We start from the raw sequence: 129615 nt of genomic DNA on the forward strand, positions 1-129615 counted from the left end.
CAATGGAGGTGCAAATGGCAGTGGGGCCCACTGAACTTGTAGTAAGTCGGAAAAAAAAAACTCGGTAGATAATAATAATATGATCGATTTGTTATTGTGAATTATTTCAATTTGTTATGAATAACTAAATTAAAACATTATATTTATAGGAAGATATTACATGTATCGATTACATAAACAAAATATAACGGCAAAAACCTCTAAAACAAATTTAACAAAATATGTTGTTTCAAGTATGTATCAAAATTTTAAATTAATAAACAAATATATTTATATTGATGTTGTTATTTCGAATCACAGATTTACAAACACCGAAATTAAATGTATAAAAAAATCATTATTGGCCAGATAGAAGTGATTACAAAGAAATATTGAACAATCATATATATTAATGTGAATTGGTCTTAATATAATATTCTTTGTAATTTTGTATTCGAACAGTAGCTAGTAGTGCTAAATAAATAAGAAAAAAAAAAACTTCACACCAACAAAAATAATATATACTTAACTAGTTCACATAATATTAATTATTAATCAATAACATATTATTTTTAAACATTTTTTTGTTTTTTGTGTTTTGTAGATGTATTATTAAGGTATGTTTTAATTTTGTATAAAGGATTGATAATTTTATGGATTGATTTGATTGTTTTTGGTTTATAAATTTGTTTTTCATGCTACTGTCTTTATTAGTTTTTGAAGATAAGTTCACACCAATTGATGGTTTAGAAGTAAGAATAATCAATTTATTTGATTTACTCTGACATCTGACATTTTTATGTTTAAATTTTTTTGAAAGAAATAATTTTTTTTAAATAAATAATAAATTTGGTTATCAGGTCTACTCTTTATTTCTCATGATAATCAAACTCAATTGTATGATAGATAAGCTTATAAAATAATTTAGAATTACCTAGTTTCAAAAGAATAACGAATGCCTGAATGCCTCATGGAAAATGTACTTTTGTTCACACCAATTGTATTCTAAGTAAATTTAATTTGACGGAAAAATATCGATATGTATCATAAAATCTTAAATTCAAGTATATTATAATTCGAAGCCCAACCCAGAATTCAAGTGTTATATTTCTGAGTACATTATTCGGAGCCCAACCCAGAATTCAAGTGTTATATTTGTGTCTTTAATTTACATTTTTATTTCAAAAATTGCCTCTTTTTAGTGGCAACACCCAGCAACGGGTACTTCACTACTTATTGATGGAGACTATTTTGATGGTACACATCAACTGCTAGCCTTTGGATTAAATGTTTTCTTTAAAAATTGTGCATTAAAAAGATGAAAGGAATTGCACACCTCATAATTTATTTATTGCAAGTAATTAAATGGAATAATAAAAACGGTGAAAATGTAACAATGGAAGGTGGAAATGACACTGGGCCCCACTGAACTTGTAGTAAGTCCGAAAAAACAACTCGGTATAATCGATTTGTTATTCTGAATTATTTCAAATTTGTTATGCATAACTAAATAAAACAATATATTTATAAAAAGATATTACATGTATCGATTACATAATCAAATCAATAAGGACAATTTTATTAGAACAGTTAAAACCTTTAAAATAAATTTAACAAATTATGCAAAAAAACAAGTTAATGCTAACTAGTACTAAGCTACTAATACTAATTATAAGGGTAAGTCTACTAAAGGTGCAAAAAGAGTCTGATTGTTTCATCTTCCACCTAAGACAGTTGTAATTCTACTGCATCTGTCTCTGGTGGTTGGTACACCACTAGAGGGAGAGGCATGAATTGGTTGAGGGGGATGACATTCTCAACGACAAGGAGCCAGGTGCCAACTGCATCCTTAATCCTCTTCTTCAGGTTACCTGTCCAATAAAAAACTAAAGACTTAATCATAAGAATTAATGTTCTAGCAGTTTTGATTTGACTATGATTGAAGCAGAAATCATTTCTATGTTTCCGTAGAGTCGAACTCACAACACTAAGTACAATTAGAAAGCCTATACGAAATAAACAAATATATTTGTATTGATGTTTTAGTCTGTATCACAGATTAAAAAAAATACTAAAAATATAAAAAAATTATTATTGGCCATATAGAAATGATGATAGAGAAATATTGAGCAATCATATATTAATATGAATTGATTTTAATATAATATCCTTTGTAATTTTGTTATTTGAAAAACAGTAGCTAGTAGTTGCCGAACAAATAAGAAAAAAAATACCAACAAACATACTATATACTTAACTAGTTCACATAATATTAATTATTAATTAGTAATATATTATTCTTAAACATATTTTTAATTTTTTGCATCGCGTTTGTTGTGGGTGTATTTACTATGATACTTTTCATTTTTGTTAGGAGGGTTGATTCTTTTATGAATGGATTTGATTGTTTTTGGTTTATCAATTTTCTTTTTCTTGCAACTATATTTATCATTGTTTTATCTCTTTTGAGATAAGTTCACACCAATTAATGATTTAGAAGTAAGAATTACCAATTTATTTGATTTACTCTGACATCTGACATCGTTATATTTAAGAAAAAATTATAAGAATATTTTTGGAAATAAATAATAAATTTGGCTATCATTATTTAGTGTTTATTTCTCATCAAACTCAATTGTATGATAAATAAGCTTATAAATAGTCCATAAGTACTAGGTTCAAAAGAATAACGAATGCCTGAATGCCTCATGGAAAATGTATTTTTGTTCACACCAATTGTATTCTGAGTACACACAATGTGATGAAAAGATATAAATATGTATCATAAAATATATAATTTTTTAATGATGTCTTTATATTTCAAGTATTATAATTCGAAACCCAACCCAAAATTCAAGCGTTATATTTCTGAATACATTATTCGACCTTAATGATGTCTTTATGAGCTCCAAACCCTAGCTAGTAAGACAATAAAAACATGTTGGCTCGATCAGCGTGTTTTTATATATTTGATGACATCTGAATTCTCTCACTATCTTATATATTTATTATTTTGAGTTATGATGCTAATTAGGCATATCATAATTTTTATTTTTATTGATAAAATAACAGACTCATATGTTTATGAACAATGGAAAAATATAGTTGTTCCTAAATTCTATTTACGGAGCCTTAGGTGCAACGAATTCGTCTCCTAAGAAATCTCTTTCGGCCCAGGAACAGCCCAGTCACTAGAAGGTAATCCAAGAAATGCAACAAACATATAAAGGCGCGACCGGTTTGTTTTACAATTGGACGAAGCGCACCTTTAGTCCCACATTGCAAGTCCTATCTTCTCAAGTCTATAGAGCTGCTATAAAACCTAAGACACAGCTTTGTTGAAACTCATACCTTTCTCGGCCTTTTGGCTAAGATCAAGTGTAGTATCTGTTCTTATCAGTTTAATATCTGATATGTGAGCCATGTGCTCACAACGATATTAAATTTATTTTTTGTGGGGAAGAGCTCACCCCGGTAGCTTGCTATCGGAGCTCTTATGTGTCGCCTTTGCGTTGCACTATTGCATTGGCCCGGCGTGCCCCACCAAGTTTAAATAAAATGTTTTTTTAGTTATCCGATAAAATTTGAAAATTGTTTTGTTATCTCCAAAATTGAAGACAAAAATGATCAATATTAGAAAGATCTTAAAAAAAAATTGTATTACAAAAATTTTATATGACAATTAATATGAATCAATATTGTCCCAAATTTTTTTGTCTTACAAATATCACCATCTCTAAACCCGAACTCGACCTCGACCCAGAAATCATGACCCCCGACCCATTTGAGTTGGCACCTAAATAAATACCAATCTCGCATATTCTATAAAAAAATATGATCCGTTATCGTATAATATGCATTATTATTATGGCCCAGCCCGTTTAATATGCATTATTATTTTATTTAGGAATTAAATATTGGGCCAGCTCTTGCGGATCCTTATTGCCACAATGATCTCACTGTTCAAATATTCTGGTTGGTCCATTATTATCTCTGGAATATTTCTCTCAATATTCCGGATTTTAGGAAGAAAAAAAAAATTCAGATTTCAAAATCTAATAAAATTATGTCTATTTTCTGAATATTTTTTTATGTAATTTTACTATCGGAAGTTTGTCTAACAACTTGATCTGAAATTCTGAATACATGCATGAGGCTAAAAAAGGAATAAGTTGAAATGTGCTCGTGGTGGGTTCTCCAGAAAAGCGAGAAAACAGCTGTCAACTCATCTCGCCAGAGAAAATTACCAATTTACCATTCTTCATTCTCTTTTTCACCGGCAAAAGGTACACGTGGAGGACCCCACACCATACAACATGATTAATAAATGCTGGAGCATGCACTGCCCCCATCTATTTGTTCCCTTTCCACTCTTCCTTTCCTTCTCTATCAAATATAAATCAACGCGCTACCATTTAATACGAATTCACATCCTCTCAGGTAACCGGACTGAGTACAATTAAATTGGACGGCCCAATATTATTCTTTTTTAACTTGGCACGAATCTCAAAGAAAAAATAATACTGCCCTCCGCCATCCCGTGAAAGAACCGGCTTAGAGTAAATCTGAGCCGTCCGTTTTAATTGTGTTGAATCAGGTACCTGGATGATAAGGATCCATTTAATACCGGATGACATGGTTCTCGGTTTCTCGCATGATTGTATTAAAAATTCCATGTCAACAAATTGGTCAAACATAACAGGAATGTAAATTTATGAATGGTAACGTAACATGCAAATGTTTTTACTGGTTTTCAGATAGAGATGGGTCAGATGAGAGCATTTATTTACTACCAAGGGCAGCATGTGCGGGGATTGGTTCCTTTCCAGTTGTGCGGAGAACTGGAGGATCCCTGCACCTTAAAAAAGTTCAACGTGGAGAAGGGAGCACTGTCGACCATGGTCAAGGGCAGTTGGGAGTTTGTTAGAGATTACTTTGACCACGGTCAATGCAGTTACATAATTTGTTAGCATTTGGCTATATGAAGCCAATATTATGTAATTATGTATGAGAATGAAACAAAAATAAATTCATTCAATTCATCTCTTTATACAAGCAGGGGCGGAACCAAGGGGGTGAGAGGGGGGGGCCAGGCACCCCCCATAAAATCAGGATTTTGCTTATATATATAATCTAAGTGCATATTTTTATATGGTTTTTTACAGATGCATACCGATTGGCACTCTCCAAATTCAAATCCTAGGTTGTTCTTTCGTCTTTCGGCGGCTCGACCCCCCCAAATTCAAATCCTGGTTCCGCCCCTGTATACAAGTATACAACTATCACCATCAATGCAAAACTGTTTCTTTGTAAAATATATAATAATACAATATGTTATGTTAAACTGTAAATGTTATGTTCTGCAGTAGTTATATTATCTCAGAGGAAGCAATATTGCATTAAAGTCTAAATTAATATTTAGATGAGCATGAGGGCATGTCTCTATCTTTCATAAATTAACAATTCTTTGACTGTGCCTCTTGCACCGGTTGTGATGCCGAGAAAAGCCTCGAAGCCGGCTCTATCTTTTATAACAAATAGCTGTTCCTTGACAGGAGGATTAAAATCTACGCTAGCTGAATCTACAAGTAAAGATTAAGTGACTTTGTAAGAAGATGATTTTAATTTCCGAAATATTTATATTTATAATTAAAAAAAAATAAGATAAACCAATAAACCACAATTTCATAGAAATTCTAATTTTATCATGGACGCAGTGACAAATTGCGGTCACCTTTTTGCAGCCACCAAAAAGGTGGCCACAACGACAAGTTGCGTTCATGATAAAAATATGGAATTATCATGAAATTGTAGTTTATTAGTTTATTTTTTTTCTTTTTTAAAATGGGAAATATAAAATTTCATCCTTAAACTCTAAATCCTCGCTAAAAGAATAATGTTCGGACAAATTAAGTGACTAAAAAAATTAAAAAAGACTTAAGGAAACTAAAGAAATTGTTGTCTAACATAATTTAGAAAATGGGGAATCCAAATCCTTAACTCAAATTTCATGATCAATTCAAGGGGAAATGCACCGAATTTCTTTGATATTCGTGCCAAAACAAATCTGATGGTCCGGATATAAACTCAAATTTTGAGTAATTTGAGTTAATTTAGGTGATATGAATTGGGGATCCGGACTCCTATCTTTTGCCAGAGTTTTTGCGTACCGTGAGATGAGGTACTTGCCACGTTTCACAATATATAGAATAAAAGGCGCAGGGAGTCTAAGACTAAGAGGGTATGTTTTTGATGTGTCAATAATACCACTTAAATAATATTTTTGCTATTTAATAGTTAGAATAGTTGTTATTTTGTATTCTTTTTAAATGTTGAAATAACTACTCTTTAGAAGTGTGAAAAGAAAAAGTAAAATACTTATTTTTCGGATTTCCGTTAATACAGTTACGAAATAACAAAATTGACATTATTTTTGTTATCTCCACGTTGTGATAATTCGTCTAAAATTTTATTTATTTATCTTTTCTCTTAATTAGCATCATTTTAAAACTATTTTTTATCAGTTACAGCTATTCATTAGTCCAAATATGCAATCTAAATAATATTTTTACTAATCCAAATAATACTAATTTCACACTAATTTAAAAATCATTTTTTTTCTCTATTTTCATTTACTATTTTTAAATTTTACTATTCTAACCTATTTTAAATTGCATCCAAAATAGAATAAAACTTGAACAGGAAGACTGACAGAGAGAGCGCGCTACAATGAAGAAGTCAAGAGAAAGGAAGGAAGAGCGGATGAAAAAGAAACTGTGCGTTCTTTTTTCTGGAAGACACTAGAAAAGCAAGAGGAGGAGAGATTTGAGAAGAAAAATCTGGAAAGGACAATAAAATATTCTGTTTTGTGGAACCCACATGTCATTCTTGCCGTAGAATATAATGTAGCAAGAGATAATAGATTCGCCGGATCCGCATGGGATCCTGCTGGCACATCAGTCTCCCAGTACCACTCTTCATAATAAATTCTATAATGGTCCCTGAAACATTTAATATGCAAATCTCATCTACAAAATTTCTTTCCTGGTTCAGAGCACTACAGAATTTATGTATACAACTAAGAAGCATAGATTCTCAACCTCCATCAAGATGCCACTACTAATTTAGCAAAAAAAAAAAAAAAATTAAAGGAACTACAGTAAAATGCCAGAGAAAAAAAAAATATTATTCTGACATATAAGTTCACTACTCAAATCTACGGACATATATCAATACAAATCATACAGATCTAGTACGAAATTCACAAATAATTAATCACAAACACTACATAGTAGAAAAATGAATTCAACATACACTTAGATAAACCCAAACCACAAAAAGAAGATGGGTAAAAATTAATTCAAATGTACCAAGAATTGAAACTAAGAGAACTCATATGGACAGGAGGTAGATCTTCTAGCCTGTTTAAAATTCTAAATAAATAACACAACAAATCATCAAATCAGATAATATCAGAATGAATGCTACACAATTAAATTATGAGAAATTGGTGATGTAGACCAGCAGAAGCATTAACAGCACCAACGGGCCGCAAACTTGCATGGTTATAGACGATGATGCCGTCTTGTGGTGAGGAGTTTGCAAACTGAGAAAAAAAAAACGGATAAAAAATTATCATACTGCTGCCAAGTTGTTTCATTAGCTTATTTGTTCAGATGCTAATTAGTTTATAATTAAAAAAAAAATGAAAAAATGATGGATAGCTAGGTAGAGAGGGAAGAGAGCATACTTCTGAAACTTTTCAAGTTGGCCACACTTGAGGGCATTATCGGGAATCGGCAATTCGGTTTTGTTAGTGCTCTCCGGATTAACAACCCGCACATACACCTCTTGTCCCAAGTACCAAGCATCTAAATTTTCGGCACGCACATTCCATATGCCGACATTGTCTAGTGACACTAAAACTGCTGACCATGCATTTGGATATACCTGACAAGTTTGCAAAGAAAGTAAAACAGTTAGCATTAAGTTTGATTTACAAATATGATATAGGCCAAAATTTTAATACAACATCTTTTATATACTAATGAAATACCATGAGTGAGACTATAGTACTATGCGTAGCATGCATTGGTCCGTACTTTCAATCAATATCTCCGTTTACAAAGTCAAAATAGTCGATTTGAATTGTTCAACATGGTTATCATATGAAAATGTACTTGTACACCAAATTTTACATTTTTTAGAATTGTTTTGCTATTTTTTAACATCGGTAGAAAATCACTAAATAGAAAAAAAATGTAAAATTAAGTCTCCAATTACATTTTCATATGATAATCATGTTGCATGGTTCATATCGAGTTATCGACTATTTGAACTTATAAAACAAAAATATTGATCCGTAGTACGGACAAATCCACGCTGTGCATAGTACGCTAGCCTCATTCCTAATGAAATACCATTCATAGTTTAGCACAATAGATACCTGAACAGTGCTACGTGCCACACCGTCACCTTTGTTGTAAGTGCCTCTGCTGTTCTCTGTCCATTCCCCATAATCCATCCTGATTATACAAACAAATAATTAAGTTCATATTTTGTACAATATATAATCACATATTACAATTTCAGAAATTCTATCAAGTTCATACCCAACAACAAAGAACGCATATCCATCCATATGGTAGCTCTGCATTTTGGTATCGTTATTCTGAAATATTAATTCCATGAAGCCTCTGTACGTGCCGTTGATTATTGACCTCCCGAGCTTAGGCGCACCCTTGAGGGGTCTTTCCGGAAAATCAAGCGTGTAAACTCCCTTTAGATTGTACTGATCGGCGAGGCGCAGAGGAGTCTCTGGAGGCACATATGAGATGCCGTTCAGCGCCGCTCTGCGCTTGCCATTTATGACAACTGGAGGTTCATTTCTTAGTAAAAATGCTTGAGTAACGTTTATTGATGCGTATCTGAAAGATCCTTGTGGGTTTGGTCGGGCCGCACCTGCACTCAGGTTCCACCTGAAATATACAAAGAGGATTATTTTCTTATTTCTTAATTATTTTTTCTTAATATTGTCAGTTACCAATACTATACTTTACCAGTGGCACTGCGTGCAGTGCTTAGGACCTGTACCTGGATCTCTATGATAAATTAAAAAAAAAAAAAGGAAAAGAAAAAATGACAGAGATATATAGAAAACTCTGACAAGCATGACACATGTAAGAAAAGTCCAAGTCAGATGCCAATTTTTCTCTTTTAGCAAAAGTAAGGTACCAATTTATAAAAAAAGTAGATCCATATCACCATGCATTCACCAACTGACCTGACAGATCGGGCCTGATTCATGGAAAAAGTCTTATCATAGAAATCCTGAGGCGGGTCAGGTAGAGGCCCCGACGCCTTCCCCTTTGAATTTGAATAGTGCAAGATAGCGACTCCAGTGACCCGCCTCCAAATAGTCTCATTTACAAATCTCGCACTTGCAACGATATAATAGTCACTACTTGCATTCTGGTCCATAGTGACCAAAAAAGAGTACGACTGGCCCACGTGGATGTCTAAATTGGTGTAATTTTGTTGCACTGTGTATGAACCCTCCGTCTCGACCAATTTCATGTTGTGATTTTGAATCCTAAAATTCAAACTTGTGGATATGCCTACATTGTGTATCCTGAATCGGTATGTCTTGCCTGTTCAAAGAGAAAAAATTGTTCCACGTGTGTTAAATTAGATTCAATTTACGTATTACAATTTCAGAAATTTATAAGTATTTGAAGAAGAAGAACACCTGGTTGTACATTTATAGTCTCGTATTCTATACCCGCAGGTACGAGAGAGTTGTTGTACCGATACGGGCCTTTACCATTTATTAAGACCCCATCTGGCATTCCTAGATCCTTCCCGTTATCAAGCGTCTTTCTCAAATCCTACACAATGACACAAACATCACAACTCCAAAATAAAATTTTGATACTCACTCCACGTGTGCCCCACCATAGCCAGTAAATGCACTTACCGTGTGGTTCTTGATGTACCAGTCACCGATGAACAGCGTAATGTCGCCGTCAGGCCTGTCGAAAGGGACAGCAATGACATCCCTGTTGTTTACAATGATACCACCAAATCCTCCCGCTGCCCTCTGGAAGCCGGTCGACGGGAAGTAAAAGAAACTGCCAATCTGGTCTTTGACTTGGAATTGGTACGTCCAGTTCCAGCCTGACGGGATGGGGCATGTTGTACCTAACACCCCATCCTGCCAGCAATTCTTCCTGTGCTGGATCCCATTCCTTCCAAACAAAAAAAGAAGAAGATATTACTATGGCCCGTCCTTCACATTTTCTGTTTATATTATTATATGCCAAAATTACCGGGTGAAGATTTTGACAGAGCGGTTTTTAATTCATGCAGCACACAGACAGTAAAGTCAAAACAGCACTACATATGACTCGTGTGCTGCATGAATCAAAAACTGCTCTTTCAAAGTGTTTACCAAACCACCCCCCTTTCCTCTTAATTCTTCTAGATGTTAATGAAGGAAAAGGGAGGGGTGGTTTTGATAATATAAATTTCCAGCATGTATTTCTCCTGCTTAATAGGTTTTCATGATCAGTTAGAGGTTTTGTATGGACTTTGTGTCCTTGTGTTTCTCTGCAAGGATTTTATTTTAAGATTTTTGTTCCTAAACAGGGCAAAAATAAAAATTTCTGAGATTTATACAAAAAAAATTATAGACGAAACCCAACACTAATTTGATGTACATTTTACAAGAAAGAGAATTTTCAAATTGAAAGGAGAGGTTTTAATTTTGCAAGAAAAGACTATAAAATTACTTAATTACTTTAACTTTTAGTAAAAGTTTGAGAGAAAATAAAAAAGAATGAAAAGTACCAGGTGATGAGAAGAGGCTCGTCGAGATCGTTGAGCACATTGACAACTAGATTCCAATTTGTTGACACATTCACAATTGGAGCGGGAAACTCTCCGTTTATCGCTATCACCTTTTTATATTTTTTCAAAAAGAGACAAAGAAACAAAAAGGTTTGAACTTTGAAACAAAAAAAAGGTTGGTAGAAAAGAAAACAAAACAAAACAGCAGATTTGAACCACCTGTTGCTTGACACCGAGAGGAGAGACGGTCTTGTAAGCCACATCCCAGTCATAGAAGGCAAATGGGTCACCAGCCGACCCGGAATGTAATAGAAGTAAGAATGTAGCTAGAAAAAATGCTAACAAAGGAGACATCTTTTTGCCCGATTTGGATAAGTGAAGAACAAAAGAGAGGGTTGTTGATTAGTGGATTTAAGAGAAGGGGAGGAGAGGAGAGAAGAGAAGACAGTGAGTGAGAATGCTGCTAGTAGTGGGAGTAGAGATGATACACAGATACAGCTTGGCGCCGTGGAATTTCTCTGAAATTTTGTTTGGTGAAATTATTATGCAATAATCAGAGAGGCATATTGCTACAAATCAAATCCGGAATTTTTGTTATCTATAGAATTATTTAAAAATTATATAGGGAGTTAAATGAAACGATAGAGCCGGCTCTGTCACGAAAAACACGATTACAATATAGAACAGCACGGCACATGTATCGGTTACGTGCTGTGATGCGGATGTCTGTGTCATGATTATTCGCATGTCATGATCATCTTTTTTGAAAATTTGGCATAACACGTTACGCAAAAGATCTGACCACGACACAACACTGAACGTAATCACACGAGTCATGTGTAATTATGACCGTTAGATTTTGATCAAATAGTGAGTCTTGAATAAACTAACAAAAATTATGAAAAAAGAAGAAGTTAAATGTGACTACCGTATCCAGCCATGTCTAGACACAGCACGGCATGACTCATGCATTTGCGTGCCGTGACTACCTCACGATATTTAAATTATGGCACACCAAGGAACCAAAGTTACGATAACACACCATGTTTTTTACACACTGTTATGAAATTAAGTGGCGTGATGTAGCAATTAAAGAAATCGAATTATTGACCAGTTTCTTTAAAATTGTCTAAATAAATCAAATTATTAATTCAGTTTCTTCTATGAAATCAATTTATCTATTTCACTATATTATTTTAAATACTTTTTATAAATGAAAAAAATCGGAAATGTGATTGATAAGTAAAGCAGTGGTGATTTAAACATCTTAACATGTTTTAATGTATCAAATATATACGCTTTTAAATGTATTAAGGTAAAGTAAAGTTAGTGAGCACCGTGATATTATACAAATTCATCATCGTACTTAAATTATTCTTACTCTTTTATATGTACCATGTCAAAAGAGAAAATATTTCATACAATTAATAACATTTCTATATTTTTGTACAATCATCTTTTTTTTTTCGAATTAATAGTATAAAATTGCACTTGACTTGTATTAATATTAAAATACAGCACACACCGCAACATATAAACAATTTTACATTTAATTATGTGTAATAACTAACCAGGATAATGGATGAAATTTCACATTCTAGATAACTCAAATTCTACCTATACAGAATGGAACACAGCAGCAAGACAGGGTTGGAGTTTGCTGTTTGCTGGATGGCTTAAGTGGTCCCCACGGTTCCATTTCCGTGTTTATTTATTTGTATTCAGATGGCGCGTCTTTGAGACCCAAAAAAAAAAAAAAAAGGGAACTGAAAAGAGTTTAAGGTAATGAAAATGATATATTCATTCACCAGTGACCAGTTAATGCTAATCTCCCTTTAATTGTTTGTAAGCTAATGATGAGAGGAAGTGTTAAAGGTTGGTCTTCAGGTTTAGTGAGGGCAGCCATGAATAATTAATTTTTGTTTTAGGTCGGTCAGATTCGTCAACAAGGTGGGGGCAATTTGTTAATTGAATCTCTATCTGATTTGGTGAATAAACTGGATTTGTCCTTTCTAATTAATGAAGAAAGGTTGCTAATTAGGTCATTCGGTGCTCATCTGCCCTCTTGTAATGGTATCCGGATCCCCTAAAGTAACTTGAAATTTGAGTTCGGATTCTGACCATCCGATCATAATCCGTACTTATTCTGATGAGATAGTTATTGTAAAATAAATATTTAAGTACATATTTTTTTATTTCACAGCTGTCGATGTTCATCTTCAATTTTTAAATTCATTATCAAATTTCTAAAATACACACTCATTACATAAAAAGTGAAAAATGTTTATCGATCTACCTGTATTATGAGATTCAAACAAATTTTGTGCGTCTGCCTGCCTTAGAGATTCTCTTATATTATAAAATTATATTCCAAGATATTTAATTTCAATTTAAGTTTTTTCCTTTAAATAAAAAAAGGCCGATAATTCCGTCGCACGCAGGAATCAGGATCCGATGATTTCGAATCCGATAATTCCGTTACTGTACATTCTACGGTGTTGCGAATCCAAGACCATGAATTGGAAGAGAGTTTTATTTCTCATTTAAACTTGTAAAGCCCATTGACAGTGACTCGTTACACAATTTCACATTGTGGTCTACGAAACAGAAATTCCAGGAAAGGCGGCAGTCCCTCTGTCAAAAATTGCGCTTTTGCCTGCCCATAGGCCCCATACCGACAGTGAATTTTCAATCGAGTACTGTTTTTTTCTTTTTATTTGTCAATCGAGTACTGTCAAAAGAAAACGAATCACCAGGCGAGGACCGTTATTTACCCAGTCCCAGTAAAATCCACTGCGCTGTTTGTCTATCGAAATATTAAAGTATAAGAAATAGAAACAAAAAAAAAGTACCTATGAATTTTCATGAGTAGAACGATCAAGAGGAACTTTACCGATTTAAAAGTTAAAAAAAATCTGAATTGGTAAAATTCTTACTGATCTAAATCAGATTTTTTTTATTTTGTTTAATTTAAATTCTTTACTAAAATATGATTTTTTTTTCTTAAAAAACTAGATAAAGTATCTTCGAATTTAAATATATTAGAAAGACTCAATCTATTTTTCTAATTTTTTTTATATTTTAAAAGAGAAAACATAAAAATAAAAACTTGTTTGGATCGGTAGGAATTCTAGCGATCCAAACTAATTTAAACTTTGAATCGGTAGAATTCATCTTTCTATTCATAAAAAATTGCATGTACTTTTTTTGTTTCTCTTTCATCTTTTCAAATATTTTCTACACGCAAAAAATTCTGAATCAAGTAGTCATAAACTAATATTATTACAAACATAGCATTTTTTGCATTAAAAACTGATATCAAATAAAAGGATAGCATTTTTTTGCAAAAAATTGCAAACATAACAAAATTCTAATGAAGCGTAGGGACTTTCCAGCTGAGACCAAATTAACATACTGTTTAGTTCCGACTGCGATAAAATGTTTCGTTCATATCTGGAATATAAAAAGGCACCACAATTCAGTTATTTTGTATGTATAATAAGTGATAAGTGTGCATCTACATGTCATAAAAGAAAATTTATATACTTCAATCTATGAAGAAGTAAAATTCCAATGCACCATTAACCTCAAGAGAGAGAAAAAAAAATGAGTGTAAAACTAAGGGTAAGAAAATTTTAATATTAGTAAGTCCCAGAAGATTATTTTGTCAAAGAATTTGAAAAGAAGGTATTTTGACAAATTTTTTAAAAAATAGATTATTTTGTAAATTTTTCCGTCTTGGACGGTTACCTCGACAGCCTCTGTCGAGCTGAGCAATTAAAAGAAAAGAAAAGAATGGTCTTGGATGGTTACTTGCAATCGCGTTTTGTGTGCGTATAAGAATTCGCAATATATGTGACGGGTCATTGGATAACGATAAAATTTCATAATGACAAATGAATTATTCGAATTCAGTCTAGCGGGATCAAAAATTCATAATTCAAGAATGATTAGGATATAATTTGAGAATGATTCAGTCTCAACTAACCAAAAATAAAAATAAAAAATTAACGTTTTTTTCGCGTTTTATTTGCGAATAATTCAGAAAATTCGTGAATTATTCGCTAATAATTTGAAATTTTTCGATCAACCGAATAAAACGCAAATATTGTATAATGTGTGAAATAAGATTGCAACTCGCTACATAGGAAGCCGATTTGAGAGCGTCTCATGGGATTTGAAACAGCCCTCCCATATCATATCCAGCTTAAGAAAATGGTCCCTTGCTCTCTCAGGCTGCATTTATGAAAATTTACATCACATTATAAATTTAATTTCATGTAATTGTTTGTTACACAGTCGACAATAGCGAAACTTACTGGCTTACTGCATAAAAAAAAACAGTGCTGCGTGATAAAAGGCATCAAAATTATAATTACTCTTTACTCGAAATAATAATCAATTAATTAATTAAAGATGAACGCAAAGAAAAAAATAATGATTAATTATCATCACACTTTACTCGAAATAATGATTAATTATCACGCGAAATTATAATCTGCGTGGCAAACTTAAAGAAATAAGAATAGACGTAAAGGTGCATTGATTTATCATAGGCCTCATGATTGAACACGGAATGATTTAAATTTACACAGGTGCATATAATTAGCGGCTCATGTTAGTATAATAATTTACCCGAAAAATGCGGGTACTACACATTTATTTGCACCGTCCTTGCATTATACGAAGCATTAAATTATCCAAAAGCATATATCATTGAGGTGAAATATTTATTTGGTCAGGGGATAAAATATGCTCAAAGGGAAATTTGAATTGTTCGGTGTAAATATTATTCGGGAGAGTAGAATTATTATTATTTTTTTTTAAAGTAAAACTTGGAAGTCAAGTCATCCAACTATTTAATATTTACAAATGATTGCTTCTTTTGAGTTTTGAACATGTGATATATTACACGGATAGCAATGCTTTATTACTAAACTAAAAGTTGATTCTTGATAGTAGAATTATGGTGTTTAAAAATTTATTAAGTTTTTTTTTTTTCTATAGGCTTAATTTCAAACTCTGCATAATTAAATTTAAATAACAAATAGAAATTATTAAAACGATCCATTCCATTTCGTGAGTAATGCATTTAAATATTAAATTTATAAAGTTTAAATTAATTTAGTATAAAATTAAGTAAAAAAAATAATGTTTATATAAGTTAATTTAATGTGTTAATTTTTCGTAGTTTTTTACCGCTTGACTTTATTTTAAATTAGCTAAATTTTTTATAAATTATGCAGGTAAATTAATTACTTTATGAAGTAAATCGATTTCAATGATCTGAATGAAAGGAACAATTTGAATCTGACACCCATCCAATTCAAATAGGAGTCTGATGGGTTCCAAATCTGTCTGATCCGTGCACACTAAATCTGCACAAAAGAAGACGTACACGAATATTAAAGCATTGTGCACGGATCTTAAAGCGGATCAGACAAACTAAGAACCCATCCATTGTTTACCTGATAAGAACACACATTTTAATTTCAAAGAAAACAAATTTTAGCCCAAAATAGCCCATCTAATATCTAGACCCAGTGACAGTTACAACTTACAAGGGTGTGGCGCTGTGCCGAGTCAGACAACTAACTTGGAATTCGAATTCCCTAAAGAAACTCAAATTTTGAGTTTGTATCCAGACTGTTAAATCTGATGTGGCACGAATATTAAAGGACCCATGCATTCCACCTCGGACAGAATTGGCACGAATTCTGATCTGACGGTCAAGATCTAAACTCACAATTTGTGTTACTTTAGGGAAACCGGAGCTACTAACTTGTGAATTAAGCCACGCTAAACCCCTGCGGCGCTTCCTTCCTCGGCTACTCCGGCCGAGTATTCTCACTCGAGCGACACTCTCGTTCAGACTGAGTGCGAAAGAATCGAATTGAGTAATTGACCGATGGCGACGCCGGAGGCGGAGCCGACGAAGGATTTGTACGCGCTGCTCCATCTCTCTCCCGACGCCTCCGACGAAGACATTCGCAAGGCCTATCGCCAATGGGCCCAAATCTACCATCCCGACAAGTACCTTGAACAGCATGTAATTCAATGAACTTCTGGTTTACATTATTTTTCAAGAATTTTCAATTTTCAGTTCTTGATTACAATGCATGAATCTGTTCGAGCATTACTTCCAGTGATTAGAATCATATTGGAACTGAGATTGGAATCAAAGCTGCGATTAGAATTAATCATCGTTTTGTTAAATTTCTTTATCAGATACTGAAGTCAGTATTAAATTAACTTTTATCTGTACTGTTTAAATCTGGTTGACTAATAGATTTTGATTAACATAAAGTTTTTTATGACAGTTGTGATATGAATTTAAGTTGTAGAAGTTTCAACACAACATCATTAGAATGCAATGCATAAAACTGTTCGAGCATTGCTTCCAGTGATTAGAATCATATTGGATGTGAGATTGGAATCAAAGCTGTGATTAGATACTATACCATGGTCCTTCTTGATCTTTTGATCATTCTTGAATTGGAATAAGAACTGAAGTCAGTATTAAATTAATTTTCATTTGTACTGTTTAAATCTGGTCGACCTTATAGATTTTGATTAACACATCATTATAGGTATATTTTGTAATCATGCATTCCGAAAATACTGAAAATCTTGTTTCTTTTTACCAGATGAAAGATATTGCAACTGAAAACTTCCAACGAATCAGAGATGCATATGAAATCCTATCTGATGAGCAGAAACGACAGATATATGACATATATGGCATGGAGGGACTTACATCTGGGCTGGAGCTTGGCCCAAAACTGAGCAAACCAGAAGAGATTAAGGAGGAATTGGAGAGGTTGAGGCGCCGAAAGGAAGAGGAAAAGTTCTTCTCGCATTCTAGACCAGCCGGCTCAGTTTTTGCCAATTTGTCAGTGCCTCAGTTTTTGGATGGTGATGGCATCATGCGTGGGTAGATTTTCCTTTATATTTAATTTTATTTTTGACAGAAGCAAGTTTTTTTTTTCAAGTTATTCTATTGGTACAGTGATTGACCTATACAAACTGTCAATTGGTAATACCTAAATGGATTCAGGCCTGAGAACTGTCAATTGCATAAACTGGCAGAGTTCTCCTTTGTTTTTATTGGTCCAAACTTTTGTGGAACTAGGCTGGAGTGCATTGCATTTCTGGCCTGACATCATTGGTTAAATAATTGATATTGTAAGGCACCAGAGTTGGGTAGGTGTTGAGATTTTTTGGTCATTTCGTCTGATGGTTATGCCTCAACCGAGCTCTCAACAGCTTCACCATGCAAATAAGTAGCTGAAAGCAAAAGATGTAATAACAATAAAATGTCATTAGAAAAAGAGGCTCATTGTAACCTTATGATAAATAATGGAAAAAAAATCTCAAATAAAAATAGGCATACAAATATTTTAGGATTGATCAGAGGCCCGTCCAAAATGGTTATGAAATCTGAGGTGGACATGGTTTAGAACCTTAATAAAGACCATTGCATTTACAAACCCAAAGGAACACAAAACACACCAAAAGGATTAAGTTTTTAAGTGTTGTTATATGATAAAATAGTCAATTTTCCTTGGGGATTACAGAATGGCTATGTCTAGTGAAGTACAGATGCAACTATCCAAACGCAACCTGGCTTCTATAGGTGGCAACTTAGCAGTTACGGGTAAATCTGGAAGTGGTGCAGCTACAGCTGTGCTACGTCACCAAGCGTCCTCAGTTGCTTCAATTGAATGCATGGCAACAGTTGGGCTTCGATCCATTATAGGTGTACAGGCAACTCGGTACGTGCTTAATAATTTATGCCATTTGGTTATTGTTGGCATAGAATGCATTATAGGCACAAATTATATTTGAATAATGTAAACTAAAGAGGTTTGTTCGTGACAGCGAAAATAAATATTCTAAAGGATATATAATTGTCCCACAAGAAAGGTATAAAATCCAAAGGATCTATCATCAGATAAAATGGTTCTACAACTAGTGAACATGCTACAGTAGGTAAAATAGATATGTTAGACCCAGTTGTTACATTAGATAAGATTAATACATGAAATTAGAAACAAGGTTAGGTATTTACAAGTTTGAGGAAGCTTTGACTTTGCTTGATTTGTCAGAAAAATCACTTCCCTAATATAAAACAATGAACAGTAATGTGTTGCTGTTGTTGTAAGAGCCTCTATGGTCAGTTTTCTCAATATTTTTCTTTTGTTTCAGTCATATCTCACACCACTCGACAGCAACCTCTGGGTTATCTATATCTTTGAGAGATGGGTCGATCAACTTGTCAAATGCATGGACTCGGCAATTATCAGAACATGCTGTAGGAAATGTATGATATCTATATCTTATCATCCCTTTTGCTGATTATTTCTAGCATGAGAAGGAAAATCTATCAAGGGGTTGGCTGTTGGATATGCTATCTTTAAATATATATTTTATTCCAAATTTGGAAAGTAGCCCACAAAGTACAACAAGTGCACCTAGAATAGTTTATGAGGAATCTACTTGTATAGTTTTCGTTTCTTGACAAATTTAGCAATTTAAGTGGAGTGAAGATTTGGTATTTTGCAGAGCACGCATTGATCCGTACTTTGGATCCGTACCTTTGTTTTGAAAGTCCAAACAGTCAATCCGCATTGTTCAACATGATATTCATATGAAAATGTACTTGGAGATCAAATTTTATATTTTCTACAAATTTTTTACAATTTTTTAAAAATAAATAGAAAATCACCTAATTTAAAAATTCTGGACCATCCAAAAATAGTGATCTTCAACCTATCTAAAAAAAGAGTAAAAAAATTCTAAAAAAAGTGATATCCGGTCTCCAACTACATTTTTATTTTTTTATATAGATATCATGTTGAGCAGTGCATATTGACTGTTTGAACTTCAAAAATATAGGTATGAATCCATATTACGGGCCGATCCACGCTTTGCAAAGTACCATAGCCTCACTAATTTAAGTTTTTATCTGTGAATGACTATCATGATTATTGATTTATGTTTTTCTTCTAAACAATGATTTTTCAGTAACAAAACTCTTCTGGTTTCTTTGTATTTGTAAGATCCAACTTGTTCTAGGAGGAGAATCAGCCATTTCAGTAGGATGGCAACGGAAAGATGAAAAGAACTCTGCTACAGGAGAAATTAAGGTATCTCTATCTTTTTTATTTTTAAGGAAATCTGACAGTGGCAAGGTATCTTTATCATTAGTCATATTTATCACATGACTAGCAATTGAAGAATTGTGGGACCAGATTTTCTTATTTTCTTATTTTCACAAATTGAACATTTTTTTGTTTTTCGCCCGGACTTTGTTATGTGTTACCAAAACAATTTAAAGAAACCTTAAACTGCAATGCTTGCAATTTGTTCACTGACAACTGCTCTCTGTCTCTCTCCCCGCTCGTTTTTTCCAGTTTGGAACAAACTTTTTCGGTGCATCAGCTCACTACATACGACATTTCTCTTCAAAGTCTCATGGTCGCATAGCTGGTAAAGTTGGAAGGTATGTGCGTTTGTAATCTCATTTTTATTAACAAAATAATCCAAATATGCTAAATTTTCTTGTTGTGTGATGTATATTGAAAAAAGAGAGTTGCCCCTTAAGTACATTTGCTAATTGATCTTGTAACAGTACTGCTCTAGAATTTGAAGTTGGTGGTGGAAGGAGAATATCCAAATTTAGCAATGTTAGAATGCTCTACAATATTGGAATTCAGGTTATATATTTTATTTGAAATTAATTAGCTTTTACTTGTATATTTGACAAAGTACCTGAATTCATTCTAAGAACTATGAGGCTTATTTAACAAATTTTTTTATAGGGTATCTCTTGGAGATTTGAGTTGCACCGTGCTGGTCAGAAGTTGATTATTCCTGTGAGTATTACATTTTCAAATTATTTTTGGTAGCTTTATATCTCACCTTTCTAACAACCGGGTGGGACCTTTCGCTGCACATTTATCTAGCAGCATAAATTTTATCTCACTAGATACTAAAAGCAGGTGTTGCTTTCTGCTGATCTGGATGCATGGTTTGCGGCAAGTGCACTGCTGATTCCTTCCTCTCTCTATTTTCTATTTAAGGTAATTTTTTTGTCCTTTTTCTCTACCACTTGTAATAAAATATAGTATGACTACTACTAACATAACTGATTTCTCATGTTTTGACAGTCTTATGTTGTAAAGCCATATTATAAAAGAAGAGAGAAGCGCAAGTCTCTAGAGAAGGTTGAGAGCCAATCAGCACAGGTACATTTGCAATTTGCTCTGTGCAATTTTCATGTTTTGTAGGATGAGAGCCAATTAGGGGTGTCAGTAGTACCATTTTATCCATTTTCTTTTCGTAAGCTTGTCGGGTACGAGTAAGGGTAAATATTTTTTCATGAACATAACAGATAAGAACATGGATAAAGACTATTTTGTACCCTTTTCCCTATACGACAATTATTAAAAATAAAATTATATATATAGATATATTTATATGGGGATGATGCATGATATGATATAGTTTTATTCATGGCCCATATATATCTATTTAATGGCATCCTTTTATCCATTTACCCGACCTATACCGTATTCGATAAGACGGGTATGGGTAAGGTTTTTCTTTCATTAGCTTATTAGGTACGGGTAAGGGTAAAAAATTCGCTAACAGGTAAGGGTATGAAAATGTTGTCACCCGACCCGTTTCGCACCAATGCACCCATTGACACTCCTAGAGCCAATCAGTTTTTGGTTTTTTATATAATTCATTTGGGTTTCTATCTAGGTGAAGGAAGCAAGAGAGGCAGCCAAAAGAGCACAAAAGCTTCTAGAAATTGTCTCAAACAGGAAGAGGCAAAAGCAACTGGATAGAGATGGCTTGGTTATAATGAAAGCTCTGTATGGACACAAAAATGTGATTAGAGAAAGTGATCAAATGAGCGAGGTAAATGATGACGTAGCGTCACAAATTTTAGATGTGACCGTGCCGCTCAATTTTCTCATCACTGATTCTGGCCAGCTTAAGGTACGTATCCATTTTGTCTCTATTTGATTGTCTAGGGAAGTGTAAAATGAGTTTAATAGTGAGAATATTGTGTTTAGTTGAGTTCAAAAGTTAATCCAGTTAATTATCTAATAGTTCTAATTTATTATATATTTATATCTGTTACTAATTTTCTAATGTTTAAGCTCAATATGTATTGTTATGCAGCTCCATCAGGGAATAAAAAAATCGGGAATAATGGGATTTTGTGACCCTTGTCCTGGCGAGCCAAAGCAGTTGCTTGTTGAGTATACTTTTAATGGCCAAAATTACAAGGTAAAGATATATATTTGTCTTTTTTTTTTGTTTTTTTGCACTTGCTATCCTTGCTGCCTTGAGAACTCAAAATATGCTTATTTCCTGGAGATATTTGCCACATCTTTGCAAGTGCAGATGGGATATTTTTAGGCTCAGAAAGTGTTCAAGAAAATTTTGTTCTTTACACATGTCAAAAACACATTTGTTATGTAAATATATTTTGTTTATGGGTACTTATAATCTGATATTGCTACTTTGTTTTCTGGCAATAGGTCTTGGTTGATGACTATGAAGAGTTAGTAATTCCCCACTATGCCCATCATATTTGATTGTTTTTTTTTGTAATGATTCAGGTGATATAGTTTTTTCCATAGATTTTTTGCTTTAATCATACTCTGCTTATATCCTGTGTTTGAATAATGAGTAATGATGCTTTTCAGCCTATTAACCTTTGTAACTCTTTTCTCTTGTAATAATCTTGTAATGATATGAAATTTTGATTCAATCCGAAGTAGGTGTCTGCTATTAAACTTTTAAAAGTACAGGAAAATCTGATGATTCCATTTTTTTTTTTTAAACTAATTTAACCACACAAAAATTGGAGTTGGTTTATTTGCATGTGATCTAACATGTTGCAAACAGAGCTGTGTATAGTAGACAAACAGGCAGAAGCTGTTGACCAACAACCAACACTAGTACGACTCAATTGACATCAATTAATGGTTTAGTTGAAGTTCTGTCACTGGCAATGTGGAGGTAACAGAGATGCCTTTGATTATTTTTGAACCGGATATCTAATTCTAAGAAAATGCCATAGTAAGTAAAGTTTCCAAACATTGTACCAGTAAACAAAAATTTCAATATGGGGGGAATTTCATGTATACCCCTCAAAATCTTCAAAATTAACATTCATAGCATCACACTTATCCTTCTAAATTTTAAACAAATTTACCTACTTATTGATTTTCTTATTAAAACTCATTTTAAATTTATAATAAATAAAGTACCCATTTTATCCTTTTTTTAGAAAATATTTTTATAAAAAATATGCACTGTTTATTTATGAACTGGATATCCAATCCTAAGAAAACACAATAGCAAGTGAAATTTCCAAAAGTTGTACTAGTGAACAAAATTTAGAGTACGAGTAGGGACTGACTGCAGTTGTGAATTTAGAGAATGTTTAGCGAGATTATCTGAATAATAGTCCATGGAGAAAAAAATAGAGAAGAAGAAGATGACAAATACAACTAATTATTAAATAAATTAGAATGTTAATTGTGAAAGAAATTAAATATTGATGGCCAAACATGTAATATCTATTAATCTATCACTAAATTAAAGATTTAAGAACGAATAAAATTTAGAATAATAATTTCGCTTGCCCGAAAAAATTGTTCCAATTTCATCGTATAGATGGTTCATTTGTTATTGTTCGAAAAATAACAATTTTTATATATTTGAAGGGCAAATTTTGTACAAATTTCGTATTGAAAAAAGAGGGAAATTAATGAATTATGCACTAGATCAGAGATAGGTTTAGCACCCTTTACACCCTGTTTGGATGGAGAGTAGAGGAAGGGGAGATGAAGAATAGAAGGAAATGGAATAAAATAGAAAATAAGATTAACATATTTAATCTATTCGTGTTTGGATGATTAATGAGAGAATAAATTTAATTTTCCTTTCCGTCTTATTTCATGTTTAGTCGATTAAAATTTAAAATGTTAATGAGAAATTTAGTGGCGGTTGTAGGTTTGTGATAAAAAACTTGTATAAGAATTATATTGGTAAGATATAGAGTTAGACATTTATGTTATTTTTTCTAAAAATATTTGTAACAAAATTTGTTTCCATTCATTACACCTCAAATTAGAAAAGAAATCGATTCTATATTAATTACAATGATATAAGGTTAAATCTTTCACCTCCTCTAGCCTTCACTTCCAAAATAATTTTGTCATCAACAGAAAATTTTCTTTTCTTTCCATTCCTTACCTTCCTCTACTCTCCATCCAAACAAGATGTTAACATTTAATATATTTATTTTCAGAGAAAGCAAAAAATGAACCTTATATTTTTCCTTTAAGCATTTTCAAACTTCTTCTTCGTTCTAATAAATAACAAATAATCCCTTAATTACATTTCCGCAAATCAAATGTTTGAAATATCTCCACTTTAAATATAACAAAATCCTGAGAATCAACATTAGGTCTATTGATAAAAATAATACTCTCTGTATATGAATTGCACGTTCAAAACTCAAATAAAATATATGTATATATTAAAAATAATTGAGTAACTTGATCTCCTAACTTCACCCAAGAAAAAAAAAAGTGGACTAAAAGTGTCGTATTACAGCATCCTTTTATTATGTAGATTGAACATTGTTGCAAATCCGGGTATCTTGTTACATTTTTCATAAAGACAAATTATTAAATTCAAGTTTCAATTCAATTTGACTTCTAATATTGTTACAATGAATAATATATTGCTACTAAACTCAGTGACTATATTTATTTATATATTTAAAAAAAATTATATTTCATATAACGCGTCTAGGACTGTTTCTTTGAAGCCCGTTAGGATTAATTAATGGAGAACTTAAAAGCAGTGGGACAAAAAAAGCCAGCAGATCTGCAACCTACGGTTTCTTTGAGCTACCACACTTCACGCACTTGGACTTGTTTGAAAAAAGTGTCAAAGCTCCAGCTGCATCTTATTATTCCTCTTTCCTCTCTGTTACTATTGAATAGACGCGTCTCATAACTTACACCCAGTGTATAGATAGAGCCGGTCTTGAAGATTTCGGAGGCAGAGCGAGAGAAAATTTTGAGGCGTTAATACAAATAATATTTTTATTAATATGTCAATAAATCATAAAAAATAAAACAAAGTAATATAAGGATAAAACCTAGGTAATGAGGCAGAGGCATTCCAATCCAGATGTTGCGGTCCGCCGCCTTGCCTCGCCCAGTTTAGTCGCTGCCGTGTCGTGCCGTGCCGCTGTCGTTGTCGTGTCGCGCTTTGTCGCTACCGCTGCCGTGCCACGCCCCGTTGCTACTCGTGAGAAGAGAAATATTTTTTTATTAATATGTTAATAGATCATAAAAAATAAATCAAAGTAATAGAATAATAAAACCTAGGTAATGAGGCAAAGGCAGTCCAATCCAGAGGCCACGGTCCGCCGCCTAGCCTCATTCAGTTCAGTCGCTATCGCGCCGCGCTGTGCTGTGCCGTTGCTTGTGAGAAGAGCAAGATTTCTTCATTTCTTTTTTCCCTCGTTTATTGATTTACAAAGAAGAAACGACGGAACTAGATTTTTAATTTTCTAGGTTTTTAATTTTTTGAGTCAGCTGTCACTGTTGAAGAATTGATAGGTTTTCAAAATGAAGAAATTTCTTAACAAATGGTAAAATGAAAAAACGGAAAAAAAGAATGATTGACAATCTTTCCTTTGAGTGAAGAAACCAAATAATTAGAAATATTTTTTGGATCTGTTGTCCGTAAATGGAAGTTTAACATTTCTATTTTTTCGATTTTAACACATAAATTTTTATTTTTTGGGGGGTCCTTTTGGAATTTGGGGCCCAGGATCAGAGCCGGCACTGTATAAGTGTGGATAGATTTTTAGGAATTCATATTATATTACTACAATATTAATCGCAACAACAGATTATGTAATATATCAAAATGAGTGAGGTAATTCTATATTAATTTAAATGAGTGAGGATATGGTATTTTACGAGGCACATATAGATTTGTACCATGGACTTTTATTTTTTATTTTAAATTAAGTTTAAACAATTGATTCGAATCGTTCAACATGATCGTGATATGAAAGTGTACATGGAGACCAAATTAACGTTTTTTAGATTTTTATTTTATTATATTTAGACACGGAGATACTCGTCTGATTTAAAGATTTTGGACCATCCAAAAACTAATAATATTTTACCTATCTAAAAAAAGTAAAAATAATTACAAAAATATAAAGTTTGGCATGCAAATTAAATTTCATATGTAAAATCATATTAAACATTTTAAATTAAATATTTAAACTTTAAAAATTAAAATATACATTTATAGTACATACCGATTTACCATAGTCCCACTCTATCAAAATACCAGCATGTATAAATGCAATTCTAATTTAAAGGAATTCCTTTGCCAAAAAAAATACGCATGATGTGGTAGAACAGGTCCAGGGACAACATCCATCTCCTCAGACATCCCACTGCTCTAGAACAGCATACTACCGCCCCAGGGCCATTCTTCCCTTGCTAGAACCTCTTTTGGCATTTATAAATATAGAATGGGAATAAATTATAGCGTTTGCAACTAAACTCCAAGGCAAACCCAATAAAGGGTTCCAACCGATATGACAGCTAAGCATCTGACCTTGGTCCCCTAGCTACGTGCCTTTCTACTATTTAATTGAACCTCCACTCGTTTGATAATATTTTTGTTTTTACAAATTAGAAAATTAATTTGTTAGAAACAAGAGGAATTGTTTTTCATTTTAGATAAATAGATGAAATCAAACTAATAGTTCATTCCATAGTAATATGATTCGCTGAAAATTCAAATTTCAGTATCTAACGAATCAATCAGAGAATAAAACGGTAATTCGTGAATAATTTGTGAATTTGATGAATCTTATGTATTAAACGAGTTTTGTTCGATGAATTATCTTCTGTCAAAAACCAATTTAGCATTTAATTTTCTAAAAAGGCAAGCCATATAAGCTACTTGATTTCTCATCTTTTGAAGAAAAAGTTATATAAGCAAAAAGGCAATGCTGCACCACGTTTTAGTACTTTTAAGTACTTTTAAAAAAAAAAAACTAAGATATATTTTGAATCAGCTGATTGGGTAGTCAAAGACAAAAGTTAACAATCAAATTTGCATGAGTATCCTATCTTTTTAAAATTTTGCACACAAATTATTTTTTGTATTATTTGATTTTTTTCAAACAGATGATTTAAAAAACTATTAAAAAAATTCTAAATTATACCAGAATCACAAACTCTTGACCATGCCGAACTGAACCCGAATAATTCATTTGTCACTATGGTTCGATCTCACTAATTTTCACAATGCATCACACCAACAGCCACACAATGTGAAAAATCAATATGTGAAAAAGAGAAAATGTAGGAGAGGAGATGGTCCGCATATTTTACAATGCCTACTAAGACCAAAGTAGTAATTCAGTTCCAATAATTTTTGAAACTTTTGTGACGAGAGTATGTTACAACTTAATGAAAACTGATATAACTAAACCATTAATTTGATCCTAAAAAATACCCGATGGAACCAAATTATTGGTTCGGCCCATCTATGAGATTGAAAAAAAAAGTTATTGAAATTTTCTGGCTAAAATTAATGAGTTAATAGATTGTTGGAATTAAAATTAATTCCTTTAACTAACAATACAATTTCAAAGGAAAGTTAAAATTTGCATACGTAGAACAGTGAGTCTATCTATAAAATCGTAAAATAAAACATCCATCTTATTTTTTATAATTAAAATTTTTTAATTTCTAAAAATAAAAAAAATGCTCATTGACCAGAAGACAACCACACTAGAATCTCCAATATTTTAGGCCTTTATATCCTCCTATATAAAGCACAGAACCACCTCTTCTCCTCACAATTAAGTCACAACTCACAACCACTAGCTACATACATTCTTTCTATATACACATGGCATCAAGAGTTCTTCTACTAGTACTAGTTTTGGTTTGTGCTTCTGCCAGAATGATAACGGCTAGACCGATCGGCATTGCCGATCCACCCTCAGTATATGCTGGTACCGGGTTAGCCATAGCCAGCCAACCTAGTGTGCAACCTGAAGCGGCGAAACACCGACCGGATAGATCGATTGCTGGGGCAGATATTATACTCGGTGGATTCGCAACTGCTATTCTGGCAGCGATCTTTTGCTACATTCGGGTAACAAGGAGGAATCAAGACGAAAAAGTTTAGATGAAATCAATAATTTTTATTACTAGGCTCCAGTTTTCGGTTTAGAATAGTTAGGCACATATGTATAAATGAGTTATATGAGTACAATTATTATGGCTAGCACCAGCTTTAATTTGGTTTTTTATACATATCATTCTTTGTGTTCCATCAAAAAAAAAGAAAAAAAGAAGAAGAAGAAGAAGAGAGCTTTATTTTATATTGAATATATTTTGTCATTTTGGATCAGTTGGTTTCTGGCTTATCTTCTAATTAGTGAGCAAATCCATTTGTAAGCAAATTCCATGCACAATTAAAAGAATTTTCTTTCATTTGTAAGCAAATAATTAATTACGTTCAGAAAAAAGAAATCAGGTGCTAAGCAAATCGGCTTCCTAACGAACAAATTCAGTTGGAGACTGTCAGCAAATGGGGTCTCTATAATAGAAAAGTTTGGTTACTGCCTTACTGCTAAACAAAATGCTTTCATCTGACCAAAGAATCTTTTAGGTTTTGAAAGAAAGACAACGATTGCAGTATCCGTTACAACGGACCAAAACCAAAACATAACAGCAAGACCTGGTACCAACCCAAGCCAACCTTCCTCTTGTACCAACGCCTACCCACTTGTACCAATTATGTGTTTCATCTAAATTTGTGGCACCTATAATGATACAACTGTTCAAAGAATTGCTACAGATGATACTGGAGCAATTTTATGGATATAAAACTAACAAACAATTAAGAGTTTCAAAATATGTTGCAGACTATTCTAGCACTATTTGATGTTTCAAAACCCATAGGAAGTGATTTATTCGATTTTTGTTTTTTCTGACTTTTGAGTTTTAACACAACTTAATTATATTTTTTTTGGATTTTCTAATTCTTACATGCTATACATATACAAAATTTCTGACAGAACTTGTGTTGAAAAGCAAAAGAAAAAATAATATTTTCTTTTGATAAATACAGTTAGTAGTCATGGGCTCTTAATTGAAGGGGTATAGAATTTTAGGCTTCAGAATTAAAAAAAATTCAGTAGCAGCATAATAACAGTACCAAAAAAACCATACCAGATTCCTTTCTGAGCAATCAGGTACCAGATCAGTACCAATAGTATCCCAATTATTTAAATGTCTTTAGTATTTTAATTGTATTAAGCTTTTCTTGATTTATTACCAGTATGTAGACCAGAGCCAATTTCTTCCTCACTGGTAATGTGATAAACCTGTGCACATTTTAACAGAAATAAGATGTGACTTAAAATTGACAGTTGGTGGTGAATTTGAAGATCAAGGTTTAGAACTCATAGGATGCATGTTTAAATCTGGCCAGCAAATTACTTATGAATTTTTAAAGTTGAGAGATTTGACTCTTTATCTTAATCTAAAAAAATATATCATGAGCAAGTAATTTGTTATATAAGAAATGTGACAGTGCATTGATCTCTTTTTCTCCTTCCAATTGTTTCTTAGTTCTCAATTATTCTTTTCAAAACAAACTACATTTCTTAAATAATCCTAATCAACCAATTTATGGTGTGCAAAATTGCTTTACACTGGTTGCAATTGTAGCCTGTGAAATTCATCTGCAAATATTTGCTGCAATTCATCAGTCATCACTTGTCAGAGATAAATTTCAAGCAATGCAGTTTAGTCCCCATTGTCTTTGAAATCGTAAAAATTTCCAATTTCCCCAGTTTCAACTGCAGACCATAAAGAGTTTGACCCTTTTAAAGGTCTATGTTAAAATTTGAGAGAAAAGAGAATTATTTGATTGAATTATAATAATAATAATTATTATTATAATAAGCCTCAATATAGTGCTTAATTCGTCGGTTATAAGGCCTAAAGAGCCATTGAAGTTATTCTTAATATTACCTTTCTAGGCATTTATTTAATACCTAATTCAACTTATTATAATATCTGTTAATAGTTAATACATCAAATAAAATATCCCAATGAACGAAGATAGAATTGATACATTTCATATTTTCTAGCTGTCTTCTGATTCTTTATATATTATGAAGCGTTTTGAGATAGTCAAACAATCATGGGTTCTGATGAGAACCTATCAAGTAGATTACGCACAAACCCCTTGCCAGCACCTTTCAAATTCAATTCAATTCAATATTGTCCTTCGAAGCTCGAAAGCTGCAGATTTTTACACAGGTTCCAAAAGTTTCAGAAAAATTATTAAATTTTGAAACACTGTTCAAGAAGGTTTTGAAATTTGAAATCTGTGCTCCAATGCTGCAAGGAAGGCTAGTCTGATGTTATTTTAGGCACTTATTTTGCTTTTTATTTGGGCATTTTTACTAATTGCTAATTTATCCTGAGTATAATTTTACCAGTACAACTGGGCCAGTGCCAGAAGACGATCATTACAATTGTAATGTACACACCAGCAACATTGAATTCCAAATATCAATTTTATTTGTGACAAGTAACAATTGTCAAACAGAAAGAAGAAAATAGAAAATGATTAAATACTATCTGCAATCAACAGCTAAACAAACAAATGAGAAATCAAATACCTGGAGTGGTGACAGTAATAAAATACTAAAATGAAGAAATATGCAAATTATGATAAACAGCAATATAATTTCCAGTAATAAAACAAAATGGGCCTGGAGTTCACCATATGATCCAACAAACACAAAATGAAAGCAAAATTTCACGTCTCATTCCATCTCATTTCTTCGCTACATAATCTGAAAAGCATTACTACTAAACTCTCAAAACAACAAAACATGTCTAAGCTTCGGTCTTTTGTGGCGGTTCCTCTGTGGGAGGAAGGAGGGCCTTGGTGGTGGGTTTAGAGAGCAGATCAGTGTACTGCTGGAACGGTGAGCTAGAGAATCTCGTCTCAGTCCAGAAATCAGGCGTCAGGAAACCATAAGTCTTCATCAAACAGTCAAATGTTGCCTACACAACAACAAAAGAATAACACAAATGTTTTATATACAAGTGTATGAATAACAAACTTATAATGCCTAAGTTCTTGTAACAATTACAAAGCTTCATCAGGGAACAGGATCAATATTTTATATACAAGTGTACGAATAAAAAATTTATCATGCCCAAGTTCTTGTAACAATTGCAAAGCTTCATCAAAGAAGTCTTCACACAATTTTTTTATGACTATTTGTTATAGAACAAAAAAAATACAAGTCAATGTCAGCTTGAAGTACTTGGATATATGAACTCATTCAAAATACCCATTCTCATCTAATTCAAAGAAACAATTAACAAATTCAGAGAAAATTATGTAAAGTAGTTATACCAATTCGCTCCACAAAATTAGCCTACTTTATTTATGCAAGTCAGATTACCAATTTCTTTACAAAGTTAGATAATAATATAGAGATGTTAATAAAAAATAAAAAAACACATTAAAGAGTTTGTTTGTACCTTGACGAAGTTTCCAAGGGTCTTGGTAGAGCCACGGGAGGCGGTAAACACATCCTCAATACCGGCAAACTGGAGCACCTTCTTAGGCACACGTGCAGCCACAATTCCAGACCCACGTGGGGCCGGCACCATACGCACAGTAACGGACCCGCACTTGCCGGTGACCTTGCAAGGGACAGTGTGGGGCTGGCCAATCTTGTTACCCCAGTAACCCCTCCTGACGGGTACAACTGTCAATTTCGCCAAAATAATTGCACCGCGGATTGCAGTGGCAACTTCTTTCGCGCACTTAACACCGAGACCGACGTGGCCATCACCGTCACCAACCACAACAAAGGCCTTGAACCGGGTCCTCTGACCAGCACGGGTCTGCTTCTGCACTGGTGTAATCTTCATTACCTGTTGTAACAGCAAAACAACATGTCAGAAATCTTTGCCTCCAAATCAAGCAATTAGAAGTCACAAGGCACATAAATTGACCTGAAACATTCTCTTAATCAAGGAATTATCATTAAAAAACCCGACAGTGTTCGGCAACCATATGAAGCTTAAATTTCAAGCTGCACTAAGGAGCACCCGTTTGGCAATAAAGTTAAAAAGTAACTTTCTTAAGAAAACTTTAAGCTTGGCAAAATGCTTAAGCCAAGTGAAACCATGGCTTAAAAACTTGGGCAAGCTTAAGAAAGGTGGGCAAAAGGAGAACTAAGGAGGTGGCTTTAAGCTTGATAAAGGAGCATCCGTTCGGTGAGCATAGGACTCCTTAGAGCACTAAGGAGCTCTAAGCCATGGTTGCCGAACACTACCGATAATTCTTTATTATTCCTATCTCTGGTAACTGAAAGATGATAATTCTGGTAAAATATCAGAGGTGGAGCAATAGTTTAGCTAGATTTACTCATACGCACAACATACACAGAGATACAGAGTACAACATATAAATTTTATGCATTGCAAAAGAAACTATTTTTGATTGAGATAACAACAAACCTTGGATCTTCTATAAATTATACAAATAGTACTAAAATTATTACTAGATCCTTTATTGTACCTCATCTTTCAAACCTTTCAAAAGGGTTTCCACGATTTGATGCTCCTTGACGGGAAGAGAATGGAGATAGATCTGCTCCATGGAGGAGATGTGACCAGCTTTCACCAGGCGACCGAGCTTGGTAACTGGGACCCACTTCTCCTCCTCTGTCCTGTTGCCACGTCGACCACCACGTCTGTCGCCACGTCCTCCACGGCCACCACGACCGCGCTCGCCGCCACCACGGCCTCCAAATCCGCGCTCGAATCCGCCTCTCTCCGCCATATCTCTTTCTTCTTCTAGGTCAGGGTTTTAGGCTTTCAACTCAGCACAAAACTTTAGCCGCCGCGGGAGAGAGGGGAAATATGGGGTTCGCGATCATTTATATAGCTAGGGTTACAAAGAAGCGGATTTTCGCTTTTACCCTCTTAAAATCGTAAATTTAGATAAGACCCTCAAAATTTACTAAAATTATACATATATCATATTTTGCGTGACTTTTTGGAAAATCTCAACCGTTCAGATACGCTCTGTACGGATCTCAAAGCTCAAACAATACTGGCCTTGCGCTATCACCAAATAGGCATCGAACACATCGGACATCGGTCATGCAAAATATACAATGAAGTTCAAAAATTCAATCTGAACATTTAATGTGATTCTCAAATAAATATTTACTCGAGAAGTAAATTTTTATATAAAAATTACATTAGAAGGTTTAAATCAACTACTTGAACTCTAAAAATAAAAATATAAATCCATATATATCAGTGTGTGATATGAAAATGTTACCATCTCACTCATCTACCTTATAAAAACTTCCATATTTTACCTTTTAAAACCTTAAAATTATATATTTCTCCTTTAATACATAAAATCTTTTGTATATTATTCCTCTCCCTCACTCTTTCTCTCTCTCATCTAGTAGTAATAAATGCGGTTATGTAAAAATAGATGAGTATTGTAACTGACATCCGTTAAATTGTAAATACTGACTTCTATCATGTAGCTTCTTTTATCCTTCCATCTATATTGTTTTCGAAAACCAATATTTATTATTTAGAAAGGGAATACAAAATTTCGTAATTTCTATGTTTATAAATATGACATTTGCAATTTTGATGAGAGAAGTATGTGATTTTGAAAATTTTGAAGGTAAAGTTAAAAGGCTTTATGATTTAGAACAATAAATATGATATTTGCAATTTTGAAGGAAGACATAGGTTTATTTAGTTTTAAAAAGACAAATCTAAGATTTTTTTCTGTTTTCGAAATATAAATATAATTTGCAATTTTGAAGGTAATATTTTTTATATTATAGAGGGTATACATAAAATTCTACCTCAATACAAATGAGAGTAGGGTTAAAATGCATTATTGGTTTTGCCTCAACAATACCTCAGATCTCTATTTTCATTTTCAAAGTTTAAAAAGTTGATTCGAACTGCTTAATATGATATCTATATTAAAATGTGTTTAGAGACCAAATTTTATATTTTTTTTTAGAACTTTTTTAGTATTCTATTAGAAATATACAAAGTCATTGTTTTTGGATGGTCCAGGAATAGTGATTTTGTACCTATCTAAAACAGATAGTAAAAAAAATTAAAAAATATATAAAATTTGGTCTCTAAGCACATTTTAGTATGGAGATCATATTGAGCAGTTTAGATCGACTGTTTGAACTTTGAAAACAAAAACAAAAAAAATACAAAGAAGCAGTTTAGATCATATAATTTGCCTTTTGGGACACAGCCAATGATATATTTCAACTCTAGTCATAAAAATGATCACTATATACAAGGGTATGATAGTCCATAATTGAACATTTGAGAAATTGATCTAACATTGAATACAAAAAGTACCACAAAAATCCTGCAATTATGTTAACCTCACTTAACTAAAACTCTTGTTGAAATTTATCATTTTTTATACGCCACAACCTTTTAAAAATTTAATGATAAAAATTCTACGACTCAAACAGTTAAATAATTTTGTGATCTACATTAGTTTTGATGAGAATCCAAACTCTAAATAATCATCATAAAAAGTTTGCCGATGTCATTCCGATCCCAATTATTCAAAGCTTTTCGTGTGCGAATCTCAATGAAGATTTTTTTTGCTGTCCGAATCTTAATAAAAATTAACGGTTGAAATCGGAATAACAGTTCCTGCAGCAGATTTATTGCCCTTTTTGTAAGGTAAAGGCCCATTTCACCCAACCTGGATATCAAGAGGCCCATATAATCTGGGCCTCTGGCCCACAGTTTAGCAGACGAATTAGTGGTCTGTTGATTTTTTTTCGGTTTTGGTCTCATCATTATGTACTTTGTAAATATAACAGAACTATTTTGGCTCTATGCAGCGCATGAACCATATACAGTGCTGTGTTGATTATATAGTCTGTGCCCTGCATGAAGCCAAAACTACTCTGTTAAAATATTCATCCTTTTGTACCCGTAGAGGCATTGGCAAAATGCCAACGAGTTCGGCTCTCCTAAACTAATCTAATTTTTTTAGTTTAGATATGAACCGTCAGATTAAAGGGGCCCTTGCGTATCACTCGGCCGGATTGGCTCTGATTTGAATCGGACGGTCGGTATCTAAATTTAAAAATTGTGTTACTTTAGGGGATCCGGTAGCCAACTCCTCTTTCTTCTTCCCCGTTTCTATTTGAAGAATATTAAGCGACTAAATCCCTGCTGAGATAAACAGTTCGCAAAATCAAAGAGAGAGATAAACAGTTCCTTCTGCTTTCTTTTTCTAGTTCTCCCCTCTCTCTCTCGTTTTTGAACTCCACAAACTTATAGTAAACTAATCTATTATGTATTCTCTTCTCTATGCCTCCACCAATTCGACACTGCTGAGATTCTATCAGACCCTTGAATGATGAGTCCTCGCACGCTTTTGGATTCTCTTCGCCATGCGACCTGTTCTTAGGCTGCATTTGCGAGCAATTTGTTTCTTTGCCAATAACCAATATCCCGTTTGGCTGTCTCCCCTGCGTAGCTTCTATTCTGGTGGCCAAGGAAACGATGAAGAAAATTCTACCAAAAATTCAGAAAGTTCGAAGCTTTTTCCTCGAAATGAAGCGACCAATCGTGATATAGATGAAGATGTCGATGACAATGACGAAAAATTGGATTCTGAGCAAATTCCAGTTGAAACCCTCCTTGGGTTTCATCCCGAAGAGGAAAAAGGTGATGATTTTGAAGAAACCAGATCCAGATATAGCATTCGTGATGAAATAAGATCAGAGGCACAGAAAATTTTTGAGATTCTTCAACAAGATGGGCCTGGTTATAATGCCCGGAAGGTGCTTGATGAAATGCAAATACAGGTTTCCAATGCTCTTGTGAGGGAAGTCCTTTTCCGTATCTTAATTTCCATCAATTACTCGAATAAGCCAAGATGTGCTAAAATGGCATACAAATTCTTTGCTTGGTCAGATGATCAGAGCAACTACTCTCACAATACTACTATTTACAACCTTACCATGAAAATATTTGCTCAATCAGAAGAGTTGAAGGCCATGTGGCGATTGCTTGAAGAAATGCTTAAGAAAGGTTTACCAGTAACAGCCCGCACGTTTAACATTCTCATATCCACATGCCTCGAGTCGGGCATGGCTCGAACATTAATTGTTAGATTTATCATGGCTAAAACCTTCAATTATCGTCCTTTCAGAAATTCCTTCAATGCAATCTTGCACTCTCTCCTCAGTTTGAAGCAGTACCGTCTGATTGAATGGGTGTACCAAAATTTGATTGTAGAAGGTCATTCACCCGATGTGTTAACATATAATATAATCTTGCGTGCCAAATACATGCTTGGAAAACTCGACCAGTTCCATAGGTTATTAGATGAGATGGGGCGAAATGGGCTTGCACCAGATTTGCATACTTATAACTTATTATTACATGTTTTGGGTAAAGGGGATAAGCCACTGGCTGCTCTGAACTTGTTGAATTACATGAGAGATGTCGGGTATGAACCGAGTGTGCTTCATTTTACAAATTTGATTGATGGTTTGAGCCGTGCGGGGAATGTTGAAGCCTGCAAGTATTTCTATGATGAAATGGTGAAGATGGGATGTGAGCCTGATGTGGTTTGCTACACAGTTTTGATAACCAGCTATGTTTTGGCCGGGCAGTTTGAGGATGCACGTGAGGTGTTTGATCAAATGCTTTCTAAAGGTCACTTGCCAAATGTGTACACTTACAATAGTATTATAAAAGGGCTTTGTGGCATGGGCCGATTTCAAGAGGCATGTGATATGTTAAAGGAGATGGATTCAAGGGGATGTTTACCCAATTTCTCAGTGTACTGCAATTTGGTACGGCGATTGAGACATGCTGGTAAGGTGGCCGAGGCAACTGATGTTGTTGATTTTATGGTGGAAAAAGGACAGTACCTTCATCTGGTGTCAAGATTCAAGTTTTATAACAGATAAAATTGGGTTTAGAAATAGAAAGGTGTTATTACCTGTAACTTTTTTTTTGTCTTTTCTTTTTCCATATTTTATTGATTTAAAATTGGATCTTCTTTTAATTTCATAAAGAGGGTGACATGATTCCCTTTTTTCTTCAGATTAATTTTGTTAGAAAATACCAAATAAGTTCATCCGGAGTTGAATATAATTGAACATGTCTTATTGCACCTTGTTTCAATTGGCATGGACCGGGAATTGGTAAACCGGCAGTTCTGGTCAGTTTCGGTTCAACGAGAGCTGTTAGGTCACCAGGGCAGGATATTTTGGGTTCAGTCACTCTCTTTTGTTCAGTTCCGGATCCCCTAAAGCAATCCGGACCGTCCGATCAGAATCACGGGCCAATCCGGTCCGAGTTATAATTCATGGAGCCTTGTAACAGTAGGTTGTTTAGAAAAAATGGAATAGATTTGTTAAGCAAAATACAACATTCTCAAAATCAGAGACATGTAATTTTGGTTTTTTTTTCTTTTTTTGTGTGTGTTTATGTGGTGGAGGCTCAATGGTTAAAACTATGTAAAGTATGATATGGTGTCAATTGCTATGATTATATCTACATATATTAAATTTTTAAACCCATCATCTATGTATGTGATCTTTTTCAAAAAAGGTCAGTCAGTGCAGCAATACCCATTGGCAGTGCTTGTTGGGAAAGCACTATTTAATAACTTAACCATGAAGCATTATTCTTATAGTGGTAAGGGGTGACCCAACCCTAAATTTTTTATAAGTCTAATTGGCATTCTCTAACATTGCTTGTACCCCTTGACCTATGGTCTAAATCAAGGGTTAGCTTGCAAACAATGCCCATATTTGTACAAAATATAGTACGGAAAAATTAGATTTGTGGGGTTTAGGGTTTACCTATTGACATATTTGTACATAATATTTGTACCCCTTTGACCTATGGCATTCTATAACGGGCTAGGAAAAACTTTCAAACAATGTCTTTATTTTGTACATGCCCTGAATCTGATTGGTATATTATGATAAGCTGCACAGTGCACTGGTACCTGCCAGGTTAGCTTCTATGCTATTAATGCTCAAGTTGACTTGTTATTTATATAGAACTTGTTATAAAGTTAGACTCAGTCTACGGTGGCGGAGTCAATTGCCCAAATGTAATGAATGTGGGTCAAATTGACCCATTCATTTTTAAAATTTCATGATTTTGCTATGTATTTTAGAAAAAAATATAGAAAAATGCTATGAATACTCTAAATTAACCTATGGATTTTTTGTGAAAATCAGTGTCGTAAAAAACGTCCGTTTAGTCGATTAATCAGCTGATTAGTTGTTGGCGGTAATCAAATTGTTATGGATTTCTCTGATTATTTCCGATTATGGCCAATTATTTCTGATTATTTCTGATTAATCGCTTGGCGATACTCTGCCCGTCCAATAACTACATACAGTTATTTACAACACTGATAAAAATAATCTCTGGATTCCCTAACTCGAAAGTTTGTCTCTGTTTCTTTGTTGGGCTAGTTGGTTAATTTTTAAAGATAAATTTTATGTTAGGTCTGGTTTTTAAGTTGAAGTTGGAGATAAAATAAGTTCTGGTTTAATATAATTAAGTTGTTTTGTTAGGCTAGACTAAATAACACCACAATATAAAGGTACGGTACCTGAAATTTGCTGACAAGCAATGTACAAGCATGAAAAGATATTGGTACCAAAGTACTTCAAACCGGCCGAATTGGTTGATAGGAATGTAAATTTGTGCTGTGCCATAACTAAATTCGGAGGGACGATCACAACACGGTACATCACGTTAGTCACACCGTGACTACATATGTTGTGTCTAAATATGACCAGTTACTTTTGTCACGTGTAGTCACATTTAACTATCTTTTCCAAAATCTAAGTTAGTTTATTTAAAATTCACCATTCGATCAAGATCTAACTGTCTTGATTACGCGTAATTTGCGTAATCACGTGCCATGTCTTGACCAAACTAGTTCGCATATTATGCTATGTTAATTCTTCCAAAGATGATCACATCACGTGAATAGTCACAACACGGGACATGCGGACCACGGTATGTACCCGCCTGACCGATACATGTGCCGTGCCGTGATGTATCGGGTCATGGCATGATTTTTCCATTGCTGATATACATCGTTTAGTATAAAAAATTGCAACATCAACAGAGCACAATCCTGCTTTACGAATCAGATAATGTGTGCGCCAAATCTTGATTAGTTTGTAGGAGATATGTACAGAACTAAAGAAAATCCTTCAAATAATATATGAGAAAACCAATAATTTTATTTATTATCATTTCTTCTCCTCTTTCTTATCTTCTTTCTTATCCTCTTTCTTTTCTTCTTTTGCGGGACCCACCGATACAATATCAACCTTTCCAATCTTCTTCAATTTCTTTGCAATTTTCACTGTATCCATTTCACCAATAATTGTCAACTTTTGCTCTTTCAAATCAGCAGCTATTGAATCAACACCTGAACATTTTGCACTTCATCAATATTTTTTTTTGCTCATTTAAGTACCTGACTATTTATAATTAGAGAAGAATTCTGTCAAACCAATTCAAAATCCATGTGCCCCTTGATATTCTTAAGAAACTATCAAAGGAACTTAAAAAAAAATGAATATTATTTTAGGTAGATAGTACTATTTTTGTATATTATCTCCATTCATAAGCTATGCCTATGAATATGCATCCAATTAGAGAATAAGGGCTAATAAAAAGAATAGGAAAAAAGGAAAAGAAAGCAACATCTAACATAAATAGAAAATTCAATTGATCTTCATCTTGAGTCTATTAAGTTTGCTTGTGAAAAATAAAGGTTTAAAAAGTAAGTAATAGTTACCATAAATATCAGCAACAGCTTCCATGGCTTTCTGCTTTGTTTTCTCATCAATCATGGAAAGAAGTTTCAGGACCACCTTTTGCTAAAATTATACCATGATGGGTATCAATTAGTGATATGATTTGAGATATAAATGTTGATCATGAATCATGATAGGTTACTTTTGAACTTACCGGAGCCATATATCTCTCAAGAAAAATAAAACAAGGACAGCAAGGTTTTGGGGATAAAGAAATTGAACTTGGTTCCACTTATATAGAGAAATCTCATGTGAACATAGATAGATTTTCAGGGGCATTGAACAAATAAAACTTTTCACAAAGGCTGGATTTATTAATTTATTTTTAGGTTCTATGTATGTAGATCGATGTAGGGTCACAGCTTATTTTCAAAGATATGGAATCATTTGTCAATTTTGTCCATAAAATTTCAAAGTATATGTTAATACTTAATACAGTCAAAACACAGTAATCTAAGTTAATTTGAGGAATTTTCAAAACCCACTAGCACCAGATATTCCATACCAGAAAAAAAAATATATGGTAAACTTTTGAAAATTCTAGAAAAAGGCCTTTTTGATTCTTTCGCAAGTTTACAAATTTTGTCAAAAATAGTGTCGTCCTTTAGTCAAATTTGATTTACCAACCCAAGTCATTGGATAATTAGTCAAGTCATAAAATTTAAATGCTTAAAAGGTGTCCATTAATTTTAATTTACTGAAATGCAATGGCAATAATGTAACTTATAGTACATTAAAAAATATATATATATATTTTCTCTTAGTGATGACATTCATAGATTGCAGTTGGCATTGACTATGTTCCTTTTTCTTTCATCACTCTTTGGACAGTGGGCCTTTGTTTGGGAAGAAAAAAGAAAAGAAAAGCAAAAAAAAAAACAGAAGCTTGTTGTTGCCTGAATCAATCTCCTATTAAAATATGAGAAAAGGTTTTTGTCCACTGAGTTTTGTCCACCATCTGTCCACTACACTATCCATTTCTGATTTAACTGTCTTCTGTCTCCGCTATCCACTTTATAACAACCTATTTATACACCGACGGACGACGAAACCTTCCTTTTTTTGAATTTCATTTCCGATATTTCCAAATCCGATCTGATTTTCTCCGCATTTGGTTATTGCCTTCCTCTTTCGCGCGACGCCAGATTCATTTCATTCTCCATTCGCGATTGACTTCCAGATCTCTTCGACAGCCATCGTTTTGTTAAAGAGAGAAGAGATTTTCGAATAAAGGCATCGTCTTCGATAAAAAGCCATCGTTAACTAACAAATTTTGTCTGGGAAGAGAAATGAATCTCATAAAAAGGTTCATTCGTTGAGAAATGAATCTCCGACAGCCATTGTCTCTTTTTCATTTACGAAATCAAATTTTTTTTGATATGATTTGTGACTCTGATTAATTTTTCAAATCTCCTTTCTCAAAGCCACAGCTTCTATAAAACCTAATAAGTTTCATTAAAAATTTCTCTCCTCTCAAAAGCAGCACGAAATCGTAATTGTTATTTTTTTGTATTTACCTTCTCTGATTCATTTTTCCTTTACAATATCGATTTTAATTGAGATTACTGACTCGATCTCGTTTTTTATACATGATTGCAATGGAACCTTCAATCGTGGAGCGCGATCGAATAGAAGTTGTTTTTCTTGAAGAGCACGGCAAAATTCAAATCTAGTAAGTTATTTCTGTTGAATTTATTGTTTTCGTTGTATGCAGTAACAGATCTAGCATTTCAAATGAAATCTGGAGGAAAGAGATGATAGAGAGGCGATATGGAGTATTGATCTATTAATTTTACTGTATTGCCCCGTTAATTTTACAGTATTCATCTTGTTATTTTACAGTATTCATCTTGTGGAAATCTTGAGGAAATAGATGATAGAGAGGCGATATGGAGTATTGATTTGTTAATTTTACAGTATTGCTCCGTTAATTTTACAGTATTCATCTTGTCATTTTTACAGTTTTTCTATTGAATTTGTTTTTTTCATTGTATGCAGTAACAGATTTATCATTTTGACTGAATTTTTATTTGAATATTAGTCGTATGTTGTAATTTCGTATGGTTTTGTATTCTCTGTCTTTTACAGTACATATATATATGAATTACAATATATATGTCTCATTTTACAGGATATCGAACTGTTATGAAAGTTTCTGGATGTTTGAAAATGTGAAGTACGTTTTTTGTAGGATTTGTTATTTATGTTACAGCATTGAATGATGAATTTTACAGTATTGGTGCATATTGAAATGTTTCATATTACAGGCACTCCTATGAACATATGTTGTTTTGTGGTAAACGGATTTTTTGTGTGATAATGGATGTATGTATAGATTTAGCAATTTTAGAGTATACATGGTATTATTTTATTGTTTATATTTTGCAATTTTACAGTATACATGATTCTTTGTAGGTTGTAGTTTAAACTGAAATGTAGCATTTGTTACATTTTATCTTACAGTATAGATGGTATTATTTTATGGTTTAGTTTTAGAAATTTTACAGTATACAAGATTCAATTGAAAATTCTACTGTATACAAGATTCAATTTTACAGTTCTGCTAATTTAATTTTACAGTATACAAGATTCAATTTTACAGTATACAAGATTCAATTGAAAATTTTACTGTATACAAGATTTAATTTTACAGTATACAATATTCAATTTTACAGTATACAAGATTTAATTTTACAGTATACAAGATTCAACCCAGTGCGGACGCTAATAATTAACTCTAACTGCCAATAACCGCTAATAACTGCTAATAACTAACTCTAACTGCCAATAACTTCCTATAACTGTAATTTCCGAAAGTACAGTTTGAAAGTACATTTATTTTGTCATGTTGTGCAAGTTGCAATCTTTTTCTAACTATCACGGGACCACTTCAAATAGTTGCTGGATGTTTTGTGATTAACTGATATATTTTATGTGATATATTGTATAATTATACAACATGTAGAAGTAATTTTACAGTATTCGCGCAAGTCAAAGCTGTGGACAAATGGTGGACAAAAGGCTGTGGACAATTAGACGCTTCCATACCGTATGATAAGATAGATACTTATAAGATTTTATTTCACAAGTTTTTGGATACAGATAAAATAATTTTTTTTTATTTAAACGGATAAGGATACAGAAAAAATCTATTCCGTGATCTTTATCTGATCAGATAATTATATAAATAAAATTATATATGTTATATATATTAATAGAGCAATGGATATCATTCGCCAACTAATTTTAGTAGTTGTGTTATACTTAATTAATTATTAAATTACGTAAATAAATTACAACAAATTCCAATAAAGTTCAAATCTTTGAAACATACACACATATAAAAAATATATGTGAAATGATTATGTTTTAATATTTTATTTACAACTAATAAAAATAATTATTATATCAACATTACCTGTTATTTATCCATTACTATTTCATTATCCGACAACTATAACGGACAAAAATAAAGTAAGGATAAAATAATTCGTAGCAGATCAAGATATAGTATAAATAATAATAATTTATAACGAGTACGGATAAAAAATGCTTTCATCCGATCCTTATCGTACATTTGTACCATTGACACCCTTTGGCACCCCTAGGTTTGGTCATAATAGCGACAACATAAGTAAAGTTAGTTAGTGAAAGAATGATATATTTTAAGTTAGTAACGAAATGGATGATGACTATATATGTTATTAAATCATGCACATACGACATCCAACGTTCGGTGCTGAAATTAGTTGATAATATTATTTTTTAACAAGAAATTAGATACTTTTATCTCCAAAGCGAGGTCTGAAAAATATATAGAGAATTCGGAATGAATGAATGAGTTTGAAATAACTTCATTTGTAAATTAATGCATTATAAAGATAAGGATAACATTATAAAAAAAATTCAAAATAAAAATTTAAAAGTCAGGATATATAAACAAAAAACATAGCTAATTCCTAACAATTATATAGATGAGGAGGATTAATATGCCTCTATTTTTTTTGCTGCTATAATGCCTTCATTTTTTTAAATTTTAGTAATTCAAAATTTAAAACTTAAAAGTTAAAATAAAACCGTTAGATATGATCTACATCATTTTATATATGCATGTGTAAAAAAATATGATATTTCAACTTTATTGTGTTTGTAATCAAGAGTTTGTAAAAACATACTGATCTGGATCTACAAGTTTATTACCGAAATTTTTATTTATACCATAATAAAAAAATATAAACCAAAACACTCCTGTTTGATCAGAATTCTAAATATATCGAGGCTGCTAATTGGCCCCTGTCTAGAGACCTCCAAATGGTTTGGCGGCCCCAACTTTTTTTTTAATAGAAAAATTATTAACTAAAAAACAAAAAAGTTGATTTCTGTGCCAGTGAGGAATTGATAAACTTCATTTGACAGCAAAACCATTTTATATGATGCGTTTGGATGAATCAAGGAATAGCTCGGAATAGCAGCTATTCCTGGGTTCGGAATAGCTGCTAACCCAACATTTCATAGAATAGTGGAATAACAGCTAACCCGAGCTATTCCTTTGTTGAGAATAGCATTTTTTTTCATTCAAACGTGCTGTGTTGAGAATAGCTTACCAGAAATAGCAGCTATTCTTGAGTTAGCGCTATTCCTGTGTCATCCAAATGTACCATAAATTGAAATTCGTGGCACAAATATCAAGATTTGTTGTTCATGCTTATTAAAAAAACAAAAACAAAAGGGGCCACATAATCATTTGAGGTCTCTAATCTAGGGCCGCAGGGCCAATTGGCGGCCCCCAGTCTTTGATGCTGCAGTAGCATTGTGCGGCCTGGGTAAATGTCAAATTTCTCCAAAACTAAGGTGTTTTGTTGTATTTTTTTTTATTATACTAGAAATAAAAATTTCAGCGTTTATTATCAACTCATTGTTTCACATAAAAACAAAATTAAAATGTGATAATTTTTTATGAGAATGTAGTGAAAATTACATAGATCACATCTAATAGTTTTATTTTGACATTTATATTTTAAATTTTGAATTATTAACATTTAAACCCTCCTCGTTACATATACATACATAACAAAACAACACAAGTAAAAGAGATTCTTAATTTCGTCTACCTCCGTCTAAGTTTTAACTGATTTGGACCAGTGGACTGGAAAATTCTGCGTTTCATTTTTCTTATATGAGGCGTAATTAATCGGAATTTTGATTTTGACCATAACGAACAAAGTTGACAAACCGGCACTAGATCCTCTGCAGGCCGTATCTTGTATTTATATAATTATATCAATTCAAACACAATAATACAGGTATAAAACCCACAAAAGTTATGAATTAAGAAAATCGCTTTATATTTGAGAGGCAGATATGTTGACATGAAGTATATAATAGTTGATTTAATGAGCTCAGATATATCGATTTAATAGTGCCAATTCTCAGTTTGTCTTGCCTCAATAATTCCAACTAAACAAACTCATTATGTCTTAATAGTGCTTATATAAATTCTTAATAGTGGGTTTTCCCAAGTCTTATAAAAAAACCTATTAAATTTACAGCTTAAGGCTCTGTTCGGCAGTAATCCCGAAAGTACTGTTCACATGGGGAAAAAAAAATTCACTCAGACTGAATTTTTTTTCCCCACGTGAACAGTAAAATCCAGTTCAAAATTTTCAATTTCTATACTCATTCCTATTCCCTACTGGGTTGCCGAACATGCCCTAAGGCTCTGTTCGGCAGATTACTGTTCACCGTGGGAAAAAAAATTCACTCATAGCTAAGTTATTTTTCCCACGATGAACACTAAAAATTAGTTCAAAATTTTTGATTCTCATTTCCATTCCTATTCCTAACATGTTACCGAACAGGGCCTAATAGTGCATTTCAGAAGTCTTAATAGTTCTTTTTCACAAGTGTTAATTGTTAATATAGATGGCTGTTTTAATCGTTATTACTTAGAAGTAGCATTATTAAGACTTGATAAGTGAGGTATAAATAATCAACTGTGGACATCAACTGTAAATTTAGTTGTTTATTTTACTGAATGTCAGTTAAAGCTTTTCACGACCAAATTATTTTGAAGTATACGTATTCTATTTTGCTGCATGTATCCTCCGATAATAGGACTAATTTTTTCTATTGGTGCCTAATTTTGATAGGAATATTTTTTTTGAGATAATTAAGAGAATTAAGATCTAAATAAAGTTAGTTTAGTTTATTTGCTATAATGTATTTTTGCATTACAGATAGTTTAGTTTTTCGAGGAGAAGAGAATTTTGTGAATCACAATTTTCGAAAAGTAAAAAAGTTTCTTTAATACCAAAAGGGCACTGACACTTTTGGAAAAAAAATATTACGCGATCCTTGAAAAATACAAAAAATTATGATTCTAGTAAACAAAATCTGTCAGGTCTTTCAAGTAAAAAAAATGTGATTCCAGTAAACAAATCTCTTTTATGTATGTTCTTTGCCTTTAGCTGTCATGCAAAACATTTCAGAAAGAGACATTACAATGGAATCTTGAACTTGAATCAGTATATGGGAAAACTACATAATTTTTTTTCGGTATAAATTAATAAGAAAGAAGAGAGAGAAACAGAAAGAGTATAGGAGATTTTTCATTAGTAGAAAGATTGGTACGAATTGTACTGATTTTAAATGTCTTAAAGTTTTGATCGGTAAGATTCACTGATCTAACTTTTTTTTTTTTTCTATTTTTCTGCGGTAATGGCGGAATTTGAAATGCAACTTGTTTTTTTACTAACTTTACTTAGTTGCATATTATGATCCGATTAATATAATCTAGACTTTTATTCAATACACCTGACAACTTTTGTGAACTTATTAAAAAAACTTGAAATGATGATAGAGGTGGTCAGTTGGACTGTGTTACTGATCCACACGTGTCTTAAATGCAAGAGGCAAGATGATAAATAAAAATAAATTACAAATTTGAGTTAAGATCAGTGTTAATCTTACCAATCAAAACTCTGAGACATTTAAAATCAGTACAATTCGTACTGATCTTTCTGCCAATTAAAAATCTCCTGTACTCTTTTTGTTTCTCTCTTTTTTTTTCTTATTAATTTCTACCGTATTTTTTTCTTCCAAAAATACAAACATCCTTTTTCATATTTTAATCACAACTTCAAATACCCCTTTGCATTTCTACACTTTAAAAAAGAGTTGCAAATATCTCATTTACTCTATTTTTATGTCACGTTGAATGAAATATTGCAAAATTACTCTAATTAAATGTTATATCGATCGATCACAGAAAAAATATTTACTGGTTGGTACGTAATGGCATCTTGTACCAAGCAGCTAATTCTTTGGGCTTTTATGTTCGAAGTAGTTCTAACATTAATTAGCCACCACTTTTATATTTTCTTCTAGATAAGAATTGTGTAAAGCATGACGAATTGACTATACATAATTCGATTCATGATCGCTTTGAGATTCGTGCAACTCAAATCTTAAAAGCTTTCTTAAACATCCATTCATCCATCCATCTATACGTTGTGCATCGCACAGATAGAGCAGCAGAGGATCCACACATTTCGAAAACACCTTTTTTTGGGTCAATATGCCGTTTGTTGTTGTTGTTATTGTACCTACTTGTCAAATAAAAAGACACTTTCTTATCATTTGTCACCAGACCTCAAAAATTAGATAAATTACACTTAAATTTAATGTAAATGTTTTGTTTTTTTTTCTTATTACAGAGGTTATAGTACTCTTCACTTAGTTTTTGAGTCTTGATCATATTGAGGTTGGTAATTAATTATCAAGTACAATTTAATTTTGAATTCAGAGTAGGTTCAATGTCCATCGGATCTACTTTGGTTCAATGGACTCAATCACCTTCCGATTTGTATTAAGATGCAGGTACTCTGCTTTAAATCCGTGCAAATTTGCTTAAATTTCCGCACACATATTTTAATACGGATCAGACGGTATTGGAACTTATTGGACTCAAAAGTAGGTCAGAGACCCATTGGACCTACCATGTTCTGAGTAATTTTACATTCCTAAATGTAAAATAATTTAGCAAATCAACATTTAATGTGCTCTAGGCATAATTAATATGCAAAATATCACCAACAAAAAATGATGAAATTTGTGCATGTTTTAATTTTCATCAAACGATTTGTTCTTTTCAAATTCAAAGAGCCTTTAAAATATATCAAGGAATATGAACATATTCAAATCGTATGAAATTAATTATAGGCAACAATGTACATCTTCAAAAAAATACTGCTAAGTTTTTTTTTATTTTTTTTTTATTTTGAAAATATTAACACATCTCAACCTTTAAGGCCTTAACATCTCTTGCATCTACATGACCTATTCCGAAATTCCAACTGAAGATGATGTTTGGTCGAAAACCGTAGACAAAGAGACAGGTTTTTCAAACTCCGGCAAATCTGCCGGATTCGGATCTTCTCTCCAATCTAGTTTTCCTAAACCCTAAACCCGGAGGCTTATTGGACTAAGTGGATACCTCGGAGTGGTTCAAACCGACCCGGATCGACTGAATATGATCAGAAGAGGTTGATTGCTGAAATTTACAAGCTTATTAAGAAAAGAAAAACAGTACATAGTTGTTTTTCTTGTCATGTATATATATTAATTTGTTTATTTTCTGTTAGTTTTTTCTTTCGTTGGTAATTATGTGGATCATATGAAATTAATATAGCATATATGGTCCGAACTGTAAGAAGATAAATGTGAAATTAATAGTTATATGAGGAGGGATCGGATTACATCCTTTTTTCGGTGACACTGGTTACACCGGTTACACCCTATGTTTACAAACTCCAAACAGTCGATTCAAACCGTTCAACTTGTTGGATATGTTAAAATGTGCTTGCAGATCAAATTTTACATTTTTCTGAACTTTTTTTACTATTTATTAAGATGGGTACAAAAATTCAACGGTCTGAATATATCGATTTTGTTAAATACTTAATAAATAGTAAAAAAAAATTCCACAAAATATAAAATTTGATCTGCAAGCACATTTTAACATATCCAACAAGTTGAACGATTTGGATCGACTGTTTGGACTTTGATAACTTTGAAAATGGAGAGTGTAATTCGGTGTCACCAAAAAAGAATGTAATCGGATCCCTCCTCTAGTTATATTGGAAGACAAAAAATAACAAAAAAGTTTCAGAAAGTATACAATTTTGTATTCAAACACATTTTAATATGAAAAACATATTGAGCGGTTCAGATCGACTGTTTAAACTTTAAAAATAAAGACATCGATATTGGATATGATGGGACACAAAACGTCAAAACCAATGAGACTTTTTAATCCTACTCATGATGAGTTATATTTTGTTATATTTTTGTAATATGTTGATTGTTGATATTACTGTGGAGAATGTAATATGTTGATTCTATTTTTGTTAATTTTTGTTGGATTTTTATTCTATTTTATTTAAATGAATTATGACAATTTATTAAATTTTGATACTCATAACTCGTGAGCCACTCATTTTCAACTCGCTCATTTAGTAACTCGCTTAAACTCGCTCATTAACAACTCGTTTATTTACTTAATGAGCCGAGCATAAACATACTCTAACTCGCTCATTAATCACCCCTATCATTATACATATTGGTAAATAAAATTTGTTGTCTTACAAAAAGCGTGCAGATAGCCCCTGTAATTCCTGGTTTCCTTGCAAATTAAGACAAGTAAAACTCACTAGACACCAAGTATATAAGAAGCAACAAATTATTTTATTTTTCATCGAGGCCATAATACAAAAGTTGAATTTGTGGTTAGCATTGAAAGTGGCGTCCCTTTTGACTTAAATACCCAAAAAGTACTTTCCTTTTTATGACTAGTAAGAAGAAAAAAATACAACAAATATTTTTTGTTCTTGCCTCTTGGTTTATGAATTATGATCATAGGATTGGGACATATATAAATCATAAATGTGGTTGACTATTAGGGAAGGCATTAAGTCTAGCTAGGTTAGCTAGTTGGATTCAAATCAGCTGCATGAACAGTAACCTGAAATATCTGGAATTCTAAATCCAAATGTTGAACTATTTCGAGATGCGTGCACATAAAAACTATCTGTTCCGAGATACGTGTGTTGAAAATAATAAAGAATTGGAAGATTAATCTCAGTCGTTCATCATCAATCAAGCGGTCTAGGATCAACCAAGAATAAAATATTTGTTCTTTTTATTAGTTTTAGAAATAGATATAAAGTAGATGAATAGTACCGTTGGTACAGTAAATAAGAATAGTACTGTTGGTAACGTTGGTGCAGTAACGGCTAGTTGAACCTTGTATGCTATAAATACTACATAAATCATTGTAACAAAAAACATATACATCAATATAGAAATGCATTTTTACCATAGACCATTCTCTCTGTCTTTTCTCTATTTTCCTCTAAAATTCAACATGGTATCAGAGCGGGATTAAATCCTGACTCTATTCCGCAATCAACAAAACTGCAGTTAACAAAAACTGCAGCACCAACAAAAACCACAAAAGTTCAGATCTGAACAGAAAACTACAAAAGAAAAAAGGGAAAGAAAAAATGATTTGGTGCAGCAGCCAAAACAAAACCTGCTCTAACCCGAGCTAAAGAAGGCTTTCAGCCATAAAATCAAAGAAATCAAGAAAAGAAAGAAAGGCTGACATCAAGACTTTAAATCTTAGCCTCGCCTCTAGATGGGAGAAGCCCAGTCACAGAGAGCAAGAGCCAGAGAAGAAAGGTGAAGTGCAAACGAGGGGGAAAAAAATTCAAACCCGCAACACAACACCAATCTGGTACAAGAGGCAAGAAAAGGGGTCTCAACCTTCAATCAAGGTAAAACGAAAAAGGAAAAAAATGGCAGATAAAGTAATATTTTCTTTTTCTGTTCTAACCAACAAAATCAATCAAATACCATAAAAAAAACCAGCTAGTACCACCCAAACTAGCAAAGCTAGTCGGTACTTGAGAAAAACAGCCAAGTACCACCCAAACTAGCAAAGCTAGTCGGTACTTAAGAAACCAGCCAAGTACCACCTAAACTAGTAAATCTAGTCAGTACTTGTGAAAAACAGCCAAGTACCACCCAAACTAGCAAAGCTAGTCGGTACTTGAGAAACCCAAGAGCCGTAAAGGCCATCCAAACAAGCAAAACCCCAGCCGCCGGGAAAACAGAATACAGTTTCTTTGATATTGATTATTGGGTTAGAACCAGAGTGGGTGTAGAACCCAGTTAAAAAACCAAGTGCCAAGAAGGCCACCAAGTTCTGAGTATACTGTACCAGCCACCCAAAAATAAAACTCTCTTACTGATATCTGTTCTTATCAGTACCAGAAACAAAACAAAAACCAGAATCAGCAGAGATTGAGTTATACCAGAAAATCAGAAAAAAATTTCCAAACAAAGAATCAACAAACAGGAACAAAAAAAAAGAGAAAAAAAAAGGAAGAAGAAAAGAACCGAAAAAAAACAAAAACTGAGTATTTCGGATCTCTTAAAAAGAAGTGGGAAGAGTTAAAAGTGTACCTACCTCACACACCTCGAGCTTGATGCGGTAAGATCACAAATTCCTCTCACAACCGAACTACCACCATATCTCTCAGCCGTATCCGCTATGATTCAACCAGAAGAGCCACGGCGCAGAGCCATGGGTGATCCATAAGTCCGCTGAGGCAAGGGACACGAAACCCAGGCCTTTGCGGTAGAAAACCTTGCTCCCGTCAAACCCTAGCTCCAAAATTGAGACCGATAAGTGCACAAATAAAAAATGAAGGGCATGTGGTTGATCGGCATTGGTTCCTCTATTCCCATCTCCGACCAAAGAGAGGGAAGGCAGCGGAGAAGGGAGGAGGAAGGTGGAATCGGATTGAAGAAAAGAGGAACGGGGAGAAAGAGGGATTCGTACCCTCCCAGGTACTGGAGAGGATGTGAATTCGAGAAAAAAGGCGAGACGGTAAAAGAAAGGGCAAAGGTGTATTCTCTCTATTCACCAAGAAATGGAGGTGTCCATTAAAGGCGTCTCTAGTGGGTCAAACGGGTCCCGTGAAGATGATCCAACACAAGTCCTGTTCATGAGATTCTCCATGTGGTACTCTAAAACCAATATTTAAATTTCATATGGTGTAGACTGTATGTAGCCTATAAATTTCATGTTTTACCCAATAACCTGTACCTTGACCAAAACTAACCAATATGCGTTTATAACCAATATAGAATTAAAGCGCCAATCAATAGTATGAAAAATTATAGACAATTGCCAAAATATCAATAAAATAGAAATATTCATTCTTATAAAATTTACTTTCAATTAATAAATTGTTTCAAATATTTCATCTAAATATTTTCATAAATTTCAACATTTTAATTATAAAAGTTCAAAACTTAGTTTTCTTGCCAATTGTATGTTAATATATTGAACGTCATAAAATAATTATGTTTCTATAATGCATGCATGAAGTTCTTTTTTACTTTATGTTGTGTGAAAAAAATGAATTATTTTTGTACAACCAAAAAAAAAAAAAAAACACTATGAGAAAAAATAGGGCACAAGATTTTTGGACATCCTTTCTATAAAATATTAAAATTTCTAATTTTCCTATAACAATTGTATTAATTATAATGATTTGTAAAATTATAAAATACCTTTCAAAATGTTGTTAACCTGCTAGAAACCAAATTTGAAAAATAATTATTTTACAAACTATTTTAAAATCTAATTAAGGTATCATTTTCATACAAACGGGTCAAGATTCATATAACATATTCATAACAAAAATATCAATATTCATAAACATAATCATAATTTACATGGTACACCATTCACAAAGAGCTATCCAATTCATACCAAGATAACAACAGCTACTAGAGCCACCATAATCAAGAGCCGAAAGGTTTCGGCCACCATAACAAAACCATAGAGAGCCTCATCCCTCGGTAATAAAAAAAAAAAAAAAACTCTCAAACTGAGAGGAACCTTAGAGCCATAGAGCCTCATCCCTCGGTAAGAAAAGAAAAAAAAAACTCAAACCGAGAGGAACCTTAGAGCCATAGAGCCTCATCCCTTGGTTAAGGAAAAAAAATGGTAAATCATACCAGAAAAATATTATTTACTAACCCAAAAATTATCCATGATGGCCACTAAAAGAGGTGGCTGGGTCAATATGCCCAGTGCAAAAAAAAAAAAAAAAAAAAAAAAAAAGGTGAATAGTCACCAAAACAATATTAAGAGCCGAAAAATCACCAAAACAAAACTCCAAAAATACAACCAAGAAAACAAATACCAACACCAATACCAATTATAAAAACCAATTACCAAATGACCAAATAGAACAAATACCAATACAAAATACGAAGGTCATGAAAAATAAAAATTGATACGTTGGTAATTATATATAAAGAAAACAATAATGCTAACCTTGAGGGGGAGCAAATTGATGCCTCTATTTTAGGGGGAGTTTATGAAGAAAAATATGTGCAACCTGATTCAACAAAATCAAGATCAAATGAGGCAATCTCTTCAACAACCGATTGTGGTGTAGACTCAACAAGATAACTCAAAAATGAGGTGTCTTTTTTGATATAAATTAAAATTTCCTTACATGATAAATTGATAATTGATAGTGGTGACAAAATATTTTGATAATCTAGACATAACAAAAATGACAAAATTAATAAGTTAACACAAGAATTTAAATGTGGCTAAATACCTTGATTTTACATTAATTTAGATACAAAGATCGGGTTACTGCGATTGTTTGAATTTTTAATTGAAGGATTCAAGAAATACGAAGAACATCAAGGGTGATGAAACCATCTTCAAGATTTAGAGACGATGCAATCCCTTCGGGCATAAAAAAAAGATGCAAGCCAAAATCAAAACTAAACTCATGCAAAGTGAGGAGCAACTTGCTAGTATCCTCATCAAAGGTTCGGACCCGAGTCCTTTCGAAGACAAGCAAGCTAGGATTGTACGATATTTACATTCCTAGCTTGAGGGGGAGTGTTGAAAATAATAAAGAATTGGAAGATTAATCTCAGTCGTTCATCATCAATCAAGCGGTCTAGGATCAACCAAGAATAAAATATTTGTTCTTTTTATTAGTTTTAGAAATAGATATAAAGTAGATGAATAGTACCGTTGGTACAGTAAATAAGAATAGTACCGTTGGTAACGTTGGTGCAGTAACGGCTAGTTGAACCTTGTATGCTATAAATACTACATAAATCATTGTAACAAAAAACATATACATCAATATAGAAATGCATTTTTACCATAGACCATTCTCTCTGTCTTTTCTCTATTTTCCTCTAAAATTCAACAACGTGTATAAAAAAGTTGGACGGTTGGATTCGGAATTCTAGAAATTTCAAGTACTGTTCAAGTATTCGAATTTCAGCTGATTTGAATCCTAGCTAGTTGGCTTAAATTGTCCATTAGTGTTGTAAAAAACGGTCGTTAAGATTGATTAATCGGCTGATTAGTCATTGACAATGATCAAGTCATCAAGATTTTTTTTTGACTAATTCGACTGAATATTTATGATTATAATCAATTATTCTCAATTATTTTTGATTAATCACTTGACGGTGTCATGTCCGTCCGACGAGCGCATACCGTTATTTACAACACTGTTGTCCATAACATATGGTTTATTTTCCAAGCTATTTTAGATTGTGCTTAGAATATTATGTTGTTACAAGTGCAATTACGGTAACTAACCAAGCTGAGCCGACTCACGCTTTTGTTGCTGGTTAACAATACCGGTGAAGTCGAGACGGACCTGACTCTAGTTTGATTTTCACAATTTTACAAAATCAAATATCATATGTTTTATACCTATGCCCCACAAAGTATATCACCTTTTGCAATTATTTCCAATTCAAAGGAATTTTGTTTGTGCGGTGTGGATGGTTTCACATATGCAACTAATTGGCAAATATAAAAGAAAAAAAAAAGGGTGAAAACTTGAAACTCTGGTATCTAATAGACTCTCTGAGTGTATATTGCTTTAGGATACTGACAACGGCTATTATAATCACTTGACAGAACTTACAGTTCCATTAGAATATTAGCAGATTTATTTCCTAAATTTTACCTATTTAAAAAATATTAAAAAAATTCTAAAGAATATAAATTTTGATTTATAAGTATATTTTCATATGAAAATCATGTTGAACATTTCACATTAATTATTTTAACTTTAAAAATAAAGACATTTATTTATGAGGAGGGTTCAAATGCCTCCATTTTTTGTGCCTCCACCATGCCTCCATTTTTTAAAACTTTAATAATTCAAAATTTAAAACTTAAAAGTTAAAATAAACCCGTTGGATATGATTTACATCATTTTATTTATGCACGTGCAAAAAATTATGGCATTTCAATTTTATTTTGATTGCCATCAAGAGCTTGTAAAAAATGCACTAATGTGGATGATTTCTAGACGTTGATTTTTAAACTTATTGATTCACATAAAAACAAAATTTAAATGTGATATTTTTTTATGAGCACATAGAGAAAATAATATAGATCACATCTAACGGTTTTATTTTGACTTTTAAGTTTTAAATTTTAAGTTATTAAAGTTTTAAAAAATGAAGGCATGGTGGAGGCACAAAAAATGGAGGCATTTGAACCCTCTTCTTTATTTATAATACAAATTAATATGCGCTAGCTATACACTTGTCTCACTTTTAATTCAATTATATCTACAAAACCACCATGCAAAATCACCTTAGTTACATTATCAAAGCCAAAACCATTGTTGTAAATAATAGTATGCATCTGTCCATCTAAATCACCTTAGTTACATTATCAAAGCCAAAGCCATTGTTGTAAATAATAGTATGCACTTGTCAGATGGACAGAGTACCGTCAAACAATTAATTGGCTAATTAATTGAGAAAATTTGTAACAGTTTGGTCACCACCAACGATTAATCAGCCTAACCGGCTGTTTTTTACAACACTAATCAGAGCAAACGGCTGAACTAACACATCAAGTTTCATAATCACTTCATATTAATTATTGCCAGAACTAGTAGGGACAAACTCAAATATTAAAAACCCATTACAGCAAACCTAACTGAAAGTTTGTATGTATTCTGTGTTGCTATTTGCAAAAGCAACGAGCAACAATAGCAGGATACATTTATTTCTGCAATAAGGCAAAAATAAATGACCTAAAAATAAATTTTCACATAAAAAAAAAACAAGTACCAACTAGGATATTAATATTAACAAAATGCAAATCTACCAGCATTATAAGTCAAATTATGATCCGGTACGAGGGCAGAAACAGAAGCCCCCTTTACCATAGCTACACATAATCCTATCCTTACAAAAATGTCCTCAAATTATATATAAAAAAAGAAATCAGATGGAAACAAAACTCAATTAGTCCAAAAAGCCTAAATATTCAACTCATATCCTTCAGCCTTCTCTTCAGAACATCCATCGACTTCTTCCTCGCACTCTGTTTTGTGTTTCTATTTGAGAGGCTACCAAACAGCCGATCTGGTGCATCTTTATACTTATCGCAAATAATTGCCACCTTCTTATGATCCAAAGTGCCATAGTTCTTCACTCTAATAACTGGATTTATGAAATTTTCTGGCTGGTCACTCAACAATAGAGTCACCAACTGCCTCACCTCCACCAAGCAATCCATAAAAGTTGCCTCATTACCAATTTTCTTAACACCTGTACTGTTGTAGCGGTCCTTAGCAAAAGATTCAAGCAACTTCAAATCATTGTCGATACCAGCCACGGCATTGACATTGAAACGTTTCAAACTGTCACTCAAAAATGTTGTCATGATATAATCTGAAACATGGCATAGTGCACCAATTGCAACTTTGTAAAGCGCCTCTAGAGGTAGTATTTGTTGTGCGGCTGTCACAACTGAGTCGAGATATACCAAAACCTCATTCATGTAGTCATTTGCATGTTCAGATACCTCTTCTGCTGTCCAATTAATGTTGGACATCTGTCCCATTATGCTGTCTAATTTGTCATTAACAAGGTATAGGAGTTTATTATATGCTACATTTTGTGTTGCTTTTAGTACTGCCTTGGCTGTCAGACCTGAATGTGGCCTCTCTACAATCCGTTTCGGGACACCACAAAGCTGTCCTGCTTGCCAGAGAAAGAAACTGCCACAGGCCCGTTCAAAAACTGATATGTTAGACCCGATTTGCATTGCTTGGGGCACATCAAAGGCCCCTCCATGTATTATGTTTAATAAAGTATTGTTCAAAACATCAATCAATAGTTTGTCAAGGTACTTTTTGACAACCTCGTAGGAATTGACAAAAAGGCCCCCACCATACGACATATAACTAACTGAGTCCTCTATAAAGGACCTTATGACCCGGCAAACATCTGGTACTGATGAAGAAAAGGATGCCACATATGGAAAATCTGGAACCATATCCATAGCTTGTAAATTGAAAGATACCACATTCATATTATATTCGTATTCCTTTTTTAGAACCATTTGCTCATAGGAATCGTTAGTAAGGATATCGCTAATTTGCTTCCTACACTCAGTAAGAAGTATTTCATGGTACTTATCCTGGGACTTATCAAGTATATTCATCAGAGGATCAACACGGTAACCATATCGCTTCAAAGTCGCACATAGGAGGCTCACACAGTCCTTTATGAGTAACAGGTGACTCGCTGTGTCTAGCCGAGTAAATTGATCCTCTAGGATGGCTGTAATCTTTGCAATGGCTGTGTCCCAAGTGGATTCGACCTGCTCCTCTGTTAGCAATCCACCAGCTGTGCGCAATACCCGATCCTCTACAATAAAAAAGCCTGCAACTTGTGCAAGGAAATGCTGGTGTGATTCTAGAAAAGGTTGCATGGTTGACACTTGTAGGTCAAGTTGTAGTTGCATCAGCCGATTTTGGTGGTAGTAATCACGAAACTTTTCACCGATCCCCAGGCATGAGTAGACGTGATATGCACGGTGCACTGAGGATAGGTTGAAATCCAATACAACATCCTCAGCTTGTTCAGTTGAGTCTAAGGAGTAGACATACTCATTAAATGCAGTGGACCCAGTGCAAGACTGTTCCTCAGCCTCTCTCTGACGGGACCGCATCTCCTCATCACGCTGCCGTGATGTGGCAGTCTGACGGATTGAAAGCTGTCCTATCTCCCTGGCAGTGGTTCTGATATAGACTAGCCAGTCATTGAACTCCCCACATACTTTCTTCTCAATGTGAAGCTTTATAGCAGGCAGTTGCTTTGAGATGACTCGTCGGAGTGCTTTAACAGGTATAGAATGGATGTAATCCTTCTGGATAATGTCTAGGGTTTTCAATGCAGGGTAGAAGCGGCCTTCGGACACATCACAGTTGCATGAAAGGCACAAGCTGGTTACATGCACACATACCTGTGGTTATAAAAAAAGTAATGAGTACTATAATGGATATAATGAGATAGGTTTAGCTAGTTCCAGAACTATTGCGAGCTAACTGGTACAAGTCCAGAAACTGTTAATACAACACGACATCTTCGTAATGTTACCTTTTGGACCAAATTTGGTAAAGACACCTATCCCTACCAGACCAAGAACATTGACATGAATATACTAAATTAATGCAACAGATTAATCAATTTCTAAACAACTCTGTATTGATACAGCAGTGCCTGGTGGATGGTACCAGTTGCTGCTTGCTCAAACGTGTTTACTTACAAACTTGACTCTTACAGTGCTTCAGTATAAGATTGCATACTCAAAACTGAGTCAAACTTTACTCTTGGTTAGTCCATTCAGCCAAATCATTGGTGAAAAATGTGTGTCAAAATTAATTGAACTTTTTCAGATTATTATGATTGCAAAACAATTAGGTAGAAATGGTGCTGATTTGATGACATAATTAAGATAGGGCCAAATTAGTTAAGTTTGTCAAGGTATCTTTTCCAACATCTTAAAGCTTGCTTCACATCATTCTGGATATTTACTTTTTAGGCAATTTTGTTGCTGCCCAAGTGTTTTTAAGTCTATTTAGGGTTCTGATGTTATGGATAACTTGACAAGTTATAACTCAGTTAAAAAAAAAAATTCTCTTTGGGGAATCTTTTGTGGAGGTGTGTCTCTTCCTATCTTCTTTTAGTGTTATCTGTTTCTTTTTTCTCTCTTTCACTTGATAAACCTAAGCCCTAGCTTCCCACTAAAATCCTTAGTGTATGATATGAACAATTCACATCAGAATCCTATTGAACCAAAACCTGATAAAATCAAAATAAAAAAAATAGCTCCAAAGTTGAAAACCAATAGCCAGACACCTAAAATGGATAAAACCTGGTAGCCCAATAAGCAAAAGCCAGCCCAACTTCAAATAAACCATGACTTAATTTGACCAAAACTAGCCTGTCTTCCACCTCTCACAAGAAACGAAGTTGTATATTTATGTTGTGCTATATTTGTTGTACACAACAAAGCTTCATATTTAACCAAGCATTTTATAATTTAGTGAAGTTCCTGTAAAAGCAGCAAACTTGTACCTTCAAGGTGAGTATGGCCTCAGCAACATTCCTCTTCACTGAGTACAACTCGATCAACTTCTCGAGCTTTGCAAGAAGGCTGACACTGATATCTTCCAACCTGGAATTCTCTAAAGTCAAGTTGCTTTTCAAATTGTCAGCATCAATCAAAACCCCTCTTAATTCGTCAACTGCAAGAATGAACTCTTCATAGTGAAGCTTACACAGCTCCTCTATCTCGGTTTCCTTATTTTTCACTATGTTGCGTAAGTGGTGTAGGAGGGCTTCTGGTTTGCCTGACTCAAATACATGCCTCACGATAGGTCCCTGTTCCAGATGTTCCAACATTAGTTTGCATCAGAGCATAATCGTGATTTTTTTTCAGAATATACATATATATTTTTTTGATCCCTTGTGGGACTGAGATCTCTAGTCTGGATAATTCCGAATCATTCCTAAATTATGCCCGAATTATTCCCGAATCACGAATTTTTGACCCCACCGAACCGAACCCGAATAATTCATTTGTCACTATGGTTGGTACCCTACGGCCATTACTGTTAAAAGGTTAGTGTTCATTTGGAGGGTCGGGTCAATTATCTTCAGAAAATGGTAAAAAAAAAAACAAAGAGACATACCACATCCTCTCCATTAGCAATGGCAGCAGCGAGGCCCGGTCCAATACCACCATCACCTCCATTTTCTACCAAAGCTCTCTTCTTTGGCTGTACATGCATTTTTTTTTTCTTCCAGCTATGAGTAGAAGAATATATATGTAAACGAAATCTGTGTTAGTTTATAAATTGCAAAAGCAAAAGCATTTCAGCTACATATTCATTCAGAAAATTTAAAAGTAGAAATTAACAATTTAAAAAAAAAATCGAATTTCTTAAATTAGGGTTCAAATAAATTTACAAAATTAGGGAAGAGCGAAATTTGCCGTGAGATTCGAGAAGAGAAGAGCGAGATTCGCAATTTGGGATTTGAGTGGCTGAGAGAGAGAGAGAGAGCTGAGCCAGCCGCCAGGCGTGTTTTTTTTTGGAGAATTTTTGTTTTGGATAAGAGAGGGTTACGTAAATGAATCTAATCCTCTCAGGTACCTGACTCAAGCAAATTGAAATGGACGGTCCAGAGTCAGTATTATTTGTGGTAAGTTAAAAGAAGGATTCTGGACCGTCTGTTTCCAATTTGTTTGAGTCAGGTACCTGTGGTAATCGAATTCTGCGTAAAGTCGGGTAGAGAATTTTTGTAGAAAGGACAAAGCAGAAATTTTTGATAATTATTTTATCTATCTTGAAAAAAATATGCATTTACTTATTATTTTTTGCTTCAAAAATTCATATTCCGGTTAGAGAAAATAAAAAAATTACAAAATGACTACTCTTCATTGTCAATATTTATAAAGCATTTAAAATATTAAAAAACAAAATCAATCGCTTTGGAAAGATTAGAGAAATCAATGGACAACTAAATTACACTTGACAAGTAAACAACCAATTTTTTTATTAATATCCTCAATTAATTTTTTTTTACACAAATGCCCTCGATTTTTGTTTTTTAAAATGTGCCAACTATCAGAAATCCTGACGGCTCCGGTGAAAAAGAACTAGTTCCACTTATATAGAAAAATCTCATGTGAAACCTGTTCACAAATAATTTTTGGGAACATTGAACCATGCAAATAGAACTTTTTCACAAAGGGTGGATTTATTTTGGGTTCATCAATGCCATCGGTTTGTTTCTCAGAACAAATGATTAAAAGTTCAACGTAATTACAGCGCTGCCACTCGTGACGTACACTATCTGTGCGGAAGCACATCTGATGTAATTTAATTTGTCTTACTTTTGACCGCCCAAATTAGATTAAACGATCCAGAATGCAACTTGGGAGGAGCCGGAACCCCATAATATTAATATTACACCCAATTTGATGTAGATTTGTATTAACGGTAGTTAGTGACAATTGCATTAAATTATCTTAGAACAACTCTACATGAATATGTGCTGATGTCTTTGTGAGTGAATGATCATTTCTGTTTGCAGAGGGATCTTCTTTGTTAACAAATGGACTAATACTTTTTTTTAATATCCCAAACTCTGAATATTTGAACTTCATATCAATTCAAAACTAAATGTACATAATGCAAATAACCAAAGATAAAATGGAAAAACAAGGTGTTAAATTAGAAAAAAAAAAACAAAAAACAAATTAGGAATGCAATTGTTGTTTTCTTGTTTTCTCCTTCCCATTTCTTCTTCCTTTCATTTCTAATTTAACATAATTTCAAAATAAAAATAAGTAATTTAACAGCTTGAGACTGCAATATATATATACCGATATTTTTTTTTCTTTTTTATGAAAAAAAAATACCTAACCCCTTTTCTTTTTAAGAGATCAAAAAGTTTACAACGCACACACCGGAATTATATATAACATTATTTGAAAAAAAAAAGGTAAAAAAATTAGGCTATTGTGAACTCAACCATTTCCTACAACAAAATAAGCCTAACAACATACTACTAACTGAGAATAGCAACATCAAACCAGCTCAAAATATATAGGAACTAAAATAAAATAAGAAGGTTCTTTTTATTAAATAATTGAATTTCATGAACTAAAATTAATATAAACCATGAACTAAAATTAATATAAACCATATTGCAGATATTAAACTAAATATACATATATTGATAACTTATGTTATTTAGTAATTATTTATTAGAAGTATTTTTTTTATTTAAATGGTATTGAAATAAATGATACCAAAGTTTACCTTGATCTTCAACTTGTAGAGCTCTCGGGAATGTGTTATAAATTGAAGATAAAGAAAAATAAACAAGATAGAGGTAATGTATAAATAATGACTTTCTCTTATTCATATGGTTTTCATATCCAAACAAGCTAACAAAGATCCTATTTAAAGACTAGAAATAGTAAATAAAAAATCATCTAAATCAACTTCATCAACAAATATGGGGAGATGAAATATGTTTTTTGAAGGGAATTTTTGAAATAATTAGTGATCTTGAGAGTTGCATCCATAATTTATTTATTCATAAAAATATATTTATTTTATTTTTCCGAATGAACACCAGAGAACAGCCCAAGCATATTCTCATAGAGGTGCACCAGAAAGCCATCTATCAAGCATAGCTAAACATTCCCTCGGTTTACACTCTGCAGCAGTGTGTCCAGCACCCTATGAAGAAAAGTACAACACATTCAATCAATGTGTGAACTACTTTTTCTTTAAATCATGTATCAATTATCAAAGATTCATCATGTTTTATTTTCAAAATTTTCTTCATATCAAGTTCAGACAATCTTACCTTGACAGTAGCAAATGTGAGGTTGTTTGAATACTTCCTTGTGAACCTAAAATCAAGCAGTTTATTTTATGTAAATTATTTTAAGATCTGAATTTATTCTAATAACCAGAAACCAAACAAATCGTACCCTGCTACTTGCCCACCGGAATACCAAGGTCTCCAATCATCTACAATCGAGAAGTTCAGGGACCGTATCCAGGCTTGCGTGCTAATAAAAGAAGCCAACGCATCATGATCACCACTGCATATACACAACTTCAGTACATATATTATTGGCCTGAGATACAACAAAAATGTAGAGGCTAAAAAGAAGAAGATACATTTCACAAGAAGAAAACTTATTCTTACCTATAAATAAGTGCTGGGTAACCTTTATTGGTGATGATACGATGATATGGCACTGCACTGTGAATATCTTTTGTGTATGGTACATCTAAATTTGTACAACTATTCCAATCAACAATTGTTCCCTACATCAAATGCACTTTTTCTTTAAATCTCGCATATATATCCAACAGTTTGTATCTTTCAAAAATTAAATCCTGGTTGTTAGACATAAATTTGGCATGCACAATCTAAGAGAATAACCATATATATGTACCTTGCGGATACCAAGTGCATCTCGGACTGTACCATTATTTGCCCAGAAGTCAGAAAGCTGGTACTTGGCATCCTGGATATACAAAGTTATGAGAAACAATTTAGATGCTGTTTTCAAGAGCAATGTCAATGAGGTTAACAATTTAAACTTCAATCAATAAATATATAAATGAATGCATTTGATTACACAACTCCATTACTTTTTTAAAACCAAGCCCACTTACAAATTATTACCTTTAGAGGGGTACGTATAAAACATTCCATGCTGTGGTTGAAACTAGACATTCCTTATTACAAGGTAAAAGGTTTTATGTGGTTGGTGCAAATTAAGGAATAAAATCTAACCAAAGATGTGCTGCAAAGGAAAGGGTGGTCTGGTGACCCTAATTGATTTTTGTGTCCTCAATGCTAGATACAAGAATCTAGAGATCATCTATTTTTATTATGTCTATATGTGGTAAAGTTGAGGTTTGGGATGGGTATTTGTCACGATTTATTTTTGAACTGGTATAGCTTTGAAAACAGATATTACAATATGTGTTACAACTGCCCAAACATAAAAAAACAACAACTTTTCTTACTAGGTGTGTTTTCTGCTGGTGCCTATGAAATATGAGAAATGAGGTTTGTTTTTCTAGTCGCAAGAAATCAAATCTATTATAAATCTTATTTTACTTATGATTTCTCTGGTGCAATATTGGACAGGTTTAATGGGAGAAGAAGTGAAAGAAAACTTCATAATTGGATGCCTTGAAGACATACATGTGACTTTTGAAGAGCACATGGTGTTACAAGGATAGCATCAAGAAAAAATTGTTAAATTTAAGAGTTTTCTAAGGACCTTAATTAGTGCATTTTGTGTTTCTCAAAACAGTTTTGATGTAATAAGATAGATAGGAGACAAACTGGTACATTGTTGGTACCAGTTAAACGCTTTTTGTGCTAAGATAGTGTTTCCTTTTATCTAGATTGAGAGGAATATAGAAGACTGCTTTTAAAATGCTGTTCTGAGTTTGTTCAGCAGCTAGGCAGTGGTTGTCAGTGACAACACCCTATATTAGGGGTTTTCGTCAGAGCCTGTGTTTAAACATTTTCAGCAATGAAAATGGGCTAACAATCCTTTCTTTCAAAACAAAAAGAACTCCATTATACTTTTGTGAAGTAAATTTCAACTAAACCCTTGCTATACACCTCGGCCATTAGGATGCATTTTAAGTTTTTAACTCAAGTAGACCTCAACTAACCCTAAGTACGGAGTTGTTGTATTAAGTATTTTCAGCTTATTTGAAATATACACTATTTTACCTCAGTTTTAAATTAACACCAAACTAGTTATATTTCAAAATGGACACCAAATTGGTTATATTTCAAAAATTTTCATGTTAAAGTGACACCATATTGGCCTGAACTAATGATAATTGATGAAGATATTTTATTAAATACTCGCAGATCAGTTTGAAAGATAACCTATTTTCAACTAATCCTCTCCTATCTCAACATTTGGTGTCAATTCATTTGAAATTGATTAGTGACAACAATGAAACCAAGCAAAAGAAAATGGGAAATCAAAATGCCACCAGACCATACCAATGATATATCTTCATCATTAATTCTAACTTGGGAAAAGTAAATAATGTAAGAACTAAGAAATAAAGAGACTCATAAGCATTACTCTGCATTCTTTAGGCAGGCGAGAGCTGCCTAAGGGAACTTCTTCAATGTAAGACATCCTTTCAATTGTCCTGCTAGGAATTTGATCCGGTCTCGGGCTATTGACTGATCCACAATAGGGTTCCAAGATATAACCCATATTTATATCTTTTGTGACCTGGTTAATAAACAGTCGTAAATTGTAAACTCGCACATTATACTATTAATGATATTGTTTTGAGAGCATCAAATTAAGGTTTAATTGGAACAACACATTGTACTTCCTATTGAGTATGCCATATGTGAGTTCATTGTACTACAATGGGCCATTGATTAATGCATGAAAAAGATAAGTAAAATTTGTTCCATTGTTTCCATCATCAATTTTCACACAAAGTCTGGGAGGTAAAGGTGTTCACTTGCTCTTTTGGCAGAGATGAAATTTGAACCTCCTTTGGACATATGAAAGTTTATATTGCTAATACAACTAGATTTGAATATTATTTCTGTTCAAAAAGGTATTTAACTGAATCACACCTCATTCACAGCATCAAGATACTTTGCACAATGAATGTTACTTGGGCTCATGTAATTCCCTGAACAGATTTTCTTGGTGGACTGCACAGAAAATTCAACAAATTAGACTTTGAAATTATGCTGTTAATACTTTATTTGAAATAAATGTACTGTAAATAAATTTTCTACTATGATGGGTCATTCTAGTGGTCATAGAATTGTTAAAATGGTAGTTAGACCATACTATTCAGTTGTCTTGATGAACCATTTTAAATAATTTAAATAGTATGTTGAATTGGAGTCTGTTACGGTTTGGTTTAGAAATTATGTGGTTATTGATCTAAATATATGTATTATGCCATTGATTTGTTCTTTTTATGATATATGCTTGACGAAACAGACCGATCCAACCATGATCTCGTCTATGTGATTCCTGTTAGTTATTTTTTTTATGTACCTCATATAGTTCATCAGATATTAGTCCCATTCCGTGAAAATATGGAACCTTGGCATTTTTATCAAAACCTTCAATATCAGTCATGGGATTGCCAGCCAAATAACCCTTAAAATGTCAAGAAATTAAGATTAATTAGTTCCGAGGGGTTGGTAATAGAAAAGCAATAGAGAAGTAAAGAAGATTAAGATTTTCAAACCTTGAGATTAAATTGTGCCCCATGAGATTCTTTAGCTGTAATCAACAAAATGAAAAAATAGATTAAGATCAAAACCTTTTAGAAAGGAACTGAACATATTGTGCCAGTACTGGCATCATGTTGTTTGCAGAGATTGTAATTCCTTTTGCTTGCTTGCTTTTCGCTCTTGTAAGGTTACATATACAGATATACTTGCATCTAGAAATAAATAAACAATTGACTAAAAGAAAATGAAAAGATTGGAAGTTACCTATAGCGATCTCAACAGCTAAAACTGGAATGATCATACCAGCATAGGAAGAGCCGCTTATGTAGAGACGATTTGACTTAAACTTTGGGTGCTCCTCAAGCCACTACATAGAAAAAGGCATGTTTTTATTTTATTTTTTTTAGAAATGGAGAAAGCTTCTCAGTTCTTTCCTTTTTTAGCCTTTGAGATATTTGGATACTAAAACCTCAGACATCTTGAAATTCATTCAACTATCTAATAACTATATATACTGCTCCATGGGCAATTCTGGAAATTAATATTTTTTTTTCCAATAATGTATGCGACATGCATGATAGTGTAAAAAAAAATTACTACATATAAGGAAAAAATAATTTCAGGACACTAGAATAGAAGTTTTCGATTGAAAATTGAACCGTAACCAGAAAAAGGATTATACACCTTATAAAGAAAATGTAGAAGCCGACGAGCAGTCTCAGTGTCAGATGTCTGCCACCCCTCTGTCGTACGTGAATAAGAGAATCCAGCTCCGACAGGTGAATCAACAAATATAACACTGCTCACCTATTTGTTTTATTATAACCATTCAACACTGTCAGTAATGTAGAAAAAAAAACAGAGGATTGCAAATTAGGTACTTAAATTTAGGCTGTTAGATGCCAAATTGCCAATACTCAGACTTGAAAGATCTCGAACTTGATTTATAACAATTCAATCTTCAATAAATTTTACTGTTTTTTTTATTGACGTAACCAAACATGCTATTGTAGTATTGCTCAAAATATTGTTATAAAATACATAACTTTATTACAATATATATATCATAACCCCTCCAACAACTCTATTACACTCAAAAATGTATCCCTAGTGTAAATTACAGCTAGTATTCTAAATACTCCTACATTTGATCATTAGTAAAGAAGGACCCTTGTTTTGTAGCACCGCGTTACAAGTTCTGTAAATTATGTATCCTTGAATATTTTATTTTGATATTTTCAATTTAATTGGATGGGTTAGGTGCACCCGTTACCCGTTACCAGTTGGCAACAACAGAAAGTAGTTTTTATCAAAAGGCAGAGAGACAAAGAAAGAGAACCTGGGTCCAAGAATCAGGCTTATAATAGATGGAAGGTAGGCCATTTTCATAGTTTTGTAAATCAAAATTAAGTGGCCCTGCACAGCACATAAACACTTTGATCACATTAACTTACAAAAAACGAGACAATTAAATAATTAATCATAGAAAGAGAAGTCAACCTCCAACAATATAACAGTATATATATATATCACTTACATATTTAATGCTAGCGTTTCACGTTATAATTAAAGTAATTTGAACGAAAAATAAATTAAGTAATAGGAGATACAAAAAAATTTACCCTAAACCCTGAAACCCAACCTCATTGTCATACCTATCTCAATGGCCAATCCTAAGAGCGAGGAACAACCGGGTCCACCTGTCAGCCAAAGCAATAGAGGATCCTCCTCTGGATTTCTCTCTGATTCAACGAAGTAGTAGAAAAGTTCCACCCCTTTATCTTCATCCACCTCCACGTAGCTGTTCAAGTGTTTACCTTGATTGTCATTAATTAATTTCGACCACAAATTCGAAAAAAAAAATGCTCAACATGATGCTTCTGAAGTTGATATCAGTTTTGAGATTCTTTTGAAAAAGTTTATATATTCACCAAAGAACATTCTCAATCAAAATACTTGAATCAGCAAAAAGAAGTGAGAAGAAGGAGAAATATATAGAAGAGTGTGTACCCAGTTTCTAAAGCAAAAGGCAACGGGCCATCGAACCCCGGGAGGTTGTCAATTCGCTTCCGAGCAGAGACTAACTGCCATGGAGAGCAACACAGCAGAAACAAAAGTGAAATTAGAAAACATTTCTTAGTCTCTTGTTGTGAATACGCCATTCCGGTTCCAAACCTAGCTAATCATATCCACCTGTTCTCAGACTCAGTTGCTGAAAGATATATAGTCAGCTCCCACAATGAGCTAATTATTTCTTTATTTATGGTTTTCTGATTGTTTGTATTGCGAATGCATGCATGCATGCGTGTGTGTAGAGAGAGAGAGAGTTGGGCTACGGTGAGTTGTGAAAGTAAGAGTCTTATTTAATTTATTTCATGTTTTTCTGTTTTCATAGACCAAATAGTCGATCCGAACCGCTCAACACGATATCTATATTGAAATGTGTTTGGAGACTAAATTTTTCATTTTTTGGAAAATTTTTACTATTCTTTTATAATATTTCAAAATCACTATTTTTTATGGTCTAGAATCCATCCAAAAACAATATTTTTCTATCTATCTAAAAAAATAGTAAAAGAATTTCAAAAAATGTAAAATTTAGTCTTCAAACACATTTCATTATGGATATCATGTTGAGCGTTCGGATCGACTATTTGATTTTTGAAAACAAAAATATGAGCATGAAATAAAATAAAATCCTTACTTCGCAACTCACCATAATCTGATAGAATAGCTATTTATATATACGAGTAGGTGCCTTAACATATTGTGAGAAAAAGCTTTTACAAAATAAAGAATCAATTCTTAAGCCCGAAATTTTTACATTTGACATACAAAATATATATATATATAGAGGAGGGATCGGATGACACCATTTTTTGGTGACATCGGATGACACCGTCTATTTTCAAAGTCCAAACCGTTCAACTTGATGGATATGTTAAAATGTACTTGCAGATCAAATTTTACATTTTTCTGAATTTTTTTTGGGTTTATTCAGATGGGTACAAAAATTCAACGGTTCGAATATAGAGATTTTGTTAAATACTTAATAAATAGTAAAAAAATTAAAAAAAATGTAAAATTTGATCTGCAAGTATATTTTAATATATCCATCATATTGAACGGTTTGGATCGACTGTTTGGACTTTGAAACTTCGAAAATGGACATTGTCATCCGATGTCACCAAAAAACGGTGTCATCCGATCCCTCCTCATATATATATATATATATAGAGAGAGAGAGAGAGAGAGAGAGATGGACTTGGGTGAGACGCGGAGCACCACGCGTTCGTACTTCATGCCATATTTTCATTTTGAAAGTCCAAACAACCGATTCGAACCGTTAGATGTGATCTCCATATTGAAATGTGCTTGGAGACCAAATTTTACATTTTTTGGAATTTTTTTACTATTTATTAAGCCACTTTGAAAATCTGAAAATCCGGGTGAACAGTAAAAACAGTAAAAATTTCTGGACCACCGGATCAGCGATTTTCAAAGTGGCTTAATAAATAGTAAAAAAATTTCAAAAAATATAAAATTTGGTCTCCAAGCACATTTCAATATGGAGATCGTGTTGAGCGGTTCGGATCGGTTGTTTGGATTTTCAAAATGACTAAAATGTACCATGGAGCACCAAACGCGTATACTCCGCGTCTCACCCAAGTCCATCTCTCTCTCTCTCTCTCTCTATATATATATATATAGAGAGAGAGAGAGATGGGCTATGGTGCATTGCAATGCATAGGCTATGGTGTGCATTGGACCATAAATCACCGATTCAAAGTTCAAATGACCGATCCAAACCGTTCATCTTGTTCTCCATATTAATATGTGCTTGGAGACCAAATTTTACATTTTTTGGAATTTTTTTACTATTTATTAAGCCACTTTGAAAATCGCTGATCCAACGGTGACTGTTTGGAACAGTAAAATCAGAAGCCACCGTTGGATCAGCGATTTTCAAAGTGGCTTAATAAATAGTAAAAAAATTTCAAAAAATGTAAAATTTGGTCTCCAAGCACATATTAATATGGAGAACAAGATGAACGGTTTGGATCGGTCATTTGGACTTTGAATCGGTGATTTATGGTCCAATGCACACCATAGCCTATGCATTGCAATGCACCATAGCCCATCTCTCTCTCTCTATATATATATATATTTAACCACGATTTTCTGTAAATTTAAAATTTTACACGGCCATAACGATAAATGGCGGACACACACGCACATATTTTGATAATCAAAGCTGTTGCATTTAAATTGTGGGCCATAGAAAATCAGTCAAAGCATGAAATGTATTGAGTAAATCTGACAATGAAAGCATGGAACCCACCCATATTTAATTGACGTGCATGAAAACCAAGAAAACCAAAACCATGAAAACCATCCATATTTAATTGACGTGCATGAAAACCAAGAAAACCAAAACCATGAAAACCATCCATATTTAATTGACGTGCATGAAAACCAAGAAAACCTAAACTATATATAAATGTCCACGTTTAGCTAAGCATGAAAACCAAAGATTCTTGGTCAAAGCATCGTAAAAACCAGATTTTTAATTTAGAGAAAGAAAAATGTTATGTGACCCCAAGGTGGCGGACACTAAATTTCAATCAGTTTTTTGTTGTTTTAAATTTACATAAAATCGTGATTAAATGGTTTTCTGCTATATATCATACTATAAATATAGTAAATCATAATCTAATATCCATTTTTTTTCTTTCTCGTTGAATATCGATCGGTTGTCTGAAAGAAAATGAAACGATAAACAAAGCAAGTAAAATATAAAGTTATAGTTTTAATTAGCAGCAAGCGTAACAAAGGTCAAAATCATTCATCCAGTAAAATATAATCAAAATTATCAAAAGTAAAAAAGTTTGTCCTTTTCTTTCTTTGGTTTCCAATTCCTATTAATGTTATATATTGTTATCGATATGAAGTAAAATAATTTTTATATCATTTTTTATTTTTATTTTTGGGTTCTCTTTCACAGCTATTAGAACCAATTGAGATCCGCAATTAGCGCTGTCAACTTGCTCTACATATATATATTAATGCTAGGAATCCAATTAATTAATTAGGAGTACGAAGTGCAAACGGATTGGAGAGCGGTAAAATCAGGATATACATTTTGACATGACAGTAACTAATTCATATATAACACAAGATATATACATACAAATTAGTTTTATATACTCTATTTATTTATTTTCAGTATGAATTAAAAGCTATCATGTCAAAATATGTACATATCAGATATTAGATATAGATACGCATACAAATTGAATATTAAATACACACAAATACAGTACAAATACAGATAGAATATTAAGCAGATATAAATACATATACAAATATAATTTTAAAATACAAATACATGTTGTATCTGTATTCATACCTATATTCGCTTTTGAAACATGACACCGTGCGTGTCATATAAATATATGTATCAACATAAATCATATCTGGATTCGTATATGTATCTATTAGTATCCGAATATCCGAATTTGCAGAAGATCAAATATACGCTCCTAATAATCCAAGTATTTTTACATGTGTTAAGTTGGATACTATACTAATAATTTTAACAGTATGATGAGTAAAGCTAGGGTACGTGTTCTTAAGTTCACCAAGCCTCTTGGTCTCAAGTCTAAAACTCATCGAATCGGCTTTAAACGACGAATCTGAACCGTTGAAATCCACCTACTTTTGAGTGATGCATCTACATGTAAAAAAATTTAATTTTGAAATAAATTTTGCATAGAGTGAAATGATAAAAAATGTTCAAAAAAATGAATGCATTAAAATTAATTTATTAACATTTTAATTTTGACCGCTTTACTTTATACTAAATTAATTCAAATTTTTAAAATTTTCACATGCAGACGCATTACTCGTAAGGTAGGTGGGTTTCAATTGTTCGGATTTATTATTTGAAGTCAATTTGACAGATTTTAGACTTGAGTTCACCAAAAAAACTTAATGAATCCAGTATGATTTCTCAAATACAATGTACGCAGTGACGAATCGTTGCTATATATATTAATATCAGAAATATTATTTCAAAGCTGATGAATATATTTAAAACAAAAACTTCAGATTAAACAAAGCTGATGAATATATCTCATTCTTTATTCCCGCCAAATAATTATCATTGTTACGAAACAATTTTTCTTCCGTGCACCATCTTTTTAGCAAAGAAAAATTATTTGAAATTGATTTTAATCATCTAATAAGTAAAGAACTATTAAGATAAAAAAAATTAAATATAATCTGTTATATATATTTTTTGTGATAATATTTTTTTAATTAATTTGGATTGCAATAATGGTAAGATTTATGCTTAGTCATTTTTAATTAATTTAGATTGCAATAATTTGGTGGTTGGTATAAGTATCATTGTGATTTGTGAGTGGCTAGCTCGCTTTGCATCCTCATTTACAGAGCACCAATTTGCCCACGCGCGCGCTGCCACGCACGAATCTCAAAGCCCAATATTCCTCATGAGGGGCAGTATTATTGGGCTTTGACAATCGCCAAGTTAAAAAAAAAAAAAACCTAGAGGGCTAGCTCCCAAACTGGAAAGGCACCCAAATTGGTTGCTCAATGACTACAATTGCATCTGAACTCCAAGCGTGAGAGCATACTGCATACCTCAGACTACTTATTAACACCTCTTCTGAAAGCATTCATTAATTATTCTAAATAAGTTCGATCTATAACACACACAGATTAATACACATAATACAGCTGCAAGTCTTGACTAATCAAATCAGACTCAATTAAGAAGCTCTCTTGTATCTATATCTTGATGCACATAACAGAAAAACCCCAAAATTCAGCAAACTAAGTGCAGATATAAGCCAGAAAAACAAATCAAGACGGCCCTCGTTCAAGTTATCCGGGATCCATCCTTGCTTGCCTCCACGAGTTGTAAAATATGAAACAAGTGTCAGAACAAATGAGCTCAGATAACTCCCTAATGAAACCGTGACAAGTGCAAAAGCTGTACAGACACTCCTCATAGCATCGGGTGATTGATCGTAGAAAAACTCGATTTGACCAATTGATGTTAAAACCTGGGCAAGACCGAGAAAAATATACTGCGGTACCAACCAGAGAATGCTCATTGGTACCTCAACCTTTTCATGTATTAAGTCCATTTCTCGGGCAATTTGTAACCGCTTTGTCTCGACCAAAGCTGCTGATACCATGGCAAGAATAGAAAAGATGAGACCAGTACCCATTCTTTCTAATTCAGTGAAGCCTCTTGCCTTACCTGTGAACCGCCTAGCAACTGGTACAATGATTTTGTCGTAGATCGGTACAATTGCAATGAAAGTTAGTATTTCAAAGGTAGATAATGAAGCAGGTGGGATGGTGAAATAGGATCCTATCTGTTGCTTTAAAACCATGCCTTGCTCAATGAAAGAAGAGGAATCCTGAGCACAAACCATGAAGAAAATTATGCCAGTGGACCAAATGGGAAACATCCTTACAAGTAGCTTTAATTCTTCTACTTGTGTTACTGTACAAAGCCTCCATGGCTTTGAGAAATTACCTAGCTTTGAATCAGTACGAGTTATTACTGCAGCCTTGTCAAGAAACCTACAGAGTACATACTAGAGATTAATTTGATTTTTATGCTGTTGGGTGTTGCAAATTTCTTTTATTAATTCTTCTTTTGGTTGTGAATATATCAGAGAGTTCATAATTAAAGTCAGCAGCAGTTTCATATAATTGATTTTGAGCAAAAAGATTTAATTCATTAATTCACCCAAAGCTATTCCATAATTTCCATTTTACATATTAACCCTTTTTAACTTGATTCAATGATTCTCAACACATATTAACCAGAGCTTAGTGTTTTACTGGCAGCAAACCAGACAAGTGAAGTTTCCAATTAATTTTACAGATGTAAAATTAGGAACAATTACATTTGGGTCAGATTCTCACAGTGTTGAGGTCACATGTTCAAATCAAATCCCAGAAAAGAACAAAAGATTGGATTGAAACTTCTTTCAGAAGAGGGGGAAAAGTAAAAACAAATACCTTAGTTGATCAGTATGCGCTAGCTTACGGCTCCCTTTAATAGCTGAACTTTTCCCAGGTAGCTCATAAAGACAACAATCATCAACTGGCAACTGGACCCTCCATTTCCTAACACTGGCCACCACCACTTGACAAACCCGGGTTATCGGGCTTCCACCTGGCTTTTGAAATCGGTAGAATTTCGATCCAGTAAAGAAGCTGCCCATTGCCAGACCCATAAACAGAGTAGCGACACCATATCCAAGGCCCCAACCATAGTACTGTTGTAAGTACACAAGCCCAGTAGTTGAGGCAAGTGAGCCGAGATTTATGCAAAAGTAAAACCAATTGAAGAAGGATCCCTTACTGGATCTCTCCATTGGGTCAGTTTCATCAAACTGGTCGGCTCCAAATGCCGAGACGCATGGCTTGATGCCACCAGCTCCAATAGCAATCATGTAGAGAGAGGTGAAGAAGAGGTATTCATAGAGTTTTGGTTGAGGGGAAACAGAATCAGAATTTAACTGCGGTGAAGGTTGGAGGGAGTAAAGTGATGATGATGTTGTCAAAATTGCCATGCCCTGAATTCAAAGTAGGGTAAAATTAAGAGCATATATATTAATAATTTGAGAAAGAAACATGACATTGTATCTTTCGATTCATCTGTATGTTTTGTTATTGTACCTACTTTAATTAGTGCTTGATTCCACAATTAATTGAGTGTAACTAGAGGCTTAACTGCACAGCTGAGGAAAAATTAAGAACGTTATACTGGGTTAAATTAACTAATTACTCAAGGTTAAGTGATGCGATAACAGCTTATTCAATGTGTAAAATAATAAACAATTGAAAGCTTGTAGAGGCAAAATAGTGGTTACCTTCGGTCATATTGGCATAAACAATCTGGCGAAAACCAAACCACTACTGTGCACAATATGCAAAATGTAAAGCATACTTACAATTATATAAACCACAGAGAATATGGCGATAGTGCGATAACGGCCCCAATAGGAATCAGCCAATACCGCACCGACAAGCGGTGTGAGATAACAGGTGCCCTGCCATGTGGTGAAATTCCATGCAGCTGTGGCATTTCCCTGGTGTAACCTTGTTTTCAGATAGGTCACTAGGCTTCTTGAAATACCGTAGTAGGCAAATCTCTCACAACACTCTGTCCCTACATTTTACAATGCAAATTATTACTTATAATTTCAGATGCCCAACAGATTCTCTGGTACATATCACAGTTTTGATCTTGAATAGAAGGTTTTTAAACCAGAAAAAGAGTATATACCAAGTAGATCATGAAAAAAGAATGAAAAAAGTCAGGAAAAAAATTAATGAAAAAAGAATGATGTATTACTAACATAATATAAATGAACATGCTTTCCAGTTTCCTGAGTAGTGCTTCAGTATGGAGTTCCCATTGTTATCTACCGATCCATCTTCAGTACATAATCCCACATCCTGCATCAAGTAGATCAATCAGGACATAAATTATAAACTTTTAATTTAAAAAGTCAATCAGTTGATCCATACTGTTCTCACCGATGGTTGATTTCGTGTTTAGGTCAGCTTCTGTGTCAGAAATATTCAGTAGAATCATTCTAAATTGGGGTTTGTTTTAGGTCTCAGTAATTACTGATTACCCACTTGATTCTCTGGATTTTTGGTTAATTTTGAATCTTGTGTACAGTTTTGGGTTCATTTCAGTTTATTATCCTGACAAAATTAATCCAAGTTTATACCCAACTGATGGGAAAATGAATGATTTGACAATAGAAAGAGAGACAGAAATTGCACAAGGGTAAGATGGGAATCAATACGTTTGACTGGTAAAATAGAGAAAAACAATATATTTTGGTAGCTTAATTTACATGCATAATTGCTCTAAAAACAAATTTCCAATCAAAATACATAATTGGAATTAAGAAAAAGACCACCGTACGTATACATTTTTCCTAAAACAAGCAAGTAAAGGAGGAAAAAGAAATACCTCAGAAAGGGTTAGCTCTTCTGATACCAGCAGCCTTTCTTCGCTTTCCTCCATTAAAATCTCTTTGTTTCTCTTTTCTAATAATCTATTGTATTTGTATTGTACCCAACTTCTATGAATTGCTTGCGTGTCTTGGCTTTTTTTTATAGTATATTTATTATCACGGGCCGAAAGGCGAAAGTGAACGGAAAAACAAAGCTAAATTTCCCATAAGCACGGAGGTCTTAGTATAGCCTTTAATTTTCATGTGAACCCTTGTAAAACCTTAATATCACATGACGGTTACTCCAGAAAACCACAAAAAAAAAAAAAAAAAAAAAACTATCAACAACTTAAAAAGTGTGGTGTTCTTATGTTCTAGATAGGGGTGTCAATGGCATCCTTTCATCCGTATATCCGACTCATACTGTACCTGATAAGATAGGTATAGATAATATTTTTTTTCATAAACTTATTAGGTACGAATATAAGTGAGATTTTTTTTTCGTTATCTAAACGGATAAGAGTACAGATAAAGCATATTTTGTAATGGATACGGGTATAAAAATGTTTTCACCCGACCTTTATTGTACCCGTTGACTCCCCTAGTTCTAGAACAAATTAAATGATCTACAATCCAAAATAATAGGAAAGAAATTAAACATGAGAACTTCTGGGTCCCATGAGCTCCAAAACCGTCCGATCTACTTTTGTGCATACAAAAAATTACAGCAAACAGGCACGAACTTTGAAACAAAGAGCACACATAGGATCGAACAGTAATTGCAACCTCAGTTAATTAATTTTCTATTTTTCGTACAGCCTTTCGTTTGGAGTCCTTAGAGAGGGACACCTAACTATAACATATTTTAAGTGTCAAAGTTAATTTTTTATCTTCAAAATTAAATCGTTATTTTACAATCAATTTTCGAGATGGAAATTGCAACCTCAGTTTTTCAAAACCTCGGCACCACATCATTTTTTTGCAATGAGACATCAAAGGTTTTTGTTTTTATGAGGCAACAAGTAGCCTCTTAAATGTAAATGAAAACAGTGTAACCATGCTAGGTTCAGTATATGATGAATTTTTTATGACAATATCATAAACAAAATACTAGTCATGACATAAACTATAAATAATGGACCTAGGAAGAAATTCTAAGGTTACAAGAAGTTGGATTATCACGAATTTGTTGTTTTAAGATGTTAACATATGGAAATAGCTTGGTTGCATGAGCTCCATAATATATTGATAAAATGACTTCAACTCTTTTAATGGTGTCAGATGCACTGTCAGCATGACAAAGAGAGAGTTGAAGCGAGGCAAGCTTGATCAATTCATGACCTATGGCAATGTGATTCGGGTGGTAAAGCTTCTCAAGGATCTATAAAAGAGAAAAAAATTCATTAAAAAAGGTCAATAACAGTTTATTATTTTGTTTTTGTTTGGAAATAAAAAGAGAAGAGAATCCTTATTTTTTTCATTTTCTTGTGGATATAATATAACAAAATTCCGCCAACCTGAATTGACATTTCGCAATGTGTAATTGCACGTTCCAAGAGTTTATTATTTTGTATTTGTTTGAAAATAAAAAGAGAAGAGAATCCTTCTTTCTTTCCTTGTTTTTTTTTTTGCATTTTCTTGTGGATATAATATAACAAAAATTCCGTCACCTGAATTGACATTTTGCAATGTGTAATTGCACGTTCCAAGTCTCCATTCTTTGTAAAAATCTCGGCAATTGAATCCTCAGCCTGAAAAAATTCCTCATGTGAAACATAATCAAGAAACAGGGAGCTCAGATTAATACGAGCTAAGACTAATCTCTGCAAATAATTCATTTCTCTACTTCTGATGCATACGCAAAGGTATACCTAAATGTTACCGTGTATATATCATAAATAAAAAAAAATGAACCATTTGCCCTCGAAAACCAATCAAATATAAGACCGACATTTTCCTTAAACAGATTACAAATTTTTTATGCTTTTAATAAAGGGTAAAATGGGTATTTTATAAATTTAAAATGAGTTTTAATATAAAAGACATAAATGGGTAAATTTGTGAGTTTTTGAAGTTTAGAGGGGGGAATACATAATTTCGAAGTTTTTAAGGGGTATACGTGAAATTCCCCCTTTTTTTTAAACATAAAACATTCATTTTTTTCTTTTTAAATGCCTGATCCACCTATTCTTATTAATTAAGAAGTGCACCTGTGATTATGTAAAGGCAAAAAAAATATATATATACTCACTGATAGCTGCTATCAGTTTTTCAAAAAAAAAAAAAATGCAAAGGCAAAAAAAAAAAAAAAGAGAAGAAGAACAGTAAAAAATATCCAGCTGGTAAAGTTCATAACTGTAGCAGGTAATTAAAAATATTCTGTGTAGTTGATAGATGTAGAGAGACATACCTGAGCAACAGCCTTGCTATATTGATGCCTCATAGATCGAATTTTTTCAAGGCAATCTAGCACTCTATCCACAGAATCTGTTAACCTGAAAAATTCAAACAGTTCAGACGTGCTAATTTTAACAATCTTGGAATAACTTAATAGGACATAAGAAAACATATATTACCTAGTCATGTTTAGTGTAGCCTCACTCAAATTTGCATTGACTGCATCCAAATCTAGGTATGAGTTGCAATTCAAGCAATATCCAGGATTAATGCATGAATTAATTCTGGATTTTTGAAACAACTTGTGTGCCACCCTTTCAATGATCTCGTCACTTCCTGAAGCCTTGAGAAAATTAAAATAGATGAGTTTCTTTTGTTTGAATAAGCAGGTGAAGTTTCATAAAACAAAATATTAAAGAGAGAATATGGAATGTAATACAAGAATGGACATACAGGCAATAAGAGATTGGAAAGAAGAGAAGCGCCGACCAATGCTTGAACATAATTATTTTCGAGTATCTTGAGTGTAATATTTTCTAAAATTACACCATGACATCTTGAATTTTGACAAGAAAATGAATTAATTACAAGGTCAGAGAAATTTAAACTCGAGCAGCCTGAGCATTCACATTTGAACATGTATTGCTGTTTCAGTAATCTTTGCCTCTCAACAATATCCATCTCACCAACCTATAAAAATTAGCTATCTCTTAGAGCAACACAAAAAAATAGTCAGAGAAGGGAGAAGTTGTGATATACGGTATTATTACCTGTGGGCCATAAGAGAGCTCGAGTGGGCTCCACGAAGAAACCAATTCAGTAGTGTGAACAAAAAGGGTACGGGAAAGAAAATAAGAGTTCACATTTGGTTCGCAAGAGTGATTAAAGAAGCTGCCAGTAGAGTAAATTGCTTGCCCTACCCTACTCTACAAAGGAAATTTACAAAATAAATTAATGCTAACAAAAAAGGTATTGGCAACTCAGCGTAAAAGAAAAAAAGAAGATCAGGAATCAATCATAAAATGCAAGTTGTAACCAACCTGTTCTACACTACTAGTTTGTATATTAACAGTTGGAGAAAGCACTGAATCCTGACCGTCAGTTGAGCTGACATGTACAACAGCCATTGAATTGAACTTTATTTGGCATATTAGAAGTACCAGCTACAAAACAAGCAACAGCCAACAGAAAATTTATCTTCCATTTTTTACAAAGGATGGTTATTAGGCAAAGATTTTTAAATTTAAAAGTACCTGTGAGACATTGACTTCATTAGATACAAAGTCTGATTTATAGTAGCTATTCATACAGAAACAAAGCACAATAGCATAAATATATATCTCCAATCTTTCCCTAGGAGGAATCAGGTCATAATGATGAACAAGATCCTACAAGCAAAAGAGAAATAATAAGATACCAGTATCAGTAATTAACCTAGGACCAAATTATATTGGAGCCTTTTGCAAAAATACGCTCAAAGTTTCATCACGAGAAAATGAAATCCAACATTCTCTAATGTGACAATGTACAACCATTTTTGAGATATTTACAGCTGACATTATCACGAGTTACAGAACAGTCCATTAAAAGTTGAAAATTTGACCTGTAACCCAGCCGTGCTTTTGTTTCAAAGAACAAATTACAAAATAATGCAAAACAAATTAAAAGGGGTAACTTGGGTTATCTTTTACTAGACCTCAACTTGAAAGTCGGTTGCCAATTGCAAACAAGTAAAAATATGTGTATAATGTGCAAACAAAAAAAAATTACTAACAACAATACTAGAAGCTTACCAATGATTCTATAAGATTAGAATTAACACCAGATGACCTTCTTTTCTCCTTTTCCTGTGCAATAATCCGACCAGCCAAAACTACATCAGTTGGTAAAACAGCTGACCAATGTGCGCCTCCACATTCATGACTATGCTCAGGTACTCCCTTACATCTTATTTTACTGGCAGAGACAACATTTGCAACATGATTTAAGACATCTCGAGAGAGGTTGCACCCTGACAGAGAATAATCCGGATTTGGGTATGATATTTCTCCTGTAGATTGGGCTAGGCAGTTCTCAGAGCAGTATATGGGGATGGTGCAAGAGGGGCAAAATAGACCGTCTGTAGGAACTTTGCTGAAGCAGAAATGACAGTGGGTCCCACGACAGGGTTTTGTCACGATCTGCAGTTGATTGTGGCTGTTACAACGGATGGTTATGGAAGTTTAGTAAAACTACAGTAGAATTCAAGTAAAATACCAAACATCTAATTTAAAAAAAAATGCAGTGGGAAAGTCTGCTGATGCTGATGGTTACTGCACCAAACAAAACATACTTCCAACCTCTGTACTAAGCAAGCTTGGTAAAACAATGCTCCTATTTTAGTATTATGTGGTGAATTCCGTGGTACTCTGTACAAGTTTCTCTTTTAGGCTTGCAAGTACGAAAACCCAGACGAATTTTCACAACCTTCACCTAGGTTCGAGAATTAGATCAACAACAACAACAACCAAGCCTTTAGTCCCAAACGAGTTGGGGTAGGCTAGAAATGAAACCCAATCACAATCAAAGTTCCTACAAAGTTTTGAGTATGAACAATTAAAGATGTTACCGCTGCAAGAGGTTCTTCAGTATGAATCAGAGAAGCTGGTTGAATGTCATTTGGAGAAGCCATGCCACGTCCTTTAGTGGGTGATGTCACACACACTAGTGAGATATCACTTGCAACGACATCTTTGACTTCAACATCATTCTCTGATGGTTCTGCTGTGTTCATACTATCAACCCTCACTCTCAAAATCTCAAGCTCTTGTTTTATATTTCTCTTCCCAGAAGAGGTGGCTTCTGTACTTAAAGCTACCTCTAAATCAGAAATTGCATCTTTATACTTTTGCAAAGACTCGTTTACTTTTCCTCTCCTATACCATGCCTTTATAAAAAGAAGAAAAAAAGACAAAATAGGTTTATATATAAAAAAGGGACATTTATACAAATGTACCCACTATCATCAACATCATCAAGATCATGATCATCATTACTGTTACCATTATTATTATTATTTGAGAAAAATATGAGGGTTCCTCAAATTTGCAGAAGTGGCCCCCCTTGTTTATCTTAGCATCTTCCATAACAGATTAAGAAATTAATTGTTCATACTCAAAACTTAAAAAAAAAAAAATAATAAATATTGTTCAATTACAATAAAGGATAATAAAATTTCTCAATCTCATTCATTATATAAACAGTAGTTAGGCACTTATAATATTGAAAATATAAATAAAGGATAAACTATTTAAAGATAGTTGCTTGTCACTTGCCTTCGCATAATTAGGCATTACTGAAATAGCCCTATTGCAATCTCTAAAGCACTCTTCCAAAAAGCCAAATTTCTGTTAAATCACAAAAAAATAAAATGAAATCAGAAATTGCAATACCACTTGCAATAAGTTTCTAAAAGATAAAATTAGTAATAAGTAAATATAAACATACATGCATAGAAGAAGCTCGGTTAACATACAATGTCGCAACCAAGCTCAAGTTCTTACTTTCAGAATTCACTGGTGCATATCTTAAAGCCTACAGTCAAAGAAAACAAAATACATATAAATTTGATGGTAAACACACACAAAAAAAAAATATGGTTAAATTTTAAGCAATGTAATCTGTTACCTGAGAGTAAAAGTTGATAGCTTGTGTAAAATCTCCTTTTGAGAAGCAATCATTCCCCTCTAGCTTCAAATCTAATGCTTTGTGTTCATTCTTGCAACAAAGTGCAATCTTCAAGTCTGTTAATTCAGTGATAACCTAGTAGAAAATTAACTTGATTTAAACACGAGGCAAAGGGGTGTAAGAACAAAAGTACCAGAATCAAATTTGAAGAATTACTTCCTGGAACTCTGGTAAAGGGAGAAAGAACTCCAGGAGGCGAGCGCATGTGACTGAGAGGTTCTCGCACGTGCTTCCGGCGATCGCCTGCTTAAGCTCGTCAGGCACTAACAATTTTAGTCTCTCCATTACAAACTGTACAGGAGACTCCAGTAGAAAGCTCGAATGACATCGAGCGGCGGAGGCAAATGGAAAGGAACTGTGAAAGATGAATTCAGATACAGTGCAATACCTGACCGTATAAAATGAAATCTAAGTCGTCCATTTGAATTTGACACGAATCTTAAAGAAGAACTTATATTTTCGGAGTATTCTAACCCCTGCTGCGGTACCGCAGGGACACTCACTCTTGAAAAGCTCCGTGCATAGAGAGGCCCGTAGAGCAGAGTGCGTGTATAGCAAACGGCCCAATAGAGGCCCGTAAAACGAAACCAATTTTGTGATTATTTATGGTCGGAGATGCTTTTTATTATGTTTAAAGGTAAATCAAGGGAAGATGATACTAATATAAACTACTGGAGAAGTAGATTAGTAATTTAGATAAACTGTTTTTATTTTAAAACAGTTCTAAGCAAGGGCGGATATAGGATTTTTGTCTGGAGATAAAAGAAATAACGAATCGGGTTCAAATTAATTAGCTAATCGATAACTAGAAAAGAATAAATAAATTATGCTCTAACTTATAATTCTAATACTTTGACTTCTAATTTTCAATCCTCTGACTTTTAATCCTAACAATAATCGGAATTCAAAAGTTCATCCCAAATTTAATTCTAAATTTAAGTATAATTACAAATCAAATTTCCAAAATGAGCAAATAAAAGTTCTGGGGAGGAGGCTGTTGCAGTATGAAGCCGAAATAAATTATGGGCTTCGGCCCATGTTAATACTTGCGGAAATGAATTTCCGAATGGAATTAAATCGGAGACAGAGAGATTGGGTCGAAGCTGTCTCTTGTCTTGAACTTCTCCAAGGTCATTTTAGGATTTTGTTTTTTTTTATTCAAATCCACCTATATACTTAGAAATTTCATAAATAGTGTATAAAATGGTAAGAGAATGTTAATGGCTTGATTATCTCTTTGTATTTATAAAGACTCCTTATAGTAAATTTATGCCATGTGGTTCTATGATTTTTTCCCAAAAGGTTTCCACATAAAACTTGTCTCTTTTATTTTATTGTACTTAATTTTTTAGATAGTTTCTCATTGGCTTGAAAGAATAGAGATGGACAATTGATGCTTTCTTTAGTCACTGAAGAATGCAACATCTAATTATCCAAGCTGCACACATATTAAGTGCACTAAACTGAGCCCAAGACAAAAGACACCTTTTAAAAAATTAGGATGTGAAGACAAGTACATACCCAGAAGGAAACTCAAAACAAGTATTCAGCATCTAATGATTAGTTAGTCAACAAAAAGTAGTAGCCAAACATGCCAAACAATCTTACAAGATAATAATCTTTGCTGTTGTCACTACTAACTCTTCCTGATAGTGAACCCGTTCCTTAACCACCGTGGCATTCTTCCTTGGGCAGTTTTTATTTACTGCTTAAAGGTATTATTGTTGGAATACAATCTCTCTTTCTTACTCTTCTTTTGTAGCACCTCCATTCGGCTTTGTAGGTGAAAAATTCAAAGGGTCACTAATCAGATGGTGAACCCGTTCCTTAACCACCGTGACATTCTTCCCTGGGCAGTTTTTATTTACTTTTTAAAGGTATTATTGTTGGAATACAATCTCTCTTTCTTACTCTTTTTCTGTCGCACCTCCATTCGGCTTTGTAGGTGAAAAATTCAAAGAATCACTAATCAGATGACAGATAACAGTTTCCTAATTGAGTTCTAGTATGGGTATACATGAAACAGAGTGCTTTGCTCCATTGTTAGGTACTTTCCTATTGCATAAACACTTTTTTCTCCCCACTACTAATTGTCGTGACTGGTTTTAGTATGGGTATACGTGACTAGTTTTTTCTCATTATCTTAGAAGATACTACCCACGTCAAAATATATTAAGTACCATATCTCATTTTGTTTGACATAATAATTTAATATAAATTATAATATTGAACATAATTGAGAAACAATCTAAGTTTAATAAATATTGTTGTTTTACAAAATTATTAATTAAAATTAAAATTATAAATTCTAAAATTTAAAATCTAAAATTTATAATAATAATATCAAATAATACTTGTAATTGATACATAGTCTAAAGATTTGTTTTAAATATTTAATTTTTAGGTTAGTCATATCTTTTTTATATAAATCAAGTCATGATAAAAGAGTGTTATAAATCTAGTTTTCATTAATTATCCTCTAATATCTTAAATATTAGTTATTATTTTTTAATATGTGTTTTACTTATTAATTTTATTTTAAAATTATTTAGTTATAAACATTTTTAGCAAATATTTAGTTATAGTGTTTGCACTTTATATATAGATGATTATGGAACTCATAACTTAAGCATGCATCATCATGTAAGAAATACAATATTGCAATATGTGGGTCATGTGTTTTTCAATGAGAAAGTAGTATGCATGAGTTTTGTTTTGATAGAAATTCTCATATTGTTGTTTGTATATATTTTCTTTACTGTCATATTTAGATTTAGGGGGAATTTCATATATATCCCTCAAAAATTTAATAATAGAGATTTAAAGGATCATGATTGTGCTTTGTCTATTTAATTATTATCTTAAAAGCTCTGACATTTTGGACTGAAAAAAAATATCGCCAAGATGCCAAAAAAATCTTGAAATATAATGATTTTGATTTTGATTTGTGGTACAACTCACAACTAAAATCTGAGACCAACAGAATTCTTTGACACATAATCTTTGAGCATAGCAAATTTTAAAAGGGATCATTTTACATGCACACAATAGAAGATGAGTTAGATTGGTGCATGTAAAATGATCCAACCCAAACAAAAATTTGTCTATTTTTTAAAATTATTCATTTTAAAGAAAAATTACTAACAAAAAAAAGTTAGAACTCCGTCTATGTTATTTTACATAACCGGTTCCAAGTCCGGAATAAAGGAGGAAGGTAACTTTTGTTTTTAAATCTATTGTTTTAAAATAATTCATAATTTTTTTTAAGTAATTGATTTAAGAAATTTTTTATTTATATTTTATTGTTTTAAAGTAATTGATTTAAGATATTTTAAAGTAATTGATTTAAGCAACATTGTTTTAAAATAATTTGTAATTTTGATTTATATTTTATTGTAACAAAAATTATTGAGTTCAAATATGCACTCATGTCAAATGAATTTTAATTTAAATGAATTTTGATTTATATTTTATTGGTTTAAAAAGAAAAAAAAGAAAAACAGAAAAAAACAGAAAAAAAAATAATAAAAAAAAAACCCGTACCCGCCCGAACCAACTCCCGGACCCGTGCTAGCCCCGTACCCAGACCGTGCAACCCCCGGACCCGGACCGTGCTACCCCCGGACCCGTGCTACCCGGGGGGTTAAAACGGGCCGGGTAAGGGTTTTAGAAAACCTACTCGTGATACCCTACCCGTTTAACCCGCCAACACGACCTACCCGTGACCATGCCAACCCCCCGCCCGCCCGGTCCGCCCGTTTTCAATACACTACAGTTAACACATAACATACACACTCACAAAACAAGGCAGAAACAACAAAAATGAAAAAATAATAATGAAATAAATTGGTACCGCACATGTTCATTATTGAAGTCACACAGTTATGGTACTGAAAGTCTGAAACCCAAACATCGTACTAGACTGTAATAGTCATCACTGTTCCATTCATTAATCAAAAGAGAGAGAATATTGTTTGAAGTGCAAAAAGAGGTACTCCAAATTGGATGAATGTTTGAGGAAACAGGCCACTAAATTCCAGTCATTGTTAAAATCCAATTCTCCAAGCTCCAAGCTCCAAACTCTCTAAGTTTTTTAAGGTCGGACAGTTTGGAATATCAGCTAGCAACAAAACCTCCATAGTTTACAAGAATATATTATTTAAAGGAGTATGAAACTTAAAATTGGACAAACTATGCAATGAATCAAACTGCCGCTTTAACAGAGCTTTTTAATAATCCTAGCATCAAAGTAAAAGAAGTTATATTCTCATATCTGAACCCTAAAGATATAGCCTAGAGATAGCATTTTTGAAGAATCCAACCCAACCCTGCCTTCCTTGTCCTTATTGACTAATTAACTAATTAATTAATTAATAATGTTTTTTATTATTTCTAATAATTAGTTGATGTTTCCAGTAATAAGTTTTTCTTGACAGAACTATAATGGAGAATACCATAACATCACGGTAATTTGTGCGTAGCTTTAGAGTTGTCACATTTGAAAGGCCACCGAGAAGCCTCAAATCAAGATTAGAGGGCCCATCCTTATCCTCCCCACGAAATAAGAAGTTAGCAGTGGCAAGAGATGACATATTCGTCAATGTAATTGATCCCGTATATTTTCCTCTAATAATGCTCAGAGACACCACTCCTGGGCAAGAAATCTCCATTTGCCAACCATGCTGACCGCAATAATTTAGTACCAATTTCTTCAGCACATTAGAGGAAATCATATTCAGTTCCAAGTAGCAGCTATCTAAAACTAATTCTTCAAGAACTGGACATCCCGATATAAGCATTCTCATTGAAACATCAGTCAAAGGCATGAGACCAAGCTCTAGGTTTTTGAGGAATGGGAGGTTTATTGATCTCGGTTGAAGAATGTAAAATCCATTAGTTAGAAGCCACAATGTCATCTTCTCTACTGAGGTACATACGAAAATTGAATCAGGCAAGTCAAAAAATGTGCCCATATTAATATGGATTGATAATACGCGGGGACTACACATGACTGCAACTTCAAGAAATGAGCATACACGAATATGAGTGTCCCGCCCATTTCTGCACCATTTCAGCTTAAATGTATCCAGCTTTATGTTTTCTCGATTCAACATGACACCACGAAGAAAGTTTAGAAACTTATCTTCACGTTGTTGGAACCCTTCTGGTGTTAGAGCATCATTTCGGCTTGTATGGTCATCAAAGACGAGAATAGGCAAAGAAGCCCAAACATTTTTCCATCATTTGGACAATATACACGTGCGCACAGCCTCTTCCGTAGGTAAAAAAGAGAGGATGTTGGTAAGAATTGTGTCAGGCAACTCACTAATTCTGTCTCTCGTGAAATCTATAACCTCCATCATTTACAAGTCGTGAAAAATACTACCAATCACCTTGCATGCACAATCTCTGTATTCAAATGTAAGAAAACCCACAAACCATCCATAATACGAAAGAACAAAGAAGTACCATTTAAAGCATAAACAATAGACCAAACTAAATCAAGCAATTTTTCTTCTCGGATAGAGGGGGGGGGGGGGGTTGATTTAGCACTCATATTCAGCCTTTACAGAGAACATCACAAGCACCTTAACATCCATGATAAGCTAGGCAAACCCTCAATTGAAATAATAGTGGTACATCAAATTAAACCTAGCATGGTACTCCAAAAAAGAAAATTAGGGTTAGTCAAATCAATGCACTAACCTGAAACAGTGCACAGCTGAAGCAGTAGGGTGTGCAATTGAGCACAGCTGAGAAAAAGTGCGCGTGCAATCTAAAAATGAAACAGCTGAATCCAATGTAACAACTCCAACTGCAAATTGGAAATTAAAAAGAAAATGAAAACAAATAAACAGAGGAAATCACAAGTCAGATTCCACAATTGTATAAAATAAACTGTATGAAACATAAAAAAAAAAATTATAAGAGAATTAATAAACAACATTTTTGCTTAATAATTGTTAAATGAAAAATGGTGCAATATCCTTTATTTGACCTCAAACCTGATGGCAAAAGAATTGGCAAGAAAAGAAAAATGTTACAATTTTATTTTTATTTTGACAAGGCTCAATCTTGATGGAAAATGTTTGACAAAGGTTAAGTTCATAATACAAATTGTCGTTCTTTGGTAAATGCGGTTACCTTTTGCTGTGATTTTTTTCATATATTGGTTAATAAGTATTGAACATGCAATACTGGTGGCACCATTTTTTTTTTACTTTTCAATAAGTATTTTTTTTTTTTGACAGACCTGATACCATTATCAGGTTAACAGTAAAAATAAGAAGGAAAAAAACCACAAACTTCAAAACCAGTAAACAATCAAGCTACACAGTTTGTAATGAACAACATCTCAATTTGTAATTAATACTTTTCAATAAGTATTAATTCCAAAATTAATAAACAACATCTCAATTTGTAATGAATTACGACTTGTCTGTTACTTGCATGCCCCTAAATTAGTTTGTGCGTCTCAATTTTTGGACCAAAATTGCACAGAAACCCTAAACCCTAAATTCGGGTACAAGAGAAATGGAACAATTTTTTAGCAACCAAAGCAACTAAGTCTATAGATGAGAAAAGGAGGGGGAAGAAGGAAGATACGTACCCTTAGAGTAACAGCAAAGGAGATTGCGGCAGGGAGAGATCGTGGTGGTGAGATTCGCACTGGCAGAGAGGTGTGAGTCGGTGGCGCGAGAAATGGAGAGACGAAGAAAGAAGAAGGCAAACGAGATAGCGGCAGAGGAGAGAGCGATTGTTTCCGAGAAGCTTTTTCTTGAAAGATTAAGTTCTCTCTTTTTTATTGATTTGAAAATTGAATAAAATAAATTCGTATCCTCTGAGATATCACAACTTTTGCGTGACTGAGGGGATAGCGCAGGGGCGTATTATTTGTTCTTAAAGATTCGTGCAGAACGAATTTGAACGATTGATATTTACGAAGAAAACACTCAAAGTTTGAGATATCTCAGAGAATTGCAAGTCGGGTAAGATACTGCTCTTTCGCAAGTCACAACGGGAATAATTTAGGTGCCACGCCAATCAGACTCAAATTTGAGTTCCTTGGGTCCGCGTCCTTCCGATTTGCTTAAAGATACGTGTAAACCGCTTCAATATCTTTGAATAGCTTCAATATTCATGCTAACAGATTTTAAAGCGTAATCCATTGGACTCAAATTTGTGTGGGACCGAAATTATTCTCCTTTGACAACAGAGTAAGAACTAAAAATTCAGTCAGAAAGTAAGAACATAATGGTAGAAGTCCAAACAAATTCCGTTCAATATATAAATTAGAGCGGATGATATATTGGACTTTATTTTTATTTTTTTGTGTTAGTCTTCTTTAAAGCTTGAGATTAACTAGGTGCTTCGTTACAGCTACGCCGCAACTTTTTTATCCACTTCACTTCATGTAATCGAATATAATTAAGTTTGTAATTAAATTGACTAATTTATTGTTTTTAATTAAATTAGAAATAAGAAAATAAAAAGGTCATGCTACAAAATTAGTCTTCCGCTCCATCACATATTTAGTCCAGCTCCATATATAACATATCAAGTTTTAAATTAAATTGACCAATTGCCAAACTAAGTTACCAGTAGTTTGTGAGAAGTCAAATTCAATAATAATTTCATCAGAAGTAATCTTATTAGCAATCTCCTTCTAGATATAAACCTTGTAGTTTGTGAGAAACTTGTCACCCAACTTGTTTTGTAGCGCAGTAACAAGTTTTATGGTTAAAAATCGTTATGTAGTAGCAATTAATTGAGACAGAAAGAAGAGTCGTTAGTCAAAGCAAATAATTGTTGACGTTACTCTTGACATCTATTTTTGATTTCATATATACACATTTTTTTTATACATAATTCAATTTTTTATGCAAAAATAAAATCAATGAATCAAGCACAATCCTCAATTTCAGAAAATGAGAAATAATAATTAAGTTTGTAACCGAATATAATTAAGTTTGTAATTAAATTGACTAATTTATTGTTTCTAATTAAATTAGAAATAAGAAAATAAAAAGGTCATGCTACAAAATTAGTCTTCCGCTCCATCACATATTTAGTCCAGCTCCATATATAACATATCAAGTTTTAAATTAAATTGACCAATTGCCAAACTAAGTTACCAGTACTCCGGCCATTTTTATTAATAACCCAAATTTTTTTTTTTTTACAAAAATAACCTCAAAATCTGATTTTTTTCAAATATAACCAAACCGCCAGGGTTGCTGGCGGTCCCCTTCTATAGCGGACCGCCACGATCCCTGGCGGTCCACTATTTTTTTTTTTTTTTTTTTTTTTTTTTTTTTATAGAGATCTGATTTTTTCTTAATATTTTCATTTGTGAAGTTTTAGTTTTTTTTTGTTTAGGGTATTTGTCAAAAAATTAAGGACTTGGCCTTTATTAAAATTTTAAATTTCAAGTTCCGACAGCTTGTTGGTCTTCTTTTTTTTCGGTTTTTATAATATATGTATAATATATACATATATACATACATACATACATACATACATACATACATACATACATACATACATATATACATACATACATATACACATACACATACATATATACATATACAGTTTTTTTATGATGTATTTATTATGATTGCAGTTTTTTTATGATGTATTTTGGACTGTAGCTCTTTATTATGATTGCAGTTTTATTTTATATTTCATGTTGGTTTTTATGTTTTTTCTGCTTTACATCGAAATGGTCTTCTGAAATTACAACGTATCTTTCACGACGTCGGAATAATAAGTTCACAAATACAATTAAAGTTCAACGATACAACTGAAGTTCACAAATATTCATAACTTAGTTCACCTAAGCAAAATAATAAGTTCATCTTTCACGACGTCGGAATAGACCCAATAGACGAGAAGATTTTCTGGTGTCAGCTGCAGGAGCAGCAGTACTTGTAGACCCTTGGCTACTAGATGATTGGGTCGCAAGAGGTGGTTGTGTTCTACCAGTTGCTTCAGCAATAACTCTCGCATTTTCTCTTTCATTGTGTTCGTTTATGGCATCTGAACATAACAACAGAATTCAATTATTAATATAATAAAATCATAAATTAATTCCGAAAAATGCTACATACCTGCCCTGCGCCTGTCAGAAACGGAACGGCGAGCCTGATTTCCCGATGGCCTCCTACCACCCATCTCGTCCATGGTCATTATAGCACGTTTGTGTCCCCTCCTCCCCTTCCTTATCCATCCTTCTGAAGGGAGTATTCTATCACCGACATACGCAGGCCACTCATGCTGGTTAGGATAAGAATGGAAAGATCCACCCCAAGTAGAAGCAAGGTAATCGGTACGATACATGTCAGCGACATAGTGATCCTCGCAGAAGTTTCTCACTCGGCATACCGCCATCACGTGACTACAAGGTATTTGTGTTAGTTGGGGTCCTTGGCATGTACATGTCACCTCTCTTGCCTCTCGGAATTGCACTACGTACTTGAAAGTCCTCTTCACAAACTCCATAGTGCCATCTGGTCTACGACTGGAAGGAACGTACTTATTTGGATTGTGCACTTCGAATTCTGTACCATCATTACCCATCGGGATCACGGTCATAGTTGCACCTTTGTTCCTGTGTTTTCTTAGTTTCTCCTCCACCCTTGTTGAAAATGACTGGTTCATCCTTATTAATTCTGCTGCCTTAGCACGACGTTCCTGAAACCAGGTATTTAACTTGTAGAAAGTGTCTTCTACAACTGCAGCCACAGGCAACGTCTGGCTCTCCTTGAAGACTGCATTCAGCGATTCAGAACCGTTGGTGGTCATAATTCCCCAACGGTAACCTCCATCACGTGCTTGATATATTTTAATAAAGACCAAGTCCTTAATTTTTTGACAAATACCCTAAACAAAAAAAACTAAAACTTCACAAATGAAAATATTAAGAAAAAATCAGATCTCTAAAAAAAAAAAAAAAAAAAAAAAAAAAAAAAAATAGTGGACCGCCAGGGATCGTGGCGGTCCGCTATAGAAGTGGACCGCCAGCAACCCTAGCGGTTTGGTTATATTTGAAAAAAAATTAGATTTTGAGGTTATTTTTGTAAAAAACTTTTTTTTTTGGGTTATTAATAAAAATGGCCGCCAGTACTCCCTAACATATTTTTATATTTACATTACTTGATATAGACCAAATAATCGGATTTGATGGTAGGCTCTTCTTTTTGTGATAGGTGATTGTGTTTAATCAATAAACCGTTAACTAAGAAACTATATATAACTAATTTTTTGGTGGAGCTATATATCATAAAAGAGGAGGGATCGGATGACACCGTTTTTTGGTGACATCGGATGACAATGTCCATTTTTCGAAGTTTTAAAGTCCAAATAGTCAATCCAAACCATTCAATATGATAGATATATTAAAATCTACTTGCAGATCAAATTTTACATTTTTTTTGAATTTTTTTACTATTTATTAAGTATTTAACAAAATCGCTATATTCGGACCGTTGAATTTTTGTACCCATCTGGATAAACCCAAAAAAAATTCAGAAAAATGTAAAATTTGATCTGCAAGCACATTTTAACATATCCATCAAGTTGAACGGTTTGGATCGACTGTTTGGACTTTGAAAATGGACGGTGTCATCCGATCCCTCCTCATCATAAAAAAAGGAATAATTATAATTAGCACAAAAAAAAATAGCAGCAATTGCACGTATTAAAATTTGCAAAAAATAAAGCTCCTCTCTAATTATAACTCATACGGTCATACCTAATACCTTATTCACCGAACTCATCCAACTCTATATATATTATATACCCAACTACCCCTCTTGCTTCTCTACCGCTTCGTCTCAAACAACCATAAATTAAACACAGAAAAATAAGCCCAATATAAAACTTATTTCTCGATGAACAATCCTTTCAGTTATGATGGGCAGATCAATGGCGGGTCAAGAATGGATCAATTTTTCCGCACCCTTCATCATTCCATCGACTTGGAGTTTCCTGACTTTGCCATGGACGAACCGGCCTCCGACGCATCAATTCAATTTCCTGACATTACCACATGCATGAACGAACCGGCCTCTAACGCATCAATTCAATCGCTAAAAATTATTAAAAGCATAGAAGATGGGAAGTCAGAGGAAGAGGAAGAGGAAGAGTGCAGCATTTGTTTCGAGAAACTATTTGATAAAGAAAACAAAGATACGGTGGTGAAGGAGACGCCATGCGGGCATAGGTTTCATGGCAAGCGCATAGAGAAGTGGTTTGAGGCACACAGATCGTGCCCATTGTGTAGATACGAGATGGAACTTTCAAATAAGTTTTGGGATAACAGTAGGGCTTTGGAACAATATTTTCTAAATAGTTTTTACTCTAGAGGATGAATGGAGATGCCCTTAGGGTTTTTGTTTTAGGGTTTTTTTTTTCTTCGTTTGAATTAGGTTTTGTGATGATAGTGCATGTCTATATAATTTTTTTTTCAATCTTTTTCAAATTGCACGAGATTAATGGTGTGCTATTTGAAAGTTTTTCATATTTTAAAGTACCACCAAGCTTTGTACTTGAGATTTTCAAAAGACAATTAACTGTTCTCCTAAAGTTGAGTTTTGAGTTGTTAGCTTGTTATAAGGTCGTTGGATATGATAAGATGAAATTAAAGGGAGGCGTTATATTAAATGTATTTTTGGTAATTTTAAGAGCTGAGAGAATTTTTTTTTTTCTAAATATCAGTTTTTTACTGTTGTTTGTATTTTTATTTTCTCTCACCCAATTATTAAGAAAGTTATAAAAAAAAGTTAGAGTTATCCTTCTCTTCAAAAAGAAAAAAAAATAGAAATTAAGTTAATTAAAGAAAGTTTTCAGTACAATTAGAACTGAGAGTTTTTCTTATTTACACTATTTACATTATTTAAAATTGCATTTGATAATAGATGCAAGTTGTCAAATTTAGGCATCATTAATTTCATTAAAAAAACAGCTTGGAACAATGCTCCTAGTTAGATACCAGAAGCTGGTATTTAAAAAATCATGGCTTCTCTTTTTCTTTCTGAATTGTATATAAGCTTTTATCTTGATTGCTTTGTGCATAACAATTTAATTAGCTAATTCATATATTTTTTTCTGACCTTATATTTGTTCTGTCAGCAGTTGGATCCCATGTTACTAAAATCAAACATTCAGTCATTCCAATCCATATTCTTGGATCCATTGTGATGTCCCACATAGAGATTCAGGTGGAATACTAATTACTAGTACTTGAAAATCGTATCTTTATTTCTAAGATTTATATAACTATTTAACATAATTTTTATATAAAAGTAGATAAATTTTTTATAATTTTTAAGAATGTAGTAATTTTAGGTAGATAGAAAATTACCTGATTTAAAAATTTTGGGCCATTCAATAATAGTAATTTTCTACCTAACTAAAAAAATAACAAAACAATTTTAAAAATATAAAATTTGATAAAGATCATATTGTGCAGTTTGAATCAACTATTTGGACTTTATAAACAATGACATGAATCAATAATACAGATTGATCCACTCATTGTAAAGTACCGCAGGTCCATAGACTAAAAAAAAAAAAAAAAAAAAAAAAACTATCTCTATCCACCGTCCTTCTTCATTAATTGTGAATCCGATGCATTATTTTGGGCTTCAGGCCTAATTTTTCTTATTTTAAGAATAGACCCAACTTTTCTTATTTGGGCTTAAATCCCTGATTCAGTGCCAACATTAATCTCTGCCAAATTGCCACTTGTTACAATTCCTCTGATTTGGGACTTGGGAGTAACCGATGACGCGTTGTTCATTCGGTTCGGTTTAGTTGAACTAGGCAAATCAAAGTAATAATTTGATTTTAAAAATAGAATCAAATGGAATCAATTTAGTATTACAATTGAATCGAACCGAATTAAAGTTTTATTTCGGTTTATTCGATTTGTTCGGTTCAAACTAAAATATATTATTATTGTTTGCTGCATTTTTCATTGTTATGTTGTTATGTGCTCTCTTGACAAACTGGAAAGGACAAATTAATAATTAGAAGAAAAAAAAAGTTGAAAGTTCAGATAAAGTATTACTGCTTGTCAAATCTCAATCACACTTGCCTAAAAAAATTGATTCATGTTCTAGTAGCTAGAAAGAGATTGTTTTTGAACACTCTTATTTTATCTAGCTAAGCACTTAAGATTTGGGAAGGTTCTATATATATATATATATATATATATATATATATATATATATATATATATATATCTAATTCCTGACATATATAGAATAAAAAACAGTTAATAGATCAGAATAAAATTGTTCAAACCAAAAATATTGTAGCCTGCACTAGTAAGCCCAAAGTCAACACAAAAGAAGCAAAAAAGGAAATGCACCATAACCACCAAATATTAATATCTATCATGACAAGTCAAACATAACAGTCAGTACTTCACCCCACACATGCAAACGAGGTAGATATATTGGCTCATATGACTCATTCGAAATTCAAATATTGTGAAAAGTGACTAACAATAATTGTTTGAAATTTTCTGCTTAATTTCCCACGCGGTTATCTGTCTAAATCACCCTTTTTGTAATTTTCTCAAAAATGAAATTTGAAATATTATAATAGATAACTTCATCACTTGAAAACATGTATCTTAACTTTGAACATGTGGCTTAAAAAATTGACAAACGATGATTGATTGAGCTTTTTCATACATTCAACCCACCCCAATTTCCCGCTAAGAATTTTTTTTATTAAAAGACCTCAGTATACCTAGCATCTTTTAGATGCTATTTTTCATAATTTTCCTTCTATAAATTAATTACTCATAATTCTTGAAAATTACATTAGAAAGCTCCATTCTCTTCTCCAACTCTAAAAACTCTCAATCTCTCTCTTTTGAAACCCCTGGCAGTGACCGTCAAGTAATCTCTCTCTTTTTTTATTAGTGTGCCTCTTTTTTATCATATAATTTTTCATGAGTAACATTTCCTCCTTCCTACCTTGTTTGCTGCATCTTTCACTGTTATGTTGTTATGTGCTCTCTTGACAAACTGGAAAGGACAAATTAATAATTAGAAAAAAAAAAAAAGTTGAAGTTCAGAGAAAGTATTACTGCTTGTGAAATCTCAATCACACTTATATCCCACAAGATAAAAGAGCTTTCATCAAGGATGAAAAAAGTTTTTCAAAGGCAGATCAACTTTGGTTTGAATGTCAATGAATCTCCTCCTACGAGGGATAGGCTTGAGATAACCACTTCACTTCCTCCAACTCACATTGTTGGGAGAGAGAATGAAAGGAATGAGATATTAAGTAAGCTCATTCCATACAACGATGTGCAAGTAGGAATCTTAGCCATACATGGGTTGGGTAGAATTGGGAAAACAACACTAGCTCAATTGATCTACAAAGAATTAGAAAACGAGAGGCATTTTAACATGACACTATGGGTCCATGTCTCAGATGAGTTTAATCTTGAGAAGGTGACCCGTTCAATTTTAGATTCAATGGATGAGGTGCCTTTTCATGGCATACCTAATTTGGATATGGTTCAAAAACTCATCCAAAAGAAGCTTAAAGGAAAGAGATATTTGCTTGTGTTGGATGATTTCTGGAATGAGAAGCCGCATGAGTGGGAGAAATTGATTCGACCATTACACCAAGGAGCACCAGGAAGTGTGATTATTGTTACTACAACAAATAGTAAAGTTGCAGAAATGGTTTCCACATTTCCTTCCTACCAACTTAAAAAACTATCAGAAAACGATTATTTCTCTTTAGTTTGTCATTATGCTTCCCACAATGAGCTAAATGCATGGGCAAAGCTAAATGCTTTGAGTAGTGAGATTATGGAAAAATGTTGGGGGATGCCTGAGGAGGCAATCAGTTTAGGCGACCAACTTCGTCGAGAGCATGATGAAGAGAAATGGAATGAGATAATTGTAAAATGGGGTGAGGGGTATACATTTTCTGAAGAAAGAAATAGGTCTATAAACTCTATGAGATTGCACTACTCTCGGCTTCCCTCGAACCTAAAGCCTTGTTTAGCATACTGCTCCGTTATCCCCAAAGGTCTGAAGTTTGAAAAGGAATGGATAGTACAATTGTGGATGGCACAAAATTTCATTGCGAAGCGAAGTGAGCAAAGCATCCGAGATATAGGCAATGCTTACTTTGACTGGTTGGTAGCACGGTCCTTTTTCCAGAAAACAGGGATCAGTCTTAATAAAGACCGATATGAGTATTGCATTCCTGATATGGTTCATGAAGTTGTGCGACATACCTCAGCTGAGGACTGTTGCATATTTGAGCTGGGCAAGTCTAAGCCAGCTAACACTATCAGACATATTTCAATCGTCTTCACAAGAGAGCAGCTTTCATATAGCCCCAACCCTTTCATTGAAATCTATTGTTGTAAGGGCCTATACACACTCTTAGTCATTGGTGATTTCTTAATTAGTCATCCTTTGTGGTTACCAGATGATCTTCCGAATAGATTACAAAAACTCAGAACTTTAGATTTAAGTTTTTGTAATCCTGCACCTTTACCAAGAAATAATATTGGAAATCTGAAACATCTTCGATGCCTCCAACTCCGGAATTCAAACATCCAAGAACTCCCGGAGTCGGTTGGTAACCTTTACAATCTTCAGACATTGGGCCTTGGGAATTGCTTTAATCTAAGAAAATTGCCCAAGGAGACGAGGCGTCTCCAAAAACTTCTACACCTCGATTTGCATCTAGATCATTTAGTCCCAAATGTCATCCAAAAGTTGGAGTCAATGCCACCTTATATAGGACTGCTAACTAATCTGCAGGTGCTATGCCGATTTGTAGTTAGCACAAAAACACATTGTGGTTTGAATGAGTTAAGAAACATGAATAGCCTTCAAGGTGGGTTGTCTATCTCAAACTTGGATCTTGTCGAGAACTCCAACGATGCTGCAAATGCAAAATTACAAGAGAAGAGACATATTGAAAGGCTGGAGTTTCTTTGGAGAGTGAATGGAGGGTTGCATAAATGTAGCAAGGAAACAATAAAAAGAACAGAGTTGGTTTTAGAAAACTTGAAGCCGAATAGTAGCATTAAAGAACTCAATATAGTAGGCTACAGTGGAGGAGTTCTTCCTACTTGGTTAGGATCAGAATACTATTCTCATTTGCATGCAATTTTCCTATCTAATTGCACAAATTGCATTATACTCCCACCTCTCGGAAATTTACCGATGCTTCAAGATTTGCATATAAAAGGAATGCATAGTGTGAAATCTATAAGTTGTGATGGTTTTTGCGGTAAGAACCGAATTTGTTTTCCATCTCTACAGAAGCTAGTTTTCGAGAACATGACGAGTTTGGAGAAATGGACTGGACATGAAAATTGCGAATTGCCACAGCTCAGTGAATTGGTTCTAAAGGACTGTACCAATCTCCAAAGCCTCACACACAACTTTCCCTCGCTAATGAAGCTGACAATAGAAAGCTTACCAGCATTCCTCGGCCTACGCAAATACCCTTCCCTTAAGTACCTAAAACTAGCAGATGCATATAGCAATTGGATTTGGGACTCATGGCGTTCCTTCTCTTCACTTCTTTCCCTAACCCTTAGTCAGCTATCATGGCAAATCTTACCGCCTGGTTTACCAAAGATACTCGATTCTTTACAAAGTCTTGAAATAAGCAATTGTGAATATCTCACCATGTTGCCTGATGACTGGATACCTTCAGGTGTAACGTATCTTTGTATCAGGCAGTGCCCAATGCTTCGTGAGCTGCCAAAGGGATTAGAAACTCTCAAAGAATTAGAAGATCTGGAGATTCAAGACTGCAAAAACCTTGAATTATTGCCAGAACTTAATAATCTCAAATCCCTCACAAGGTTGGAGATATCAGGTTGTCATTCATTTGTAAACCTCCCGGGTGAGGGCCTACCAGATGCACTACATTTTCTAAGCATCAGCGATTGTCCTTTATTTAGTATGCAGTTTGAGGATTTGCAAAGCCCAGACCGGTTAAAGATTAAGAATGTCTTTTCAGTATGGATCGATCAGAAGCACTTTAATTGTAGTAGAACTCAAGGTATCTTTCATTATTATTGCTCGCTGTTTTCTTTCTTCTATTGAGTTTCTTTTTAGCAAATTCAAAATCAAATTAGCTGTATGAATGTAATTGTGTTTTACATGTTACTTCTTAGGAGAGAGTTCAACATGGAGAAGATAGGCTACTACATAGGTTTGCTCTCAAGATAAGAGGAGACGACTCAACAGCTACTTGGATCGTGCTAACTTTATTTTTTTTTTTTTTAAAAGAGGCTATAAAGCCCGTTTCATTACTGAAACAGATAATTACATCAGTTTCTCAGTCCATTGACAGAGATATAGATCCAAAATAACTTGCACACTGAAACAGTAAAACAGGCGGCATATTAGCCAGCTAACATTCACATCTAACGACCAAAAGTATTCTAACCAAGCTAAACATAAGCCACATAACATTGGGCTGAGGGGTATATTAACTACAAAAAAGTTGAAGGAATTTTTCATTCAGATATTCATCAGATCACCAGATGTTTGCTGGTGGTATGGTGTCATCTGGTGCACCATAAGAAACCAGCTCCATGTTGGGGGGAATGACAGCAATGGGAATGGCATCCTCTATTATTGGCATCCATGATTGTGCAACTGCAGCCGCTTGTGTCTTCATTTTTCCTGTCCAATAGTCAATTAAATGTTTAATCTGAAAAATCAAAGTTCTAACAGTCTTAGGGTGAATATCATTAAAACAAACATCGTTTCTATGTTTCCATTTTACCCAACAAACATCACTAAGTGTCACTAATAATCCAGTGCATTCAATTTTGGGTAAAGTAAGGGCATGTTGAAAAATGTCTTCCCAGGTACACCAGGATGGTAACCAAATCTGACTTTTACCTAGATAAAACCATATCTGTTGAGCTAGATGGCAGGTAAGGAACAAATGGTCTCTGGTTTCTGGTTCCAAGCAAAAATGGCACTGTGTGTTTCCTACCCATCCTTTTCTAGTTAAGGTATCTTTGGTCAATATTTTTTGATGCATAGTGAGCCACATAAAAACTCTTATTTTGGGAGGTACTGGTAATGTCCACCAAATAAGGGGTTGAGAAGGCAGAACTCCCTTATTGTTGAGTAATCTATAAATGGATTGAGTGGAGAACTTCCCTGAAGCTTCCCATCTCCAGAGTAGAGTATCTAACGTGTCAGGAAGGTGTGTGGAGTTCACAATGGACAGAATTTGAGCCCAATCAGTTTGATCAATTCCTACTAAAATCCTTCTAAACTGTACAACATTCCCTTGGGAAGCAATGACCTCAGCTAATAGTACTTTTTTATTGGTGCAGAGTTGATATATGTGGTAAAATCTAGTGGCTAAAGAACAATGCTGATACCATATATCTTCCCAGAATTTTACTGTGGATTGAATTTGACCTGGTTCAAAACTAGTGCTAACTTGACCTAAATTCTCTAATTTACTTATTGATAGCCAAAAAGAAGAGGGATGTAGAGATGAGCCAGAACAATACTTGGTAATAATGAGATCTTTCCAAGTACTAGAGTATTGAGGATTTTTTAATTTCCACCACCATTTAAGTAACAAAGAGATATTCATTTCTCGAAGATTTAAAATGCCCATGCCCCCTAGATGTTTTGCTAAACAAGCTACAGACCATTTCATCAAAACATATTTTTTTTTAGAGCGATCACTACCTCTCGAAAGGAATTGTCTTCGGATCTTATCAATCCTATTTAAGATAGTAATGGGTACTTTAAAAACAGACAATGTATACAGGGGAATAGCTGTTAATACTGAATTAACTAAGGTAAGTTTACCACCTAAAGATAGCAAATGTCCTTTCCAACTAGGGAGTTTGTTTTCAATCTTATCTACCAGGAATTGCCAGTCAGATATAGTTAGTTTTTTGCTACTTAAAGGAAGGCCTAAGTATAGAAGAGGGAAATTATCCCACTGACATCTAAAAAGTTGGTTCAGATTGGTGTTTCTACTGGTATGAATAGGGTACATGGAGGTTTTGGAATAATTTACCCTAATTCCTGAAAGAGCCTCAAAAGCCAGCATTGCCCACCATGCTGATTCTACATTAGTTTCATTGGCAGACAAGAATAGGATAGTATCATCAGCATAGTGGCAATTGGTAATGGCTTTGTTATTTAAACACGGGGGTCCTAAACCTATCAGTTTATTTTGGAGTCTACCTTTAGAGAAGATTTTGCTAAGTGTATCAGCAGCTAAGATGTATAAAAAAGGGGACAGAGGATCTCCCTGTCTGACACCCCTTTTACAATAGAAATACTCAGATAAGTTCCCATTAATCAGTACACAGGATTGAGAGCTATGGAGCCAGTGAGTGATCCATTGGATCCATTTTTGTCCAAAGTTTCTACTCTATAAAACTTCTAAAAGATAATCCCAATGGATCTTATCATAGGCTTTCTCAAAGTCTACTTTAATCACCACTCCTGGCTGTTTTAAAGTTTGACAGGAATGTAAAATTTCTTGACTTAGGACTACATTATCAAGGATGTATCTATGTTTGATGAATGCAGATTGACTGGCATCTATGATTCTAAACATAATAGGTTCTAATCGGAAGGTAAGTAATTTGAATAGTAATTTGAAACTACAGTTACCTAAACTAATGGGTCTATATTTGGTAATAAGTTTAGCATCTTTTTCTTTTGGAATAAGGCATATGCAAGATTTGTTAAGTTTATGGAGGTTCAAGGTGTTTTCAAAGAAATGGTGTGCCAGAATCATGAGATCTGTCTTGACTAGTTCCCAAAAGAATTGGTAGAATTTGAAAGTGAAACCATCTGGCCCAGGGGCCCCATTTGGTTCAGAAGCAAAAAGAGCATGTTTGAGTTCATTTTCTGTGAAAGGTCTTTCTAAAGACCATTGTTCTAGAGGTGTAAGTAAATCAGGAGTATCCCAGAACCCGTCTTCTAAATGACCAAATTTCGGTCCAGTTGTACCTAATAATTCCTTATAGAAATCTACCACATGTTTTTGAATGCGATGAGGTTCAGAAGTCAACTGACCCTCAATTTCTAAAGAGTTAATCCTATTTTTTTTAGATCTATGTGTTGCAACTGTGTGGAAGAATTTGGTGTTGGAATCCCCCGCCTCTAACCATTTCTGTTTGGATTTAAGTTTCCAGGTTTCCTCTTCCTGATGATATAGGTTTTCTAATTGGGTAGTGTAAAAGAACCATTGTTCCTCTTCAGAGATAGTAAAGGCTCGAGATTCTCTAATTAATTCCAGATCATGTAACCTAGTAAGAAGGTGTTGTTTCTCTTTTCTACTAGCCCCATAAAAGTTTTTTGCCCAACCCCTAATTTTTCTCCTGACATGTTTAAGTTTATCATTCCAGGATTGAGCAACATCAGGTAACTTAAGGGGGCTTTCCTGCCACCATTTGGGTAACAATCTAAGGAAGTCTACTTGTTCAAGCCAGAGAGGATCAAACTTAAAGGTTTTGGGAATAACAGCAGATGTGTCATGTGTTTGCAGGACAAGGGGACAATGGTCAGAAAGAGTACTACCTAGATCTGAAATAGAGCTATGAGGATATGTGAGATCCCAATCTACAGAGGTGAAAATTCTGTCTAGAAGAGCAAACTGTCTTCCATTGGTCCATGTGAATTTACGAGTAGTAAGTTTATGTTCTACCAAAAGGTGATCTTGGACAAAATCATTAAACAGTCTACTAATGCCTATGTCAAAATTGGATCCAGATTTTTCTTGAGGTGTCCTAATGGAATTGAAATCACCACACAACAACCAAAAGGGCTGGGAGGTCTCACCAAGGTGAGTGAGTTCCTCCCAAAATGTTGTTTTGTGTCGGCGTAATACTGGACCATAGACAATAGTTAATTGCCAGATGATATTGTCTTCTTTGCATTCTAGGATTATATTCAAACAAAACCTATGTAATGAGTGACTAGAAACCTTAATTTTATTGCTATCTGCCCCAAAAAGAATTCCACCCGATTTACCAATAGAAGGGACCCAAAACCAAATATCAAAATGACTAGATATGCTATTTAAACATCTATTCGTAAAATTTTCCTTTTTCGTTTCCTGAATAGCTATCATATCTATGTGATTATCTATTATCATGTCTCTAAGTCTTTGTCTCTTAATGCTAGAATTAAGACCCCTACTGTTCCAATTAAGGAGTTTCATGATGGAACTACTAAGCTCTCACTATGATTACTATTAAGATCTCTTATTTCTAAGGTAGCTGGCCTACTATCTATCTTAGCTTGATATTGTAAATTCTTAACTACTAATTCAAAACTACTTCTATCCATTGTCTTAATTTGTTCTATCAGTGTTCTACAATCTTCCTGAGAATGTCCTAATCTAATGTTATAAACCTGAAATAAATTGACTATTTGATCTATACTAAGTCTAGAATAGGGGAATGTATTTAAAAGAGGTATGCTACCTGAAGCCTGAGAACTACCAGCGGAGACTTGTTTCCTTTTCCTTTCTTTACTCATGGTAGATGCAGGGTCAGCTTGATTCGTGACCCTTAGACTCCTCCTTGGTCCAGGTTGTAAAGGAGCCTCAGGGGTTGGTATGCTGGGGTGTTCATTCTCAGAATCAGAGAGTGTAATAGGTTGAGCAGGGGATGCGCCAGGTGCAGATTTCAAAGCAGCGGCTTTAAGGCGAGCACTACTGCGAGACGCAGGACCACTAGACTGAGAACCAGCATTTTTCACAGCAAATGAGACTTTCTTGGTGACTGAAAGGGAGGATGTTTTCTTGGGTTTCCTCCCCCAAGTGTATTTCTTCTTGTCTCCTTTTGGGGGATATTTGGCCAGCCTTTCAGCCCATATTTGCTGATTTGGGGTAAGTTCTGGTTGAGCAGTGTGTGTATTAGTGGTGTTACGCTTGGCAGCGATAGAAGGATTAGGAGTACGTTTCTTAACCAATTCTGAGAGAGGAGTGTTGTTTTCACTATCAGAGGTATGAATGGGTGTAGTTGGTGAAAAGGCTGATGTGGTGTTGTCAGGAGAAATAGTTTCCTTAGCAGAATCAATTGGGGCAGATTCTGATACAGGCAGAGGCATGTCTGCATCTGAGAGAGATGGGGGTACAGGAGAAGTGATAACTGGTATGTTAAGTGGTTCATTATCTATCACAATGGTAGGCTGGGGAGGTGGTGGAGGGGGAGGGGGAGTAAGGTTGGAAGTGTGGGTGGTACCAGTTGCCTGGTTCTGGTATGTCAGCAGGAGAGGTAACATGTTAGAAGAGGCATCTACATCGGAATTGGACTAACTGGGTCCTGCGCCAGAGAGCTGAGCTACCTGTTTAGCCCATACGATAAATTCTTGTTGTAAAGCTTGGATTTCGTCTTCTTCCGACATAGGTTTTTTCCCTTTGCGATCTAGTATAACTACCTCAGGAGGATCTGGCACCGATACTGAGCTGTGATTGCGGCCACCGGGAGGAGGACCGGTGGTAGGGAAAGGAGCACCTGCATGACCTGTGCCAAAGAGGTTTGGTTCTATACCCCCTGTACCAGTAGTAGTATTGGTGCCAGGGTGGTCAGTATTGGGTTTCTGACCAAACTCAGTCCCATTTGGATATGGCCGACCATCTCTCCGGCGTGCCCATGCATTCAGATTCTCTGTTTGAGGAGTTTCAATCTCAATTTCAAGCTCATACATCGATCGGCGACCATCGATTTGTCGGAGAGGGACCAGATGCTGTTTAGGAATACGGTTCCTATCACACACTTCCATTTTCAGTCTAAGAAAGCGGACATCATAGCCATTGTCCGTTGCTGTATCAATCTCCAGAAGGAAAGCACCAAACGGGTTGAAAATGTGTTCAATTTCTACCCATTCGTTCATCACCATGGGGAAGCCATAAACGCGGATCCAGATTACATCGAGGGGCATCCCTTCACTAAACTCTCGTTCCCACGCAATAACTGGAAACTTGACCGCCTCGAGGTGTAGGAACCCCCGTGTTGTCAGCGATTCAAGCCATGGTTTGTTCGGAGCTTTGATCAGGTATTTGAACTCGTCAAACACCGCAACGATCCAGTTATATTCACGATGTGCCTTGCGTAACTCTGCTTCAACTTTCCCGGGACCCCAGGCAGCAATATCGTCCAAGACAAAGCTCTGGAGAAGCGCCGCCTCGACTGCCAGTGATCTGGGGGTAGCAACGAGTTGTGTGATCGGAGCAAGGTAAGCCATCGGAGCAACCGAGTCAGTAGCAGATCGATCAACTGGTTTGACGACACGCGATCGCGGTAGAGGTCCAAAGGAAGGACGGGAGAGGAGAGGATTGTGGTTGTGACTATTCGTCTTCGTGGAATCCGAATATCTAGGGTTAGGTGGAGGATTTTCGCGCTTTTTCTTCACGGGGCGACTGTACGCGGTGCAAAATTTCCCTTTATGCCCAAAGTTGTTGCACACAAAGCAAAGCTGTGCATTACGACACTGTTGAATCACATGCCCTTTGGATCCACAGCGCAGACATATAGGACTGTGTGTCGTAGATCGAGCTCGTATATCTTGTACACGTCGATGAATCAATGTCGCATGCGATTCACCACGTATGACCTATTGTTGTGGTATCTGGAGAACAGGTGTACTCAGTAAGGCTGTACGGTATGGGCCTGGCGCCATTGATGGCCCAGTAGAGCTTTTAGTGCCCAAAGCCTTAGAATACATTTTTTGCAATTGACAAGCCCGTGAACGCGACATCAGGAGGAGAAGGAGATATGGATCTACAGTTGACAGAATTATTTATCTGGATTTTATCTCTTTTTTCGATTTTTCTTTTTGATTTTTCTCTTTTTTCTGTTTTTTTTTTTTTTTTTTTTTTTTTTTCTCTTTTTTCTCAAAATCGCCTCCTCTCTTTCAGAAAGATCTTTCTCCCTTCCCATCGTGCTAACTTTATAAAATAGAAAAAAAATAGAACTATCCGATAATGTGATTTCTATGGTTTGTCAGGTTTTTATCATTCTCTTAATTTATTACTTTGTAACTCCTGTAACCATCTCTTTCCCTGTACCATTTTGCACGAGTATTGTATGCCTTACAGCAATTCAAATTTCATGCAAGTTCAACCGGTATAGGCTAGGAGTATGCATGAAGTATACTCTTCGTTTGTAAATTTTTGAAACTTGCAGCATGTAATTACATTGAACATGCTCTGTTCTGGTCAATAAACATGGTATTATAACTTTATAAGTATAACATCATCTTAATTATATATTCATGTCCATTTTGTATCATAAAACTTGATTTTTAATAGGAGCTAAGGACTTGCTTTATGTTTCCTTCTCTTATTGATTACATTTTTTACAGTGTGTTTCATTGAAAATAATAATTAGACCTTTTTGTGTGATGTTTGAGCTTGTGAAATTTCAGAAATCATTTGCATTTCTTTTCTGACATATGACTCTAGCTATTTACTTGTTTCGTTCTTTGAGAATATGGATTCGTAATTTTATTTAACAAATTGTGAATCATTTTATGAGTTGCCGGCCCAAATCATCAAGTTTATTATACACCGACCTCTCCAGTTTTCATATAAATGGAGATAAACTATCTGCAATAATACCAACCAACCCTCGTTTCCACTCCCCGTCGATTTTTCCCAGCTCGCCGATCTCTCTCTTTCTGTGTCTCAAATTACCAGTTCATGTATTTGAGCCCAATCTTGCAGCCCACAGCCCAGTAACCCAATTTCTTTTATTGATTTCGTCGGTCACAGTCGCAGCCCAGTTTCTTTTATTGTTGTGAACCCAGACACAGCCCACATCGCTCAGGAGTGCGTGTCCTCTGAGATATCTCATATTTTGCGTGACCGACGTGTCCGGTGCCTATTCGGGGATAGCGCAGGGGCCAGTATTATTTTTGCTTTGAGATACGCGTAGAACGCATTTAAACGTTTCAGATTTTTCAAAATGTCACGCAAAATATGAGATATCTTAGAGTATGCGAGTTCATCGCGCAGGACCGAAAAAGAAAAAATTCACAGAAGAGCGACTTTTGACTTGTCTCTCTCGTTCTCGGCTTAGTGGCTCGCTCTCTCTCGCGCCTCACTCACCTGATCGTCTCAGTCCGACCTTTCAATCCACCTACTCCGACTCGGCCTGAGCGCGCCACCAGTCGCACCTCCTCCCGTCTCGCTGCCTCTTCCTCACTCAACTGTTCTCTCTTCCTTCTCAAAGCCGCGCCGCCTTCTCAAAGTCAGGTCTCTCTCGACGTTACATGCTTCTTGATCTGTAGTTCAACTTAATTCTGCCATGAATTGTTACTTTGTATTTTTAACCTAGGTTTCTAGCATTATAGTAAATAAACTGTTACAGCTTTCTTTTTTCTACTTTTGGTGCGTGCGCACAGGTAGCACAGAAAGGAAAGAACCAATGGCCGCGTCTTCTCAAGCATTCTCTGGAAATCTCAAGGTAGCTGATTGAATATTTCACTGCTGATTTCACAAAAAAGGAATCACTATTTGGGAGTAATTGTACAAGTTTGGAATTTGAGGTTTAGGGTTTATGCATTTTACAGTCTAACAATTTGCTACTCGGTGTTTCTAGCTCGAAATTCTAAAATTGTAGCTTAAATTTATGATTTTTTTTTCTTAGATTTTGTCTTGTAATAAAATTGCAGAAAGCAATGGCTGGGTTGAAAAGAATTAACTTGGAGGGTTTGCGTTGGCGCGTATTTGATGCAAAGGGGCAGGTTCGTAATTACCCTCTCTATGAATTGAATTTATATCACAACCTCAGCACCATGCTGTCATTGTTGTACCAGTTCAACCAAGTTTGTTCGTTTTCAATTATTGATTGTTTAACCTGTGTTGTTTGATTTATACATGTAGTTTTTCTTGTATCTTAGGTATGTTAGATACCAACTAAATTGTGTCAGAGGAATTCACGTAGAAAAATATTGAAGTTGTTTTAAAAGTTAATTCTGTACAAATTGGAATGACAGTCCTTTAAGTTGTGTTTATTTTTCAGATAGAAGCGGCCTTGGTGTGCCACCGATCCATAGAACCATTAACTTAAGTCTTTAAGTTAGTTTCAAATTGAAATAAGCAAATGCGTTTATTAAAAAAAAAAAAAACAAAGAACAAAGAAATTTCATGTGTTACGAAGAAGTGAGTGATTATTGTAAGAAACACAAATTGCTTTGCAAGTTCCTTCAAAATATAACTTCATAAATATAAAAAAATGTTATTTGCTGTCGTTCCTTGCTGAGAGGAACATTTTGGAAGGAGGGTATTTTGGTCATCATTAAAGAAATGTAGGGAAGCAAGGGACATTTTCATGATATTTCTCATTTTAGCATGTTATACAAAACTGAAGTTATGTATCATGACATTTTTTGGTTGTGTTTTAGGTACTTGGTAGGTTGGCATCTCGGATCGCTACAGTTCTTCAAGGCAAAGATAAACCGACATATGCGCCAAATAGGGAAGATGGTGACATGTGTATTGTACTCAATGCAAAGGAAATAAGTGTCACTGGCCGAAAAATGACTCACAAATTTTACCGCTGGCACACCGGGCAAGTTAACTAATTTTTTTTTTTTGTTGTGTGTCATTGGAAATTCAATTATCTGTCCACCAAATATGTCCAACCCATTTAGTACTGTCTTCAAAATTTTGTGAAAAAGACAGATAAAGCTTCAAATTAGCTGAAATTATTTCATGCCAAATTTACGCATTAGAAAAATAGGAGAGGTTTCAAATGCCTCCATTTTATGGACCTCCATCATGCCTCTACTTTTTAATTCTTCTACAACAACAACAACCAAGCCTTTAGTCCCAAACAAGTTGGGTAGGTTAGAAATGAAACCCAATCATAGTCACAATGTGAAGTATATAGTAATAAGATAATAATAAAATAATAATAGTAGTAATACTTTTTAACTTTTCTAATAACAAAAATTCTAAAATTTATATGTCAAAATAAAACTGTTAGATTGGATCTACATGCACGCAAAAAGTTATCATTTTTGGGATTTTATTTTATACGAATCAACAAGTTAAAAAATCATCATCCAGAAATTGTCCCCAACAGTGTATTTTTGTTAGCTCTTGATACCAATCAAAATAAAGTTAAAATGTTGTAATCTTTTACACGTGCATAGAGAAAATAGTATAGATCATATCTAACGGTTTATTTTAACATTTAAGTTTTAAAAATGGAGGCATGATGGAGGCACATAAATGTAAGCATTAGAAGCCTCCTTAGAAAAATAGGGACAATTATTAGTTAAAGGCTGTATCCAGTATTTAACCTACATATCACTTAGTATTTAAAACGATTGGGGTTGTGTCAGCTCAAGTCAAAGTTTCTCAACTGTATTCTTAAACAGAGAACGGAGACCAAATTGACCCGATCTGACTATTGCCAACCCTATTTGGGCTGATATATAATATAATATAAACTGTGAGATAATTTGATTTTATTAGATTTGAGTGTGTGATTGTTTTCGTGCTATAGTTATATTGGCCACCTTAAAGAAAGAAGTCTCAAAGACCAGATGGAAAAAGACCCAACTGAAGTCATACGTAAAGCAGTGCTTCGCATGCTTCCTCGCAATAAATTGCGTGATGTGCGTAAATCTTTGTTGACAAGTGCATGTATTTTATTATAATAAACCTCTTTATCATAGTGCGGATTGCTCCGTACTATGTAATTAATATCTTTTTTTTTTCAAAGTTCAAATCTCATATGAAAATGGACCTGCAGACTGAATTTTACATTTTTTAGAATTTGTTTTACTATTGTTTTAGATAGGTAAAAAAATCACTACTTTTGAATGGTCTTGAATTTGTAGATCAAGTGATTTTCTACCTGTCTACAAAAATATTAAAATTTTTGTAAAAAGTGATTAATTTGATCTACAAGTACATTTTCATATGGAGATTATGTTAAACGGTTCTGATCGCCTGTTCAGACTATGAAAAAGAAAATATTGATCCATAGTACGGACTAATCCGTGCTATGCATAGTACCATAGCCTCACACTTTTATCATTTATGGTTCTTTTGTTCTAGCAATGAGTAGTTTAAATTTATTACTTTTTCTTTCATTTTCAATCCAGGATATAGACAGAAAGCTACGGATATTCCCCCCCCTCTAAAATTCATAATATCATATTTACCCCTCCAAATTTCAAAATTCACAAATTTACCCAATTTATTGTCTTTTCTATTAAAATTCATTTTAAGTACCTGTTTTAGAGGGGCAAGAAATATGTGTTTTTGAGATTTTTGAGGGGTATACATGAAATCCCCCCTATTTTATATATTAAACCTATACATTTATGGTTCTTTCATTTCAATTCCAGGATAGAGATAGAAAACTAAGGATATTTGCTGCGAATGATCATCCCTTCAATGACCGGCCGCTCGAGACGTTTGTGATGCCCCCAAGAAATGTAAGGGAGATGAGGCCCCGTGCTAGGCGGGCCCTCGTCAGATCCCAAAAGAAACTTGAGCAGGGAAGTACCATGGTCAATAACAAAAGGAAGAAAGAAGATGCCAATGCTAGTTGCGATCAAGTTAAAAACACTGAGGTGACAGCCTAATAATATTTTTGCTCTTTCATTTTGAATTGGATTCATGAAATAATGTTTTTAAGTATTATGGTGTATGATTTTTCTTTTTTGGTCCCTGAACAATATATGTTGAACTTTATGCATGAGAAATTTTTTTTGGAAGATTTTGGTTTCTTTTGATCTGGCCTATGTTGGCTATCATGAAATAATATATGTTTTTGATTTGTTTTGAATTGAATTCTTGATGCCTTTTGTGATTTCATGAAATAATGTTTTTAAGTGTTATGAATTGGTTACAAGAGGAAAATATAATTTTCATTATCTTTTTCACTTGGTCAATAAAGAATAACCAGATTCTGCAAAAGAATAGCATTCATAGTAATATTAATGTAATACTCGTAGTACTTGTAAGTTGTAATCAATAAATAAAAAACAGGAGCTCTAAATTCCAAAGGAGGAATTTCATATATATCCCTAAAAAAAATTGAAATTGCTCCTTCGAAAATTCATAATATCATGTCTACTCTTATAAATTAAAAAAACTCACAAATTTACCCAAGTTATCGTCTTCTTTTTATTAGTATTGTGAATAACGGTATGCGCTCATCGGATGAACGAAGTACCGTCAAGCAATTAAGTAGAATTTTGTGGATAATATTGTGTTTTATTAAAATTATGTGCATATGTTCACAGTTATTAAAAATAATTAAATAAACTCGTCAAACTATTAAGTTAAACAGATTTACCGAACAGACTAGCATACAAGTATGCAACCAATACTCCACCTGCCAAAAACTGGAACCCCCTGTTAATGTAGACTGGAGAGCTTTTTCTGGAATTAACACAATCTGGCAATTGATGAAAAGAAATGAGGTCTATTGATGCAGGAGGATAGAAAGGACCCAATATGAATATGAAATGGCGGACGGCCTCGCAAAACAGGGAAGAGAAAACGGCTGGGACGACTAGAGGGGTCCTCTCAGAAAAACATAACCTCTCACATCCCTACCAGAGGTACCTATCACTAATACCTCATCTAACTCTACAGCTCATAAGGAAAAACAAGTTAAATCTATTACCTTGACAGTGAATATTGATTATTGAATAGTACTGCATATAGGTTTTATAAATTTAAATAAATAATAAGATGTACTTCATATTAGACTTTTGCTGGAAAGTTGTTGGTAAGTTGGCAGATTGCAGCAGCCTTTTGCTGGTACGAACTGGTAAGCTTGCTGGTCCGAAAATAAAGTTTTGACAGAAAATTCTGGTAAACTGAAATATGCTGCTGAACAGAAAACTAACTTATCAAAAACTGCTCAATTATATTTTCTCACATTTGCAATCAATTACATAACATGCTTACAGATTTATAACAAGTACATGTATCTAATTTTAGAACTCACTGCTTTCTATAACTGCACTAAATCTAAATTTAACATCTTATCATAAATACCCCTGTTGACCAGAACTGCAGTTCATTCTATTTCAGGCCCCATTAAATGGAGACCGCAAAGCCAATCCGCAGTCCCAGTTTTACTTTTTTCTTTTTCTTTTTTTACTTATAATTCATATTCGGATTCAAATTTGAGCCATTTAGTTTGAATTTTGTATTTTTTTTTATTATAAACGTTTTTGTAAACAATAACAAAAAAATATATATATATTTGTGGGGCCGCAGATTGAATTCGTATTCGCTGTACGAACCCCATTAATTGAGTCCACAAATTGACTCTGCGGCCTAGGTAATTCTCGAATTCTTGTCAAACAAAGGTGTTTTGGTTTATTTTATTTTTATTCTATTAATAAAAATTTCGGCTATTTGCTCTGACAAACTTTTGGTGTCAATCTAGACAGAATGATTCCTATTTCAAATTATATCTAATTTTACCTCTTGATACTAGTACTTTGGGTCAGGTAGACAGGATATTCATTTCTTCGAGTACAACTGTACAGGCATGGTTATGAAACTCGGATTTGGAATCGAAGCCGGATACTTGACTGTGGAATTGGAATCAAATGAATCGGACGGAATCGGAAGAATCGGATCGGAAACTCGGATGTCTTTGGCAGAAGCTTGTTTTGTAGTCAAAATATAGGAAAACATTGGTAAAAGAATAGTTTGTAAGAAAACTATGTTAAGACAAAAAATTATACTCAAATAAGTCACTAATTATATAATATAACATAATATAAGCATTACAAATATAACACAATTTTTATGCAAGTTATTTATAATTTATGCAAAGAAAAACAAGATTACATTGGCAGCATAAATTTAGTGTAGAATTATCCTGACTTGGCTTGCACTCGGACTTGACTCGGCCTAACTTGACCTGACTCGGTGTAACTCGGGTTGATTCGGCTTGACTCGGCCTAAAAATCGGATAACTCGGCCAAGTCAAACACTGTTCAACCGAGTTTTAATGAAAAAATCGCATGGGCGCGAGACTCGGGTAAAATTCGGATCAGACCCAACTGATGCAGAGTTAACTCGACCGAGTTTCCAAACCATGTGTACATGCACACTGACAGGGGCAAGCTTCCCCTCTGTGGAGACAAACCCTCCTGGTATAAGCCCAAAGGACCTCAGGGATTTCCTTAGAGATGTACGTACGTAGTAGCAAATGAATTAGCTGATCGGGAGCTCTTGGACATGCTATCTGATAACTCCTCTTATGATTCTTAGTCTAATTCAGTGTTGTAAATTAGTCATTGGCGGCAATCAAACCGTCACGAATTTTCTTGACTAATCGGCATATAATTTTTTATTATGGCCGATTGTTTCCGATTAATCACTTGGCGGTACAATGTCCGCATACCGTTATTTACAACACTGGTCTGATTTTAATAATTGAGTTGTGAATTGTGATGTAGTTGTTTTGATGATATGATGTAGCCTATGTTGATACTATTAGGTTTAATTCAAGAACTTGCATTTAGCCTAGTGACAAATATACATGACTCTTATGTGAGAGCGAGGTCATGAATTCGAAATCCACAAAGTGAAAAAATTCTCTATATTAATACACAGGGGTTTCAAATTTGTTGAGTCCCTTAACCTCCAACCCATTTAAGAAATCAGTATAAAATAATAAATAAAAATTATCTTTTATTTCTCATATATAATAGTACTTCAATCTTGATTTTACTAAATTAATTTAGCATATTAAAAATATTTTACAGCACGTACCTACCAATCACTGGATTGACAATATGTATATTTTTAGTGATACACAGGTGATCCTTTCTTCTTTTTCACCGATTTTAGCAGCAATTAGCGGTATGGGAGGGAGTAGGTGGCGCATCACATGTATTTTGAAGAGAAGGCATATCCGTCATATTATTTGTAATTTTGTATTAATATTAATATCTAGTTTTAATTTTAATTAATTAAATAAAAATAGGGTATTAATAAAATAAGTGAGTTTAGATGGAAAAATAAGTAATTTGAATTTTTTATTGGTATATATTTAAATAATAAAGTTATCATGAGTTTATATATACATTTCTCTTTAAATTAATTATTTTAATTAGCATGTTAAATAATTATTTTAAAATTTAAAATTGAAAAAGAAAAAGCAGAAGAAAACAACATGGTCCAACCTCTCTTAATTGTTTCCTACAGTCTTAAATTCTAGAAGACAACTTGGCATGAAATGATGAAAATATGTGGCTTAACTTGGAATAATTCCTATCCGAGCATGAGTGGTAACCTTGAGGTGATTGACCTCATGCAGTCAACTCTCCCTTATCTGCTATACGAAGTAGCTAGGAACTCGTAATTCTGGGAATTAATTTCATTAGATTGGCATATATGTCAATACTTCATGACTGCAGATATTTTAACCGATACCAAGCATTCTTTTATTACAATGCCATCTCCTTCCTCTCGTCTTTAGTGATTATTATTTTGCTTATGAACAAGAATTTCTACCGTGACAGAAAAAGTGTTAAGGTTTTGGAGATTACATTGGTGCTTGATCTGTTTAGTTTCATGGCAGCTTATGCAGTCGGCAGCTGTCGCTTGGTCACAACATCCATTTATATTTTTCTTCTGATGGGTGGAGTGTTTGCATATGTTATTTCTTTTGCGCGTCACTACTCTTTTCTACAGCACATTGCTGAGCAGGGTGGATCTACTGTAGCACAGGGGGGTCAGCCGCCTCCCCCTAGATTTTGAGTTTTAGTAGTGATCTATTGGTACTTGATCGACTTTGTCTCTTCTTGGAAATTTTTTTGCCTCCCTCTGAATGTTTGATTTGTAATTCGGAATAAATTTAGTGTTAAAATCAGAATAAATTTTTTGAATTATAATTGATAATATTAATTATAAGTTATAGGATCAGAAATTATAAGTCGGGATATTGGAAAATATAACTCAAAACATTTTTTTCATCCAGTACCCAATTACTTAATGGGTTTAAATCCGATAAGTTATTTAAATCCGATTCGATATTTTTTTTCCCTCCTGATGAAAATTCTGAGTCCGCCCCTACTGTCGAGATGATGCCCTGTTCAAGACCGCGCACTGTAAATACTGAGCAACATAGAGAATTAGATCATGTACGTGTAAGCACTAAGAAGGGAATTCAAAACTTTTAGCTTATAAACGAAATATGTTGCTGTTGTACATGTGTACTAGTTTTGGGTTTTGGATTTCAGGTTTATGTTATGTATTTATGTTGTGGTCTTTTTTTTTTCCGGCTTATAGATTGTGGTCTTTTAATTGTTTGTTTTTAATTGTTGGTGCGAGGCATCAGCCATAGAGTGGGTTCAAAAGTATTCTCCTGATAGGTTCAAAGCTGAAACAGATGGAATAAATACTTCAATTACTGGGGCAGGGTTTATTTACCTAACCTTATATATATATAGAGGCTAAATAAGATCTCCTCTTTACCTCTTACTTACTTAGGTGTTCCTATTAATAATAAATCTCTAACTGATATCGATTGGCAACTGCTGATTGATAAGATTGAAAAAAGATTGCAAGGGTGGAAAGGCTCTTTACTATTTTTAAGAGGTAGAGTAACTCTTTTAAATTCTGTTATTTCTGCTATTCCCTTATATTGGTTGTCCATATATAGATTACCTGCTAAAATTAGACATAAAATAGATAAAATTAGACGTAAATTCTTATAGCATGGAGGTAACTCTACTAGAAGAAAATACTCTTTTGTCTCATGGAGAACTGTGTGCAAAAGTAAAGATCAGGGAGGCTTGAGGGTTTTAGACCTTAAGCTTATGAATAAAGCCCTTCTGGCTAAATGGTGGTATCGGTTTCTAGATAATTCTGTTTCTGGTAGATGGAAAAATATTTTGCTTAGTAAATATGAAACTAGAACTACTCCTTCTCTTTGTTCACCTTTTTGGCGATCAATCCTAAAAGATCACGTGGTTATCAATTTAGGACTAAATAAAGAAATAGGTAACGGTAAAACAACTTCTTTTTGGTTAGATAGATGGTGTAGTGAACATGCCTTAAAAAATCAATTTCCAAACCTTTTTTCTATTGTTACTGATAGGTTTATTTTTGTAGCTGAGGCATTTTCTACTTCTCATTTAGGTCTGTCTTTTCAAAGTCAAATAACTGGTATTTATAGGGATGAATTGATTACCTTGCACCACAAGTTTCAACATTTTACTTTGTCTTCTCATTTGGAAGATAGATTGATATGGCGATGGTCACAAGATGATCATTTCACTGTTCATTCTTTTTATAAATGGTTAAAATATGGTGGTATTCCAAATTCTGAATATGATACCATTTGGAAATCTCACATCCCTTTAAAAATCAAAATCTTTCTTTGGCTCGTCAGACGTGATAAAATTCTTACTAAGGTTAACTTGGCAAAAAAAGGTTGGCCAGGAAATCTTACTTGTGCATTTTGTGACCAATATGAGAGCGCTGACCATTTATTTATACATTGTTCATATGTACGCTTGATATGGAATTGGATTGACACATACAATTCATTCTCCTTTACCTGTAATTCTTTAGATGATTTATGGTTACTTGATGCTTCGATTCCCTTAAAGGATAAACTTCTTGTAGAATTGTTAAGGGGAGCTATCTTATGGAATGTCTGGTTAGAAAGAAATAGAGTTATTTTTAATGATAATACTACTCCCATTTCTGCTAAATCATTAGGGTTTAAGATAATCTCTTTAGCTACTTTTTGGTGTAAGTCTAGCTCTGACAATTCATACTTAAAATTAAGTCTAATGCTTCCATGTGATGTTAAGGACCTTCCAGATCAGATACTGGAGGAGGAAGAGGAGTCCACCCAAGCTCTTGGAGCTGGCAACCCCCCAGATCATATGTCTGGAGACGACCTGTCGGATGAGGATCTATTGGATTACTAGTCTCCTAGGATATGATTGTTTTTTGAGACTTTTTGCTTAGTATTCATTTTGTTTCCATTTTAGCTTTTGATGTGATACTATCTCTCCTTGTATGCTTTTATGTTTGTTGATGGTGACTTGATGTAAGACTTTTCATATTTGATTTTGGTACCTATTTTAGGTACCATATCAGGTATGCTTGATTTCTATGAAATCGGTGGTAATACCACTATTTTTCAAAAAAAAAATATATATAGAGGCTAAATTGCTATTGGCATCATTTTAGTCAAGCGCTGCTGATGCTATATTTTATTATGTGATATTCAACCAACAAATTCAAACCGTTAGATGTTCAATCTATATTAAAATCTACTTGGAGACCAAATTTTACATTTTTTCGAATTTTTTTACTATTTATTAAGCTGGTTTGAAAATCGCTGTTTTTAGTAAATTTCTGCAGCATTGAAAACAGCGGTTTTCAAACCAACTTAATAAATAGTAAAAAAATTCTAAAAAATGTAAAATTTGGTCTCAAAGTAGATTTTAATATAGATTGAACATCTAACGGTTTGGATTTGTTGTTTGAAAATCACATAATAAAATATAGCCCTGACAGCACTTGGCTGAAATGTTACCGGTAGCAATTTAGCCACACTATATATATATATATATATATATATAGATAGATAGATAGATAGATAGAGAGTGAAAATATGCATTGGGTAACATATGGGCCAATATGCGTACGGTCCAAATTTAAAATTTCAAAATCCAAAAAGTTGATCTGAACCGTTCATCTTGTTCTCCATATTAATATGTGCATGGAGACCAAATTTTACATTTTTCTGAGTTTTTTTACTATTTATTAAGCCACTTTAAAAATTGTTGATCCAACGGTGGCTTAACAAAATGGTAAAATCATCAGTCACCGTTGGATCAGTAATTTTCAAAGTGGCTTAATAAATAGTAAAAAAAATTCAGAAAAATGTAAAATTTGGTCTCCAAGCACATATTAATATGGAGAACAAGATGAACGGTTCAGATCGACTTTTTGAATTTTGAAATTTCAAATTTAGACCGTATGCATATCGGCTCATATGCTATCAAATGCATATTAGTCACTCTCTATGTAGATAGAGGAGGGTTCAAATGCCTCCATTTTTTGTGCCTCCACCATGCCTCCATTTTTTAAAAACTTTAATAACTCAAAATTTAAAACTTAAAAGTCAAAATAAAATCGTTAGATGTGATCTATGTTATTTAGAAATCAATGTGCTCATAAAAAATATTACATTTCAATTTTATTTTTATGTAAATCAATAAGTTCAAAAATCAATGTTTAGAAATCATCCACATTAGTGCGTTTTTTACAAGTTCTTGATGACAATTAAAATAAAATTAAAATATCATAATTTTTTACACGTGCATAAATAAAATGATGTAGATCATATCTAACAGTTTTATTTTAACTTTTAAATTTAAAATTTTGAAATACTAGAGTTTTTAAAAATAAAAATATAATGAAGACAAAAAAATAGAGATATTTGAACCGTTATATATATAACCAGTCCTAACGAAGTCCCCACTAATTTACAACTTGCACCTGATGGGAGCAACTGAACGCATGACAGCTTGCACCTGATTGGAACAACTGAACGCATGGGCTCAAAATGAATGCATGACAGCTATGATTATAAAATGATTACAACTTGCACCTTGGTACGTGAATTCACATCCCCTCACGTGTGTGTGACTTCAAGATATCAAAAAGTGCGTGTACAGTAAATTTAGAGTGTTCTTCATCTTACTGAGAACATTGAGGAATTTTACTTTCTTATATAAAACGAATTTAAATAATATTTATGAGTAATGTGCTTATATGTAAAATTTATAAATTTTTTTAAACTCTTTTACTAACATTGAGGCATAATGAGCGACATATATACATATTTACAAATTTTTTTTTTTGAAAGTCAGTTAGCAGGTGCTTACCGACTATTCCATTAACGAAATAAAAAGTGATGTACATAAATATTTACACTACAGGACTCAACAAATGTAATTTAAAATGTTTACAGAGTGAACAAAACATTAAGGAAACTGGAAAACAATGAAGCATAGTTGAATCCCATCATTCGGTCAAATGACCAGCAACCACTGTTGTATTTGTTGCTGGGTCTCCACCACCAGACGAATGACGTTCTTCTCTTCTCCCTGAAACGTCCATCTGTTTCTTTCCCTCCACAACGTGCACACTCGCCGCCCATGTCGTGTCCCACCTAACACATGCTGCTTTATCCCTTGGGCATCTATTAGATATCCAGAAATTCACCATCGTGGAGATATTTCCGACGGCACTGAGAATGGGCACGTCATTGAGCAGGCGCTGCCAGAATGTCTCAGCATATGGGCATGTTCGCGTGAAAGCGCAACGCAAGTTTCGGTACGCTTGGGGGCGTACCTTTTAAAACCGCGGTTACACCTTCCGATTAGGGTTGCAAGTGTACAACCCTATCGAGGAGTATAATCGGGTATCGATCCACAGGGACGGTTCCTTTATCTAGATATTTACTTATCTCGACTAAAGACTAGAAGTGAGAAAAAGGGGTTTTGGTGTTTAATTTTCCTAAGGAATCAACTCAAGCAATCACACAATGATATAGAATAGTAAATGTGCAAGAAAAGGTATAAACTGTGTTTTGATTTGGGATAAAAGGTGTTTCAAGGGTTTCAGACTTCATCTCTGATTTTCCTCTAGTGGTACGGCCCTTACCAAGTTGGTACGGCCAGGCCGCACCAACCTGGTATGACCAAGCCGTATGGGGCTTGGTACGGGTAGGCCGCACCACTCTTGTAAGGGCCGTACTGGTTTACCAGAACAGAGCTTACAAGTTCGAGTTGATGCATTTCTTGCTGGTACCTCGTATTAAACTCTTGATAAAGGTTCAATTGACCATACCTAAGGTTCCTAAACCTCAACTCTCGTTTGTTGGTTCAAGATCTAAGTTTTGGATTCAATTCTTCACCTTCTAGGGTTTCTAAACCTCAACTCTCGTGTTTTGGTCCAGATCCTCTAGTTGATTGATTGGAGATCTAAGGTAACCTCTAATCTGTCGATTAGAGGAGAATTCAACCTTTCGGCTTCAATTCGATCAAGTCTACCTAAAGGGATTGGTTTGGTTGAGAGAAGGCAATGGTCACATGACCTTGTTAGGGTTGATCTACCACTATAGGCACACCACATGCAATCACAGCAACACAAAGCAATCAAGACAAGCAAATTCACAATCAAATCAATCACAAGAGTTCATACAAGATCCAAATCAAGAAAAGCAACACAAATCAAGAAAATCCATCTACAAACCCTAGAAACGAAAGTCTACTACTCACAAGTCATGGATCTGTCCAGATATACAAGAAAAGAGATAGAGAAAGTCATGAAAGAACTAGATTGAAGATCAGGAATGAAGAAGGTGTAGATCCGTCGATTCTCGCCTCTTCCTCTTCCTTGATCTTCTCTTCTTGCTCCTTTGCTCTCTTTCTCTCTTTCACTGAGCTCTCAATCTGGAATGAAGTGGAATCCTCCAAAATGGAGAGATCCCTCGCTTTAAATAGCCTCTGCCAAGATTTGAATTCTGTCAGGCGGCATCTATGTACGGCCCGTACCAAGGTGGTACGGCCAGGCCGTACAAGATGGGAAAGAGGCTGGATCGGCTAAGTCTGGTAAGGGCCGTACGAAGCTGGTACGGCTAGGCCGTACCAAGCCTGGTAAGGGTCGTACCAGGGAGTCCAAAAACGCCGTTTCTTCGTGTATTTCGCTCCAATCCTGCAGAAAACAAACAAACTCTCAGCAGTACCAAATTCTAAGGATATATCAATGAAATGCACATGATTTTGACAATTTAGAACGTGAATTTGGTACGAAATCAAGTCAAATATAGGCTAAATATGCGAGGTATCAAATTCCCCCAAGCTGAACTCTTGCTTGTCCTCAAGCAAAGATCTGTTCTTTGTTACCGGGTTGAACTCTAAATGCAAGTTAAGTTCCTAAATGTGAAAATTTACATGAATTGCTTAAATCAAGAACCTCGAGAATCTTTATGGTATGATTTGGACTTTCCTTGATCAATTTTGATTCACCCCACAAATTGACTAATCAAACTTCAAGTTCTAGAATGTTTTAATACTTGCAAAGCTGAATACTCGAATTGATCAATCTATCATTCTTTTACTAAAATCAAGCTCTCATTTGTGGAGATTTTCCCTTTTTCTCCCCCAAGCTTGGAACAAGCTTAGGTTAGCAAGTCACGGACTTCGTGTGTTGATATATGCAAAAGTTATTTTTCTTTTCTAAATTTGGGAGACGAGCTCAAAGGCGCCCAATAGGACTTATTGCCAGTACTCTTATTTTCTCCATCCTTTTTTTTTTTTTTTTTTTTTAATTTGGGAGACGAGCTCAAAGGCGCCCAATAGGACTTATTGCCAGTACTCTTATTTTCTCCATCTTTTTATTTTTTATTCTTTTGCTTTTGCACATACCATGAATACACACATCCATTGGTATTCATTCATACCAATGAATATCCAAATCTTTCTTTATTTAAAATCCCCATTTTCCTATTTAAAAGGCACAGTTCAGTTTCAAAAAAAATTGATTTTTGATACAATTCAAGTTTCCATCCTTTCAAGTTCTCAAAACATCCCTTCCTAATCAGTTCTTTGATCGATTATGAGGTTAGTTCTAATTTTTCAAAGTCATCCAAATCACAACCAAAATTGTTCAAACAAGTCCTCAACTCAAGTAATCACACAAATTTATCACCTAAAAATGCAAATTTTGGAAAAATAAACATGACCTAAATGCAGATACAGTTTTCTACTATTCACCCCCCAAGCTTGAATGAAGCATTGTCCTCAATGCTTGAATTCACACAAGAAAAAGTAAATAGAAGAAAATATGGAAACTAACCAGACATGAAGTGAAGGGTGAGGCGGGGGCGTCTCACAGGTTGGTGGAAGGTGGATCAGGCGGCACTGGGGGAAGCACCCACTTCTGTGGTACACGGACCATGCGATCAAACCCTTGCATCAGGAGAATCCACAAGATTTCTTTCAAGGTCATGATAGAGCACCTGATCGCGCCTGTGTTAGCTTTCAATTTCTCCAAGTGCGTGGCAGTCCGATCGGGTTTGAGATCTGCACTTATGATCACAAGACAAGATTTATCTGGGACTAGGAACTCATACCTGAAGTTAAAGTCAGCTTGGAGAGTCTTGAGTTCAGAAGTCGGCGCCTCTGGTTGGGCTTTGACGCAACCCGCGTCTGGTGCAATCGGCTCGCGTGCGGACCCCGCGTGGGTTTCATCCAACCCGCTTCCTCTGGTCTCCAGGTCTTCAGGTCGTGACACGCGACTCGCGTGAGATTCATGCGGCTCGCGTCCAGGTTCCCCCAGGTCAACAGTTGTCACATCTGCTCCATACACTGGTTTTAACTCGTTTGTTTCAACCTGCAACTCATCAGGGTCATCTTTAATTGAACTCTCGTATCCCTTGCGGAGTTGTCCCTTAGCCAATTGATCCATTAGCGTATTTATAATCTTGCTTCGAGAAGCTAATTGGGCATTGATCGCTTGCATCTGCTCGAGCATCATCTGATTCATCTTCCTTTGCTGGTGCATGAAGTCACTCACAGCGGGATCAATGTACGGCTCGGGTGGATCGGATTGGAATGAGCAGTTGTTTGAGTTGTCGAATGGTGCATTGTTGTAGAAGTTGCGACTGTAGTTGCTGAGATAGTTGACCTGTTCGGGTTCCTCATCCCATTCCGCCAGTGGGCAATACTCGTAAGAGTGCCTCCTATCCCCACATATGACACATGGTTGTAGTTGATGGTTACCAACTGCCTTCATGCTCATTTTGATTAAAGCTTCCTCCAGCTCGGCAGCTCTAGCAGATAGAGTTGCGATCTGATCAACCCTGTATCGACCGCCTCCTCCTCCTCGAGAATTGTCGTGGCCGGACCACTGTTGGTATGTTGCCATAGCGTCTCGAGCTTCAATGTCTCTTCCACGCGAGTCACGTCGGTTGTGATGCAGGGCGCGTCGAGAGGTGGTTGTGCAGGAACAGCTGTGTTCCTGTGGTAAGAGAAAAATAAAAGAAAAAGATACAAGTTAAAATCTAGATTAGCTAAGATAAGCAAAAATCCAGAAAATGGAAGCCGTCCCCGGCAACGGCGCCAAAAACTTGTTCGCGTGAAAGCGCAACGCAAGTTTCGGTACGCTTGGGGGCGTACCTTTTAAAACCGCGGTTACACCTTCCGATTAGGGTTGCAAGTGTACAACCCTATCGAGGAGTATAATCGGGTATCGATCCACAGGGACGGTTCCTTTATCTAGATATTTACTTATCTCGACTAAAGACTAGAAGTGAGAAAAAGGGGTTTTGGTGTTTAATTTTCCTAAGGAATCAACTCAAGCAATCACACAATGATATAGAATAGTAAATGTGCAAGAAAAGGTATAAACTGTGTTTTGATTTGGGATAAAAGGTGTTTCAAGGGTTTCAGACTTCATCTCTGATTTTCCTCTAGTGGTACGGCCCTTACCAAGTTGGTACGGCCAGGCCGCACCAACCTGGTATGACCAAGCCGTATGGGGCTTGGTACGGGTAGGCCGCACCACTCTTGTAAGGGCCGTACTGGTTTACCAGAACAGAGCTTACAAGTTCGAGTTGATGCATTTCTTGCTGGTACCTCGTATTAAACTCTTGATAAAGGTTCAATTGACCATACCTAAGGTTCCTAAACCTCAACTCTCGTTTGTTGGTTCAAGATCTAAGTTTTGGATTCAATTCTTCACCTTCTAGGGTTTCTAAACCTCAACTCTCGTGTTTTGGTCCAGATCCTCTAGTTGATTGATTGGAGATCTAAGGTAACCTCTAATCTGTCGATTAGAGGAGAATTCAACCTTTCGGCTTCAATTCGATCAAGTCTACCTAAAGGGATTGGTTTGGTTGAGAGAAGGCAATGGCCACATGACCTTGTTAGGGTTGATCTACCACTATAGGCACACCACATGCAATCACAGCAACACAAAGCAATCAAGACAAGCAAATTCACAATCAAATCAATCACAAGAGTTCATACAAGATCCAAATCAAGAAAAGCAACACAAATCAAGAAAATCCATCTACAAACCCTAGAAACGAAAGTCTACTACTCACAAGTCATGGATCTGTCCAGATATACAAGAAAAGAGATAGAGAAAGTCATGAAAGAACTAGATTGAAGATCGGGAATGAAGAAGGTGTAGATCCGTCGATTCTCGCCTCTTCCTCTTCCTTGATCTTCTCTTCTTGCTCCTTTGCTCTCTTTCTCTCTTTCACTGAGCTCTCAATCTGGAATGAAGTGGAATCCTCCAAAATGGAGAGATCCCTCGCTTTAAATAGCCTCTGCCAAGATTTGAATTCTGTCAGGCGGCATCTATGTACGGCCCGTACCAAGGTGGTACGGCCAGGCCGTACAAGATGGGAAAGAGGCTGGATCGGCTAAGTCTGGTAAGGGCCGTACGAAGCTGGTACGGCTAGGCCGTACCAAGCCTGGTAAGGGTCGTACCAGGGAGTCCAAAAACGCCGTTTCTTCGTGTATTTCGCTCCAATCCTGCAGAAAACAAACAAACTCTCAGCAGTACCAAATTCTAAGGATATATCAATGAAATGCACATGATTTTGACAATTTAGAACGTGAATTTGGTACGAAATCAAGTCAAATATAGGCTAAATATGCGAGGTATCAGGGCACATTAAAAATATGTGATCCCTCGTCTCCTGACTTGCATTCCCATACAGTTTGCATCCGTAGGCGACATGGTATCCCCTTCCAACGAGAACCTGCTGAGTTAATATTTTGTTCTGGATTGCCACCCACAGGAAAACTCTAACCTTGTACGGGGCCTTTATCTTCCAGAGTTTCTTGTAGAATAGGTATATGAGACCTCTGTCTTGCATGATGCGGTAGGCAGAGGCCGTGGTTAAAGTGCCGCTCTTAGTCCAACGCCATGACAATGAACTGTCATTTGCCCTTACTGCTGACACATAGATAAATGTGACATTTCAACTTTATTTTATTTGAAATGTCACAATTTTTTACATATGCATAGATAAAATAATATAAATCATATCCAACGGTTTTAGTTTGACTTTTAAGTTTTAAATTTTGAGTTATTAAAGTTCTTAAAATTTTCTAGAATTTTGAGTTATTTAAGTTTTAATTTGAATGTTTAAAATTTTCACATCTAGAAGCATCACTCGTAAGGTAGGTGGGTTTCAATGGTTCAGATTCGTCATTTGAAGCCGATTTGACGAGTTTTAGACTTGAATTCACCAAGTGGCTTGGTGAACTTAAGAACACCCTAGTTCTACTCATATATGTTTATTTATATACGTATACATATATATATTGAGTGAGTCTATGGTACTATGCATATTACGATTTGTTACTGTGCTACAGCTCTATATTCGAGTTTTCAAATCCTAACGGTTGATCCGAACCGTTCATCTTGTTCTCCATATTAATATGTGTTTGGAGACAAATTTTATATTTTTTGAATTCTTTTACTATTTTTTTAGATTTATTGAAAATCACTGTTTTTGGATGGTCCAGAATTTTCAGATCAAGTGATTTTCTAAATATCTAAAAAAATAGTAAAATTTTTTCAAAAAATGTAAAATTTGGTCTCCAAACACATATTAATATGGAGAACAAGATGAACGGTTCGGATCGACCGTTAGGATTTGAAAACTCGATTATAGAGCCGTAGCACGGTAACAACCCGTGATATGCATACCAGATTCATAGTCCAAATAACTGATCCAAACTGTTCATCTTGTTCTCCATATTAATATGTGTTTGGAGACGAAATTTTAAATTTTTTGGAAATTTTTTACTATTTTTTTTAGATTTATTGAAAATCGTTGTTTTTTTATGATCCAGATTTGTCTGAAAACAATGATTTTCAATAAATCTAAAAAAATAGTAAAAAATTTCCAAAAATGTAAAATTTGGTCTCCAAACACATATTAATATGAAGAACAAGATGAATGGTTTGAATCGGTTATTTGAACTTTCAATCTGATAATTTACTGTCCAATGTATAAAAGAGGCTATACATTGCAATGCACCATATATACATGCATTCATGCATATATATACATATACATATATATATATATATATATAGGATTTGGCTAATATGCTATGGGTAGCTAAGAGGCCTCCGTGCTACGGCTCAATATTCGAGTTTTCAAAATCCTAACGGTCGATCCGAACCGTTCATCTTGTTCTCCATATTCATATGTGCTTGGAGACCAAATTTTACATTTTTCTGAATTTTTTTACTATTTATTAAGCCACTTTGAAAACCGCTGATCCAACGGTAGTTTCTGGTTTTACTGTTTTGTTAAGCCACCGTTGGATCAGCGGTTTTCAAAGTGGCTTAATAAATAGTAAAAAAATTCAGAAAAATGTAAAATTTGGTCTCCAAGCACATATTAATATGGAGAACAAGATGAACGGTTCGGATCGACCGTTAGGATTTTGAAAAATCGAATATTGAGCCGTAGCACGGAGGCCTCTTAGCTACCTGTAGCACCGTAGCCAAGTCCATAGATATGTATATATCTATATGTATATATGTATATATACATATCTATATGTATATATGTACATATATACATATAGATATGTATATAGAGTTAGGCTGGGGTGCTATGGATAGCATAGTGGCCTCTATGCTACGGCTCAATATTCAAGTTTTCAAAATCCAAACGGTCGATCCGAACCGTTCATCTTATTCTCCATATTAATATCTGCTTGGAGACAAAATTTTACATTTTTCTGAATTTTTTTACTATTTATTAAGTATTTTACAAAATTGTTGATCCAACGGTGGCTGCACAAAACAGTAAAACCGTTGGATTAGCGATTTTCAAAGTGGCTTAATAAATAGTAAAAAAATTCAGAAAATTATAAAATTTGGTCTTCAAGCAGATATTAATATGTAGAATAAGATGAATGGTTCGGATCGACCGTTTGGATTTTGAAAACTCGAATATTGAGCCGTAGCATAGAGGCCACTATGCTATCCATAGCACCCCAGCCTAACTCTATGTATATATACATGAGGAGGGTTCAAATGCCTCCATGTTTTTGTGCCTCCATCATGCCTCCATCTCTCTCCATCATTTTCAAAGTTCAAACAGTCGATCCGAACCGCTCAACCTAACCTCCATACTAAAATATGATTGGAGACCAAATTTTATATTTTTAGGAATTTTTTTACTATTTTTTTAGATAGGTACAAAAATACTGTTTTTAGATGGTTCAGATTTACTGATTTTGTACCTATCTAAAAAAATAGTAAAAAAATTTCTAAAAATATAAAATTTGGTCTCCAAACATATTTTAGTATGGAGGTTAAGTTGAGCGGTTCGGATCGACTGTTTGAACTTTGAAAATAATAGAGAGAGATGGAGGCATGATGGAGGCACAAAAACATGGAGGCATTTGAACCCTCCTCTATATACATATATACATATATATGTATATATACATATATATATGTATATATGTATATATATGCATACACATAGAGGTAGTCTACGGTGAGTTATGAAGTAAAACGCGTTTCTACTTCACGCTGTATTTTTATTTTGAAAGTCCAAATTACCGATCCGAACCGTTAGATATTTAATCCATATTGAAATGTGCTTGGAGACCAAATTTTACATTTTTTGGAATTTTTTTACTATTTATTAAGCATTTTTTAAAATTGCTGTTTTGCTGTGAACAGTAAAAAACAGTAAAATTTTCTGGACCATCAGATCAGCGACTTTCAAAATTGCTTAATAAATAGTAAAAAAATTCCAAAAAATGTAAAATTTGGTCTCCAAGCACATTTCAATATGAAGAACAAGATGAACGGTTCGGATCGACGTTTTGAACTTTAAAATCGCAAAATATGAGCGTGAAGTAAAATAGTCGCTTTACTTCGCAACTCACCGTAGCCTAGCTCCATACACATATACATATATATAGGACTTGGCTACAGTGCTATGGGTTGCATAGAGGCCTCCCGTGCTACGGCTCAATATTTGACTTTTCAAAATCAAAATGGTCGATCCGTACCATTCATCTTGTTCTCCATATTAATATGTGTTTGGAGATCAAATTTTACATTATTTGAAATTTTTTTACTATTTTTTTGGATTTATTGAAAATTGTTGTTTTTCAGACAAATCTGAACCATAAAAAACAGCGATATTCAATAAATCTAAAAAAATAGTAAACAATTTCCAAAAAATGTAAAATTTGGTCTCCAAACACATATTAATATGGAGAACAAAATGAACGGTTCGGATCGACTATTAGGATTTTGAAAAATTGAATATTGAGCCGTAGCATGGGAGGCCTCTATGCAACCCATAGCATATTAGCCAAATCCCATATATATATATATGTATAGAGGATGGTTCAAATGCTTTCATTTTTTGTGCCTCCATCATGCCTCCACTTTTAGAAACTTAAATAACTCAAAGTTTAAAAATTAAATGTCAAAATAAAACTGTTAGATGTGATCTATTTTATTTTCTCTATGTGCTCATAAAAAATTATCACATTTTGATTTTGCTTTTATATGGATCAATAAATTGAAAAATCAACGTATAGAAATTATCCACATTATTATACATTTTTACAAGCTCAAGATGACAACCAATACAAAATTGAAATGCCATAATTTTTTTACACGTGCATAGATAAAATGATGTAGTTCATATCCAATGGTTTTATTTTGAATTTTAAGATTTAAATTTTGAGTTATTAAAGTTTTTAAAAATGAAGGAATGATGGAGACACAAAAAATGGAGGCAGTTTAACCCTCCTCATATATATATAGAGGTTGACTAATATCAAAACATTTGTTCCGGAGTCGTCGTACAACCAATTGGTTTTTTAATTTTTAAAATCCAAATGGTTGATCTAAATCATTAGATGTGATCTCTATATTAATATGTGTTTGGAAATCAAATATCTGAATGGTGCAGAATTTTTTAGATCAAATGGTTTTCTACCTATCTAAAAAATAGTAAAATTTGGTATCCAAACACATATTAATATGGAGAACAAGATGAATGGTTCGAATCAACCGTTAGTATTTTGAAAACTCAAATATTGAGCCATAGCACCGTAACCCTCTATGCAACCCATAGCACCGTAGCCTTACTCATATATATATATATATATATATATATATATAGGGATGGGCTACGCTACTCCATGGAGTAAAATGAGTTGGTGCTCCACGCCACCATATTTTTATTTTGAAAATCCAAACGACTGATCCGAACATTAGATGTGATCTCCATATTGAAATGTGATTGGA

General features: G+C 34.1%; 12 protein-coding genes and 1 non-coding gene across 16 annotated transcripts; 5 read left to right on the top strand and 8 right to left on the bottom strand.

Annotated features, from left to right (window-relative positions):
• The first annotated feature begins 3326 nt into the window (after positions 1 to 3326).
• Positions 3327 to 3523, top strand: LOC144557686 (U2 spliceosomal RNA). The gene has a single exon (XR_013512764.1). It is a non-coding gene; the product is annotated as a U2 spliceosomal RNA (small nuclear RNA).
• A 3621-nt stretch (positions 3524 to 7144) lies between these two features.
• Positions 7145 to 11325, bottom strand: LOC144556468 (monocopper oxidase-like protein SKU5). The gene is made up of 9 exons (XM_078304821.1): positions 11047 to 11325; positions 10828 to 10937; positions 9956 to 10226; positions 9728 to 9866; positions 9263 to 9629; positions 8592 to 8957; positions 8426 to 8504; positions 7730 to 7929; positions 7145 to 7585 (listed from the first exon to the last, which is right to left on the bottom strand). The coding sequence occupies exons 1-9, from the start codon at positions 11179 to 11181 to the stop codon at positions 7477 to 7479; spliced, it is 1776 nt and encodes a 591-aa protein (XP_078160947.1). The 5' UTR covers positions 11182 to 11325; the 3' UTR covers positions 7145 to 7476.
• Positions 11326 to 16613: 5288 nt separating this feature from the next.
• Positions 16614 to 22620, top strand: OWL1 (DNAJ heat shock N-terminal domain-containing protein). The gene is made up of 13 exons (XM_078305145.1): positions 16614 to 16876; positions 17475 to 17761; positions 18405 to 18602; positions 19036 to 19150; positions 19890 to 19976; positions 20244 to 20332; positions 20462 to 20546; positions 20652 to 20705; positions 20832 to 20912; positions 21000 to 21077; positions 21598 to 21837; positions 22024 to 22131; positions 22386 to 22620. Exons 1-13 carry the CDS (start codon positions 16736 to 16738, stop codon positions 22440 to 22442), a joined length of 1620 nt encoding a protein of 539 aa, XP_078161271.1. The 5' UTR covers positions 16614 to 16735; the 3' UTR covers positions 22443 to 22620.
• An 8043-nt stretch (positions 22621 to 30663) lies between these two features.
• LOC144556497 (uncharacterized) lies at positions 30664 to 32885 on the bottom strand. Its single transcript, XM_078304872.1, has 3 exons — positions 32542 to 32885; positions 31494 to 31892; positions 30664 to 31007 (listed from the first exon to the last, which is right to left on the bottom strand). The coding sequence occupies exons 1-3, from the start codon at positions 32803 to 32805 to the stop codon at positions 30837 to 30839; spliced, it is 834 nt and encodes a 277-aa protein (XP_078160998.1). The 5' UTR covers positions 32806 to 32885; the 3' UTR covers positions 30664 to 30836.
• Positions 32886 to 35230: 2345 nt separating this feature from the next.
• On the top strand, positions 35231 to 37174 carry LOC144557040 (uncharacterized). Its single transcript, XM_078305587.1, has one exon. The coding sequence runs from the start codon at positions 35444 to 35446 to the stop codon at positions 36971 to 36973; it is 1530 nt and encodes a 509-aa protein (XP_078161713.1). The 5' UTR covers positions 35231 to 35443; the 3' UTR covers positions 36974 to 37174.
• A 2033-nt stretch (positions 37175 to 39207) lies between these two features.
• On the bottom strand, positions 39208 to 40158 carry LOC144557041 (heavy metal-associated isoprenylated plant protein 39-like). Its single transcript, XM_078305588.1, has 3 exons — positions 40020 to 40158; positions 39847 to 39928; positions 39208 to 39474 (listed from the first exon to the last, which is right to left on the bottom strand). Exons 1-3 carry the CDS (start codon positions 40026 to 40028, stop codon positions 39293 to 39295), a joined length of 273 nt encoding a protein of 90 aa, XP_078161714.1. The 5' UTR covers positions 40029 to 40158; the 3' UTR covers positions 39208 to 39292.
• A 15920-nt stretch (positions 40159 to 56078) lies between these two features.
• On the bottom strand, positions 56079 to 60385 carry LOC144557342 (exocyst complex component SEC15A-like). Its single transcript, XM_078305910.1, has 4 exons — positions 60278 to 60385; positions 60001 to 60115; positions 59384 to 59689; positions 56079 to 58268 (listed from the first exon to the last, which is right to left on the bottom strand). The coding sequence occupies exons 2-4, from the start codon at positions 60097 to 60099 to the stop codon at positions 56283 to 56285; spliced, it is 2391 nt and encodes a 796-aa protein (XP_078162036.1). The 5' UTR covers positions 60100 to 60115; positions 60278 to 60385; the 3' UTR covers positions 56079 to 56282.
• A 2003-nt stretch (positions 60386 to 62388) lies between these two features.
• Positions 62389 to 68259, bottom strand: LOC144557090 (serine carboxypeptidase-like 13). The gene is made up of 14 exons (XM_078305628.1): positions 68108 to 68259; positions 67753 to 67898; positions 67437 to 67513; positions 66782 to 66904; positions 66362 to 66464; positions 66112 to 66146; positions 65916 to 66020; positions 65480 to 65560; positions 64965 to 65120; positions 63294 to 63365; positions 63041 to 63162; positions 62820 to 62933; positions 62693 to 62738; positions 62389 to 62562 (listed from the first exon to the last, which is right to left on the bottom strand). Exons 1-14 carry the CDS (start codon positions 68257 to 68259, stop codon positions 62479 to 62481), a joined length of 1416 nt encoding a protein of 471 aa, XP_078161754.1. The 3' UTR covers positions 62389 to 62478.
• A 4511-nt stretch (positions 68260 to 72770) lies between these two features.
• LOC144556955 (protein NRT1/ PTR FAMILY 8.3-like) lies at positions 72771 to 76320 on the bottom strand. The gene is made up of 5 exons (XM_078305468.1): positions 76137 to 76320; positions 75508 to 75607; positions 75100 to 75317; positions 74162 to 74721; positions 72771 to 73717 (listed from the first exon to the last, which is right to left on the bottom strand). The coding sequence occupies exons 1-5, from the start codon at positions 76188 to 76190 to the stop codon at positions 72892 to 72894; spliced, it is 1758 nt and encodes a 585-aa protein (XP_078161594.1). The 5' UTR covers positions 76191 to 76320; the 3' UTR covers positions 72771 to 72891.
• Positions 76321 to 77181: 861 nt separating this feature from the next.
• TPR9 (Tetratricopeptide repeat (TPR)-like superfamily protein) lies at positions 77182 to 82607 on the bottom strand. 2 transcript variants are annotated; one of them, XM_078306004.1, is made up of 14 exons: positions 82399 to 82607; positions 82183 to 82317; positions 82003 to 82089; positions 81831 to 81902; positions 81125 to 81442; positions 80310 to 80696; positions 79770 to 79904; positions 79557 to 79679; positions 79287 to 79442; positions 78970 to 79206; positions 78696 to 78859; positions 78530 to 78614; positions 77790 to 77870; positions 77182 to 77500 (listed from the first exon to the last, which is right to left on the bottom strand). In XM_078306004.1, the coding sequence occupies exons 1-14, from the start codon at positions 82525 to 82527 to the stop codon at positions 77261 to 77263; spliced, it is 2349 nt and encodes a 782-aa protein (XP_078162130.1). In that variant the 5' UTR covers positions 82528 to 82607; the 3' UTR covers positions 77182 to 77260. The 2 variants fall into 2 exon arrangements, with proteins under 2 accessions (XP_078162130.1, XP_078162131.1); XM_078306005.1 differs by having other exon boundaries at positions 82183 to 82298; positions 82399 to 82587.
• A 3681-nt stretch (positions 82608 to 86288) lies between these two features.
• On the bottom strand, positions 86289 to 88505 carry LOC144557091 (F-box/LRR-repeat protein At4g14103-like). The gene is made up of 4 exons (XM_078305630.1): positions 88496 to 88505; positions 87949 to 88057; positions 86697 to 87429; positions 86289 to 86375 (listed from the first exon to the last, which is right to left on the bottom strand). Exons 1-4 carry the CDS (start codon positions 88503 to 88505, stop codon positions 86289 to 86291), a joined length of 939 nt encoding a protein of 312 aa, XP_078161756.1.
• Positions 88506 to 96379: 7874 nt separating this feature from the next.
• On the top strand, positions 96380 to 99518 carry LOC144556785 (putative disease resistance protein RGA3). The gene is made up of 2 exons (XM_078305226.1): positions 96380 to 99312; positions 99428 to 99518. Exons 1-2 carry the CDS (start codon positions 96408 to 96410, stop codon positions 99451 to 99453), a joined length of 2931 nt encoding a protein of 976 aa, XP_078161352.1. The 5' UTR covers positions 96380 to 96407; the 3' UTR covers positions 99454 to 99518.
• Positions 99519 to 107291: 7773 nt separating this feature from the next.
• On the top strand, positions 107292 to 110996 carry LOC144557409 (Ribosomal protein L13 family protein). Of its 3 annotated transcripts, none has more exons than XM_078305977.1 (6): positions 107292 to 107514; positions 107664 to 107725; positions 107934 to 108005; positions 108666 to 108832; positions 109775 to 109886; positions 110625 to 110996. In XM_078305977.1, exons 2-6 carry the CDS (start codon positions 107687 to 107689, stop codon positions 110862 to 110864), a joined length of 630 nt encoding a protein of 209 aa, XP_078162103.1. In that variant the 5' UTR covers positions 107292 to 107514; positions 107664 to 107686; the 3' UTR covers positions 110865 to 110996. The 3 variants fall into 3 exon arrangements, with proteins under 3 accessions (XP_078162103.1, XP_078162104.1, XP_078162105.1); XM_078305978.1 differs by having other exon boundaries at positions 107292 to 107509; XM_078305979.1 differs by having other exon boundaries at positions 107292 to 107509; positions 107668 to 107725.
• Positions 110997 to 129615: the final 18619 nt, after the last annotated feature.

The sequence above is a fragment of the Carex rostrata genome, chromosome 7 (assembly GCF_964058835.1).
Source record: "Carex rostrata chromosome 7, lpCarRost1.2, whole genome shotgun sequence".
Lineage (NCBI taxonomy): Eukaryota > Viridiplantae > Streptophyta > Magnoliopsida > Poales > Cyperaceae > Carex > Carex rostrata.

Coding starts and splice junctions, on each gene's coding strand:
- LOC144557342 (XM_078305910.1), bottom strand. CDS start 60,099: ATGCATGTACAGCCAAAGAAGAGAGCTTTGGTAGAAAATGGAGGTGAT. Junction 59,690..60,000: donor TTGCTAATGGAGAGGATGTG/GTATGTCTCTTT, acceptor CATCTGGAACAG/GGACCTATCGTGAGGCATGT. Junction 58,269..59,383: donor AGGCCATACTCACCTTGAAG/GTACAAGTTTGC, acceptor TTATAACCACAG/GTATGTGTGCATGTAACCAG.
- LOC144557409 (XM_078305977.1), top strand. CDS start 107,687: ATGGCCGCGTCTTCTCAAGCATTCTCTGGAAATCTCAAG. Junction 108,006..108,665: donor TATTTGATGCAAAGGGGCAG/GTTCGTAATTAC, acceptor GTTGTGTTTTAG/GTACTTGGTAGGTTGGCATC. Junction 108,833..109,774: donor TTTTACCGCTGGCACACCGG/GCAAGTTAACTA, acceptor TTCGTGCTATAG/TTATATTGGCCACCTTAAAG.
- LOC144556955 (XM_078305468.1), bottom strand. CDS start 76,190: ATGGAGGAAAGCGAAGAAAGGCTGCTGGTATCAGAAGAGCTAACCCTT. Junction 75,608..76,136: donor AAGAGCTAACCCTTTCTGAG/GTATTTCTTTTT, acceptor TACTTGATGCAG/GATGTGGGATTATGTACTGA. Junction 74,722..75,099: donor TCTCTGTGGTTTATATAATT/GTAAGTATGCTT, acceptor CTTTGAATTCAG/GGCATGGCAATTTTGACAAC.
- LOC144557040 (XM_078305587.1), top strand. CDS start 35,444: ATGCGACCTGTTCTTAGGCTGCATTTGCGAGCAATTTGTTTCTTTGCC.
- LOC144556468 (XM_078304821.1), bottom strand. CDS start 11,181: ATGTCTCCTTTGTTAGCATTTTTTCTAGCTACATTCTTACTTCTATTA. Junction 10,938..11,046: donor CTCTCGGTGTCAAGCAACAG/GTGGTTCAAATC, acceptor AAATATAAAAAG/GTGATAGCGATAAACGGAGA. Junction 9,630..9,727: donor GACTATAAATGTACAACCAG/GTGTTCTTCTTC, acceptor CTCTTTGAACAG/GCAAGACATACCGATTCAGG.
- LOC144557041 (XM_078305588.1), bottom strand. Junction 39,475..39,846: donor AGCTGTTGCTGATATTTATG/GTAACTATTACT, acceptor CAAAATGTTCAG/GTGTTGATTCAATAGCTGCT.
- TPR9 (XM_078306004.1), bottom strand. CDS start 82,527: ATGGAGAGACTAAAATTGTTAGTGCCTGACGAGCTTAAGCAGGCGATC. Junction 82,090..82,182: donor CTATCAACTTTTACTCTCAG/GTAACAGATTAC, acceptor CTTTGACTGTAG/GCTTTAAGATATGCACCAGT. Junction 77,501..77,789: donor ATTGCAAAATGTCAATTCAG/GTGACGGAATTT, acceptor TCTCTTTTATAG/ATCCTTGAGAAGCTTTACCA.
- LOC144556497 (XM_078304872.1), bottom strand. CDS start 32,805: ATGGCGGAGAGAGGCGGATTCGAGCGCGGATTTGGAGGCCGTGGTGGC. Junction 31,893..32,541: donor TGAAAGGTTTGAAAGATGAG/GTACAATAAAGG, acceptor CTGTTACAACAG/GTAATGAAGATTACACCAGT. Junction 31,008..31,493: donor CCCTTGGAAACTTCGTCAAG/GTACAAACAAAC, acceptor GTTGTTGTGTAG/GCAACATTTGACTGTTTGAT.
- LOC144557091 (XM_078305630.1), bottom strand. Junction 87,430..87,948: donor TCAGCTGTGCACTGTTTCAG/GTTAGTGCATTG, acceptor TGACCATACAAG/CCGAAATGATGCTCTAACAC. Junction 86,376..86,696: donor CAAATTACCGTGATGTTATG/GTATTCTCCATT, acceptor TAAACTATGGAG/GTTTTGTTGCTAGCTGATAT.
- LOC144556785 (XM_078305226.1), top strand. CDS start 96,408: ATGAAAAAAGTTTTTCAAAGGCAGATCAACTTTGGTTTGAATGTCAAT. Junction 99,313..99,427: donor TAATTGTAGTAGAACTCAAG/GTATCTTTCATT, acceptor GTTACTTCTTAG/GAGAGAGTTCAACATGGAGA.
- LOC144557090 (XM_078305628.1), bottom strand. CDS start 68,259: ATGGCGTATTCACAACAAGAGACTAAGAAATGTTTTCTAATTTCACTT. Junction 63,163..63,293: donor ATGCACTTGGTATCCGCAAG/GTACATATATAT, acceptor CATTTGATGTAG/GGAACAATTGTTGATTGGAA. Junction 62,563..62,692: donor TCACATTTGCTACTGTCAAG/GTAAGATTGTCT, acceptor TTTTCTTCATAG/GGTGCTGGACACACTGCTGC.
- OWL1 (XM_078305145.1), top strand. CDS start 16,736: ATGGCGACGCCGGAGGCGGAGCCGACGAAGGATTTGTACGCGCTGCTC. Junction 16,877..17,474: donor ACAAGTACCTTGAACAGCAT/GTAATTCAATGA, acceptor TCTTTTTACCAG/ATGAAAGATATTGCAACTGA. Junction 20,333..20,461: donor ATAGCTGGTAAAGTTGGAAG/GTATGTGCGTTT, acceptor ATCTTGTAACAG/TACTGCTCTAGAATTTGAAG.